Genomic DNA, 144,179 nt, shown 5'->3' on the forward strand with positions numbered 1-144,179 from the left:
ATGTCATCTGGGTTTCAACGAGGAACATTTGCAGACACAGGCTTCTCGAAAAAAGCGACGGAACAGCTCACGAGTCGTGAGAATTAGAGGACATCTTGCCGGGGTTATGACTTCAAACATGTAACAGCCTCAGCAGCTATTGGCCATGGGAACAGATTGCTCCAATTATAGCAAGCCTCACGCACCGGACTCCCCTTGACACATGCAATGGTCTATTGGAGTGGACTTAGGGTAGTGGCATGTTGCTTTGGAGCATTGGGGGCCCACACATCCCACTGCCAATCTGTATTCCGTTTGAACCCACAGACATCTCCTTTTAGCCCCACTTTCATTTCAGATTCTGTTCATACTGGCTGTGTTTGGCTGCCAACACAGGTGATTGGCACCCTCTCTCTGAATTTATAACAAAATCAATTCTCTAACAGCATCCCTGAGCACATCAATCTAAGAAAGATGCTTTCTACCCCCTCATTTTCGGCTTCACAGGCTCAGAGTGGTTATAGATGAATCCCTCCGTATACTTACCCATGTCGGCTGTGAGAGCAGCGGCAGAGCAAGCGTGGCTTTAATTGGCAGCGTCAAGGAATGCACAACATGTTAGGAGCCAGCAGCATTGGGAATCACCTTGTTAATTGAGGGCCGCAGTTGAGAGATTGACTAATTGATCAAGGCCTTTACAGAGGTAGATAATTCATGGCGGCAACACCATGGGGGGGGAGGAGCCCTGTCAGTGATGATTCATGTATCTCCTGGAAGAGACTTGGTCTCAGTGGTCTCTTTTGTTCAGCAGGCCTAGTGTGAAGGGGACTGCATCATCAGCACCAGCCCCTAACCACTCGCTTCTCCCTCTAAATCAGAATTAAAAAGGTAAGGCTGGTGTTGATAGGTTGCCACAAATGATACAGTGTTGTATGTCTGTATGCTTCCCCAGATGTCTGCCGTGCTCCCCGAGCACCATCAAGATACGGGGAAGATGTATGGCCGTGTTGTAATGAAAGCATGAAGGGACCCCAAGTCACAGAGGAAATGTCTCCATCACACAGGTAGAGTCACAATCATGCCCCTGCGTACTGTACTCTAGGAAGAAAAGAAAAAAAGAAAAGAAACATGTGGCAACAATGCAAAGCTTATAATTTGAAGGAGAGGCAGCAATACTTCTCATCAGGACATCTGTTGTAAATATTCTCTGTAATTTTCTTATTTCTGTTCGAATTTAAATGTGGGGATGCAAACACAGCTCACAAATGCTGAAGTATTGAAAAAATATAGTTTTTGGCCAAACAGATGGGGTGGATGGGGTGTGTGGTTGTGAACAATAATAACTTTAACACTGTCTACCATAAATGCATCTGCATCTTACAGAAGGCCTGTTCTATAACATGATAATACAACAGTTCAGATGCCAAAATAACCTTTTTTTTTTATTGTCACAGATTTAGCTTAGGAAGAGTCATAAACCAATCAAAAGCCCCCAACCATGACTTTATAGCTCTCAATGGGGAAGTCATATTAAGTCAATTATGATCTTTTTGAGACAAGGGCCCCCATATCAGTAACACCACTGCAGGATTTAATCCACACAGGTGTGGTAGCAACCACCAAATCGATCATTATGGTACTGCTACAAAAAAAAAAAATCATAATGACACAAGATAATAGCTCACCTCCAAAGAGTAAATGTGCCTCTGCTATAAGAAAATGAAAAAAGAATATATATATATATCAGTGAGCCGAAAGCTGATTTGATGCGTTACAAAGTGAGCTATTATTGTAACACTTTTGAAAGGATTTTATAAAAAAAAGAAACTAAACTAGGAAATAGACTATTGCCTCCTGGAAAGTCTTGTTCTAGTTACACCCTTGAAAACTATTATGTTCACTTCATTTAATAGATGAAATAAATGTAAACGGTGAACTGCATTTAATGATTTTGAAAAAATTCACTGACAAAAAGTATACATTTTTTTAAAACACGCTTACTTTTTTTTTTTTTTAAAGGAAAAATAACAGTTCACTTCATTTTCATAGAGAGAGAAAAAAAACACTGTTCTGTTCCCTCACCTTATGAAGTCTGAAGTCACAGTTGTAGATTAACTTAAAATGCGACTCCTAGTCCAGGTTCTCAACACAGGAAGCTCACTGACAACTTGGCCATGAGTTTCGGACTGTCTGGAGCAGAGGCGACCGGTCATTAGGAGCAGGTGAGGCTGAGCCCCACCTGGTGTCATCAGAAAGGACTGCATGCAAAGTGTGTTATTCATTCTTTAACACGATCTACAATATTTTCTTGCCTGTGAACAAAACTTCATCCTAAATTGCACTGGTTATTGGTTTCATTATGCAGTTTCAGGCAGTTTTCTCCTGATTTACACCGATGTTTGCATGAGCCCCTCTGTCAGTGTATACTGCTGCATGCAGTAAAGTGCAAGTGCGCATGCTCAGACTGTGGCTCCATTCATTCGGGTCACATGATTTTGATGCCTCTTGGGGCTTGAAGCTTGAAGCCCCACTAACAACGTAATTTAACCGAAATTAGCCACTACCACCAGGTGGAGACAATCAGTCATTCGGGCACAGGTGAAACACATCAGGGCACCAAACAGCAATCAGACAGCGGAGAGGAAGTCAAGGAGCCTGAAACAGGACACAGCATCCGAAGTCTGTTTTCAGAAATAAAAATAGCTCGTAACGGTTGAATTAAACTTGAAAATACATTGATGTTGGTTGCAATACAAACTCTGTCATGTTGATTAATGTGAGCAATAATTGTACATTTCTATTTTACTTTGCCAATATCCAGTGGCTTTTAGCTGTTTTCGCTGATATATATATCATCATATAAATATATATATATATTATATATATATATATATATATATATATATATAAGCTCAAGCTGCATTAACCTAATATATTTGTTTCAGTGGAGAAATTGCAATTCTATCCATTTTGTGATGAAACACCATGATGCTATGATAGTAACCTGGACATTAACGCCACATGCGCAGTACTTTACTGCCATTTCAGTAAGTCTCTGGTGACATTAATTTTACATAAAACCATACTAACTTGATTGATTGACATGTCTTATTCTACATAATCAGCAGTCAGTTATAATACTATATAATTTAAAAAAAAACAGAAGATAGATCAAATCTGGCTTCCTCCCACATACCAAATACATGCATGTGAGGTTAATTGGTGACTCGTACATAGGCGTGAGTGTGCGATTGTCTGCTTTTCTGCGCTTTGACCGCCAACCTGTCCAGGGTGTACCCTGTCCATAATCAGCTTATCTCAGCTGTTGTGTGGCTGCTTTTTTTCTATTTTTCCATAATCCAATTCTTTCAAAAAACACATTTCATGAAAAATCGTATCACCCTCACAGAGCACATGATGTGCTCACAGTATATTAATAACTGATTAACTCACGCAGACTTCCAACTAACCGATGTGACTTCAGCTGAATTTAATGAGTGAATCAGTCAATAGTCTGATCCACCTAGTGCTGATTGCTCAGCTAATGTGTCACAGCAATGCAACTATGTGCACACTATTAAGACATCCTAATTAAGAGACACAATTAAAAGTAGCAGACAAGTTACTTTTCTAAGTGACTCCATGATTTCTGTTTGACTCGTAAAGCGTGTGAGCCCAGTAACTGTATTTAAATGCTTATTTTCAGTAACTTTCAGTTAAATAATTTGATTAGGCCAGTATGTTTAGTTTATAAACAAGAACAAATAAGCCTTCCCTTTTGAAATCGCAGTTGCGTATGATAATGAAAGCCTTTACACAAGCCAGCAAGAAAATGGGTCGAAACTGTAAATTTTGAAGCAGTCTTCCTCTGGGCCCCTCGCTGTCTCGCGCCAGCCCTGGGGAGGTGAAAGTCAAGTTGCAAACAAAAACAACAATAAACAACAACCCATGTTGGTTCACGGGTCAAAGTGGTTCTGTAAATTATAAACAAGTATGATAACAGTATACTGTATTAGAGTCCAAGGAGAGCTGCGATGAATAATTAAACACCCATACAGTAGGCGGATATGTCAAAGTTAATTCATGCTGCATTTGTGTGCAAACAGCATGTATAGTATATTTTATTTATACTCGATAGTTATTAAGTGATACAACAAGAATAGAGGACATATTCCGACATGTGTGAAAATATCTTGCATGTTTATGAAAGACTGGAAAATAACTGAACTGCTCCTTTTCTGTGTCTCAGACTTTTTCATGTAAGCTTTAGTGTATATTTTCAGAAGCTGTGAGCATATGAGTTTCATCACTACACAGACACACACGCACGCACCTGCACACCCACATGCAGCCAAGTTGCAATCAGTGATTAATGTGCTGATTAATTGGTGTTTGATAAGTACCAGCCAACAGCTACGCCGATGCTGAATACAGCTCATTATGTATATGAACATAAAATCAAACACGCTAAATTAAAAGACAGAGGCTATGGCATCCATAGAACACTGGGAGAAGAAACAAATTAATGTGTTTTTACAATGTTTCATTAACTAGTAACATGTTTACCATCATTTTGTTTGCGATGTAACTGATTACATTTTTCATTATTGCTGAAACTATTAAATCCAATCGTCATCATACATTTCCTTTGAGGTCTAATACCGTTATGAACCAATCATGGGGAAAACAGGTTTTGTCGGAGGAACAGAAACAACTCAACAGCTCTGCCATTTTTTTTTTCTTTTATTCCTCCAATTCAAGATAGTTGAGAGATCGGCATTGCTTTTCTTCCCAGAAAATAGCTTTCACTGTTTGTATTTCCTCCTAGAGATTTGGAAGTCATCCTGCTCTTTCCGATCAAGCGAGGTTGGAGGGTCTCCAAATTTAATTTCGTGAGAGTGTCTCGGGAAAATGCCCATAAAATCAATTTTGCACAGTGGCAGTTTGAGATTGTGAATTGTAACTTTGGGCTGAAATTATTACCTGATTCTGAATGTATTCGTATTGTTCTTGTTGTTCTTGTTGTTGTTGGACTAGTAATAGTAGTAGTAGTAGTAGTAGTAGTAGTAGTAGTAGTAGTAGTAGTAGTAGTAGTTGCACAAGTAGGAGGAGGAGGGGGAAGAGTAATAGTAGAAGTACTAGTAGTAATAGGAGTAGTAGGAGCAGTTGCACAAGTAGGAGGAGGAAGAGGAGTAATAGTAGAAGTACAGTAGTAATAGGAGTAGTAGTAGATGTATTTGGAGGAAGATGTGGAGGAATAAGAGTAGTAGTAGTTTGTAATAGGAGTAGTAGGAATAGGAGCAGTAATTAATTATGTTTGTCTTTCTAGCATAAGGTCTTTTTGGTAAACATTTTGAATACATTAATGTCGTGTTTATGTACACATACAAGTTTGCAACTGTAAATTAATGTAAGTCACCATATTCTTTCCTGCTTTGTCCACACGTTGCTGTGGCAATATGGACAGGAGCGAGACACAATGTCGCAAGTAATTTCCCTCCCAGCTTATCTGGGTCGATCTTGACTCACCCCCATACCAACCCTGAAATACAATCTCTTCTGATCATATGCTCAAACCACCTCATCTAGCTCCTTCCAAGGTGGAGGGGTAGTTGTGGCATTAATTTGAGCCTCTCGCAAACAGTAGAGCTCTCCATTCCAACTCATCGAGGCCTGACACCCTGCAGAGGAAAATCATTTGAACCAGTTTTATCAGCGATCTAAATCTTTTGGTCATAACACAAAGTTTATGTCTATTGCTGAGGGGAAAGTAGACCAACTGGTAAGCAGAAAGCTTTGCTTTACAGCTCAGCTCCTTCTTCATCACAACAGCCTGGTACGGTACAGTGGCTGCATGTCTGTGGCCACTCGCCTGAGCTAAGGTCCGTTTTCACAATCTCTCGTCCCATCTCTTGTGAATGAGACACACAGGATACATGAATTTGAAGACCTAGATAGGTCCCCCCTCCCTACCTGAAGCATGGACTCGGATTTGGAGCTGCAGATGTTGTGGAACTGTTGGGGACCATTGTGAAATGGAGCCAAAAGGACTATATCATCAGCAAAGATGATACCTTTATGACCAAAAATGCATAAAATGAAGTGAAGACAAGGTGCAGCCATGATGAGGAGAAGTAATACTGGGTGTAAGGAAGAGATTTCACTCAGCATCCGCTCCAGCAGTTAGTGTGTGCAATAATGTTTGTTCTGTATCAGTGATGTCTGATTATACGGCAAAAATAAATGTACTATGGTAATGCCAGTGATGGAGAAAATGAAAATGATTACAGTGACAGCGCACGCATCTGAATAAATACAAAATGGACTTTGATGCTGGCAAATTCTGGTAAGATTATATTTTATGTTGTTAAAGTGAGCATTTTTTTATAATGTATTATGTGGTTTGATTATTTTCCCATTTCCTGCTGTGGAAGAAGAGTCACCAACCACCCGCACTGAGAAATGGGATGAAGTGAGCAGCTTGAATTATTTTCATGATTTCACACAGACTACCCTCTGCAATATTACCATAATGAATTCCACTATTTCTATGTTTTACTTAGCATTACCATCAAGATTAGAGGGGCATATCAAGGGAGAGGCTCCATTTTGAGACTGCACTCTATCTGAGCTAAAATATAACCTAGTGAGGCTTGCCAAGTTTGCCTGGAGTCAGTGAACTGCCAAATCTTTCACATCCTACAAGCGCAGGATTCTTCACAGGGTTTCAACTGCCAAAAATATTGCTACTGGAAGTCTTTTCAGTGGCCAGACAGAGAATCAAAGGGTCTTCCCACTCATTGTTTAGCTTTTTTTATGTATTAAGAACACAAAGTGCACTATTGATTACTACCGAGCAGCCAATAAAAAAAAATAAAACATTATGAATTGGGATATGTGAAGCTATCTGTTGCAGGGAATTAAAATGCTGCCGAGTTAGTTGACTTCTTGAATCCCTTTTTTTTTTTTCTTTCTTTCTTTCTTTTTTCAAATGTCAGTGTGAAAAATGCAATCTGTGAGGCCCACTGACTGGGCAGCACAAATCTCCCTTAAGGCAAATCTTCGCTGGAATAACTATTCTCCGTACTAACAGAGGAAGCTTGGGAATTGCTGTGGTTTGATTTCAAAGGAAATATAAGAAGCTTATAGAGGACAGTAGTCCTTCAACCAGTTCAGCAGGGTGTTGTAATTATTGTTTGAGATGTTTAATTTTTCTCCCTCCCCTTTTATTAAATCCAAAAGGACACAATGTCGATCCACAAATGTCAAGAACATTTAATTAAAAAATGAATCTGTTCCAGGAATATCACATCTTTTAACTGGATGGATGGATGGATGGATGGATGGATGGATGGATATCAAATTGGGTCAAAAGTCAATAATAGCCACCAGACTGCACTAAACATGTTTGATTCTACACTGCATTGCCTCAGAAACACTTCCACACAAAACTACCAACATCTAACATGTTGTTTATAACCTATTGTAAATACATGGTGGGTTTATGAAATTTACAAATGCTTTTATTCCTTATTCTTTTCTATTTTGCAACAGTTAGTTGAGTAAACAAAAAATTCTAATGCCCTGTGCTACAGCCATTTTAAATGAGGCCGCAGTTTCCAAAGATACCAAATTTGTTGATTTTCTTTTTAAGGATAGCAGCACATGGGAATAGATCATAATTTGTTTTTGATTAGGCACGAAGAGAAGAAATCTGTAAAATGACTTTGCTTTTTACAGATTTCTTCTTTTCACCTTTCACTAACTAAATAGACACAAGGAAAGCTGAAAACATCCATTTTGTGCATCTATATATTACAATAGACACCAATAGAACGAGTGACACTGGTACAATCAGAGCAGCACAACGTCAACATGTGGATGTGTCTCCAAAAGAAAGAAAAATAAAACAACTCTTGTATGGAAATTCACAAAACTGTGGATATTCAGAGGGGTCAGAGTGTCAAAATGTGAACACAGAAGCAAGATGATGGTTCAGCACCCATTTGACAGCTGGATGTGATCAGAGCCTTTGGGCATGTTCAGAGATGTGTCCGTGTGTTTGTTCATTGGAGAGGCAGATGGTTTGAAGAGCTGAATAACCTGTGTGTGTGTGTGTGTATATATATACATATATATATATATATATATATATATATATATATATATATATATATATATATATATATATATATATATATATATATATATATATATATATATATATATATATATATAGCTTTTTTTTTTTTAAAGAAGGACACTAATGATGATGATGATGACCGTAGAAGTGATGGCAGGGATAAAGATGAAAAATGGACACTTCTGAGTGTATGCAGAACAAAGTGAGCTGGGGAGATGCCTCATTGTCCTTCCCAGAGTGGCTGTCATCAATCAGTACCTCAGGTTTCCTAAATCAATACGATGTGAGGACATTTTGGCAGCAGTGCGCACGCTTCCGCCCAAGACTGTTGGGACATTTTCCTTTCCCTCCCCCTCATACACAGAGGTAGTTGTTTGGGACAGAAACAGCGGCAGGTCAAAGGTTGCCATGGAAATTCACCATTTTCTTCCTTTCACTGCAAGCAAGTGCAAACATTTAACCTCCCATATAGTGGACTATAACTCAGTGGATGCATTAAGTTTCAGCTGGCACACATGAAAAAGGGACTCCTCTTCAAGAGCAGAGGTGACTGCTGTCCCAGTTTCAAACTGCTAATGTCTGCCAAGGTCAGACACCCACTGCTTATAGTTGTACTCAGGAAATCTAAATGCTACTCTCCACTCTGGTGTAGGAACTGGTATTGTGTATGTTTATTTTCATTTATCACCTTTATTTATTTTTTAACATTATTTCAATAGGGAGATAAAGATCTGCTTTGCAACTGAGACACAAGCAAGGTAGTAGCCAGTGCAGAAATACAATTAGAAAACCATATAGAACCCACACAACATGTGTCGAAGTGTCGCAATGAAGAACAACACGGTTTTGATAAACCCTTTGGAAAATCTAACAATATTCCTCCATCAACACGTTCATAATTATGCCATTTTTTACAGTTAGATGTGAGAGTTTCTACCTTGAAATCCCACTCAATTAAAGGAAATAGTGGCCTCGGGGCTGAGGAAATGGACTTGGGATATGGAGTTCGCAGGTTTGATTTCCAAACTGAACAGGTGACTGCTGTGGGTCCATGAGCAAGACTCAATGCATGCAGAAAATAGTTTTTCCCTGAGGGGATTTATAAAGTTTGATTGGTTTAGTTTATTGAGTGAGCCTATGTAATGCACAGATAATTGTAAAAAAAATGATATATGGAAAAAAGACATCGGTTTGTCATAGTTGGAAAGCTTTGATCGGTATTTAATGCAAATTTTTAAACAGTAATGAAAAAACATTGAGATATATTTTATTGTTCAAAAAACGTATCATTCAGCTCATTTAATGTGTACTTTTCCACTAAATTTCCTTTTGGTAGCTGGGAGTTGGTAGGTTTTTTCTGCTGTACATAGTACAGTTAATGTTTGTTTTTTCTTCCTTTGTCTTGACTGGAGTTTGAAGGCTTAATCTCTGCTCCACAGCTGCTCTCTGTAATGTTGGGAGTGTCACTCATAAATCTGACCTGATGAAAGGCCTTTGGAGTTCAAGTTTGTCAACAAAGAAAGTACAACATGCGCAACTATCTCAGTCTTCCTCTTTGCATACTAAATTATTAAGCTGTGGCCGAGCAGCACTTTGCTGCCACAACACTGCTCTCTGCTGGTAAATTAACTTCTAATGCCAGGCTCGACCTTTGAACAGCTGCTGGACACAAGTGAGGAGAATATGATTTTAAAGGTGTATTTGTTAACGAAATGAAGCAATACTGTTACAACCGAGGCAAATTTTTCAGAAAACAAAAAATCTTTTTCTGAAGTAAATTTCAATTCTCAGATGGCTGGGGTCTTTTTGCTGTGATATTAAAAATGTTTATAACATGTATTTGCATATGTATGAAGACAGAACCACCATCTAACCAGTGTAATAAATAATCTTTTGCCATTCCGCTGGAGTAAATCAGGTATCAGACGCTGAAGAGACTACAGGCAAATGTTCCGTTTTCATTCCTCCATACAGACCCTCCACCTTGTGAGCTGCAGATTTACAGACTGCATGGCGGAGGCCGTTTTAGTAATGATTCACAGGCTCCCCAGCTGCAGGGGCCTCCAAGACATTTAGAGTAATATCACTTTGTTCAGATGCTACGGTTGTATGTATGAGCTCCACACTTGCACCTTGTCGGGAGCTAAGAATTTCCTGCAGAGCCCCTGGAGCTGACCACCCACCTCTTTTTAGCCTTGTTAGAGAACCAAAGGGAAATCATATTTCAAGATGATACCCTCTCTCTTCATCTGCACTATGCTTATTACTGCATCCAAGAAAGATCAAAGCTACCTAAACTACCCTCAGAGCTTGCAGCCCACTGAAGATTTTCCACAGTACTAGAATAACGAGGTGAAGACTGCCTCCACTTTTATCTTCACCTTGCTTGGCAAGTGAGTCATATTTGTCAGAAGTGGATCTTTTTGGCCAGAAGTGCCATGCTCAAGATTGAAAACAGGAAATTCTTCAAGCAGGAAAACATTTCCCATGTCACTATCACTGTCTTTTGGGTTCTGTGTTCTGTGTGTATATACATATGTATATATATATCAAATGTAATCAAATGTGACCCGTATCAAGTGGTGGCTGAGGCAGCGGACTTAACATGGGGACCCTCCTCCTCTCGGTCTATCCTGAAACAGCTGTTTGAGCTCTAATTAAAGGGATGTAGCAGGTGTCACCTGAGCCCCAACTGCAGGGGTACACCTGGCTGCATTAATTTGATCCAAAGTGGTGTTGACGGACTGCTTGCACTGCCGCGTCCCACATTAAGCCACTGGAACTGAGCACCTGCTTGGAGCGAGGAGGCAAGAGCCCTCCGTTAACACTGCTCCGCAGAGGTGCGCCAAGTTGGCGAGCACCATGTCTTCGGCAGTGACCCAGGGGACGGCTCCGTCATCCCTGCCTCTGACTTCTTGACAACATCTGCGAGTGAGCAGACCTGCAACGCTGACCTGTAGTCACACCGAGCGGAGGGCCAGGCGTGCCTGAGATAATTGTCTGTGGAAACCTCCCCGAGGCCATAAATGCAGCTTGTTTCAGATCTCTTGATGATTTCACAGGACATTTAACTTTACACCTCTCATTTGTTACTTCTCTAGGGTATTTCCAAATATCCATTACCAAGTACCTAGAGTGTGTGGCAAACCTTAAACTCCACTGGCTTTTATGTATGCATAAATTGTCATGGGGGTGGGTGTGACTCTGACTTCCAGAGGTGCTGACAGGATCTGTGTTTCTGTGCAGGCTTAAGCAAACGCGTGGCCCCCGAAACTGCAACTGACAAATAAAAGAATTGCTGTTTCTTTCTGACACTTCAATCGCCTAATGAAATTTACATGGCCCGAGAATGAAGCTGCCGCAGTTCAAACGGGTACTGCCTCGGGTCATGCTGCACTCTCTGTGGCAACTGTTTCTTTGTGCCACGACAATACATTAATTTCATGAGTCAACAGGCTACGACTGGCAGTTTGTGTCAAGCTAAACAGTGTTTAATTGGATTCTGATCCATGGCAACACCACCAGAGGCTTGTTTTCCATCTTTTATTTCAGCAACACCTGGAGCGTAATGGTGGTGATTACATCCCTCCTGTGGTGTCCCAGTGGTTCTTCCCTCGCAGACCCCCGGGAACGTGCTGCCGACAGTCACGGTCCACGCAGCCCCGCTGCCCCCGTCTGACTGCTGCCAAACCCTAAGCTGCTGCTGCTGCTGCTGCTTCTGCTGCTGCTGATTCTGCTGTCGCCGCCGCCATTGCCACTGCTGGGAGCTCGTGTTCGAGCACTGCTGAGACAGACCCAGGTTCAAAGGGATTTATGATAATACAAATCAAATTAATTGTTGACTACTCAAACGCAGGCACAGTTGAGAGTCCAAACAATGTATCAAGGAAGACGCTCAGCAAAGGCAATAAAGTTTTCTTCAAACCAAAATAAATGACGATACTGAATCATTTAAAGACAAACTAAGCATGTAGCCATATCTGATTGAGAAGAATTTAGGTTTGAAACTTTTTTTTTTTTAACCAGAGGAAACCTGCATCAATTTAAATTGAGCACGCGATCCAAATTTAACAGAGGGAATTAATTAATAGGATTAACAAACTAAGATCATTTTCAATGTCAGAGAGTTCTTTAGTGAACCAGAGGCCTCTGATCTGAGTTAAGTAGGAATAATCTTTGCTCACACCATCAGTACAGTCCAGCTTTAATGTGCTGGAAATGCAAGAGCCTTTGAATTGGCTTTAATCTGTACATAATCAGCACAAGTGTGAATTGTCTTTGTGGTATTAGCTGGATGAGTTGACAGATGTAAAATTGTCTGATTAAAGAGTTTCCTGAAGAAAAAAAAAAGCAAGAAAGATGACACTTTTCTTTGCTCGCATTAAACAGTGGTAAAGCTGCAATTATCTATATTCAATAACTACTGTGTCCAACTTAATGTCAAAGAGGGAGCCACCCCTAGCTGACGTTAGCAAAAAGGTATTTTACACAAAGTTTACCAGCCCATCACAGAACAACTACAGTCACTTTCACACTTAAGACCAACTTAGGCTTTGTTCAGATGACAACATTTCCAAGTGAAAACAAAGTTTTCTTTTTTTGCATTTTAGGGTTCCGTTTACACAATAGCAGTGCTCAGAGCCACTGGAAACTATTTGAAAACAGCTGCCGAGGTGGAAATATTCAAAAATGAGCTGGCTCCATGGAAATTGTGTAAGTGTGCATGCGCACCACGGCTGTAGTAATTAATGCTTCTGCACATGTGCGAGTAAATGGACAATGACAACAATGGCGGCCTCCAGAGTGTCATAACTCCCAGTCTATATTCTCCTGGGACTTACTAGTTTTATAGTTGACAGTCACCGTAATAGCAATCCAACTTTGCTTTCTGTCTATACCAGGGGTGTCTAACCTCTGTCCTTGAAGGCTCCTGTCCTACATGTTTTACCGCTCTCCTAGTCGCAACACACCTGATTGCAATGAGGGGCTTGTTATTGGGCTTTTTCACAACCTTGGTGATGACATCATCATTACATTCAGAATGCTGGGGGAAATTTTTTTTTATATATATATATATATATATATATATATATATATATATATATATATATATATATATATATATATATAAAGAATCACAATATTTAATAATTTTGAGCTGAAATACTTCCTGACTGACAGCAGATTGGAGCATCAGAGTGCAATCACAATTCTCTTTTCACGCGAGCAGTGGGGAGGTCACTGACACCCACCGATGGAGCTCTCCGAGTCAGTCCTCCGAGCACAGGGACCCGTGACCTTCAGCATGGTCCTACACTGTCTTACAACCACAGAGTCAGACACATGTGAATAATACATCAGCCTCTCCTGCTGGGACCACCCTCACTACTCACACAAGTAGACATACACAAACATGACGGGAGGTTGGTCTCACTCAAAATCCCATACAATAACAATCTCTCTCTCTCTCTCTCTCTCTCTCTCTCACCAACCACCGACCACCAACCCCCCCCCCCCCCGAATAAGGGGTTTGTTTGGTTGATTATGGTAGTCCAGTCTGCCTGACTCATTGATCGTGTATCTGACTGAGTTCTGGGCAAGTTAGGATCTATGGCTCTGAAATATAAGTAGCCTTGCTGTATTGATTAATCACATTGCATCAATAAATTCTAAACATGATTAAAAATCATAAATCACAGAGTATCTGTATCTTATAGTTTACATTACAGGCACAGTGACCTGTAAGCGCCAATGCGCTCTTGACAGATAGTTTACTCGCAATTTTTAATGCAACACACAAGGTTATTTTTGTGGCGCTGAGGGGTGTCAAACTCATACACAAGCAAAACCATTTGGCCTCGAGTAAACCAAACCAGTAAAATGACCGCATAATGACCTTCAGATACAAAACTATGAATGAGTTCAAATGGTTTTCTGTGTTACAGTGCAACATCTTTCAAGTTGAATATTTTTAATAAATCTTAAAGTAATGTCAACCTATTTGAACAATACTATTATTTTAACACTGAAATGTCAAAAGATTTGTGGCATTTTGCAGCCTTCAGTGTGCATAAAATGACACGTTTACTGTCAGAGTATGGCTTTGTTGATAATGCTGCCTTCACTGCAGCATTACTGAGGTATCAGCTCAGGTCTCAGTGCTGTCTCTCATCGAAACAATGAAAAATATATCAACGAGAAACAGCAGCTAATTTTATAGGAAAACACTACTAACCATTTCTCTCATTTTTGCACTTTGCCGTATGTGTGACACCAAGGGTATTAAGACAAACAAGCTCTGTCTTTCTTTATATTTTGCCTTGTATTTGAAATTCCTATTTCTTTGCACGCAATCTTTTTTTCTAAAAGTGATGGCAGAAGGTTTAAAGAAAAAAAATACATGAATTACACTGTATTACTGGTCCTCACAGTAATTCCTCACCTCTGGGCCAGTAAGTGAATAGATCAAGTCACGAGGATTCTGTTGTTTGTACTTTGAGAATGAGCAGAAATGCCTGAAACATTTTTAAATCCCTTGTGATTCGAGGAAAAGGCTGACTGTCTCACTCTTGTTTCCATCTGCTTTACATACAGGAGCAGCTCTGCAGTTTGCACTGAGATTATTTGAATTTCATGGAGTGTTTGACATTTGATAATAGTGCTGTGTGTTTATAGATTCTAGAAGGTTGAAGGTTTCCTATCATGTTTGCTCAGGCCACCTCCCCCCTCAAAAAAAAGAAAGAAACAATGCAAATTAATATGAAACATTGAAAAATTTCAAATGGAAGTCAACCCCAGTTATTTTCTAGCTTTGCAAGAGCAGTCCCAAAGAGTCATCATGGAATATTCCTGAGTCTAAAATTGATACTGGTTACAATTTATAATAGCAGAAAAACCTAATTTACGAAAAGGCTGGGGCAATGTATATAACGCAAATAAAATGTGAAGCAGTGGTTTGCAATTCCCAATGGCTATTTCCATAAAACAGTCAGTAACATGACATGGTACAAAAAAGAGCATTTTAAAGTGTTGAGTCTTGGGTGTGCTTTCTTTATTAAACCCAAAGGGAAATTTTATGTCGGGTTACTCCCCAGAAAAACTAAAAGTTAAATCATCAGTAGGACAGAATAAAAATTAAAGTCAAATAAAATATCAATATACACAGGGCTAAGCAGTGAAGCATAGCAGAATGAAACTAACAAAAAACACAACAGACAATATTTACAAGAGGAGTTATACAATATTGCATACATACATCATATAGGAGAGATGCTGTGCTGTTACCATGTTTTGTTTTTATGTTTTTAGTCTTAAGCCCCTGAACCTTGCCACGGTTGGTTGATAATCTAATAAAGTAGAGCTCAGATGAGAGAGTAACAGGTTTTTTGGTTTGTTTTTTTAAAGGCAGTGGGCACAAGCAACTGTGTAGGAGTCCAGTGTAGGAGGAGAGTGTATGCATAGTAAGAAAAACTGACAACCCACAGTATGACAAGCAGGTGTGTGTGTGCGTGTGTGTGTGTGTGTGTGAAAGAGAGAGAGAGAGAGAGAGGGAGAGAGAGAGAGAGAGAGAGAGAGAGAGAGAGAGAGAGAGAGAGAGAGAGAGAGAGAGAGAGAGAGAGAGAGAGAGAGTATGGCTCTCAGACAATTTCACAGATTGGAGCCAGCCTGTGCAGATGTTACCTCCCTCTACTGGACCGCAAAGTGAATGCAAATTAAAGTTGATGCTGTATAAGGGAGGTGGGGTTGAATAAAAACTCGAATGTTGCCTTTTCTAGAAATGTTACAAAATCGGTCAGGGATTTTTTTTTTTCATGCTGCCTTAAAAAATGTTGAACACGATGTGGAACCAATGTTTCGCCTCCTTGTGTTTCCGCACGGTGCTCTTTCCTATCCCACCCGGCAGCAGGTTTGTTTTGGTTGTTTGCAGCATCTCGAAATCTTTAAAATGAATCGTCATTTGACTGAATAACGTTGTAAATGGGACAATAGCAGGCAGATACAGTTCTGACGGCTAAATATACATGTCCGGCTTGCAGCGTTTCGTCAAATTGCAGTTTAAACGCTGCTTTGAATGAATGTGCGTCATGTTTATGTTTGTTCTAATGTTAAATGACTCGATAATGTTTCTTTTTTTAGCAATAACATCATGATACTGCATTCGATGATTGTATATATCGTTAATTTTCTTAGTTTGTGCTCTGAAAGTACTTGAAAAACGATCAAACAAAACACATCACCCTCCCTTACACTAATGCAGTTGTGGAAAAGTGGAAAAACTATTTTTACCTTGTTGTGATAACTTTCATATTGAAATCCTCCAAACACCCAGAATAACTGGAGTTTAAGCTTCCACATATATCAATGCATCAATGGGTTTTATGAACGATACTGGAGGTCACTTCCGGGTCACAACACAACCTAGGTCAGTGATTCACAACCTTTTTCTTCCTGACGAAAACTGATTTTACCATTGCAAACCTAGACTGTTTCATCCCCAACACAGCCTGTGCAATTACAAAAAAAAGTTTAAACAACCTCATTAGACACTGTATGTGAAATTCAGTGTCTTTGTTATGAGCTGTAAAGATGAGATTCTTTTCTCTCAGACAAAGTCTTTGGGTTTACACACCATCTCGGGGCGTTAGATGGACTGCTTCAGTCACCAGTTTTTCCGCCATTGAGCAGTTTTTCACCATAGGAGATGCATTCAACTCTAATTTTGTCCATTGCTTCAATTAAACCATCTTTTATGTAACTCTCTTGGTTCACTCCTTTTCTCCCTTTTGACTGATTCATCTCTCTTTTGTCTGGCATGATGCCATTTATTCCTCCTGCTGCTTACTTTGTGAGCTTATCTTTGTCTGTATTGGAGACAGGATGTTCACGTTCAAGCCACCCATATCCCTACAATATTTTAAGACTTTTGATTAGTCATTTTTAAAGATGTTTAAAATGAACAATACATTTTACACTAATGTTATTGTGAATCACTGCCCTAGGCTATGCAGCTTTTTAGAAGCAACCATTCAGCTCAGTTCTGTTTCATGCGAGTTTATACGGCTCTGCTTGTTGTACTCGAATGAATCAGGTGCTCCGAGCTGGCTGCCTCTTGCTTTTGGCATCCACTCCATAGATGGAGTCACACGGAGGCAGAGCTGGCGGATCTCAAAATGCACACCACCAAAGTGTCGTCATTGTGCATGTGTCATGTCCGCGGTTCTGGCTCGGGACGCCCTCACCTGCGCCCAGTGGATGCCAATTTGGAAATTGGGTGTATACATCTGTTTCAGTGCGGCAAAAAGACTGTCAGTGATGGAGCAAACACGTGTAATAGACTGTGTGTGAGAGGAAGGTGGGTAGTTTCAGCGGATTGCTACATTGGTGGGTCCAGCTGAGCCTTGGAACAAGTGTTTAAATTACAATCCTTTCTGTCTCTAAATATGTAAATTCATCTTAAAATTATAAACCTTTTATCGACAGGAGTTTAGCCTGAATAAGTATAGCACTGACTAACCTCTGTTGTCATCCCACAGTTTAAATAAATACCTTCTTGTTGATGGCATCGCTGTGGTCAACGATTTCTGCTGTTCTGCCTGCTAATGAAGGCCAGTTCGCGCTGCAGTTCAGCGACAAAGTGGAGTCAAGTGTGGTGGAAATGCTGAAGCGCTCACGGCGGCTGCTGTACAATGAGGCAGAACGCTCCAGCCGTGTGCTGAACGCTCAGATCATCCTGGATATTTCATGGGAGAGACTGAACACGGGAACGTGGCGCCACGTGGACAAGGAATGGAGACGTGTTTACTCCTACGGCTGCCTGTTCAAAGTGGCTGCGCTGTGCCGTGAAAATCCATCAGAAGATGAGATTCTGCAGGCTGTCAGGACTTGTGACATGGGGTTACTCATGGGTGCAGCCATCATGGACAACATACTTCACACTATTGTTCGGCTTCTGCAGAGTGAAATACGGAAATCTTCCAGAGAAGAGGATGAAAATGAACACGAGATCAAGGTCTGCTCTATTTTTGTATGAAATGCACATTCTGTGTGAGTTTGTGACCGTATTATTTTATTTATAGGAAACTAGGCACGAGTAGTTTTTTTTTTCTGTGGAGGCAAAGGATGTCATTTTAGATTAGAGTCCAAGATTGGAAGCTCACAACAAACCATATTGAATGAAGACATGCCAAGATAAGCTTTTGGGAAGTATGTTGCCCTCCGTTATTTTTCACTCCATCAGATGTCACAGAAGATGCAGTGCAACAGAATCTCTATCAGATCAGTTTGAAACGCAACAAAACTGAGACTGTGAAGCCAAAGCACAAGGACTTCCCTCAGTGTGCCATTTATTTTCTTGGTTATCGGGTCACTGAAATGTCAGTCCGGTTGCAGAATCGCTCATTACTTTTACCCGGATTAAAACAATTCTTCTATATATTCTCTCGTTAAGGCAACCATCACTCTAAAATGTTGATATTTATTTTAGAAAGAATTTTGATTACAAGTAACTTTCATAATCCGTATCCAGTAATTCACTAATTGATCTAGAACGTTCTCATCTGAAGGCTGCATCGGAGATATTTAATTATTTATTTATTTCACTCTTTAAAAAAAAAAAAAAAAAAAAAAAGGGCATGAAGATTAAAATAAAAGTCAATACATATTTAAAAGGATTAGTGGTAATAATGAAATATATCCTCTTATTTTGCTTTGAATTTCGTTAACAGAGAATAAAGATGGCTGGCTCTCACCCTCCTGTGGTCAGAGAGGAGTCGGCCATTCCCAGGATCAAGTGTCCATCTTTAGAAAGCTTCAACACAGATTATCTTCTCCCCCTCAAACCGGTGATTTTAGAAGGAGTCATCGACCACTGGCCTGCCCTCCACCAACACCCCTGGAGGTTTGGATTCCTTTTTACTCTTTTAATGTATGTCTTCCTTCACTTGTTCATCAAAATCACTTGATAGTGACTTTCTTCTTTGGTGGGAATTTCTGTTTCAGAAGCTTAAAGTAAATTAGAAAACCAGTCAGTGTGTTGCAAAACAGAATCCGGCTTATGTCGCACTGTAATCAGTCTGATTTACACTTGTGATGAGAGCAGAGTGTTCTCGTCTGGCTGAGAGGCCAGAAAACCTCCATCACTGTGATGATTTTTAAACCTCCCCCACCCCCCCCAAAAAAAACCAATGCATGTCGGTTTACTGATCACTTCCTCTCTGATTGCCGACTCTTGAACCTGACACCAGTCTGATAAAACTTCCTTTAAAATTTAAGAATATCCTTCACTGTCCTCCCTCGCACTGCCGCCTCCTGACAGCTGATTGTTCACTCCAACATCCGTCAAACTGCTTCTGGCCGCTCATTCGCATTCAAAAGTGCATACGTGGCTTATTTTAGATCAGTGCTCAAATACGCAATTAATACAATACAAAAGAAACGTTTCCACATGCACGTAAACTGAAATCTGAACTTCTTTTTCGTCTGTTATAAATAACGGTGAACCTTTCAGTGATAGTTGAATGTTTGAGATGCAGATTTGTGCGTGGATTTTTAGAAAGACCAGTGTTTGTCTCACTCCTGCACAGCATCGAGTACCTGAGGTCTGTGGCGGGCTGTCGGACCGTTCCTGTTGAGGTGGGATCCAGATACACGGACGAAGACTGGTCCCAAACCCTGCTCACAGTCAATGAATTCATTGATAAATACATTTTAAATGAAGTGAGTGCATCCCTGGCATATATTAAATACACAGTGCGGATGAAGGATCGTCCACTTGTGTGAATTTTCACCCAATATTTTGATTTATTACCCAGGATGAAGGAAAAGCTTCAGGCTATCTGGCCCAGCATCAGCTCTTTGAACAGGTACAGTTCAGCAGCTCACTCCCACAGCGTGTTTAAGAAAAAGTGGCAATCTATTAATTTTGTCAGTTCAGCAATTTAGCATTCCGATGACATTTTCAGCACTTTGACGAATGAGATTGTTTCTTTTCTGGCTGTCATCCTCACACCACATCGCTTTGGACAATATTGACTTTTCCGCCCTAATTTCACCGCAGACGTCAGCGTGTTGTCTGGAGTGAACTTTCCAAAAAGGGCACCTTGTCAGGATGAAAAGTTTGGTGTTTTGCACAGTTTGATAGTTGTGAACGATGCAGATTGAGAGGCTGCCGATCATGCTAGGTTTTCATAATGCATGCTTATTTTCTCACAATTTAATGGCATGTTGGACAAACTGGATGGTTTAAGAATGAGTTGCTGGGGATAAAGTGAAATGAGGATTCAGCAGAGGTGATGAGTGCTGGAAGGTTTCTCCACATTCAGTGAACAATGACGATGGAGGTATAAAAAATATATGCAACTAAAAGATCATAAGTAAATGACGTAAAGTCTACAACCATGCTGGTTGTTCTTCAGTTTCAGCATCAGAACATCATTTAAAAATACATTTTGTCCACTTGTTTTTTGGTTTTTTTACACTCTTAACATATAGAAACAAAAAAGTTTAATTATGATGCTCATGCTTTCCAGTACAAAAGTGAAAAAAATGTAACAAATTAAAATACTGTATTTTAATTGTCATATATAAGCCAAAGCATTCAGAGAAAAAAAAAATATTTGTTTTGTACTTTTCTTAAAATTTGATTGATTTAATTCTTTGTAAAACAATATAAAATGATTCAATACAATTTCTTACATACAAGTTCAGGAACATGAAGTCAGATTAACCTATGTCCCTGGAACCTGCTTAGACCCTTCATGAACTGAATTACCTCAAAGCGTTCAGCGCTATTGGCTTTTCAAGTAGCACACGTGACCTTCCAGAGTGGAACCTTTGACCTTTGTCCTCTAAACTGTATCAGCACTTCTTTAAATACGTGTTTGTTTGTATGTCAAATCTGAGAGAGAGAAAAAAAACCCACACAAGATATTTGGCAGAATACTGAGCTGAGAATGGGACGGAGCGCCAGAGGTGGTGAAAGCAAAAATGATTAGCGTGGATGAAATGCCTGGGATCATCGAAGTTAAAAAGTATCCATTTTTTTTCCTCCACTGATTATTCAGAAAAACCTGCAGCAGGTTTCATGACAGTCCTTCCAGCTGTGTGGACACAAACAGTGGGCACGCTGAGTAAATAACTGCCTTCCCTAAAGCCATGTATTTTTAATCACAGCCTAACCGAGTAAAAAGAACGATAATTAGTCATTAATTTAACTTGCAGGAATGTCGGCAAATGCCCCAGTTTAAAAAAGAAAAAGGAAAAAAAAGAAGAACATTTAGTGAGTGAAATTCGTCCTAATTACCAAATTACTGTTCTTTTGGGGTTTTTTAATGTTTCGTTAGATACCGGAGCTGAAAGAAGACATCCGCCTGCCCGATTATTGCTGCCTGGGTGAGGGAGACGAAGAAGATATTACTGTAAACGCTTGGTTTGGGCCCGGAGGCACCGTCTCTCCTCTCCACCAAGACCCCCAACAGAACTTCCTGGCCCAGGTGACGACGACGACGCCAAGAAACGGAGTTGATGTCTAAAGATCTGTGACGCGGCCGCAGATTGTTTACGGCCTCTGTGTGTACATTAGGTGGTTGGAAGCAAATACATTCGCCTATATTCCCCGGAGGACACAGACAAGCTGTACCCTCATCAATCACAGCTGCTCCACAATACCAGTCAGGTGGGATTGACAGTCCACGGAGATAACGTGCGGTGAACTTGCAGAATATATGCAATTTATTTATTTACTCAATTTCTGACGCCTTCTCTGCAGGTGGAGGTGGAGAATCCAGACGCTGAGCGCTTCCCTCAGTTTGCCAAGGCTCCGTATCTTGAATGTGTGCTAAAGCCTGGCGACGTGCTGTTCATCCCCGTCCAGCACTGGCATTATGTCCGAGCGTTAGAACTCAGCTTCTCTGTCAGCTTCTGGTGGTCCTGATTGCAGATTTATAATAATAATGTAATAAAAGAAGAAAAAAAAAGCGATTCTTTGTAGAAGCGAGTCCGAGTCCAGCTGGATTTCTGCTGCTGTCGAGGGGAAATCAATCCTCGGTTTTTAACTAATGTGAAGCTAATTCTGGAAAATGTAAGGACAACTACTGATCACGCAAACCTTTGATCCCTGAACAATGAACACACACACTGCTGAATAATTACTTTAATTGTGCTGCTGATGATTGCAACGGCATCCATTGTGTGGAAAGCTACCAGCAGTAAGAAAGAAAAGAAAAACAACAACCCTGACAAGCGATCAGTTTGAACAGTTTGTGCTTATTTGGTTCTGCATATCATTCAGAGGGCTGTTAGTCATTTAATTTGAAAGGATATGTTTCTCTTTTCAAATTGGCTTGTATAATTGTATTCTCAACCTTATTCCCACAAATATTCTCAGATGTGTGATTTCCATAATTCATGGAAATGAGACAAGTCTTCAAATTTAATAACTGAGCGAGCTACAGGTACAGGGACTCGGTAATAAATCCTTCTCGCTGGTTAAACCGACAGTCTGAAGCAATCAAACAGGGTCACAGATGAAAATTAATAAATGAATTAATCCCTTGAGCATAGGCAGACTCTGAAATGGAAACGGGCTCATTGGTTAAGTACGTCGATGCTGCAGAACTCCACTGATAACACAACAGTGCTGCGCAGATCTCAGGACAACAGTCATGTGAGGATGAAGTGAAAGAAGAGCAGGTTTTATCTGCTTTTAAACTAAATTCACAATTTGCAGTCGGAATTTGTTCTATGAATGCATTTAAAGCAGGTAAGTTAATATTTGAATAAAACAACAGCTGAAGGGGAAGACGAAGTATCAAAGTATTATCTTGAAAGTACAGTTTGAAGGGCAGAAGTAATATTTGATTAAAGCATAACAGATTAGGAGAATTGCATAAAAGCTAAATGATCTTGAAATCAAAGTTTGAAACTGAAGTCAAGGAACAAAGTAGTCAGGATCCATCCTGATTTTACACAATAGTGCTAACCACTGTAGCACCTTGCCACTTTGGCATTCCTAACTGTGGAAACTCTTTTATAACGGGGTGTTTGTGACCCAGAAAATAATGCAATTCTTTATTTTCATGTAGCTTATTAAACATCAAGCTGTCCGCAGCTACCAATCAGTGAATCCTGGAGTCTCCAGAATATCAGGAAGAAGCCAGGGAAGAGGTACAAACTCCAGACATGGCTAAACCTTTACAGACTATTTGCTGAAATATACATGCATGAAACTGGGAAATGTTACTTTGTGACTCAGTTCACCAAATGTGTGAATGAGTAAATGGGGTTAACATTAGAAAGCACGATGTGGACTGCTAAAGTGGTGAGGAAACACCAAGTGGAATCCATTGTGGTTCCAAATCAAACTAGAGTCTTCTCCTAGTGAGGTAACAGTGCGAACCTTTACACAACATTCTGAGGAAGCCCACAGGAAAACAAGAAAACAAAACATGCAATCACAGGAAAAAAAACGCGCAAACTCCACACAAAACCCCCCAGAATCAATCTCATGGTTTTCTCACAGTGGATACCATAGTGCTAATCACTACACCATTCTTCTACCCTTGAGACGTTAAACTTGCTCTCATTTTTAATTCCCTTCCTCGTTTCTGGCGCTTCATGCCTCGTGGACAAAGCACGCCGCTGTTCCAGTAATAGATTAAGCCAAAGTTAAGTTACTTTCCTCACGAGGTTCTCTCTCCAAACCAATAATATGAACGCTGCCAGTGTTTAATTCTGTGAGTAAATGCTGTATACTTCACTTAGCCCTTCAGTGCTTTGTTGTTGTCAAGTAAGTGGCACAATTGACTTAAGATCACAGAAAACTGCTTACTCTCATTATAATGTAATCAATACTCAATTACCAGTGAGGTAATGTGGGACCTCTGGGCCTGTAACCCATACTCTTAAACTTGGACCTCGCCTGCTCCTTTTCTTTTTTTTTTTTTTGATTAATGGCCTCATTGCTTTTCAAATAAATCAGGCAAATTAGGATTAAATCCATCAGGTTTATCTTGTGATACAATGGAGTGACTACTAGATGCACGTTTTGACCAGGAAAAGAAAATCTGGAAATCTCTACATCTCAAACACAAACTGTGGTAGAAAAAAAAAATTCCCTTGTAATGTTAATAATTCAGTAAGATTGCTCTTTTTATGACTTATTGTCAAATGTGTTGTGGGCTGAATACAAGCGCAATGAGGGGAACGTGCATAAAATACAAGCCTGGATTCCCAGTTTGCCTAATTTACATATGCAACCCAATCAATGAGCATGAACCGTAAAATGTGCCCTCAAATCAATATTTATGTGTAGAATCAAACCGTTTCTTAGCTATGTGACACATACAAAATACTACACAGTGAAAATGCACAAAACATTTATTCATCAAATATTCTCAAAAATACATTGACATTAGTATTCAAAATGTACAAATAATAGTGATCGTCATGCATGAAAAAAATATCTGATATTTAATTATCGATAAACGGCTTTAAAAGGTTAAAAAATAGTCAGCAGCATCGCTATAATTATTAAAAACCTGAGCTGGAAGCAATAAGTCAGTAGTTATTAAATAGCTAAGGGAAAAGACATTAATTGATGAAAAAAAAAACCTTTGTTAAAAAAATTAACAAAAATGACTGTTTTGTGTAATTAAGACAAATCGTGTGCAAAGTACAATCCAGGCTGATTAATGACAATGTAGTACGATGAGGGGTTTTCTTAATGCAAGGCAGCTTCAGTAGTGGCCGATATCCAAATGTGTATGACCTTTGAGATGCGTCCTAAAGGAAGGACGTGGGATTTAAAAAATGCGCCAGTCCCCGAACGCAATCGATTCAGGGGACGGAAACGCCGTCTAATATTCTTGTATGTCCACGGCGAAGGTCTGCGTCCTCTCCACCACGAAGAAGCAGAGCGTCCCCGTGAAGCCCAGGATGACCATCAGCAGGAGCTGCCACATCAGCAGGAGGTAGCCGCTGTAGAAAAACGCCACGGCTGCGAAAACAGACTGAGAAGGGGGACACAGAGACTTCAGCTGTGGCGAGATAAAAGTGTCCCCCGTCTCCACTTAATAGGCTGGAACACACTGCGGCTGCTTATCTGGAGGCCGTTACTATTTCACCCAGGGGTCTCTGGAGTGTGGGAGGACGTGCCCCCACCATTACAGAGGTTTAAAAAAAAAAAAGAGAGAGAGAGAGAGAGAGACTGACAATAAATGCTTAAATGCTTGGCTTTGGTTTTTTTAGTCGGAAAAAGCATCACTCTGGCCCCCAGAAGGCCGTCTGCCACGACTCAAACACATCCTGAAGGCTCTTCACTGTCTTACTTGCTAACATTTTATTTTTCTCAAACCAAGTCACAGGTTTTCATCAGACTCTGTACATGAACAGTTAAAAATGCTCTTCTTTTTTTTTTTAACCTTGCAGAAACCCAAAGTGTTTAATATTTATAAGACGTGTTGAGAAAACACTACATTTTCTCAGGTTTAACTCTTGTTAGAAGACCAATTTGGCAGCAAAAGAAAGGGGGACAGAGGTTTACTGGCGCGGGTCCGCCGCTGCCGTTTCCCTTCTCAATGTGGCTTCAGGTGAATTTATTTCACACTTGACAGCACAACGTTTGGACCCGGCTTTGCTCGGCTCTGCTAACAACGTTGGGAGAATTTGCAACATCGGGGATTACCTGGATGAACTTGAAGATGGCGAAGGCAGGCGTGCTGTGCTCCGCGTACACGTGGCCTAATATGCTGTAGAGCTGCGTGTTGAAGCAGCTGTCGCCCAGACCCAGCAGAAAGCTGCACAGCAGGGCGATGGACACACTGACAGAAGAAATAGAGTTGATATCAAAATGTGACCTCTATTATTAAAGCGGACATGGTTTTACGAGTTATAGAGGGAGAAAACACAATTTAGAAACAGCATTTAAGAGTGATCAACTTACATCAATGAGGCTGAAGGAAGATTTCTAAATAGAATACGTAGAGTTCTATATCAACTTCAGCCAGTTTATTAGCATTTTCTTTTCATTTCAAAAACAAGTTCGCTCCTAGATTGAAATAATAATGATCTGTGTCATTTCTAATTATTTAGCTGGTGTATCCACGATGATGAACATGGTGTTGCAATAACAATTCAGAATCAGAATTCAGAATTGTTGAGTTTTTGAACTTGAATACATCCCAAAACCTGCACTTTTCTTACTCTTTTTTTTTTTTTTTTTTTTTTTTACTTAGTTTTCAATACACTGGTACAGAAAATTTAGATTACTTACCAATAATGCTAAATTAGAAGCAAAACAAAAAAAAGGGGGAATGTATGGGCAATCTGGGTGTCAGTAAAGGAGCCGAGACAGTGCACATGTCAGTCCGTGTTTAGTTGAGGGGCGACTGGTAGTATGACTCGTCTCCATCTTCTCGTAGCCATTTCCTTTTTGCAGCCTCTGGGAAAATGTCATTTGTTCCATTTGGAAAACTTCCCAGGCTTTCTCAATCCACTCCTTTGTTTCCGCCACTTGATTGTAACAGATTTGACTGCGGCTGTTTTTTTAAAAAGATACAGTAGTGCCACTCTTGGATCTTTTGTAATATTTTGTTGAACGATTGCTCTCGGTGCCTCAAAGACTTTTTCTAATTTAGGGCATGTCCAGAATACATGACTGTGTGCTGTGGGTTCATTTTTGCCATTAGCTCAGGTGTGACTCTTTTTCTTTTGTATTCTCTCCACATAGTGGAGTGAGTCACCTTGTGAGCTTCAATAAACATGTATTCCCATTCATGTGGTCATAGGTTAGTTAGTTTCTACTTCCTGTTGCCTTTTTAATCTTTAATGCGTCATTAAGTTTCATAAGTGTATTGTAGATGATTTTTTTGTCTTCTGATTTCCTGATTTCATTTCCATTAAAAAAAATTCCATTCAGTGGGTTTAATCACTTTCTTCCATTCTTTATGCTTCATTAGGAAAGATTGTAATTGTGGACATCTAAACAAAGATTGTTTTTAGGAGACAGAATTCCTCTATTAATTGTGCAAATAATTTGAAGTTGTCATTCTTCTGTAGTTGATGTAAGACCCCAGATTCAGCCCATTTCTTTAAAACCCACATCATCATGCGACGGTTTGATATCCTTTGGAGGGTATTTAGCTGACTTTTCTTACTTATTTCAAATAATTCCATCAAGTATTTGCACTTCTCCTGAAGTAAAGAACACGAGAAGTACCTGGGAGTGAGATATGGGGTCGTCTGGGTGCCGGTGTCAAAGACGACCGAGGCGTCATTGGGGATGCTGAGGAAGATTAAATAGAAAGCAACAAAGTGGACGACCATTCCCAGGAAGACCACCGACGTCCGTCTGAAGCGGCTGTTCTTGCACAAGAGTCCAAACAGGCCTCCGCCTGCAGGGAAAGTTAACATTCTGTGTGAACTTGGGCAATTTAAATCATCCAAACTTGCTGTCGGAGAGGGAAAACTCAATTTACCTACGATTTCTCCGACGCCTACCACAATCCCCGAGATCCCAATCAAGCCTTTGGCTGCAGCTCCAAACTGCGCCGTGGCTCCGATACAGGTCCCGTAGACTCCACTGTAGAAAGATAGCTCCAGGCCTGGAGAACGGGGGGGGGGGGGGGGGGGGGTTTGTAGCTGCGGGCCTTTTAACCCTAGGCCACAGAAGCACTGTGATGCATTCCACTTACCGCTATACGCCATGCAGGGACTCAGGAGGAGCATTGTTTTAGCCTTCAGCAGTCGCAGGATGGTTTCTAAAAGGGAAGCAACACGTGCCCATTTCAAATGCTAATAAACTGGATATTTATCGCATTCATATGTTTTTTGGGGTTTTTTTTACCTGTGTTTTGCTCAGATTAAAAAAAAAAAAATCTAGACTTAATTTTCCACTGACAATTAAACTTCAGTGTTAGTCGAACATTTCCTATTGCCAGGAAGCCACATTGAAATGCAGATGGCGAAGCACTCAGGAGAGACTTTCACTGAAGCTGTTAGGGAAAATTCAGATTATAAAAAAAAGAATAAAAATGAAGAAATCCCACTCAGTTTGTTTATATATGCCTGGATGCCCTTTCTTGACATGAATCAGTGCGCATCTTTGATAAAAAAGCAGATACCTTTAAGGCAGGTGTACACATGCACACTAGATCCACACGAGACAAAGAGCAATCTGATCATGCAAACAACTCGGGGCGCCACTGAAGGCAGGTGCAAGTTCAGCACACTTTCCCGATGACAAACACAGATATAATCTGAAATAAACTCCAGCGCAGGAGGAAGCTTCTGTGTACTCGGTTGTGATGCCGGAAGATTTTTATCCACATGAAAAGCAATTTTTACTTCAGGAAAAACAAAACTGGCTGCCACTGCCTGCTAATTTCAGTCTAAGAGCAGCGAAAGGCAATACAAACAAGTAATACCTGGGAAAATGATAAGATGGCTTGTTCACCGTCTTTTCCAGTAGTTATCAAAACAGTATGATGGATTAGATATATTTACAGGAGAAAGCACAGTAGTATTATCCCGTTTGGGTACTTTCAGCAAAATTGGTGACTAAATGGAGTAAATAGCAACTTCAGTCTGATACAAACGTATCAAAAAGAAATTCTAATCAAATAATAAAGTAAATATTTCTCAAGTTTATGTGAAACTTCTATATCTATTTAAGATTCATGACTGTAGAATTTTTTGTTTTATTAATTAGAATTTTATCGCACAATCCATGAACATCAAAAACACCATCTATAAATATTCTATATATATTAAGATGACATTTCTTTTTCCTTATTTTTAGTCTGAGTTATAATCATCACAATTGAGGCTCAAAACATTAAGTTCAATGGAAAAATTGCTGACAAAACATTTTGAAATGCATTTATTAACTAATTTGGACAAAAGCTACTGTGATTTAAAGTCTGTAACTTTAAACACGCTTCCAACATGTAATGTGAAAAAGATATTAGGTTGTGTCTTTAAATAGTTTCAAGGTCCCAGTTTCTATGTTGGCTCTAAAAAGGTTTATGACAATAAAAATCCTAATCTGTAATCTGAGCCCCAAACAAACAAGAAAGTGGGCCTTTTTCTTTTCAAAACTTCCACAAATTAATTAGATGAAGAAGTGAATTCATTCAGTAGATGTTGATAAATTAGCAGCTCTGTCTGCGGTGATAACGCTACACTAGATAGTGTAAGACGTTTAATCAAATCCTAAGCGACTTCAGGGATTATTTGTTTCAGCTCAATTGGGCTGTTGGCCTGTTTACAGTGTTTACTGCTACCAGTTACTGTGAGTTAGTATTGGGTAAACATGCTTCTTGTTGTAGTTTTAATTACTTTTCTGACTTGAGCTTGGGTTGCAGAGAGAATCATGCGTTCGTGTGTGTGTGTGTGTGTGTATACACGAGTTATCGCAGGAGAAATCGATTGAAGAAGCAGACTCGTACTTCCCAGCAGGCCTTGTTTCATGCGAAGTTTTAAAAGAATAAATGCGTTTTAAATGCATGGTAGAACTAGTATTTATTTACAATTAAACATACCGCTTTAGATCTGTCAATAATAAAATAATCTTCTACAGTGTGAACAATACAGTGTTGCAGAGTGTGTTAAAAAGCATGTTATGATGTGAGAGCATTTAGAGGCTCGTGATGAAGGCGTGAGTTTCAAGACCCTATTTTGTAAGATGATCGGAAGAGTTCACCTTCAGTGACACTTGTTTGTTTTGTAACCATAATCTACATTTAAATAGATAAATCGGCATCAAATTAAACTAAAGAGGCTGTATGCACACTTCATGCAAACTACTTTTTATTTAAATCACATTTGCTTATTGATTTTCCACAAGAGTGATTAAATAATTGTTGGATGCCACTTCCATAAATTCTGCTTTCCTCATGATTTGACTGTCAGTTATTCTATAAACACCTTCATTGGAAATCCTCTTACATTTTTTGGGAGTATCTCCTCCCCTCTTCCTTTGGGCAACATAAATCGATTACAACCGTATTGTGCATGCAAGCAGTCTGACTGGAATCTATAACATTCTCTCAATTCTTCTACACATAAAACAGTTAAGAAACATAATTAGTCCTGTCACAAAGGTTATTATGTATTCATTTTCATATCGAAAATGTGCATATTGAAGTTACTCGTTGCATCAGCCTCCGCTCATCATGCATGAATGTATAATGAGAGCTCTGAGTGCATGTAAATGAGCAAATGTAACATAGCAGGTAATGTACGCTGTGTGCGGCATTCCAAACACTTACTGAATTCTGACTTGGTGTCTTGGATTGCAGTATTTGCTCTGTGCGTGTACCTGAACAAGAGACATGAAATCAGTATCAACTCCTGCAATGCTGGTCAAGAGCGATAAAGTCGTACAGCTTTGTGAGGATTGAGTAACAGGCGGAGTAATTCACGAATCAAAAGCAGGAAGGCACTCCTCCCAGAAGGTTACCATGTTGGAGTAATAAAGATTACAGTTTCAGCTCCATCAAAATATAAACGTTTCCAAGGACTTTCGGGACTTTTCGTGCCACCTATATATTTTTTCATATGCTCTTGGTTTGGATCAAGCCGTGTCCACGCTCACAAGTGTGTGTCTGAAGCGGCCTGGAGAGGCTGAGGGATTCGGACCGTCGTCCCTCTCGAAGAGAAAGTCTCGGCCCGATTGGACCCCACTTGTGCAAAGTGCTGTGATTAGTCTCGGCTCTGTCAGAGCCGCATTGATCCCGGAGAAAATGGACAGTGTCACTTTTTAGAAGGACATTAGTCTTCTTTAAAAACCCTCGCGAAATTGTGTCACCGAGGGAAAATAATAACCTCTGAGGTGGTTTCGTACCGGTTTGACAGGGTCACCTGCGTGAAGGGTACATCACTTCTTCTCTTATCAGAGCGCATGTCGTGTCCTTTTTTTTTTACCCAACTTTACGAGATATTATGAGGGGATTTGGAGGGATGACAGTGACAGGAGGTGTAAGCATAGAAGAGACCGTCATTTACATGGTGCGAGTGGAGAGCAGCGACTGCCCCTCCTCCTCGGAGAGCAGCTCCTCCTCATGGCGGCTGTTTCTCAGCACCAGGAAGCTGAGCGTGCCGAGAACAGAGGTGACCAGCAGGGACAGGAAAATGTTCCTCCTGCTGCTGTCTGGGAGAGCCAGATTAGAATAAACCGCTTAATTAAAATGCAGCAGATATATTAACAACATTAAGCAGGGGGCATATTGAGAACAAGAAATCACTCTTTTAATCCTCTTGATATTTAACTTTCATCACGGCGCTACATTCTGCTGCCACGGTTCTTATTCGGTTGCCACCATACCTGGTATCTCCGTCTTTCCGTTCCACTCAAAGTAAATGTAGAGATTGCCAAAGAGCATGCTGCGAGGGGAAACGATGACAAGACATTAATGCCACAGCTGAAATATAGCATTCCTTCCTTTTTATGCACTTTATGCACTACTTGTGTGCTTCTCTGCTGAATATTAGCGCTAACCTGGTTTAACACCATAAGATGTCTTTATTTACAGCTGCTGAGATACATATTCTTGTTGCTGGCTTTTCATTTCAAACAGGAGTGTCAAACATAAGGTACCGGTCCGCAAGAGTCTACATTTCGGCCAGAAAACCGCCAAGCAAATTGTAAAAATTTCAAAGAAGACATAGTTTTTTTAAATTTCTTTTAACAATTTTCTTAAGAGTATAGCAACAGCTATATGAATTGTTTGACATTTCAATGTATTTTTCACCAGAATGCATTATCAAAATTGGCTTTATGTTGACATTTTCCATAGTAATTGTGAAAATATAAACATATATTCTGCATCACAAAAAAGAACAATTTTAAAGCTTAAATTTAAAGATTATTACTGCATTATTTTCCCATTCTGGCATTGGATTGTATGAGGCCCCTGAATTAAAATATTCTTTGACACAGCATATTTAAAATATTTGGATAGATGGTCTGATGGTCTTTATATATAGTCTGCAAACATTAAATTCAATGTTGCATGTGGTTCTAGCCGACAACTTGTTTTATGATTTGTATTCTTCTCCATCGCTTCATAGTTTTACTTCTTGCTTGTTCTTTTTAATTATTACTTTATTCTGAAACAATACCATTTAAATGCATCTCCCCCATATCCAGATGTGTCCTGCCACTGCACTGCTAGAGCTCTCTGGCACCACCCCAGAAGACCCCCCCCCCCCCACCCCACCCCTCCACCACACTTGGAAAACACTTTCACGAGATCAAGCAAACCCTCTTTTCTTAGTTGACATTTTGGTAACGCCTGGTTTCTAACTGATAAGAGCAAGACGCTGTCCTGATCAAAGCCTCGGAGACTGAAATTGGCCCTCACACTAAACACAGGAGGACCCAACCCGAGCCAAGAAGCAGGGAACCTCACACAGATCTTTGACGTGGATCTTATTTTCAAGGCTCACGTGTGAGAGGTGCTGCACAGGCTGCGTTTTATCTCCTGAAAAAACATTTAGATTTCAGTCATTTCCCCCCCCCTTCTCTCCAAGAACCACAGAGACGACTGCACTCCTTTGTAAATAGCTGCTTACACGACTGTGACACTCTTTTCTGCTCCGGCACAAAACAGAATTCATCAGCTACGGTCACTTTTAAAATTCAGCTGCACACAAGGTGAAGACCAAAAGGGGGGCACATTATGGACAATTTTAAAGTCTGCACACTGCCTCCCTGTTAGTTGTTGTTTTAATTATTTTAATAGCTTACTAAGCACAACCTTGCACCAGACTATCTGTAAGACATGCTTTTGATATATGCATCTTCATACACATGCATATTGACTGCACTAATGTAAAAACCCTGTCATTGCCATCTTTCATTATTATTTCATTCCATTCGGTTTCAGTAATTACCTATATCAATAAATTACCCAGTGTTTACTGACTTGGTTTGCACAGGCTTTGGTCCATTTGGTGACGATTATCATTATCATCGGTAGTACTTTCACTTGTAATTTAAATGCATCCTGCTAAAGGTCATTTAAATTAGAACTACAGTTATTCTGATAAAATTTCATGTAATCTAAAGCAATATTTTATCTTGCGTGTGTGGTAAGCTGTCAGACTTAGTTTACACTCATGTTTTATTGATGTTATACTTGTATTTTATTGAATTGCTTTGGTCTTTAAACTATACACTTTGTGTATTTGTATGCATGTATTTGTGTGCACCGCCACAAGTGTCTAAATGACTTTCTACTGAAACATGTTGAACATTTGTAACCATCTAAATCAAGATAGTGCCATGATAACCTTTAAATTTAAACATTGTATGTGTCACAGAGTATATGTGATGAAAACATGGATATTTTACAAAACCAAACAATTGTACACAATTACTACAATCTCAACATAAAACCAATTTTTATGAAACCTTCTGGTGCAAAATACAGTAAAAACGTTTCTTTATAGCTGCTCCAATAAACATGTTTTTTTTTTAAACTTTCATGCAATAGTATTTTGATGTGACGTTTACAGCATGTTGTGTCCCTTTAAGTTTGATCATAATTAGTGTCGGAAAATTGTAATTTAGTGAAACACTCACTTTAAATAGAGCGCCCTCCATGCAATTTGTTGTGTACATCACGTTTCGTGTACGTCAAAACTCCAGGGGCCTTTCAGAGCTTCATACTGTGACCTTTAATTAAAGAGCTCCCATTTGGACAATCAGCGTAATTAAATAAAAAAGAAAGGTCGGTTATGGTTTCAGTTCAACCATTTGAGAAACAATGTTTGATAGACAGCAAATGTGCACTAGATTCCCCCCCCCCCCTGATTTTCTTCCTGGATCAAACACTGGTTTTATAAACATAATAATCTGCATTTATTCCTCTGGGGGAGGGTTTTTTTATGTTCCAGTTTTTGAAGCTGCTTACTTGCCATTCGTGGTTAACATTGCAGCTCTGTAAAAATACAATGATCTATTTCATTCGTTAATTAATTGTCTACCTAAACTAAAAAATGTAGATGAGCAATTAGTTTGTCCCAGAGACACAACGAAGGTTGGGGTGGGGGGGGGGGGGGGGGGGGGTATTCATACAAGCAATCTGTATTTGTGTCTGCAGGCTGTGAAGGAAGAGATTCTTGAGCTCGGTGTGGAGTCAGATTTGCGACACCCTGTTAGAAGCTTTGGCACAGGTGACAGCCAGTGTAATTGCTGTACTAATTTAATTTGCATATTTTAACAAATACAGATGAGTTGTCCGAGCCAGCGTGTGAACCATGGGGCCAAAAAACAAGTGACGAAAAGGCCAAAACTCTCCTGCGTTCGGAGGGGGGGGGGTGTTTTTAGGTGCAGAAAAACTAATGAGTCACCGGATGGAAGAATGACAACGTGTAAGAGGGTCTAACAAAGGTATTTTTAAATTAAAGCCAACAGTAATATAGCGTGTGCTGTCAGGCTAAAAATACAGACGGGATTTTGAAGTGCAATCACATCTTTGATCAGCGAGAGGAGTTGCATCAAACAAAAAGCTTTAACAAAAACATGAAGTGTGTTTGTGCTCCGACGGTAGTGATGGAGAGAATAATAATAATCATAATAATAATAATAATAATATGAGACTCGTTTAAAAGCAACCTTGAGCTGAATTTGATTACAGATGAGTTTGGGGATTGTTAGGCTTCTCAAATAAAGCATGAGCCATTATTGTATGGGTCTCGCACCTTGGCGAGAAGATCTAGCAATTGTTAGCTCACAAAATGTGTGTTTCACGTTGGAATTGGACTGTTAATGAAAAAGTATAGTTTTTAATTTACTGAACTCAAATTCTAGAAAATAGAATCATAATTTCTTGACAGATAAAGTGAAATAAAATGGGATGTAAAGCACCAATAGCTCATAAAACAGCAGCTTTTTACCAAGGAATTATTCTCTGCATCATCTCTCTGCCTTCTATCGCAGTGCTAATTTATCATGTGACCGTTGACCATATGACCCCTGGTATAAAGTAACGTAGCAGTTTGCACCCCCACATCACAGCTGTAGGACCCTCGGTTTGACTCTCGGCTCATCGCTTTTTCCATGTGTAGTTTGATCCTCCTTGTGTGACGGCTGCGTTGTGTCAGTTTACAAATCAATCCTCATTTTGTTTTGCACTGCTCTGTAGTGGGAAGCGTTGCTGCTTCACAAGAATAAAGTCCATGATTTGAAACCACAGGCTGATGACATCTTCCCGTTTGGAGTTTGCATGTTCTCCTTGTGCCTTCTCCAGTTTCTTCCAACCAAAAACCAAAGACACACTTCTGAGTTTCCCCAAATATTTTTCTTGTGATCCGCCCAGTGTCTACATTTTTCAGCTTGGTTCTTCAATGACCTCAAGTTTAAGGGCCCCATTTCATCAATTACTACCATCTCAACCCAAAGTCAATTATAATCATATGTTGCATGTTGCAAAATGCAATGAAATGTCAAACAAAACAAAACTTCTATAGCTTTATCATGTTGCATCTTTTTAGAAACTCACGCCGACAACATGGCTTTGAAGCTAATGCTATTTTGATAGCTTTCATGGTAGCATCAGCGATGTCTCAAGTAATAAATAATCTATATTTTCTTTGAAATGTTTAAAATTTGCATGGTGGTTTTTCAGGCTTTTCTGCCACTCACTAATAATTCTAGTGAATTCAATCTATCCTCCTCTATGGATGTATGGATTAGCTGCACACCTGCACTGCAGAAGAGCCCAGAACATCCCCGTGTTTCTGTTGATGGTCGAGGCCTCCGAGTTTTCCACCAGATACTGTCCTTGAGCCGTCCAAAGCACTGTCACAAAGCCCAACAAAACAAATTAATACACAACTGGTCAGTTGATTGCACACGTGAAGCCAAGAAAATCCAGTGGTTCTGGGTGTAAATAATGCATCTAACCTTACAGGAAGCTGTGAGGATATGATCAAAATTCATCACACCACTACGATTTCAGGCAGCATTAAAAAAAAAAACAGCCCTGAATCACTTCTCATTTTTTTCCTCAGTAAACCCTCAGCAGAAGGCCGCTCTCTTTGTATTTTCACTAACATGTATGAGCAAGCTCAAGGTGCAGCACACTATTTGGAGAAACAACCCCCAACCCATTTAAGGTCTAATTTGGGATATACTGTTTATATGCATCATCGCACCCCAGCCATGATAATCCCTGCATGCATGATTAAACACTATTTGTATTTTGACACAGAAATCCAGCTTGCATGGGCGGCAATGAAGAAAAAAAACACACACACACACACACACACACACACTCACACAGAAAAACCAGGAACCGCACTCAAGTATTTATGTGCCTCAATATCTTGAGCTATTGTTAATACACTGCATCCTGCTTCAGTGATCATATGAACATTTTGGTAAATGGAATGTGATTCAGCACGAGCCAAATAAAAACATGAACCCGGCCTTTCCTGAATATAAAACAGGCACACAAATCAGCTCAAGACAAGACACAAAAATCCCCTGGTTTTTTGCTTTTAAAATTGCTTGATCTTTAGCTGTATTTCCGTCTTTGCGCTGTTGATCAGATGAGGTGAGCTCTTCAGCTCCAGATGATTAAAATAAAATGCTTCCTGATTTTGACCATTTTAAACAAACAAGCCAACGTGTTTAATGAAAAAGCAAATCAAACCAGTTGAACGAAAGTGAAGAATATAAAAAAATAAAAATAAAACAATTTTTTTCATCAATAGGCCCTTACGTCACAAATTTTTGTGTTATCAGATTAAGGCATGAGTAAATTCGTGACTCGTGACTTTCCCTTCCTCTAATTTGAGGAATGAGTTGTTTCTGTTGTAGAGTCATACAGAGCTCAAGGCCTCACTTAAAGAAACGTTGCTGGTTTAAAAAAAAACATTTTAAAAATACAGATGACAGATTACAGTCATCACTTTTACAAAAAGTAATGCAAGCAGACATTACATTTTAAATTGATGAATGAGGAACTTACAGGCTGCTCCAATGCCGATGAGGACAGAAGTGAAGTAAAAAGACCATGTTGAGGGGCTGATGAACACAGCGATGTAACCACTAAGCACAAACACAACCAGGATTATTTATGCATAAGCATCGCAGTAAGAATACTTCAAGACATGCAGGGTCGTGTGGAGGCAGCATAAGACTTTTCCTGCGTCAAACCAGTTCTGCACTACATTTTAAATGACTACAAGTGAAACAAACAATTCTTTCTCAGCACCAGGGGGAAATAGCATTTCTCCTGAAAGTCAAAAACAATGGTAGTTATTGAACTATTGGCGATAACTAAGTGATCTTCTCTAAATTAAACACACATACTTGATTGTTTTCACTTTATATGCTCTTATTAAGGCAGTGACTGCAGCTGATATTGTATTCAATCCTGGTTAGTAAGAGCTCTCATCACCTGTAAAACCAATAATTCCTGCTTTTGTGTTGGGGGATTGACAACAAGTGTGATCTACAACACAGAACAGACTCACCAATAACATATAAAGTTACCTGTACAATATGCCGCTCAAAAACATAGTAATTCTGGGGCCGATGATCGTCACAACTGTAGGTGCAAGCAGGTTGGAGAATGAAAAGATGCCGTAGATGATTCCAAGACTGTGGAAGCAAAAGCACAGAGTAAGCACATATTAAAAGGAGCAGGTTAAACAAGCATGAGTGAACTGCTGTGTTTCACCTGTGGTATCCACTCCCAGAGAAAGTACCATTTTCCAGGCTTTTCACCACAGTTTGCTGAAATGAAGCAGAAGATGCTCAGGTTATGATCAGGTCCTGAAGGGATTCATCAAGTTTCATCATCTCATTATTGACCAGAGAGGGGAAATTAGAAACACGAGATTCTCCTGGCGGCAGCCTGTTTGGCCTCTTTCCTACTTCACATACAGGCATCTGTGGTTGGATCTCATTCTTCTTTTGTGAGGGTTTGCAAAAATATCTCAACTGTGGTGAGCACAGGATGCCAAAATAAACGTATTTAGAAGCGCAGTATTGTGGGTGTGAGATGGGATTATTTTAGGATTTCTGAATGGGCCAAGAAATCTGTTCAATTCATTCACAAGAAGAAGAAGATGGAAAAAAAAGATCTCAGTCCACAGAAACGCAACTTGAAGTGTGACTTACTTCAATATTGCCACATGTGGTAAAGGCTGTGAAGATGAACAGAAAGCCCACTCCCAAAATCACAACGTTGAAAGTCCGTCTGTCCACCATGGTGTCTTCTTAATCCAGACGAGGCATTTCAAATGCACATCGCCTCGTAATGCAGCAGAGTAATCTGGAATATAAATCAACACTCCGGAACAGACTGCAATACACTCATTTGGAGAGAGTCGCGCCAGTAAAAGTTAACTTCAGCGTGAAGTTAGTTTAATGCTTCAGTCAAAAAAAAAAAAAAAAGCTCGGAGAGGAGGAGCACGGCGACAGGAACAGTCATGAGGACATTTCCCTCCTCTTCCACAAAGTACTCATGACTTCTTGTGACTTTAATTATCAACAATGTTTGTGGTCTTCACTTCCCCGTCCGAGTGACGTCACTCTGTTTTTTTTTTTATCTTCCTCTTCAACTCTGCTGCCCCCGAGAGGTCACCAGGAGAACTGCTTCCCCCCAAAAACCTGGACAGAGAAGGTATTCATAACAATAAATAAATAAATAAATACTTATTTACATACATACATACATACATACATACATACATACATACATACATACATACATACATACATACATACATACATACATGCATGCATGAAAAGGGGTAGGAAGAAGAAAAACTTGTTTGATCCCACACTGTCTCCAATATTCTTTAATCACATTTTATAATCATCCTGCTTCTTGAGTCTTTTACTAACATATGCCATGTAATCTACCTCACCGTTTGTTTGTTTTTTATGTTAAAATACGACTAAGTAAACCCACAAAGGCAGTTGGTGTTGGGTAATTGGTAGTAGGGGTTGTCGTACTAAAGTATTAAATTGTGGATATCCCTGATTTTTAACATTCTCAAAAGGATTAAAGATATTGATGTGTGCTACAATTAAGATATTCTAATAGGTTATTCCATCTGAATTAGATCAAGTACAGTTATTCCCTTGGGACATATACTAGGTCACTAAACAGTTCTTCTGAAACCTAACAAGTCCTCTACAAACATAGCAGTTGTGCACAAAGGTGTCTCATGAATCCAGCCTGACACCTGGGTAGCTTTTGTCAACTTGCAGCTTCAGATGGAGAAAGACCAAGACCTTTGGATGTTGACCAAGTGTATTCAGAGTGAATCTCCTTGACAAGCAACTTGGAAGAGTGTCCTCTGCCTGTTGAACCACAGTGAGGGCTCAGTGTCCAGACCCTTGACACGGAGAGCTGGTCCTCAAGTTTCTCTCTATCAAGCGAAGTGTCTAGAGAAGAAAGCTCAAGGTGAAATATTGAGTTTGCATTTTGTGTTTGACAATGACTCCAATGCCAGGAACTACATCACCTGGAACCCCACCATCCACAACCCCACCTCCAGGTATATCACTCCACAACAAAGGAGAGTGGAATGGGCAAAATGCTAAGTTGTTAAAAAAAAACTTACAAAACGAAACAAAAATATTTGAGTATCTTGAGGCAATTTGCTGAAAAGAAGAAACCCACTAAAATGTATGATTCCCCCCATTTTTCAGGTTCACAATAATTAAATATGTATCATCACCCAACAAATGCATAGATGTAACTATAAAGACAGATTCAACTATTAGGTACAATATTCTGATGGAAGGTACATTTAGAGCGTGCCTCCTTCCTGTGGTCAAACTCTTCCCTGTAATAATAGTGTTGTTTGTATGTATTTACTGCCATTTATATTCTCCCATACATATATTAGTCACTGCATTGTACATATCAATATATTTTATTTGTTTATTCCATTTTTATTCTAACTTTCGTATTTTAACGTCGTATTCTATTTTGTGGTCCCTCTGACGTTAATAAAACCTTTTCAATTCTAGTTCTATCCTGTTCTACTCTACAGCATGGGACTGAAATGTTACACCATTAAAAGTTAAAAATGCGTGCATGTTTGCTTGAGGAAGAAAGGTGGATTTAATTGTATTGCTAGAGCTGGAACTAGTCAGAGATTTATAGCCAAGAGGAAAAAGTAAAAAACGTTCCTCTTGGTGTCTTCGTCGGCTGCCACAACAACAAAGACGCTCAGTGAATCGAGAGGATTCACTCCTCCTTGTTTCCGTGTTCGCCATCACTGCTCCATGGCTACAGATCACATGTTCAATTTTCGGTCAGTTTTAATGTAAATACTTATATAATTATTATTTTTTTGAGCTGAGATACGACCCTCAAATTATTCTCTATTCATGAAAACTTCAGAAAAACAACTTAATATACAACGATTTCCCTCAGCGCATGCGCATTTTGAGTCTCATATGGCGTAACGGTTGACTAAAACTATGAATCTTTTTAAAATATAGCTTTAGTTGGAACGCCACTTCGAAGCGCGAAGTTATCGATTTATTTCTGCTGCACTGTCACTTCAGCGCGAGTGTTTAGCCGTGTTTTGGTTGACTTTTGTTTCCTGGGTATCGGATTCACCCCGCTTCCGGCTGTTAGCTCTCCAACAACGGATTGTACACAATCATCATGGCGACCCAGGATGGTGGGTACTGAGAGCATTCAGCACAATTATCTTCATATTTTCGGCCCGAGAGGCGACATTAACAGGAAAACATTACGTCGTTATAGTAGAGTGGTTATCGTGTGACGTTATTGACGGACTGTAATGTAACGGCGAGTTTTCTCCGTTACGTTCTTCTTCAAATGTTGACCAGTGTTGCTGCTAACTCACGTTAATGCTAACATCAGTTTTAGCTCCATCTGATGAAAGTCAATGTTTAGGATTCAACAAATGTAAGGGTTTAGACCTGCTGACTGCGGCGTTTAATATATCGATGTGATGGGACTGAAACCGGGATGATAAATACGGTGTAATACTCGGTGTTATACGGCAGCAGTTGAGTGTCGAGTGAGGCCAGACGTGAGAGAAGATGCGGTGTTTTTGTGGTTGAAACGAAACATGTCTGAGATGGTCTTCAGGCGTGGTTCGCTCTTTTTCAGCCCCTCACACACGAAATGATCACAGTTCCCGAGTGGACGAACAGTAACGAACGAACGGTGGAAAAAAACCAGAAAGAGAAAGTATGGGAGCAGTAAAAGTGAAACAAGAGAAGCCAGACGTCATTTATCGCTTTCATGTTGTCAGTTTTAAACTGGTTATAGTTATCTCTCAGCTCATCAGCTTTAAAATGAGGAGCTTGTGTTTGATTTATACATTTTCAACTTCAAAATCATACGATTGCATGTAAGCTATCACCGTCTGGAAATGTCTAGTCTTTTCTTGTGCTTAAATTTATACAGTTAGAACCTACCAATACTTTTTAACCAATCAGGCCATAACTGTTAGGAATAACAATTTGCTATTTTACCCCAAGCACATATCTATTGTCTCATTTTAGTGTCTAAAGTCAGCTTTTGTTTTGTTCATTTACTGTTTTATCCTGCATTTTTTGGTATTCTAGTCAAGACCACCTAACCTGAGACTGAGTCAAGACTTTAAAAGCTGCTACACACTGCGATTTTCATCCATCCCTGACGAAAGATAACAATCGTGAGAGAATCATGGTGATGTCTTTGGACTTGGCTTGACATTGGTCCGACGTCACACTGTCAGACAGGTTTAAGAACGAAAGTTGTCATAGTCTTGCAACCGAAGACAGCCTGTGATCAAATTCTGGCAGTGTCAGAAATTCAGAATGATGTTTTATTCTTGTGCATTCACTTTAACTCACGTACGTTGTAGGCTGTGTCTCAGCTCACATTATCACCATGTGATCTGCACACAGCAAACTTCATGTCATGCCCAAGGTTCGTGTCATATTGTCTCGCTCGCTGTGAAGTGATTGTTAAACTCATAGTTTGTAGCCTGTTGGAAGGGGCTGAGGTTGACTCAAGAACAAGACTGGAACGTAATAAGACCAAGACTTTTCCGGGGCCGAGACTGAATCAAGACTTAGACTGATCTTGAGTACTGCAGCACTCGTGTTTTTACCACTTAAGGTAAAGGATCCAAGTTTGTCTAATGGTTGCAGCAGTAAGTTTTAAAGCTTTTTACAGCAAATGCTCAGCTGATGCTCCTTCTGTCTGTGTGTATACACACTGAACTGAAAAATATTCCAGACCTATCACTTAAGAAAATGGCATTTTATTGCTGTAATACTGTTGACTGGCTTTTTTGCACCGCGTACTTTCAATCGACATGATCCCCCTGCTTTATTGAAAAATGTGGGAAATGCTCATTACAAGTAATGAAAGATGTGCGGCCGACCGTTCAGAGAGAGAACACACTCATCAGCCGCACAGATTCATTCAAAGATCTTGTGCTCTTTCAGGCGGTGAGGAAGTCATAATGGAAACTGAGACGAAGCCAAAAGAAGCCGAATCACTGGGTGAGGATGTCGAGAGAAGCGACGCAGAAACGACGTCTCACTCAGATGCAGGAATTGCCACAACTCAGGACTCTAGTATTAGCAACGGGGACGATACGGACGACTCGCAGGAAACGGTGGACTTGAAGATCATCTGGAACAAAAACAAATATGATCTGAAAATTCCCGTGGACAGCACGGGCGCCAAGCTAAAAGACAAGATCCACGCCCTCACTGGTAAGAGTCTCTGGAAACCTGAAACCGCACGTCACGGCGGATGTTTTCGGCAGCTCATTCTCCTCCTCCGTCTCTTCAGGTCTTCCACCGGCAATGCAGAAAGTGATGTACAAAGGGCTGCTCCCAGAGGACAAGACGCTACGCGAAATAAAGGTTACGAATGGGGCGAAAATTATGGTGGTCGGTTCGACGATAAATGACGTATTGGCCGTGAACACGCCCAAAGAGGTCGTCCAACAGGAAGTGAAGGCAGAGGAAAACAAGAAAGAGCCTTTATGCAGGCAAAAGGTAGGATTCCTCACGTCACTGCGGAGCAGGGGTTTTCAAAGTCTGGGAGGATGAGCGTCATCACAGAGCTTTAACCAGGGGTGTCAAACATAAGTGCCGTGGGCCAAAAGAAGCCCGCAAGAGGCTCTAATGCAGGCCAGGAAACGGCCAAACATACTGTATGAATTGCAATGAAACTGCCTTTTTAGCACAGTTTTCTAAAAAGAAAAATCATGCATTCCCCTGCTTTGCCCCACACTTTGACAGCCGCTCCTACAGAGCAGATACCGTCTTTCATTCAACGCGGTTTTAAACGTCCACTGTTATTCCAGCAACACAGGAAAGTTTTGGATAAGGGTAAACCGGACGACATCATGACAGCTGTCAAAGGAACAAAGGTGAAAACAGCCTCTGCCGCGCTTTTCCAATCAATGTGGCACCCTTTGCCTCGCACTGACCGCTGCTTTGTCCCTCGTACGCAGGAACGGTTACCAACAGTGCCTTTATCCGGGATGTTCAACAAGTCCGGAGGAAAAGTTCGACTCACATTCAAACTGGAACAGGATCAGTTGTGGATCGGAACAAAAGGTAAGACAGCCGGCTCTCATTTTCTACAAGAGGCTCTCCGCAGTATGAAGGTGCTGATGGTGACGATTTCTCCCCCGCTTGTGTTTTCTTACCTGCAGAGAGAACAGAGAAAGTCCCAATGGGCTCCATTAAAAATGTAGTGTCTGAACCCATCGAAGGCCACGAGGATTATCACATGATGGTAACTGCTGCTGCTTCCCGCACATCACACTTCACGGTTTTGTCAAACAAAATGCCCCAAGTTTTCCTCCATTTTCTTCTTCAGATAGCTGATAGAGAGAGAAAAGGTTTTGAAATGGTTTGTTGGTTGCATTCGACTTGGTTATGCATAATTGTTATTGTGTAATTAAAAGTGTTGGCGATATTAAAGCTCATATTGTCTGTTTGGAGAAAAGGGAAAGAGGTAAACAGCGGGTGTAGCTGTCCACGGAGGTGAGCATGAGTGCATCGACGCGATGGAGTCACCACAGAGCAGGAAAATGTCAGTAACTTCTCCAGATTAACCTTTATGTCTAAACACACTTGTTTTTGTCTTTGTGTGAAATGTAAGCTCGGGGACAGGTAATGTAATCGAACCAGGTAGTTTGAAGCAAATGGAGCTGTCTTTTAGCAGCACCGGAAAGGTGTGCCATCACGTCTTTATTATGTACTAGCTGAAGGAGTTTTGTTTATTTATTTATTTTTCTTGAAGTGTAATTGTTTATTAACCATGAATTCATTTAGCTGGAATATACTCTTGTGGTTATACTGCTGTTTTATATTATTGCAGTGAGCTGAGTGCGTTTGTCCTAATCTAATATCTCCAAAGGACTTGGGTGTGGTTCGGGGTTGTTTTTTTGACGCCTCATCACACTTCATAGCCTGTGTAGTCAATCCAATCCCACGTACAGTTACTTCTTAAGAGCAGAGATATGAGGCCATAATGTAGAGCGGTGGCATTGAGACAGCACCGCAGTATAAAACGCGATGGCAGGAGTTTGAGAAAGAAGAGCTCCGGGGATAATTGTCAGATGAAACAAAAGGTCATTTGAGATCAATGTTTCCTTCTTTACTTGTTGTTTGTTCATACTTATTTGCAGTATGAGTCCTTATTGCAAAATGTATTGGGACTTAACAACCATAAATTCTTCATTTGTGGTATTTAGAGTCAGGTTAAAGAGGCTTTTCTAGCTGACTCATGGGAAATTGTAAGTCATCCATCCATTGCAGGTCTGGCTGGAATTTTCTGTACAGGAGCTTTTCTTTTCACAACGGGCTCCAATCGGGCCAAACCACCAAGAAAATGTCACTTTGTTGTTGTTTTTTATTTGCAAGTTACTTGAGACTCGAGCTAAGATATCAGTGTTGCTGCCGTGAAACATAGCATTCGTTTATTGATTTGAATTTTCCTAAGTTGTGTTACTTTCGGAAAGTACTCAACATATTCATGAGTTCATCTCCTCCTCTGCAGGCTTTTCAGTTGGGTCCAACGGAAGCGTCTCAATATTGGGTCTACTGGGTGCCTGCACAGTTTGTGGATGCAATCAAAGACACAGTCCTTGGGAAATGGCAGTATTTTTAATGTGCCTCTTTTTTTGACAATGATGAACTTGGACAGAGCGGAGAAGCCGACGGAAACAGAAACTGGAGCGGAGGAGCGAGGCTTAAGGAACTTGTCAAGGAATTTATTGGAAAGAATCTGACGGATGCCTGTGGACTAATAATAATCTTTTTAGGTTAAAAGTGCACTATGTGGCAGCGTAACAAATCTCAGCCCTGTTGATCATTCAAAGGTTTTTAGCAAATCCAAGGGAAAACAATAAAAAAACACAATTGTACAGAAATTGCTAACAACTTTTCTTCAGTTATTCTTAAAGAAATAAAAGTTATTTAATGAAATGAATTCACCAGCTCGTTGTTGTTTGTATATTTCATCTTTTCCCATATTAAATCCACTCAAACTGTGTCTATATTTTGAATTTTTGGGGGGCCTTTTCTACCTGCTGTCGATCAGTTTGGAGTCTGGAATAGATCATCTAAGAAAGTCTAAATCTCTTCTTGTGTGGTTTGGACTTTTGGTTTGCAATTGCAACACGTTCCTACAGGGTTTCTCTGTTTACGTATTAGCCCTGCTGTAATGAGAGGGATTCACCTCGTATTGAACAGCTGAATTACAAAATAATTCTGGTCTCCTCCCATAAAACTTCTTAACACTTATTTCCCCCGGTGTCCTATATGTGCAAGAGGTTAAAATGGAGTTAATTCTATAAGATACAAACCACATTAAGCAAGTGTTCACAAGTGAATTATACAAATAAAATCATTTATCAAATTGTAGTTTAAGATAGAACAATTTGAATGCGTTTCCGCGCAGTATGACCGGTGAATAAACCCGGTGAAGCTCTTTGCTGCAGCACTTTTCACAACGAGAACCGTCGGGAGTGTGCGTTTGCTTGGTCTCCTGCCGCCTCTTTGAGCATCAGTCACTGTTGTAATATCCAGCTTTACCCTTCAGCACTTGTTCATTAAAAAAAAAAAAATCTGTTTAAAGATAAGAACAGTTTCTTGTCAAATTAATCAACTACATGTATTGCATTTCAATGAGGTTCTATATAACCACATGAAGTTTGTATTTGGTCAAACTGGATTCTGGAAATGTGTAAAAGGGTTGGGCAGTTCAATGCTGGGATTCCTAATGTTAGTCACAACAAAATTAGATATGAACAGCTGCTGCAATCAGATGGCAATTAATAAACAGAATGCCTCAGAATACGGGCTTATATAATATCTGGTAAATCTTCAAATATAGTGTGCAACTGTTGCCACACTAATGGTTTTTGAAACATATTTGATGATCATAATTAGTTTCCATTGCACTTATGGCAAATTAAGTAATAATGAATTGTGTGTGAATTAAACTATCAAAATGTGTTCGTAGACAATAAGAGCAACCCCAGGTTTCCCAACTCTGGCGCCCCTCTTTAAAAAAAAAAACCCAGTAAATTCAGTTAATTGTTCTTTAATGACAAAGTATAAACCAAATATTAAATTGTATCTGTATTTACTGTCATGGCCTTGTAATAGTTTCAAATGTATTTAATTTTTAATACAGTATTTAAAATAAAGAGACGAAAAAATTATACTACTAAACTGTCACGTTAGAAAATACGCCGTCACTTCCGGTTAAAGCGAGACGTCTCGCAGCAAAACATCCGCGCGGGAAAACTTTAAAATTTGCGTCACAGCATCAGAGGCGCGTCTGCCATGTCGGACCCGGGGAGTTCAGAGGTGGAGAAGAAGCGCCCCCCTCCCGTGAAGGTCCTGTCGGGTCAGCTGAGGACGGCGGGGAGCCGGGGCTCCGCCGCGGCTGGCAGCGGGGAGGGCTGCGTGTTGAGGCTGGGCGGGGGCCGCTCCTTGCCGGTGTCGATGGTGTGGATGCAGGGGACCGTGATGGAGGTGCAGCTGCACGCGGACAGCGTGCTGCTCATGGACGAGACCGGAACCTTCACGGTGCAGGGCGTCGGCAGCGTGCCCAGGGGGAAGCCCTGTCTGTCCGCAGGTGAACCAACGGCCCGCACAGCCTTCCAAGGCGACATTGCATCACAACAAGAAAATCTCCAGTTCGAATCTGGGTTCTTCCTGAATTACAAAATTCACCATCAAACTGCACACAGGAAGGCCCAACTGTCTAGCTGTGAGGCGACCAATAAATGTGCTTTGTGTCGCAATGAAACGAAGCAAAATGCTTATAAAAAGCCTACAAAAATGCATAATTGTCCTCACAAGCAATTAAAATTATTTTATACCTATTGCTTGGCTAGTATACACAAAAACAACTCACTATGATGCAAAATATGTTCATACTTTCATCTAATTTCTCGAGAGCCTCTCTAATATCTCTGATTTGGGGAATTACAGCAATCTCTCAACCTGCAGAGAGAACCACTGGAAAAAAAAAAAAAAAGAAAAACTTTCTATCCACACAATAATATTTTGATCTCTGTCTCCTAAACTGCTACACCTCTCGTCATGCTTGTTCTCCTGGATCTGCTGTCAGTGACCAGTCGGCCACCCGCTGTTGTTTTTGCAGGGAAATATGTCATGGTGATGGGTGCCATCCAGGCCGTCTCCCCGGAGCCAGTCATCCGTGCTGTGAAGATGGCAGACCTCTCGGAGCTCGCTGCTCTTCACAGACGCATGTGGAAGCTGGAGGTGGAGGACCTGCAGCACACGCTGGCCTGAATGCAGAAGGACCTGCCACCAAAGAACTGAATACCACTCGACCCCCCCCCCCCCCCCCCCCCCCAACATGGGATTGAACTGTGACACTTTGTTTTTGTGCATACTGTATTTATTTTGTAACGCTTTAATAGGTAAACTCCTTGGCTCATATTCCAAGGAGACAATCTTGCATTTTATGTAAATTGTTTATTTCCAATAGATCAAACCCAACTTGCATACAAAAGACTTACTATACAATAATAACGGAGCTGTAAACAAGTGTGGGTCAGTCTGATTTTACACCTGAGCTTCAGCTACATTGTTGGGAGGAAGATGCTCTATGATCTGGACGTTACGGTTGATATTTAGATAAACTCCTGATGATTGTGAAGCAGCAACTAAACAGTCAGGTGAATGACCCAACATGCAGACTGGACTTATGTTTGAAATGGCAACAAAGGGAACCTCTCTTCAAGACTGCTCAGTGAGCAGGCCAACCGCACACCTGCTGCTTTGTTTACACTTACAACAATAGTAATGACCCCGTCTCAAATCATTTAAAGTCTTGGTATACCAGAACAACCTGGATTTAAGTTGAGAATCTTGGGGTCAAATGTGAAAACGGTGCGGAAACCTGGAGGCTAAAGCAGGAATCAAAGCAGGTGTTCATCAAGAGCCTGTGGACTTTGGTGCCCAAGAAGAATCTGTAATGAGATTTGGAAAGAAACGGCAGCAGCCCAGGACGAGAAAACAATGTGGAGTTAATTCAGGTGACTATATAGGGTGTGCAGTGGTAAGCATTGGTAGAGACTACATGCTGTTCAAATACAAGCTTATGTATGGGGTTTTACCTCATACTCTGGGTTTCTGACATTAAATTGCTCTTCGGTGTGTGAACATGTGGCTGGCTGTGTTTGCTCAGTGATGCACTGGAGATCTGTCCAGGGTGTATCCTGCCCTCGCCCATATTTAGCGAGGGCAGGATACACCCTCCAGCATCCCACAACCCTGCACAGCATAAAACTGTACGGTTTAGTATCACAGTATAAAAACATGTATTTCTTGTCCATTAAAACTTAAAGTTGCATTTATTTTGTGTATAAAATATACTGCATTGCGTTGCCTTGTACGACGTGCAATGACAAAGTTGAATTCTATTCCATCACGGCTGACACCAACTTAAAATTTGAATATCAATCTTCTTGATTGCTACACAAATGAAAATCAAAGATCCACAGCGACACGTTTGAGTTCAATGAAACACAGAAGTTTACAGATTACAAAACAATGCTTTATTTTGGTGTTGTGCCATTACACTGGTAACACTATTAGATAAATGGAAACGTGAAAATGACCTATTTTGACTGATTAAAATAAGAGAGAATGTCAACTGAACGTTTTAATTCACACTGAAAACAGCAATGGTCATCAACATACATAATCTGCCCGTGAAAAAGAAATTACTTTGAATTTGAAGGTCGACTGCTTTTAAGTATGTGAACTCGTTTCTGATCGTGGTTTACACATGCTATTGTCGCCACCACTTTCAGGTTCATGTACTGAATTGGTGCATAGCAAAGCTGCAAAGTGTCTACCACTCAGGATTTGCTAATATTGATAACACTCCAGTTCTGCTCAGAGAAACCCCAGCCACCAGTTGGAGGGCTGGTCCTGAGCGCCCTCCTTTTAAAAATCACACTGATCAGGCCTGTGCACATCAGAGGGCCCCCCTCCCCCCCCACTCCCTCTCCCAAAGGACGACCTGACTCAAGACTGTTTGAATACTGGATCATTTGCAAGTAAGCACGAGTACTGTCATCACATCATTATTTAATGTCTTTAAGCAGAAAACTGTATTTTCCAAAGTCATTGTCATTCGGTGCTATAAGATGATCTTTTCTGGCTTTGGCAAGTTTCATCAAAAGGAATTCCCTGCGCTCCATCCACTCTTTGAGCTCCTGCTCCCCATGAGCCAGCTTACACAAGTCGTCCTCTGTGCACGTGCCTTTAAGGAACCTGTTGGAATACACGGTCACACATCAGCCCTCACAAACCAGCAACCTGAGGCCTGGCGTCGTCTCACCCCCCCCCCACCTCGCGTCGCATGAACTCACCTCTCACAAACTTTGAAAGTGCCTGTGGGAAATCGATACTGCCAGCAGTTCTGATCGTCCTCGGAGTTAAAAACTCGGTCTTTGTGTTTCTCTGAGGTTATATGCTGCTGCCACTGCTTCTCACTGTTGCAGTTTTTACCACACAGCCAACAATGATTGCCAGCCTGCAAAAAGGAAAGAAATCACATTTAAAGACCATCTGTTCCTCGCACACATTTATTTTATTGAGTTTTTACTGCATCAACAGATGCCTCGACTCATAAGATGTAGAGAAAAAGAAACCGTTTTCACAACAGGGCAGTGTACACACTGGTCCTCCCTCCCTCCTAAACACTCTCAGTCGTGTGTGGAGTTCTAAATTGACTGTATGTGTCAATGTGTTTGCTCTGTGAAGGACTTGTGACCCTTCTTCACCCAGCGTCAGCTGTAATCAGCCCCTTTTACTCTCAGTTGGATGAAATGACAGAAGATGGACGGATGTTCTCCAACTGCAAACATTCCCCAGGATGAGGACTGAGATACATTCCCGTGAAGGTTAGAGCTTAAACTACAACCGATTTGAATAATGGGGGGGGGTCCTCACCAACAAAACAGCATAGCTTAAAGTATATCAGTACTGGCTTTATTGTGACTGGTAACACATTTCACTGGAGAACTACGAGCTCTGCCATTCAAAAAGTAAGGCGAGCTGGTGTTATGATGGACCTTCATGTGGGATTTGCATCAAAAGTCACCTGATATTCTTTTTGCCATGTTTTTGAATATTTCTCAGAAAGTCGTACGTTTTCATATGACAGAGAAACTGAAAAATAAAATAGAAAAAGCTATAGTAACCATTTTACTAACTTGCATGAAATAATAACAGTACATTCACAACACAAGAACCAGTTTAGAGTGAGTGGAAGAACAGGAAGTATGATGAAGTCAAAAGTTTGCTCGGCTGTCAATGAGCTATGTGCGGCAGCGTGACGCTCACTGACCAGTTGCTCTCTACCAGCCCGTTGACTCACCACTTCTTCGGCGTAGTCTGTGGGCATGTGGATCTGCCTCCCGTTCTCTCTGACGGAGTTGCTGGTGGTCTCCTCGCCCCAGCCGGGCTTCTGAGACAGCAGCCACTGCTCGTAGAGCTGATCCATATCTGGAACTGAACGCAGGGATGAGGCGAGTGCCACGACACAGACAAGACAGTCCTCAGTGCATTAAAGGTCTCCAAACTCACTGTTGTTTTCCTTCATGTAGGTCCAAAGGTCTCGTTCTTCTACACTGTGCGCAAATGTGCAAACCCCAACGTACTGACACTTCTTGCCGGCCGTCACGTGCATGCAAATCTGAGAAAGTTGAGAAAATAAAAGGGTTTAGTGAGCTGTAATGGTTTACTGGTTAAGAACACCGACTAACTTTGTACCTCAAATTGAGATGGGATGGGTTTTTTGGTTGGAAGAGGCCTCACTGTGGTCCATTTTTTTCGTTCATGGGAGCTTACAAGCACCACCCGTCTGTCTTTGGCCCACCTGAGACAGAAGCAGGCGTCAGTGATGAGCCATTCAGAATCAAGCACATGAGAAAGCCCTCAGAGTACTCACGTGTGTCTCGCCTTGGCTGAGCAATACTTCTTGTTTTTGTCAGCTTCACTTAGTTGGCCGTTTCTCCAGCATTGCCCACAAACAAACATCATCTTCAGATTTGGAGGTCCAAATCTTCTCTGTGCAGTGGAAAGCTGCCGAGGAGAATTGAAGGTGTGCTTTAAATCATTATTTCAGCTGATAAATATTTTCATTTTCAAGTTGTTTGTGAGAAAGACGTCAGTCTCACCTGAGGTCCCTGAAATGAATCGGTGTTCCAAAACCTCTTCGCCTCCTGAACAATAGTTTCATGTGTGATACCTGGACGACGCAGGACGGATCAGAATTACTAAGAAACTCCAGAGAAAAGCCTGAATTTCCAGCATCCATTGCATCTGAAAGTGTCGCCTTACCGAGTTCATGCTGCATCATCCAGACCTTGAGTTCGATGAGGCTGTGGGCGTAGAAGCAGTCGTCCTCTCTCACGCAGCCGTAGCGGACTTCATGGCGACAGAGATCCAGCTGGCTGTGTGGACTCAACGGTCGGATTTTGGAATAGCGCACAGTCTTCTCCTTCAAAATGTGTACCAGGCACCTAAAGGACAAAACAGACTCTGAATGAGCACAATTTGCTCGTCTCCCAAATTATGTTCCTTTTTTTTTGGGGGGGGGGGGGGCACGCACAACATTTCCAAACACTTTTGATATGGACTTACTTATGATCTTCAAAGTTATGCTTTGTCACAAGATGGGAACAAAGTGAAGCATTATCTTTGTTGGTTTTGCTGATTATTCGGGGTTTATGGTCAAAGCACACCTGCAGAACAAACAAAACGACACAGAGCAGAGTCAGATCACAGCAGAGACTCTGCCGCCCTTGTTTTCACACGAGGCGCTATTCATGTTATACACATCACAGGTTTTAGACAGACGTACAGCACTATGCTGAAGCTCTATGCAACAGTGACTCCTTCAGAGAAAGCTTTAACAGTGTTAATAAAAAAAATAAAAAAAAACCTTAAGTAAAGCAAATGGGAGAAATCCTCGAGTGTGAACAGAATCAATTCTTTTACATGCAGTTTTTGAAGGAAGCTTTTCTAAAACAGCTTTAATAAGCAAATGCTTATTGGCTCAAAGCCTTCCGTCTCTTCATGTAATCCCAGACAGAACCTGCGATGTGAACATCACAACTTGTGAGAACCAAATATAATTACTTCCAGGACCCCAAATTCATGATTTCTTAATGATTGGGATCATTGCTCCAGAGTCAATCTCGAAACGAGTTGTCTTTTCAACATGCCAAAAACCTCTGCACAATTCTGAAGTTAGCACCAAGCTGATAAGTGAAATACTTTAGGCTGGAAAATCTGCACTTGTCACATTGCATTTTAAATGTACTGCCGTATTTTTCTCTCTCTCCCACTTCTGGTGCGAGTTCTGATGGATGATGCGCCTCAATCATTTACAACTGCCTGCTGTGCTGGAAGCCGAGGAACACTTTCGTTTTTGAGAGAGGAATCAATTTACGATGAGGCGAGGGTTTCTCACCCTGCAATAAAACTTTTTCTTTTTAAAAAGCTGCCGACAGGCATCGCTCAGAAGCTCCAGTACAACACAGCTTGGATAACAGTCCCCACGTTGAGTATACGGACTGTTTTTTTGTTCTTTGGAATAAAATAGCTGATAATTTGGAAACATTTCAGTAGGTGAATCATGTTGGCAGCACCAACATGTCTAATGTTCCTTTAATACACGAATAACTGGCGGCAGATATTGAGGACATATAAAACGTTTCGAGGGAGTAGCTAGGATATGGGGCAGAGGTATTACACTCGTTTTAGGTCAAAGGCATATGAAGCATATTTTTAATTTAGTGCCAAAGTATAAGCTCTGAAAGTAGCCATCTTCTTGTGTTATGTCATGTATTCATAGGGAGCAGCAGTTACGAGAGAAATAGCAGGTGATGTCCTGTTTTGGAATTTGCCCGCAGGCTAGATGTTTGCTGCCCAAGGGCTAACACATCTGAACCGACTACTTAAACAGGCACACTCGCATTCAATGATAATTCCACTGTGGACGGTCAAAACAATGTGTGCAGAAGCGATCCGACACTCGAGACTGCATTCGCTCATTTGTCAAAACAACAATATGGTCAAAGAGCTTTTTAGGAGGTAAAGACGTGTCAGACTAAGATCCAGCGATCTTGTTGGAGGCTGAAACGGAAGGCAGTGAAAACCCCGATAATGCATCACCAAGGAAGCCACTGAGAATTGTGCTTGTGTTGGCAACAGTTTACCAAGAATTCATTGCGTAATAGCATGCGTGAGGCTCCATTGTATATTTCTCAACATGAAACTGAAACTTGGCTCAATAGTGTAGTGGTTGTTTTGTTTGTGTTTTTGTTTCAAACTGCACTAAAGAACCGCATTGTCCCACATTCATTTCCATTCAGAAACCAAAACACTCACCCCACATAGAAACATGAATATCCCTTGATGCTCCTGTAGGATCTTGGGAACAGTCAACCTGACATTAGAGTTTGGCCCGAAAGGATCAAAGAGCAGCTCTCTGGAGATAAACCCTTTCCGCTCCATAGTCCAAACATCAATCTCCTCCTGGCAGTATGCAAATGTGCAGTGGCCAGGGTACAGGCACTCTTTTCCAACAGCCACCTCTGAAACAGGCAACGTCACCTTTGTTTAATATGAGCGGACACGACTCGAAGCAAAGAGATGGACAGTCGGACACTACAAATATCTCAAGTGTTCAGTATATGTGCACTGAATGAGGAGACGGAGCACACACTACCTGTGTAATTTAAATTAAATAAACAAAAGAAACGGATCATTTTCTGAGATAAGTCATGCAAATCCAAAAACATACATTTCATGGCCAGTTACTGTACTGGCACTAAATGAGATTTAGATACAAGTTATACATTTGAGTACATTAGGACAACTGGTTTTACATCCGAAGACAAATTGATGGATTTGAAAAAAGAAAAAGAATGAAAACCTTTGCAAATGTAATAAGGGCCAACATATTGCGTTTTTGTTGGTCTGGGCCGAATGAGCTTCCACATTTTGTCTGGCTTGAGTCGTCCAAGTAATACATCCTTTTTGCATTTATGCTCTTCGGTGTGAAGTGCGTAATCCAACACTCCGGGACCTGAGGGGATAATGAAAGCGCATGTTACACCAAACACTGCTTCCCTCTCCCGACAGACACTGACTAAATGCAGAGGAGAAAACCAATTCCAGCAGAGGAATCGAACAATCTGCACAGATTTGTATTGTCGACATAATGTTCTCACCGGTTCGGACGTAGCACATAGCGCAGGCTTGTTTGAACTCATGCGTTTCAGCTAAGGGGTTTTTAGCTAAATCCACAGCAGCTGGAAGGCCCTTCACATCAGGCATACCCACAGCCATTCCCATCGGTGTTTCATTATTATTGAGCTGCAGTAAAAAAAAAAAGAAAAGAAAAAAGGAAGTTAGTTTGAGACTGTGGCATGGTGCTGATGGGATGTTGCAACTTCTAACAAACTTGTATTACCTGTGGAAGGAATGGACTCGCAGAAAAATCTGAAATGTTTGACAGAAGCAGTGATTATTGATTGTGATTTTAAAGTAGGCAAAACTACATCTCTGAACATGGAGAGTGAAGCAACGCACCTGTTTTGAAGTCTGATAGGCTGAGACTGTCTAGGGAGTTCAGTGGTGGAAGAGGATCAAAAGTGTCCATACCGAAAAGTGTACTCGAGCCCAACTTGTGATAAAGCGGCGGCAGATTTACGGTACACGGCTGAACACCGCCGTGGAGAAACGGGTGAATGTGGGAGGGCATCAGGAATGGACTCGACATGGAATTGCCCGAGGTGATACTTGTTGGCAAAGGGAGAGGCCCCTTGACTGTGGGGATGACCTGCGGGGAGAGACGGAGACACACTTCTGTTCAGACGCCCGCACTTCCCGACTCACTGCAGCCTCCCTGCCGCTCTCGCTGCTCACCATGTTGGATTCGGGGCCGGCTTGGTCGAGCAGGTCGTCCAAATCGTCCCCGATGATGTCCGCGTCAAAGTTCTGACTTGTGTCTAGCATGTTGCGGGGCTTGCTGGTGCGGCAGCCGTTTGAGAACGTGAGCGTGGAGAGGGGGGCTGAGATGGGCACGGGCGCGGGCAGGGGGACGGACTCGAAGCCCGGGGGCTCTGACAGGGTCACTGACGAGATGCTGTTGGGAGAGAGTTCATCCACCGCCACGTCGCTGAGCGGCGAGGACGCCACCAGCGGAGCTTGAACCGGAGACGGGCCCGGAGCCAAAATGCTGTCCAGGGTCAACGGAGGCACTTCTGCAACACGCCAGGCACGACAGTACCGGTTATTGTCTCTTTATATGCAAATCAACAATAATAAAAAAAAAAAAAAGCAAGAGGCTTTTCAGAAACAGAAACTCACCAATGTCTATTTCTTCTACCGAGGCCGGACCAAAAGAAAACTGAAAGTGACAACAAACAATTGGTCAGTAAAATTCTTCAAGTTCAGAACCCACCGTCAGTGTTGGGCAGTGGATGCTGCTTACCTTATCACATGATGCATCTGGATAAGTTGATACTCGCAAAACATTCAAGGCAGGCTGTGGAAAAGAACACACGGTCATTTCCTGTGAATCACGCGTTGCAACCAACCCTGTAGACATTAATCATACGCAACATTTTAAGGCATTCTAACCACAGTGTGTTGGAATTTCCCCCCTTTCAATGTTTAATCAGACATATCCAAGTAGGTTTATTCATATATCATCATTCACAATTCAAGGCTTTTGAAAACGCATCAAAACAAACTTAAGGAAAAACAAAATGAAAAAGCACACATACCTTACTTCTCACATAAGCTTTACGGATTTTCAACCCTAAAATTTTGGCAATGTCCTGAGTCAGCTGTGTGACACTGGAATCCTGCGGAAACAATAATATTGTTCAATAGGTAAATGCTTCTACCCATCGTGTGTGTGACTGCATGTTTTGGGTGACATTCAAATTTAGTTCATATACATTTCCAGCACACTGCAAGCATTCAGAGCACAGAGGGTGGACGTGTGCTCACCTGAGGCACTGCGAGAGAGCATTTGGCGACAGCCTCGTAGGCCTCTTGATGCCTCCCCAACTCTTTCAAGGCTTTTGCTTTTCGGTACAGTGCTTTGTAGTTCCCCTCGTTCAATTGGAGGGCTTTTTCACAGTCTTCAAGTGCTTGGTCATAAAGTCCCTGCGGAGAAATAAAGTGGAAACGGGAGTTGAAAAAGGCTGCACTTAACCGGAGCACACCGGTGAACACGGAACAAAGAAACTTGTGATAGATTGTCTTTACAAGTTCAGTTCATGGAGACAGGTACGGGTGTGGCCTCCGGGAACACAGCGGGGAGTTTTACTGCCATGCACAAACAGATTTACTAAAACCTTACCAGAACAGAGTGTCTTCACTAAGTTAACAAAACAATTGTCAATCAAAACATCACATTTTCCAAAATGGAACTCAGATTGTCGATGCCTGAAATTAAAAAAAGGGAAAAAAAAAAAAAAAAAAAGAACTATCAAACTAAAGATTTAAAAGATCCTGCCATTGACAATCATTCCTTACTCACTGCGTAAAAATAATCAAGAACTACAGGAAAATATCAAGGGTGACCTCTTGGGGAAACACCTAAAATCTTGTTTGGATGGACGGAGACTGTCACCAAAAGTTAAGCAAAAACCAGCAGCTGTATCCAGCCAACAACAACAAAAGAAAAGAACAATTAAATATTTGTGTTCTTTAAAAGAAATGTTGGTACGAGTCCAAATAGTGTGTTGGCATCTACGCAAGGTTATTAAATTCCCAGCCACCAAACCCCCCCAAAAAAGTAGATCTGATCCAAGGAGCCAAATGCACACATTTCTCAAACAATCCATTGATACAAGGTAAAAGAACAGATGTGAAGACTGTGCGCGACAATTCATATAAAGAATTGGGAAGAAAGGAAAAAAAACAAAAAAAAAATCTAATCACATGTACATCACCCTACAGAATAATAAATATGATTAAGCCTACTTAAGTATGCATGAAGTGTCAAAGGAGAAAATATTCATGTTACTAAAGTCGGCCGCACCTCATCATGATGTCAAATAAGCGTCGCCTGTCTGCAGGCTAAATAACTGTCAAACTGGAAATGAACACCATGTCAGAGTGGGATGTTAAAGACCTTCTGTGAGCGGCAGCGTGGCCTCCACAAACACTGCAAAGTGACGCGTGTCTGACTAAGGAAGGGGTGAAGACTGAATGCAAATTCACCGGCGATACGAAGCAAAAAAAATAAATGCAGCCCACATGTCAGCCGTCTGCCATTATTTCACTCAAGTCTTGACATTTCCCTGAACTAATGTACATCCATTAGGAAAAAAAAACTGCCAGCAGTTACAAAACAAGGTAATAGTCAACGCTGCCTCAGGGGCCAGATGCAGCACGGCTCCTGGAAAAGAAATGTTTGATGCGTCGAGGACATTGAGGGGGTGTAGAAAACAAAGGTGCCGAGCTCTCGGTAACACCGAGGAGCCTTCTCAAAGCAAGCGAGCCGGGTCAACAAGACGTCAGGATGCATAGATATCGAGGAGGCTGCTCCAGATTGGATTATTTTGCCATGAATCAGATTGGAGAGAGGCAGCCTGGACCACATTGCACCAAACTTGTTTTGTCTCACAAACAAATGTCTCTGTATGAATCCCTGTCTTTCCTACTATTTTTCAACATCAAAAGATATTATCAATATCTTTTTTTTTTTTGAGGGGGGGGGGGGGGTCAATGTATAAAAACTTCTCTGTAACAATAACATTCCTTCCATCTTCTTCTATCATATTTGTCTTATCTTCATTTAATTAGCTACAATGTGACCTGAAAGTATGTTTGGTCGTTATCATGTCATGTGATCGCACCAACAATAAAAGGAGTTTGTGCCTAAAACGATCTTTCTCGTCAGAAACTGTTAATTCAGAATAGGGATTAAAACTAAACATTTAATATATTCTTTGTAAATTTCAAGGAAAATGTTATCTAGGGTAAGGCACGCTGACTTCTAGATTTGAACCATTATATAAAGAAATAAGTGGAGATTAAGACAATGATTTTTTTTTTAAGTCCATTTTCTTTCATCACTGAAATTGTTGTTAGTGCAATGGAGATGCATTAAAATTAGATAAGTTTTAGGGAAGCTCAACCTTGTACACATTGCGAGTATGATTCAAGTTTCTTTCGATTGTTTCCTATTGTGAAAATAGGGCTGGTCAAATTTTATTTTATACATTAATTGAATGTCTAGCCAAAAACGATTTTTATTTTGCAATTGACTTTTTGGGGATTTTTCTGCATTCCCTCCTACCATTCCTCTTGGGTTTCCGTAGTTGCTGCTGCAATTTTGCTTCAGCCCGAGCTCAAGCTTGAATATTTAAATGATAGTGAATCCTTTATCCTTCAATTTTGGGATTGTTTATATGCATTTTATTTCTGAGGACAATCACAGCAATGAAGTTGCACTTTTGACAATATATTAGAAGTGTGCAGTTTAAGTGAACTGTGAAAAAAGAAATCCAAAATCAAATCGAAACTTGACTGCTTCTATATAGCCCCCAAACAACAGTTTTTACTCTCCTGACCAAAGCAAGTTTATCAAAATGTGGTCACTGTCTACTCACCGGGACAATATTTAAGTATGCTGTGGCTCGATTTGCATACAACGTTTCCAGCAAACCTGTTGGAACACAGATTTCTTCAGAGTCGGCGTACTCTGCTATGCTCAGAGCTTCCGTGTACATCTCGATGGATTTAGTCCATTCCCCTTCTTTAAACACGTCATTTCCCTCTCCAAACAGATTCCACACGAGGTCCTTTATGAACACCTGCACAATTGAACAGAAGCAGATCCACTTGGGAAAAACTCACAAATTTACATTTAAAAAAAAGAAAAGAATTAGATTGAGTGTAGCTTACCTCGTATTGATCTTGACTTCCAGGAAACGGAAGGGTTGATCTGAAAGCAAATAAAGTGAAAAGTTACAGACCTTTAAATTCTCAAAATGTATGTATTAATACCATTAGTTAAAAAAAAACAAATCAGGCCTTGATGAGCTGCCCCAATAATATCTAGTTGTTTTGTTTCTAATTGTAGGTTTTCGTACAATAACCACCCTTTTAAAAGTCTGTTGTTCCGGTTTTGTTTTCCAAAGCACTTTGCAACATAAAGCCTTAATTTAAAAAAAATAAATAAATCTTTATTAGTATTACAATTATCAGTGTTTGTATATCTCGATCATCAGGTTGATCAAATTTATCTGTAATTTGACCGATGCTGTTCTAAAAGGTTGTGTGTGCAGGTGCCGACTGTTAGTCAAACTAAAGCCTCAACAAACCATTTAAAAAGTCAACAGTGGGAAAATGTGATGTCTCTCAATACACTTCTATGTGAGAGTGATACCGAGGAGAGAAAATCCGTTTTAAAAAAGTCAAGTTGCTCCAAATATTCATTATAATAAAAGAAAATAGTAATCAGCAGTCAATCATATGGAAAGTGTCATCCACTCACTGTCATGATGAAAAAAATTGATTTTGTTATGCCGCTTTCCAGCTCAGCGACTTCCTGTCATGTAATGTTGTATTTCCCGTCATGCACACTGACCCATGAAAATACATTTCAGACGGTCACACTCAAACTGAAAACCAACTGAGCTGCTCTGCTTACAACCATAAAGGGCAAACAGCTGCTACAATGTTAAAAATAAAGAAAATTGCAACTCATTTCAGGAGAACTTATTTCTAAATCCCAACTCCTTCCGTTTGTGCCGCTCCTTCAGAGCAGTTTAGGTTCATATTCTACACAAACACAGATCATTCGAGGAACAGACTTCACTTATCCATGACAACTTAACACAACATGACACAGCAGTGAAGTATCACTTTCCTTTTGACAATAAAGGCCTCATGGCACATTAGATGAAACTTAACACTGAGACACCTGGCACAGCGCGGAAACCACGTGGACGAACCAAAAATCTACCTGCCCGATCCACTAACTCAAAGCACACACATGGCACACTAAAAACTGAACCGCCATCACCTGTCTCGCCAATCCGTAGCTAAACAGTGTGGAAGTCCCAGTTTTCTCGCACAAAGCTTTGCTTCTTAGCAAAGTCGTCGTCGGTTTCTTCTTCTTTTTCTACACATCATAAACAATCAATGACGAGTAATCCTGTCACATCCACCAAATCAGCGGTGATAGTTGTGGATGAATGGGTTAATAAGCAGGCCAGGAGAAGATTTTAATCGCCATATATTTCTAAGAGAACCATCATCATCATCATCAAAAAATCCCCTCAAATTACCCTTTTTTAATATACAAAATGACAGACAACTGTGAGAATTGTGCGATTGTATCTTTAACAGACGACGGCGATGTTTTCAAACCTCTTCCCATATTCATCTGGTGTGTTCTGTTACGCCTCATGTGATACTAACAGAAGATGAAAACAGACTGATCGGCTGTCAATTCCTATTAATTGGCCAACAAAACACGTGACTGCAGCTCGAGAGAGAAACAGTTGGAGGAATGGCAGCATGTGCCAAACATGGAATGAAATATTCGCAACACGATTCACAAGTGCGCCCAACTTCAACAACAAGTCATCCGAACGACACCTACTGGATGAACTGTAGGCCTTTCTGAATCTTGTGCCAGCGAGTCCTTCTGTCCTGACACGGTCCGGACATGGTTGCCTGTTTCAATGTCTTCTCGCCACAGTCAGCACCTGAAAACACGCAAATTATAAACTCACAAACAAATAACACATTGACACACACAGACTGCTCAAGTGTTTAGTAGGGATGGGGCCGATTGGATCCAGTATCGGTATCGGGTTCCAATATTGGATTGGAAGTGAAAACACCTGGATCGGTGCATCCATAGTGTTTAGGCAGTGGCTTTGTCATTCAGAGATTAAATCATTTTCACTGAGGGTCTTTCAGTCGAAAAAATTCATCCTGCACTGTTTGGGGGAAATTAACACGTAACATCTGGCGCCATTAAGTAAAGAAAGAATAGAAAGGGAACAGATTTTAAAAATTTTGCAATACTGAATGACGTGCGTGTGTGTATATATATATATATATACACACACACACACACACACACACACACACACACACAGAAATTGGTCTGACCAGGATCCATGTTTACAGGCCTGTATATAGGACATAGGCAAATGAAAAGGGAAATCAGTGCGCAGAACACTAAAGGCATCAGTAACAACCTGAAGTGTGAGGAAACAAACTATCCATAACTTTTCCAAACACATTTCTACACTTGATGACAATTGTATTGAAGGTCTACGAGGTGATAAAGAGTAACTCTGTTCGGAAGGAAACTTCAGGCTATAGGATATAAGTTGGGGGCAGTGGTGACTTATAGAAGACTTGGGATTGGGAGTTCACAGGTTTGAATCCCACAGTGGTCAGGTCATCGCTGTGAGTCCCTGAGCATGACCCTCACCCTCAATCAGCTCCCCAGAGTGCTGTAATGTGGCTGCACCCCTGAATCCTAGAAATAGGATGGGTGAATCTCCCTTAGGGGATTAATAAAGTATGATTAATAAGTTACTTTGGCCCTGGTTTGTTTCTTGAGAGTCACAAAGATTCATGAATGCAGCTAAAGACAAATATTAACTTTCATAACACATTCTTTTTAAAATCAATTTACTCAGTAAAGACAACTTGAACCTTTACACCTGGAGGAAAACATGACCTGAATACAATTGATAATGCTCTCTTTGAATAGATCTGTATCCAATAAAAAACATGTACTATGACCTGCACAAATGCCCTTAGATAAAAAGTGATATTTACCTTTAAAGAGGAAGAAAGGCACACAGATGAGGAAAATATTGTAAATGTTGCATAGTATCCTGACATATCTGGACAGTTATTAGACTTCCAGGGTTTTTTGAACCTCTAGAATAAGTCAATTATGTTTAGGCAAATCTAAACATGAACAATCATAGCTGGCAGTACTAGTATTTGTTATAGACAAATACTATACAAGCTGACACAAACTGATATTGTGACCTTTAGCTCGGCTACAACAAACTTTCTTTATAGATTTTGTTCATCAGTCACAGTGAAAAGGCAGATTGTTTTTGTTGTGAAAGCAGCAGCTTGCTGATCAACTGTCATATGACAAAGTGTTCAGGAGTTTCATCCTGCTTCTGTCCATCTTCCGTATTCAGTAATGACGACACGCGCACAGTTCCGGATATATAGGGCCAAACACTCCGATATCGTTAATCACGCATACAATCGGAATATTTTTCTATTTAAAAAAAATTAATTTTTTCTTAAGAAGTGGGCCGAAGGGGGAGGGGGGTCGTTTAACTTGGTATACGAAAGCTAGAGGTCCATTATCGGACAGCCGCTTGGCATCACTGACATACTTTCTCATTGTGTCTGGGTTGATTTCAACCCAATTTCCGCATGTTTGAGGCGAAGCGTGTCGATATGGGACACAGATCATCATGGTCAACGAGCTTTCAAATGCACATTTTCATTTCAGTGCGCCAAACCAAACACTTGACTATTAACGAATATATAAACATTTAAAAAGGTCTTAAATCGAAGCATTTTTTTCCCTCAGTTTTGTTAGCTAACCAGAGTAAAATTTGAGACAAGTGACGTTAGCTGGATGTGGTCGGCACAATTGACATCAGAGCAGGTTAATCAGAGTTTAGTCTCAATACTTGGAGCTCGTGTGTTCGTACATACAACAAGGGGGTCTGTGAAGGATAAACCTTGAAATTAAGTTTAATATCAGGGGAAGAGAGACGTGGACCAATTTGTCCGATAATGGATGCAAGGTAGTTAGCACACGTGTGGTACCCGCGGCCAGGAATCGCCGACTACGGTTTCGCAGTTTTTCACCCGATGGCAACCGTGAGCAACTTCCACCAATTGGACAGTCTTAACAGATGCCGCTACAATATGATGTGATCAGACTCAAAAGCGGTTTTCTCTCCCGGTGGAGGAAACACGGGAACTCGAGGTGAAGCGTGACGCTATCCGTCCAAGTTTGTAGGAAGTAGCCTAACAAAGCCCGGGCATGCCCAAGTTAAACTAGTTCCTCAACGCGCAACGAGCGCGAGGGGAAGACTCGTAGCCGAAAGCAGGTAAATATCAGAGACATTACTGGACAACACTTACATGAATGTGTCTTTAATCCCGTCGGGGATCTAAATGGAGGGAAAGTGATTTTCCGTTCCAGCTAAAACAAGTTAGCTCGCTGAAGGCCGCCCTTTCTGTCTTCTTCTACTCTGACGTAAAGGGCGCGAGATTTTACTCGGACGTCATGCCACCTTCTACAGGCAGGAACACGACACTGCATTTTTCAGTAGAATAGAATAGAATAGAATAGTATAGAATAGAATAGAATAGAATAGAAATATTGATTCCCAACCCTTTTCTTACTGGACCCAGTTTTTACCATTAACCAAGGCAACTCCACCTTCACCACACCATGCATACCAAATAAAGTTGAAGGTATCTCATAATCAATATGGAACACAGTTTCTTTGTTACATTTTTTAAAGATGACTTCCATTTTCTGAGGATAAGCTCTGGGGCTACACTCTGTCTTGAGGTGTTCAGTGGATGGTGTTGCTTCTGCTCACATGTTTTCATGCTCTTATTTGCCAGTTTTTCATCCCAAAAGATGATTTCAGCTCTAATTTTGTCCATTTCTTCAATGAATACACATGTAAACCAACTTGGAATCGTCTTCTTTTTCTTTTGACAGATTCGTATTACAGATAATTTTTGAGATAAATGATACACTTTTATTTGAAATGCTTAATTGTAATAGTTCTGTGACTCAAGTTAATTGAATGCCAACTCCCCTAATTTTAGGGTTTAACATTTCATTTTAGAGAATATGAAAGCTGAAAACTCAATTGTAACACCAGCAAATCTTCAGATCTTTGCTATAGTTTCAGTGAAATATTCAAACCACAGCACATGTCCAACCTTTGAGCTTAAAGGAGGCTTTATGTGAGATTATCACTTTATTAGGTAAGTTACCCTATTTAGTAACTCCCGCATTTCTTCATGTTTCTTCCAAACTCACACAATGATGAGCTAATGGTGTTTGTAGCAAACACTTTGATGAGAACTCATGGAATTTTGGCATTTGTGAGAGTTCTAGTATGTACAGTACTTAGAGTGATCCAGTGTGTGAGAGATCAAGGGGGCAAACTCAAGAATCTGTGGGCTTTCTTGCTAGAATGTGTCAGACTTGTAGATCATTCAAGTCTAGAATTGAAAGGATGGAACTTCTTGATTTCCAAATATTTAGATACGTTACCTATAAAAGGGTTAAAGTTCTGAAATGTGAGATATGTTGGTCAGTTTTACACTTGCTGTGGGTATTTATATACTTTATTCAGTCAAAAAATCAAAAGAGCAAAAATGTTTTTTCTATGTTTTTATATTAAAGGGGGGCAGGGTGCCAGTATAACATAATTTTCCTAGTGGTTATTTAAGGTTTTCTTTTTCCTTCGAAACATTGTTGCTCTTTACTTTAGATGATGAGTCATAAAGTATCTTTGAGTAATTGAACTAAATCTGAACAGTGACCTCTTACTCTATATTAAAAATGCATACAGAATAAGCAGGATAGAAGATGGATGGATAAAAAAAGAGAATGAATAAAGTAACAACTTTATTAAGATAAAGTGATAAAACAAGTAAAGTCTATTGTTAAATCCTAACTTAAAAGAAGACAGTGTGTCAACATTTTTGTTCCAAATCTGAGATTTATTCAGGCCAAATACCATTGAAATCTTAATCGACCGGAAATTAGATTTTGAAGTGGCTCCTTTGACACACAGGCGGTGCAGAGACTGGAGCACAGGAGTAATGTGCTCCACCCTCTTTGTGTTTGTGACGAGTCGACTCTGACAAGCTTTACCGACCTGTGAACACAACGTTACAATAATCCAACCTGCTGGAGATAAATGCATGAACACATTTCTCTGAATATTCAGAAACTCTGTCAATCATTTTTTTTCAGATGCTCGTAAACTGATTTTGCTATTGCCTTAATGTGATTGTTGAATTTTCGGACTCACTCCATTATTTTAACCAGATTTCTGGCTTGACTTGTTGTCTTAAGGCAGTGTTTCTCAATTATTTTCTGTCATGCCCCCCCTAGAGGACAACATTCTTTTCAGCCCCCCCCCCCCCCGAATTGTACTACCATTGAGAACCTGATAATATGTATTTATTTATCTGTTTAAACCACTGTATGAGTTGCTGGCACCAGCATTCTGCATACAATCACCTGATTATCAAAATAAATTAATAAAATGAGCTGGAGGCCCTTTTTTTATCGTTCAAGCATGAATAAAGGCACTAATACTGAAAGTTGCGCCTGCCTCACGCCCCCCCTGACACCCCACCACGCCCCCCCAGGGGGGCTCGCCCCACCATTTGAGAAGCACTGTCTTAAGGGACATCTAGTCAAGATGAGATGAGCACTGACTTTTAAACTTTCCTCTCTGGGTTAAGTTGTAGAAAGATCTGACACCTCCACTCAATAATTTCATTCATGCGCTTACTTGGCAGGTATAAGGGGCTGTGGTCATTCACTGACACTGATCGGTGGGCACATAAATATCCTTTTTCTTCAAGAAAGGAGAAAACGTCTTAGTCGTATATGCGTATTTAAAAGAAATAACAATATATTAAAATATGTAGTGATTTCAGTTGTTATAAGTGAACACATTTTAAATACTAGATTTTAATTTCTCATGCCATCTATTTTCAGTGAGTGGGAAAAATGTTTTCAAACAGTTTCTTTTCATTTTCCATTAAATATGAGGTGAACACTGATTTAAGTCGTTAAACAGTCAACACACCACAGATTTTCAGATCTCTGCGAGAAGGCGGACAGCCAGTTACTTCGACTGTTGCTGTTTCATCATTTCCCAACAGCTCTTTCTTTCCTCAAACGAATCCAAATCTGCTGCCTAATAGTCATTCAGGGAGGTTCATCACAGGATTAAAGCTGGACTGATAAGAAACAGATCACTTTGCTTTAAACAGGAAAAGTAGAAAATGGCAGCAATTATCCTCCAATACCAGAGAAAAATTTTACCTTTGAGAGATTTACTCTTTCTACAGTTCATCCTGTGGATCTTTCCCTCATTGTGTAATTAATTATTCCTCTTCATAGATTTTCTGTTCAAGCACATTCAGTTTGTTCTTCACTCATAATTGGTAAAATATCAGCATTAGGAAGTTGGATGGATATATTCTTTCTTTCAGAAGAAACACTGCTGAGCATCAGACACGTCCTGGGATCCAACTTTCTGGTCACTTTATTGAAGAATTGCAGCGTATTCAGGTTTCATAGCGACATTAACATTTTCCATCCTGATACAATCGCAATGTTGAATGGATGTTTTGAGGCAACGGGTACGTTGAGATGAGAGTAAAAAGATATGCAGCGATTTGAAGAATGTGCCTCATGATGCGGCACAGTCATCCTGGTAAGATGTAATAACTGCCAGGAGGAGGCGCTTATCTCACATTGTGCAGGAGCATCAGGGAGAGACGCAGCCACAAAAAGAAAGGGGGGAAAAAAGAAATGTCTCGAGTTATCAAAACCCAAAGCGAGTGCCTTTTATGATTTAGCTGCCCTGACATTGCCGCCTTATAGATGACAATAGAAATGAACACAACAGAGTTGAAATACATTCTCAGAAAAAAAACAAAAAAACCCAACATAATAAGAAGACGAAAAAGCAATGCACAACACAATTCATGTCATTTCCAGATCAGGCCTCAAATTTGTCAAGCAAACCATTCCTGTGGTTAAAGTTCGACACTTGCCGCTTAGTAAATCATCATGACAACCGTGATAGCTGCAATATGTGCTGAGTGTTTCATGCTGAACTCACTGAACTGAACTTTAAAAGAAAAGAAGATTGATGAGCACATCTCTTTGTAATTAAGTAAGACGAGGTGTGTTATTAAAGCAGAAACACCATGATTGTCGAGTCTGGCTGCAAGTGTTGAGAAAGTGGAGACCGCAGCACAATTGTAGTGCTTGTGCCAGGCAAAGCTGGACTGTTTAAACTGAAATTAGCCGGTGATCTCACACGGCTCCCATACAGCTTAAAGGGCAGCATGTAACATCCAAGCAATGTCACTTGTGTACGTTAGGTGGCAGTACTGAGTTACTGTCATAGTCAGTTTGTCTTCAGTCCAGGTCCGTTGAGTTTCTGTCAATTTTAAAAGACAACATTGCTTGGAGCTATTGAAAATGCAACTTTCTGAAAACATCTCCCAAGGTGGAACTTTTATGAAAACTTTCCAACTCAGTCTCCATGTGAACGGGGGAAAATGTAATGTTTCTGGAATGCTGAGTGCTGCGCATGCACACCACGGCCGAAGTAAATAGTCTGTTTACTCACATTTGTTGGTGTTTGCAGCGTATCTTTGTCTGTGCTCGTGTGTGTGGTCTCATTACACAAACAAACAAGTGCACCCACTAGTGGCCCTACACAAAAACTATGTTTTCAGCATTTCTACTGTTTCCGTGGAAACAGACATCCTTTTCAAAATGTTGCTGTGAAAATGCAGAAGTTTTCTGAAGCGAAAACACAAAAATGATCACGTAAACCGTGTCCTTGGTTATAAAGTAGCAGAGTTCCAGCCTCTGTGTTTATCATACATTCTGCTATTTTTTATTGGACTGACAACAAGCTTGAGTGAATTGATTGAAGCTTGGTGGTTAGCATCAGTAGTGTACCACAATATATTGAAGTCAATAGATTCCTATCATTTATTATCATGCAAAGAAAAATGCATACTGTAGCTAAGTTATGTTTCACTAATTGTAATAATGGAGTTTTAATAATGCAGAAGGGATATATTTGAGTGATTGTCCAACAAATACCAGCATCATTTTCTCACCAGTCTAATTAGTGAACTGACAGCATTCCAACACCAAAACACAACATATTCTGGATAAATAAGCTGATTTTGCTGCTGATTTAAGCAGTTTTGTTTATTTACCCAGTAATTGCTATTTAACATTGAGTTATTGTTTGAGTTTTCCCTTCTGCACTTCACTATTAACAGTAATTTTTATTTGCTCTGGATCATTTTCGAAACAATATCAGCTTTATTGAAATTGTAATAGCAACAGATTAAAACAAGATGATAATCAACAAATTGCTTCAAGACTTAGAGCAGTTGTTAAAAAAAAGAAGAAAAAACTGAAACAAAATAAATGGCAAAAACTGAATTTTGTGAATTAACTGCCCCAAAGTGAAAGAAAAGTTAAAAACACAACATGCTCCTCTCTTGGATTGTCTAAATTTAATAAAAAAAATTTAATCAAATACTGCTCAGAGCAAGTGCTATTTGAAACTGGAATCCATGTTGAAATGAAAGGTCAAACTGCTTTCTAAAAGTTTTAACGTACAACAACAGTACACACAGAATGAAAAATGAAACAAACAAAAAATAAATACAAACAAACAAAGTGTAACAATGCAAATCAATACATTCTACAACAAGGGTCGTCAGCATGTGGGAAACTGAAAACTACTTCAAGATATTGCAAAGACTTATTAGTTATAAAGCAACGGATTAATTCAAGTTCCACACCCTGTTTATACCAACAACTAAGATCTGATCTGAGGACAGTTCACACAGTGCTGCCACGCGCATACGGGCATCGCTTTGGTAAACTGATAACAAACAATACATAACAACATCATGAATATGAAACTACAAAAGCAATAAACCAGTTTAACAGATTCAAAAACAGAACTAAAGAACATATTCTAATGTCCAACACACACGCACACACACACACACACATGCACGCACACAAGGGGTTCCAATCGGGCCCGCCCTCTCACCAAGCAAAAAGAACTAGTATGAGGAAATAAGGATAAGAGAGAACAGCCCATACCTTAATGTCAATGCACGTATTACATTTCAAATAACACACTCCAGGTTACACGCTGGACATGGAAGATGGAGAACAAATTAGCAGAAAGTCAGATGAACTCCAAGCAGTTCCCTCTAGGGGGAGCCCAGAATGAAAAACAGTGGGATAAGCCATTAGCCAATGGGGATGCTCAGGAGATTACTCAAACAGCATCTAAAAAAAGCTTCCCATGCTGCACTCAGAGAGTAGAAGTGAGGAACACTTGCCGTGAGGAGTTGAGCTGCCTGTTGCATGCCATGGCAGCATTTTACCGCATACTTCTCCTGCTCTCTGGTAAGTTGATTACTGACTCTGAAGTGGAGTTCTTGTCAGAGAAACAATGCAGGAGTCTTGGGGAATTATTTAAAAGAACACACAGAAGGGAGCCTGAGCAGGTGAGAGCCTGGAGATGGAGCTGCTTGATAGTGTTCTTTTTACTCCATGACTTTAGGAAATCTTGCAGCTTTGCAGTGTGATGACTTGAAAGTGTTCATGTGATGGGATGGAATTAAAAGTACTTATTTGCTTAAGTAGAGATGCAGATACTTGTGCAATAAAAGGCTTAAGCAAAACTAAGGTGAGGATTAAGTGAAGATGTAAAAAGAAATGTTTTGTAACACTCTGTTAGTGTGTGTAAATAACACAAATGAAACTTGTGTCATTGTTTTGAGTCAAAAAGTAAAGCTCTTCCTGAATAAAAACAAAATGAAAACAAATCATGGATACAGGCTTCATACCACAAACTTCAATGCCATTTCGATGTAGTGGTTAGCAGTCTTATCTCCCAGTGAGAAACTCCCCAGTTTGAGTCTGGACTTGTGTTTTTCTGTATGGAGTTGCATCTTTTCATCCTTGTGCATGGGTGGAATTTCTCCAGGTATTGTGGTTTCCTCCCACTGTCTAAAAAACACGGATCACGAATAAATAATTTTCTCTACATTGATCATAGGTGTTGATGTAAGTGTGTCCAATCCTTTGCTCATAGTGGACGGTAGAGAATGGATGGACACTTTTGAACCTTTGTCTCTGAACAGAAAGTCTTGAAATAAAACAATTATGGGTGAAGTGCGTGTTATTGTGTCCAAAACAAACCACAAGTGACAGACTTCACTGGAAAGTAGACAAAAAGATAAGTTTGTCCCGCATCTTCTGTGGTTCGTTCCCCTTTGCAGTGGCTGTTGCTTCTGCGGCGGCACGCAGGTCCCAGCGGACAAGAAGAGGGCTCCTGGAGCTGGCAGGGGTCATCAAGTGCAGCACGGGGAGATCTGCTTTGTCCTACATGATGTATGGTTGCTACTGTGGACTGGGTGGTCAAGGCTGGCCGAAAGACAGAGCAGACTGGTGAGCCAGCAGCTTTTATCACACTCATTTAGGGAACTACTTTTCACGTGTGTCTTGACAAAATATGCCTTGGACTTATTATGAGTGTGTTTGTAACGTTGACTGAGCCAAAGGTTATCATTCAGAGATGATGGTTAGTACTGCTCTCCATAGATGGTGTGTACACATTATTTCCTCTTCCTGTTTGGCTGTTCCTGCATCTGGATGCTCAAACACACACATGGACACAGAGTTTTCCATTTATGAATGAGTCGACTGAACCACAAACTCACATCGGTCCAATGGGACCTTTCAAAATAGTCCAAGAATTCCGCACCCAATTCCTAATTACCGTCTCCTTCTCTTCCTTCTCCACCACAAGACCTCTCACCCCCTCCAACCAGAGAACTGCTAACTATCTGTTGTGAAAACTGGTGCGGTGATCTTGCCCTGCCTTTAAAATAGCCGCGTTGGGATGTGGACCACAGCCCTGTCACTACCCACCTCACACTGCTTTTGTAACCTTGTCTCCTCGAGACTGAGCTCGACCTTCAAATAATACATGCGGGTTTGTTGTTCATCTCTCTGCGTGTAGGTGTTGCCACAGACATGATTGCTGCTACGGCGAAGCAGAAGATCTTGGCTGCCAAACCAAAACAGACCAGTATCACTGGACGTGTGAGGACAAGAAGGCCGAGTGCGGTAATGCCTTTTTTCATACTTTGTTTGCTCTCCTGAAATGAAAACAGCTGCTGCTCTTCTTGCTTTTCAGCATTTTAACATGTGAAAACAGGATTAATGGAAGACAAATTGGCTTGTTTGCACATACAATAGGTCTGATTCTGTTGGGTTGTTTGTCTAAAACAGTTGTAACTTAATTTAAATGTCCTTGTATGTGCACAGACGGGATACCTTTAGCTAGAGGCAACACATGGTTTGTGGTGCACATTCTGAGTTGATTTCATAAAAGCTTGTAACACATCTGCAGGCCAGGAGAGAGAAAGAGACAATGTGTTTATTAAAACTGTAAGAAGGGAGCTGATTGCTCAACAAACTAGCACGTACCATATATTTCTAATGCGATTTTCTGCACCTATAAACTGCGGTATTTACTTCTTAAATACTTCTTAAAAACTTCTTAAATTTCCATTACTCAAGATGAAATTGGGCTCTATATGGCCCCTGATCTAAAATGATGTTGATTTAAATGAACATTCAGAAACTGTAATAATTCAAGTTGAAATTGCTGTATTATCAACCAATTATGACTCCCATTACTAAGGAACAGGAAAAACAAATACTACTTCTCACGTGCCGTCATGTTGTAATGTAATAAAAGCTCCTCCTTTCAGTGGGTTATAGAGAGGAAACATTAATTCTTCTCTTTGCAGATGATCTGGACGACAAATGTGAAAAGTTCCTGTGCAAGTGTGACCGAGATGCTGCCAAATGCTTGAGAAAAGCACCTTTCATCCAGAAATATGCCTTTTGGCCAGATTTCATGTGTGGTGATGAACACCCGATGTGTAGTATATACTGACACAATAAACACACCTTCATATCCTGTGTGCCTTTCATAACGACAATAAAATACAGTCAGATGCGACTTACAATATGCTTTATATTTTTAACATTATCAGACCGTGTTTTTTTTTTTTAAAGGAAAAATAATTCATATTAAATGTGGGGAAATCCCTTTAATTTCCTGGGTATGGATTATAGAAAAGGGGACTTCCTCTTTGGAAGCTCAGTCAGAGTCCAGCCTCAAGGTGAAATGTTAATGGGAAAAAGGAAAGGTCAGATAACCAGTCCTCACAACAGACATTCTATTTGTTGAAACATGCACCTGAACTGTACCTGCCAGTTCCTGCTTTATTACTCCAATGTTTACTCCCTGTGCTCAGAGAGCATTTGGTTTCTGACTGTGCTTCATTCATAAGGGTTTAAAAAAAAAAGAAAAAAAAAAGCATTTGGAAACTTAGTGAGGCACACTGAGGTTTTTCTTTCTATTCTATATAAAGTCTGCAGTGGCACAACTTTCATCCCTGAGTTTTATTTTTAATGCACATGATGTGCCAGGGGAAGAACTGTCAGACACAAACCTTCAGCTGCTTGGAAGGTTTTCAGAGTTATGGACGGATGGATGGATAGAAGAAAGGAAGCCGGGCAACAATCAAAAAATCAGATTGATCACAATGTGTAAAGTCAACATATCCACCTGCAGATGGCACCATATTCCCACCTTAACACTTGTGGAAACACAGCCAAGCAGTTTCTACTCAATAAGAGAGCAAAAGAAAAAAAAGAAAAAAGCATCTATAAGATAAGCATCTTAAGGTTCCTATAAAGGATCTTTTAACTTGCTGGTCCAGCGAGAAACCATTGCTCTATTTTAGTCCACCACAGTGAACTCTGGTTTGGGAACCTCTTCCAGTCTCAATGTGAAGTTAAAAAACTTGACTCAGTCTGATTCCCAGTAAACAGTATCGCCACCTGTAATCAAAGGGACCAAAGTTCCCCCCAGATGTTACAGCTCCTGTGAGCATCCCCTGTCCCGAGCCTGGTCTGTGAGTTCACACAGGAAAGACACAGTTTCTTTTGTTGGATGTGCTCATGACTGTGGACTGAAATGGGAGATGATGCCATGGTGCAGCTTCATGACTAGAAATAAGTATTTGGGTCATGGCCCGCAAACACTTGCCCGATTGTGTCCAACCTTCTCTGGGTATCTGAGGGTTATAGAAAACGTAAGCTCAATGCGCCGCCTGGCAGACAGAGAAAGTGATTCAGAACGTCTCTGGCTTTTGTCAAGATGAAGTGATGATTGTTATAATTCTGCTGCTGAGCTAATGTTGCCAACCTGTTTGCCACAGATACTATTATAAGATCTTGAACCAGCTTGATTTGTTTTTAATGACATGTTTCATTGTAGCAGAGGCCATAGTTTGAGGCTTGAGGTATTGGAAAATGTGTGTGTATTTCATTGTTTCTGTAGTTTTCTCATTTGCACATCTCAACTACATTCTAGTGTAAACCCTATTTTTTTGGTACAAATAGGTTCCTTAAATCCAGGGTACAGCCTGGGCAGGTCACCAAAACAATTAAAAGTTAGAAGAAGTTAGAGTTATTGGCACACAGGTTCAAGTCATTCTCAAGCGGTTTTTGTTTTTGATTGCAGCCATGTTCCCCTATAAAATATCAATAAGGCTCCACACAGTGACACAGTGGTTAGCACTCCCATCTTGGGTGTAGGGGCCTCACTGTGACGATTTTTACATGTTGCTTTCTCCTCATGTGCACATGAGTTTTGCCAGGGTGTTTCTTCTCACAGTCAAATAAAAAAACCCAACAAAAAACCCATGAAATGGAATGGTGAGGAGTGGTGACGCTGAAATTGCTGGTATGTGTGAATGTGAGTGTGTGTGTGTGTGTGGGTCTTGACCTCTGAGGGAGTGTTGACCTGTCCATCCAAGGCGCACTCTGCCTTCGGCCATTAACATGCGGGTCGCCACTCCTGCATTCACATGGCAGCAAAAAAAAAAAAAAGAAAGAAAAAAAAAAAAAAAGAAAAAGTGTTGTTTATTTCCTGCCGGTGGGCTGACAGAACCTGTTCCATGCTAATTGAGTTCTTTAATCAACTATTTGGCTCCCAAGCCGAGAGCCAGATGGCTCACAAGGAAGTGATGGCATTGATCGCGTGGAACATAAACAATGATAAATGTGTGCAGAACAAACGTCAGGGCAGCATGAGATTTGTGTGTCTTTCATGAGGTAGGAGATTGCCTGTTCATTTGATATATTGATGAATATGTTCTTGGGAATAATATACAATACATTTCTAGACCCTGGTAAATGTCTTTTGGAAGTTTTGTTTCCATTTAGTTCGAAATGTCTATGGTACATACTGAATAGGTCACCAGAGTCACACAAGCATATGAAATTCATACCAATAAACCTTAAACACAGGTTTTTGGACAGAGAGAAAAGGTTGAATCTTTACAGAAAGGCTCCTCAGTCTCTCAAACCGGAGAAAATCACACTGTGAGGCAAGACTGCGAATCACAGATCTAAACTGAATTTGTTATGACAACTTCGCTTTACTTCATGCCATTCCTTTTTGAGATAAAATCAATGTGCGAATAGCCTGGACCTGCTGCAACTGTTACACAGTGTTTTGTCTACCTCCTTTTATACAACATCTCTTCCACTTCACCAAAATTCATAGTTTTTTTCTGTGGCCATCCACAGCTCTTCTGTTTCTCTCTCTTCTCAGGTTTAGAGTCTGGGTGTCGTCCTCGACAGCACTCAATCATTTCAAGCCTACATCATTAATGCCATTGGGTCACCTTACTCCCTTATTTATTGTTGTTACTTTTTTTACTTAAAAAATAAACAAACTAACTGTACAAGTATAAGTTCATCGTGTACAGCGACCTTATTATTATTATTATTATTGTTAGTATTATATTGCCTGAAACACAATTTTAGAACACATTTTAGGCAATCAAAACAACAATTAAAAGTGATGCACAAAATCTCCTGAACAGCATGAACAAACTATTATTGTCGTCTTTATAGCTGACACCGAGCTGCTTCAAGCATGTGTGCGTCATCAGAAAGTATTTGAACTTGGAGGCTGAATTTATAGTATTTATAGTATTCTGTTTTATTCCGTTTTGCTGCAGGCTGGGTATTTCCTACACTGTGCTTCTTAACTGGGTAGACAGCTCTTATTCAGTCTTTCAAATCAGCATGGAAAAATATAAGGCTCAATGAGTACCAGTGAGGATACACCCTCAAGTACTTTTCCCCAAGCCCCCCACTCCCTATCTGTTCCTATCTGGAAAAGGTGTGATACATACACTTCATCTGTTCCTATAACTGGAGTTTAAATATTGGTTGTGAAAAGCGAAAGTATTTCTAAGGAGGCTGAGAATTGCCTGTCGAGGAATATGTGAAGTGACTCACTTTTGACAGTGTGCTTATGTGGGTTTACTGTCTTTACCGTGTTTGTGCATGAAATAATCTGTTTTATTTAAACCCAATAGAAGCAAATGTTTAATAAAGACTAAAATGTACATTGTAAAACCATCATAATATTAAAATGTTTTATTTGACCCTATTCAAAAAAAAGGGTGGGGGGGAATCATCCAGGTTACTATGGAAACAAGCTGCTAACAGCAGAGATAGCTGAGGAGTCAGCCACAATGGCCTTGTTTGCATGGTGTTATTCCCGAAGGGGGAAGGTGGTAAAGGTGAAGAATAATCACAGTGGACACAAGTGAAGAATATCTGACATTTCTCCTCAATGACATGGATTTCAAATCATCAGAAGGCATCAATTTGATGGCTTTGTTTTGTCCACATGTGGGCCTGAGTCACATTGGATAACATTTCTTTGGTTTTCTTCTGATGAACAAAGCTCAGAAGTAGTGATTTTTACCATCTGGATCCTATTGTCTGTAGCCAAGATACGAGGTTACATGCTAAATGCAGCATTTACTCTCAGCTGCAATTTTGACAACCACTGGTGATGTGTTGTGGACCCTGTTGACTTGAGATTGTTGCAAACTACTGCAGCAGATTACAGTTATTTCCATCTAAAATTATAATACGTCATTTTTACAAAGCAGTCCTTCAACAGATGGGACATGATGATACCACAGCACCGACCAGATATGAATCCTTGATGCTGCAAAGTGGAGCGTTACCCTGGAAACTGCACTACACTACATCAGTGTCATCTGACTGACTCACTGTTTAGCACTTCTATGACAATATCAAGGATATGGAAATAAAAACTGATCATGATCATGATTTTGAGTTAACAAGGTCTTTATATTTCTATGAGCAAGCACACATTTTAAGAAGAGTTTACAGTACATTGGGTTTTTGAAAACCTCACGTGTTATCTGGATACAGGCACAGTCCATGTCTATTCACATTCAGTACATTTCAACTAATGCGACTGCAGACAATGCCACAAAGCTGTGAATATTTGATAAAAACAAAATAGGGCAGTTCTAAGAATCCACTAAATTAGAACTTCCAAGAATCCGTAGATAAATATTTTTTGGGCTGATTGTAATTAGTTAAAGGCCGATTTTTTCGTGTCGTGAGTCTCATGAAGACGTAAAAGGCACGGACGGGGTTCGAACCCGCGATCTTCGGTTTACGAGACCGACGCCTTACCACTTGGCCACCGCGCCTGCGCTGTGCTCTCGCAGAGTCGTTTTATAGTATCGTAATGCTTATTACACGTCATGCGTTTTCCATTGTGTAGTGTAAATATATAGATTTAATGTTGCATGTTTGCCATGTATTTTTTCTAAACATCCGCCATCTTGTCTCAGGACCTCAGCCCATAAGGATTTGCTGTGAGCGAAAAGATTAAACGCATTGTTCTAACAGACCACTAGAGGGTGGTGCTTGCTACCACGAGAGCACACAAGCCTCTCCCTTAACAAGCAGAAGGTTTCAAACATGCTGCTAAAGTTGGCAGAAGACATCTAAACCAGTGAGTTTCTTTTCTTTTCTCAAAAAAATAATTATGTCAAATAAATGTTGGTTATGTACTTGCTTCCCTTTGTGAAACGACTAAATGAAAACGAACTACACCACAAAGAATTTGGCTGATCAAAAAATAAAGGCCAGTATGAATATTTAATGATCCACTTTCTTTTATTTGGAGAGCTGGCTTTGGGGTATTCATGATTGACGCCCCGTTGACATGACAACATTTTAAATGAAAATACATTGTTTTTGCATTTTTGTTTCAGTAAAGTTTTTCATTTTAGGGCTCACCCTAACTCAGCAGAAACGCTGAAAACATTACATGAAAACATCATAACACTCTGCTGGCCGCCATTGTTGTTATTGTCCATCTGGTAGTGCGTGTGAGTAAGAACTATGTCGTATGGCTGGCATGCGCATGTGCATAAGCAGTGTTTCAGAAAAGTTGTGTTTTTCAGTGTTTACACAGAGACAGTCGAAACACTTTCCAAAAGTTAGTGTCCTTCTATAAATGCTCCGTACAGAGCATTCTTACATACTGTGTCTGTGTCTGGTTTTCAAGTTGTATCCATTCGGGGCACAAGAGGCTCTTCTATTTTCAGTGCAGAAATCTTTTTTGTGCTATGAAATCGGAAATGAATCTGCATCATGCATCCATTTTCCTTGGAGCACATTGCTGCATTAGTTCATCCATTGGTTTTCAGTTTTCATTCTCTTGAGATGTGGGTAGGTAAAATATCAGAGGACTACAGAAAATCAAGCAGCTATAGTTATACTCTCCATGTAGTCTACAACTCTGCAGACCATCCTCTCATGCCACTCACCCGGCGAAGGTTGAACTCAATCGTGGCGGCAGAAAAGGAGTCAGGGGTCAGAGAAAATCCGCAAAACCCTCAAAAGTTTGACTAAAATAAAAAAAAAACTAGAATTTTTGAAGTATTTGTGCAACAAAAACTTTCCATCAATCAGTGTCAAACTGACAGAGATGGGTTTGCATATCTAATAAATACAAGAACTAGTAGGCTGATTGTAATTCTTTTCAAACCAATACAATATGCATGAAGCCAGACTGCAGCTTTTCGCTGTCTTTCTTTCCAAAACATCAAAGATGAATGTTTGCCTGTGCAGCTTTTCTTCTTCTCCCTCCTTTCTTTTTTTCTTTTCTTTTTGTGGATCAGATATCCTAGAGGCTGTTTGAAAAATGAATAAGACTCATTTCCATTGGGAATGAGTGAGCAGTGGAAATCACAGATGTGGAGTCTTCACCTTGACCTGCTTATAGCACGTTGTGCTGAGCACCAGAGCAAAAACAGGGCTTCTCTTGAATAAACTACATTGCTAGATTGAATTCAGAGCACCATGAATGTCTTTTCTGTAGTAGTCCAGCTTAAATAACCCTAAAGAAGCCACTTTTTTTAGATAAGGCTTCTAAAATCACTATTGGGCCATTGAGATTACTCTATATTATCAGGTACTGACCATTTTTTTTCTCCATTCAAAAACACCTTAATTGTCATATCCTGGGAAAAACAAAAAGTTCCAGTTGAACATCAAATGATTTAGTTGCATTCTTGCTTATATGGGGAACACCCAGGAGCTCAGTCCCTCAGAGAACATGATATATTACTGTAGCAGTCTGTTTAATTATTTATTAGTTTGCTCATGTAAAAAAAAAACGAAAAACTTTTATATTTGCTCAGCTGCCTGCAAATAAATTCTCTTGTGCCCAGAAATGGTGAGGACATCTATGTACGACGGAACATTTTCTGGGTTGTTTGTACTTTCTGTTAACAAAAGTCAGACTGAAGGATATTTATGATTTCTGAATTCCTATAAGGATCAACGAAGTGAGATCCTGCAGCAATTGTCTGACTGAAACATATTGTGTCACACAAGATGGGGGTGTAATAAAATGAGTGATTCTGACTGCCATTGTGCAACTCTCCTGTCCAGCAGAGATGAGCGAGTCTGGGTGCTAATTATTATTGGCTGATATCAGCTTCAAAATTAAACGTTATCACTTAAAATGAACCCAGAGAAAGGGCAAAATCAGTAACTTGTAACATAGATTTTTTTTTTTTTTAAAGAATGTATTTCATATCTGAGTCCCCCTGATCAGCCATCAAAATGAGACTGTTAACTCCACTAAATGTAGAATTAGATGGAAACAAATGTGCTGATATCAATATTAGCATTGACTTTCTCCAAAATGGTTGAAAAATAGGAACTTGAATGATTTTTGCGTGGATTAAAGTCTTGTACTCTACAATGCAATTCGGTTATCTGTGCAAAATTAACAATGCAATAACAATTTTTGATCAGATGTGTTTCCAATGTTATACATTTACAACAGCATGCATTTAAATCAAAATCATGAAAAAGAATCAAACAAGGGTCCCGTTTACTCTGCAATGTTTTGAAGTGAAAATAGAAAACTGTTATGCAGCAACAGTGCTTGGAGCCACTGAAAACAACTTTTTTGGAAAACACTGCCAACTGCGTCTCAATTTAGACAGAGGAAAATACAACTTATTGAAAACGCTGCTACCACACATATGCACCACAAGCGTTAGACAAACATGTCGTCCATCCCACCTTGTGTATGGTCGAGTTATTGCTTTTTGCTCGATACTGACTTCCATCAGACGAAAGCCTAAACCAATTAAAATGTACTTGCAAAAGGGCAAACACCCACTAAATATTGGTGGAGTTATTCCTCCACAATTATTTAACAATTGTTATATGAAAAGAACATGATGGACGTTATAAAGCTTTGCACAGCATAAGGAGTTGGTTAAGGAGATGGTTAAATTAAGCTTTTTTTCTTTTGCGGTAGTAATTCATGTGGTCCTTACCACTCGGTTGGGTTACTGCAACGTACTTTGTGTTGGGGTGTGTGAGCTTTTAAATTGATCCATGGTCTTGCCTCATCCAACCTTTCTGAACTGCTACACCCGTAAAACCCTGGCCGTTCCCTCAAGTCTGCCGATCAGCTGCTCTGGGTAGAGCCTAAAACCAGGCTGAAGCTCAAATGGGATTGAGATAAAATCTTAAATAAATCTTAAAACCCACCTCTTCTCCCTGAATTGGATTTGAATAGATTATTTCTTGATCCTCTTATTTGGACATGGTTTGGATACCAGCAATCACACTGGCACAAAAAGATCATACTAATGTAACAATAGTCACAGTTCATCTCAACTGGACTAAATGATGATGGGTATGAACGCACCATCAGTACAACTCATTTGGAAGAAATGCTCACATATAATCTTGATTTTGATGATTCATTTGCCCATCTGAACTCATCAACATTTGGAAGTACCTTCGGACCAGACACTGAACTTTTACATGCTCCTAATGGTGTGGCCTTGGTACGTGAATGCATGAATTATTGTAGGAGTGAATGGGTGCATGTGAACATGTGAAGTCTGTTACGATTGCTGAAGCAAGGACAATGAGCTTTGTAAGTAAGGTCCATTCATCATTTGAAGTGGTCCACCATGTACCATGCTTTGCATCTCTTCTCCCACCATGTTGATCAGGGAATCTTCAACAGCCTTTTGATGATCAGAGGTGCACACTTTAAATCACCATTCAGAGTTTGATTAATCGTCTTGTGTATGTGATTTGGTGTATGGTAATCTCTCTCTGGACTGTGTGTGTGGAGTCTGATTATGGTTGCATGTTGGTGCAACTTGGCGGGAGGGGAAACCTGGCAGGGATTTTAGCTAAATATCATATCTTTCCTTGATGTGCGTACTTTGGACTCCAATCTGCACTCAGGACGTTGATAGTGAACGCATGAACAAGAGACACATTCTCAACACATTGCATAATTTCTTTTCTTCTGGTATATCCTTGTAGGTTCAGTTTAATAACAGCTGCAAACAAACATTTGTGCCACTGCTCATACGGCTGTGTGTTCTGCAGTTTCTCATCTCGACAAGAAGACAACACAACAGTGACAAAGGACGATGGTAAGTGAAGATGAACACTGTCGCCAAGGTTTTACATGCGAGTCAGCACAATATCATATAAGATGGTTCTCGCTGTAATTGAGATAGCATTTGTTATCTACAGCTGAATGTGTCTCAAGTTCCATACTGACCATCAAGAATGAGATGAGACCTCAGGGTCAGATTGCCCATTGCCAACAAATACAGAGAAGAAGATTTGGTGATAAATATGATTTATTTGAGTGTCTCCACTGTAAATAGGACTGTACACAGTTTTATGATTGTATATTTTTATGTAGGTGTGAGGGAGCGAACATGTATATTGGGGAGAGTCTGAATTTATGTCTATCTGGGTATGAATACAAAACTAAAAATATATTCTTTATGACTGCAATATAAACTAAAACAGCTTTTTTTTTAAAGTCCTACTAATGCAACAATAGCACCAGGGTTTGTTTTAAACGTCCAAATTTATGACAAGTTTGAATATATTAGACTGTAATTTGACTAATTTGACAGAAATTATAATGTGAGTGCGAGTTGAACCCTCTAAGGCAAAACAATGAATACACAATAGTGAAATTCTATTATAAGGAGGTTGAATTGAGAACTTGAATTGGAAATTAAAGCTACTGCTTAATACATGACTTATTTATCACATTTACAAATCTCACAAAAGCCTTTTACATTTTTTGACAATTACATAAAACTATTTACCTATGTGGGGTGTTTTGCTTAATATAAATGGAAATAAACCATGTTTCAATGTACCCAGTACATTCCTGCTGGTGGAGTCTGAGGAGAAAATTGGTCATTGTGAGGAGGGTACGCTCGACCTGACCCTGGTCACCACGAGACGTGCAAGTGTGAAATCCTGTTGAGAGGTGAGGAGCTGATGAAGTAAAAGCAATATCATCTTTATTCCTTCTCTGAAATTTTTTTTTAAATTATTTCACCCTGTTCCTCTTCTCTTTTCTTGTTTTACTAATTGGGCAGTTTTTACAAGCAAATACGACTTAAAAGGTGAGTTTTTGATGGATCAGCTTGTGTACATCCTCATCCGCCTGTTGGGTCTGTTACCATAGCTACAATATGATAGTGCAGACAATGATCTGGTCCTTGTTTCCGCCAATAGGGTCCCACGGCTAAAGCTGTAGCATGAAGTAAAGATGCTCATCCTACAGAATGGGAAACAGGTCCAGGAGCAATAGAAAGTGAAGCAGAGTGGCTGACGGGACTGCGCCCAGTCATGGCGGACAACAGAAACAAGATCCGACGACCCGGACAACAGGAGAGGAAGGTGAGAGCGTCGACCATTTTGAAATGTAACTCTCCTTATTGTATGTTGAAAGAGTTTGCCGGAACAAAACAGTGGCGGTAAACAAGATGCGCTTTTGAACCCCAGCTTTGAAAGCAACAAAGGACCAGGATGGACAAAAAAGGAAACGTCACTTTAAATGAGATGCTTCAGCAGACAGAGTCTTCTCACACTTATAAATGTAGATTGAGTGTTTCGAGGTTGAATTTAGCTTCAATGAAATTGCAGTGGAACTTTGCGGAAAAAAAGAGGAAAATCCTTGGTTTAAAGTATATGTGACAAAAAAAACTGGAAAAAAAAGGTTGATGAAGATCTACCAAAACAGTTTTTGAGTGATTTCATCTTTATTGTAAATTAATTGTGGATTTAAAAGCTGTTCCACAGATGTGGCCTCAATCAAATCCCATCAGAAACATCTAAAGAAAAGATGCATTCAGGGACAATCATGGAGAAGCTTTGAGGCCAGGCTTGATGAAATCAAAGGCCTGAGAGCTGGAATTTTTTTATTTATTTTTTTGCCGGCTATCCATACGATTCTGAGAAAAATAAATGTGGTCAGTTAATCTGCGGCTTGGAAAAGGACAACAGCCAATGCAGCATGTTCACGCTGCCCCCCTACTGGGCGGCCCATGAGCCTGTCGATATGGTGGTTTGATGTCGGATGGAAAATAAGAACCCCCCCACAACAAACGGAGGGCTGGAACAGAGAGACTGGAACAGAGAAAGAGAGGGTAGAAAGGGAAGAACCATCGACAGATGGACTCTGTTGTGATTAAAGATGGCGGCAGTCTTCACTGCAGACTACGATGGACTGTATTCGACGGCTAGAAAAGCGGCGGCAGTAGTCTGCGATTCAGCACAACAAAACCAAGAATCTCACAGGAAGGTAAACCAGCAGGTACGATGTCTGCTTTTGAGTGTGCGAGGGTTAAAAACTGCTGTTACTAGTAACTTTCCATTGTATTGTGCATCGCTCTATTATGTCTGCTCCCGTTTTTTTTTTTTTTTTTCATGTCAGTGCCATGCTGTTTTGTTGTGTCCTCCCTCTCATCAAAAGCGAAGCACATCATCTGATTTGACTGGTGAATGTGTATCCCATGAGCAGACTACTGAGGACCATGCGAGGATGAACACTTAGATTAATTTGAATTTTCTCATGCCGCCAGATGTCTGCTGGTGTACTTTCGCCGTTTGCTACATGCTTCCGTCTGTATGTCTTTGGTATTATCGCCATAGGAAATGTAGGCCTTTTAATCAGATTTCCCCCTTCTTCTGGGAATATGGTGCTCTCAAAGCTGTGATATCCAGCAAAAATAAACTCAATTCTCTAAATTGCTCAATCCTGTGTGCCTAATCCAGTCCAAGACTAGTTAGTCATGATCTATTCAGCCTGGACAAAGGACATCAGCAGGACTCCAGAATACATTTTCTGACAGTCTTTTGATTTCACCCCATTCTCAGAACTTAAAACAAACACTGAATCCCTTCAATAACTGTGCCACATTTACTTCCCCTTCTAAAAAACTTTGTTCATCACATTTCACTGTTTTTCCTGTCTTCAGTTTGCCTTGAAATGCCTGCGAATGTGCTTTGTCCTGTTTGTTGTTTCTCTTGTCTTTTGTCATTTTTCCGTGAAATCTAAATTTCCATTGTGCACATGCTAAATGGGAGCATTCATTTAAAAAGTCTTAATGGGCTTTTGTCCATCAGGGAGTCTTCAGTGGAGATAAGCCTGTTTCAGTCTGCGAGTGAGTCTAAATCCACACTGACAGGTGGAACAAAAGACTGAAAGGACTGAAATGGGAGACATGAAGTTGTCCTGTGGTAGCACTTCACTACAGCTGGATGCTTGGACATGTGTAACCTTCCTTCTCATGCTTGAAATAGAAATAAATCCCATTTAAACAATACATCTCAACACAGTATTGATAACACTTTATTTGCACGTTGGAGGTTTTATATCCTTGATAGTGTCTCTTACACAGGACGCTCTCCCTCTCTGCTTTTTCAGGACAGCACGTCGGCAACAATTCCAGTTATTTTTCATAAGTCTGACCGATTTTAGACCCCTGCACCTCGGAGCTGCACACAGACACCCCTTCCATTGTTCTTGTGGGTGCAGAGCAGCTTGTCGGGGCCAGTAGCTCTGGGCTTTTTGTTTGTTGTTCCTGGAGAAGAGAAGATGTTTTTTTTTTCCATTCACCTTCCACTCTGCGCCGTTTCCAGCTAACCGAGGGAATCGGTTTGAAAGCCTTCTGGTTACAGGACCTTTTGATTTTTGTTTTACTGGAGCCTTTCAATAGAAGTCTAAATGTGCTACATGTTCCTACTGTAGAGAAATATTCACAACTGTGATTTTTGTGTCCATTCTGTTTAAATTGTGTGAACAAAGGTTTGGATTTTTCATTGCAACTAAACAGCTTCTATAATATTATATTCTCTCATGAAGTTTATGCTTGAATGCAAATATTCTGACTTTGATGTGAAACTGAATTTAAGTGAATGCAAGCGACCCATCTTTAAAAATGATTGAACTTTATGAGACAAAAGGAAAGACGAGAGGCTATAGTTGCTCTGCGTTGTTGTGGTTAGTAGTTTTTTTCTCATAGTAAGAATATCTTTGTTTGGAGTACAGGACTGGAAGCCTTTCTGTCTGGTGTTTGCATGTTCTTCATGGGCCAGTGTGTTTCCTTTCACAGCCCAAAATAATCGTCTGAGGTTGTTCGGTGACTTTAAATTGTCAGCCGGCCTGAATCAGTGTTCCTGTGGTGAGCTGCCGCACAACACAACTGTCAGACCATCACTCAGAATTACCAAAGTCAGAGATAAAATATTGCTTCTTAAGAAGGACTAGATACAAACCAGTGAGTCTCTCACAAGTCTGTCAACATCTGATTGTTGCTTTTGACTCTATCTTTTAACTTTGAAGCTCCTGCTGATTTTTATCAGTCATATAGCATTTATGAACCACTTTTCCAAGGGACTACGCATGTCTGTTTCAGTTTTGATGGCCCTTCACCTCTGATGAACTAAGAAACAGCAGCGGTAACTGATCCTGCTTGTATGGGTTGAGGAGGGCAGTGTGTTATTTACCTGCTTTGTGGCTTTGACCTGCTGCTGTGCCATCTTTAATGTCATCCTGTACAACTACAAGAGCTCTCACAGGGTGCTGATGGAATAAGAAAACTGCCATTAGATTATCTTTGTTTAGCAGCTGGAGGTTTAATATGACCTTAAAACACTGTAAGACATATTTGATTTTGGCAGTATGCTGTGACACTGAACATATAGTGAGATATGAGCATTGTATGGTAGGGTTGGGGTTTGTGAAGGATTTTATATGGCGCAAGACACAACAATGTCCTTAAAGATACAAGAAAAAAAACAACTTTAGGTTACCTTCATTATTATGAAATGCAAGAACCTACAAAGTGAACTCTCTTGGTTTTGTTTCTTAAATAAGAGAAGAGCATCTACATTTGAGATTGGAAATATCTGAAGGCCATTTTTTCAAATCAGATTTATTTTATATTTTTGAAGATAAATAAGGATTAAAACAAATAAGTGAAGAGTGAGTAACATAACTATCTTATTTAACACCAATTTATACCTGGATTTATTTCAGGTGCATCATAGATGAATTAAAAGTGTCAAGGGATAGGAGGTAGTGTGTGGATGGACCCAAGCACAGACTAAAAGAGCGCCATAAAAACCAGGTTTAATGTAGTACAAGGAACACAAGGAAACGCTGGAGACACAAGGGCGATGAGAGGAGCGACAAGGAGACAAGTTGATGAGACACGTTGACGAGACGAACCGACCAAGACAACTTAGGCAGAGGGGTTTAAATACACAAGTAAGGGGTGGACACAGGTGGAACACAGCACACAGAGGAAGAAGGCCATTGGTTAAACGGAAACACGAGGCGACATACAAAGGTGCCGACACAGAGTCCTGACACAAAAGTATTTGGTGCAAGAAAACAGTAACGACAGTTGCAGACTCATGAAAGACTTACAAATTGCAGGAACAGTTTTTTTTTTAAATTCTTATTTTATATGCCTGTAGAGCCCAACAGCTTATAATATAAATATAAGAATAGAAGCAAATAGAAGAAGTCAAGTGCTTGTTTTTGGAAAGAAAGTAAAGCTCATGCACACACAGACAAAACCCACACAGAAAGGTCACGATCCTGGACTCAAAACCATGGAACTCTTGTCGTGAGTCCAGAGTGCCAACCACTAGATCACTTTGCAGCCCTTATTCTTATCTCTTATTCCCTTAATTTCTTCTGTCAACATTAACCGGACTAAACTAATTTCTCTTCTTTCTTCCAGAAACAAATGGATGGTGAAGACGGAGAGTTACAGCCAAGTTGTTCCCCTTTCAGGCGTTTCCTTTTCACCAGGGCGAGAAGTGCTATACCATCGCAGCAGCAACATGTGATGAATGACCTCAACATGGACCCTTCAGCAGAAGCATGCACAGCCCGAGGATGTGTGAGGAAGAGGAGCCAACTCACGGTAAAACATGTGGATTTAATCTACAGTCAATATTCTCTCCTTTGTTAATTTACATCATTAAATAAAAATACCCAACGTTCACAATATCCACAATGCTTTAAGAAAGCTACTCAAAACTGCTTACAGCAGTGAAACTCATGAAACTGTGGCAGCCTGCTTGAGTCTCAAAATAAATACCTAATTCATGGAGAGGAATCATCTGTGAGAGCTTTTTGGCAGTAAATATTTTGCCCTTTGCTTTCTGAAGACCTGTTTAAAATAGCTGATGTGTCAGAATTGTTGAATAATTGGTTTTTGTTTGTGTTTCCAAGTGCGAGTGTTTTAGAGATTACAATAAACGATATACAGTAAATAGCCAAAGAAGGCAATTAATGCTATAAAGTGGAAAAAGCAGAGTCTGTGAATCAGGAAGCTTAAAGTGTTCCTGCACAAAATCAATTTTGCCTGGAGGAGCCTGCAGCGTGTCGAATCTTTTTTATGTTTTATGTCGGCGGCATGAATGTTGTAAGTACCGTGCGCAGTTAACACCTTCACAGCTTTCCAGGTTTGAGCAGTCATTTCAGGTGATAAGAAATATGGAGTGTGAAAATTCACGCTCTCGCTCATTCAGCTGTTCTCGGATGGTTTTATGTAATTACAAAAACGCACAGTTTAAATCCTTTAATCTCACACTCAGTGAAACTGTTTGAATGCCGGCTGATTGCCTGGTTTCAAAAGCATAACTGCTTTTATTGCTGCATGGGTTTGTACTATGAAGCCATAACGACAGTGAATGTATGATGGCTGATCTGAAACAGAGGTGCACCGGATGCTCCGTTATTCATAAGGAATGATTTACTGCTGATTTATCAGGCTTGTTCTTGCTCGCAGCTGCTGAAGATGCCATTTAATAATGGAGTGGCATGGCGATGGCTTTCTTCAGTGTGTTCAGATGTGTCTGCTTTGTGCAGCTTTCACCCGAGATGTATTGATTTCTATTAGAAAAACGCACTGAAACACGAACCAATACATGTGAAAGTCCATCTGATACATCTTTGTCTTTGGTGAAAATACTCCAAATGTTTGTATTCGTGCAGGGGTGTAAAACACGATTAGCTTTAGTTTCATTGAGTGGGCCAGATCGGTGAAATAGTACCATAATAACCTTTTGATTTAAGCTTTAAAATGTATCTTTGTTGTAGCGCAGAGTATATATAATGAAAATGTTTATTTTTGCAACAACCAAACAACTACTAATGAAAATTACTGCAGGCTAATGTTAGTTTGCTGTCTTTCATGGCAGCATCACTGATATCTCAGCTCGGATCGCAGTGTTCTGTTGTGTCTACTGCTGTTATGAAATGTGTGGTTTTTTTTTGTTTTTTTAAATCTACATTTTCTTTGAAATTCTTCCTATTTGCTTGGTGGTTTATTGCGCCGAATTGGAGCCTATTGTAGGCCAGTTCTGCCCCACAGGCCTTATGTTTGACACCCCTGTGTTAGAGTCACATCAACGCAAAGACAAGTTAAGCCTGTGTAGGAGTTGAACTCGCTATTGTGCCATTTTCAGTCATGTTTGAAGTTTGTTTGAAGCAGGAAATTATGTAAACATCAAGGGTGTTGTGTGCATTTATCTCAAGATGGGCTATTGTTGGTCATTTGTCCAATATGTGTGAAAATAGAAGTAGAATGATTTATACGTTAGTAAAAAGTGTAGCACAGCTGTTTCTTCTTCTAATCCTAAAATGTATAGCAAAAGCTGCGTGAAAGCGGCACACATTAAATAAAGAAAATGTTCTCCTTAATCTGTTTTCTTTGATCAAAGCACCTCTTCCTGACGCGATGGCAAAGTGTGGACCACATGGCTTCTTACATTAAATAAGTCCCCTGGCCCTGCAGGAACTTTGTATAGTCTCACTGAGATCAGATACCATAGATTTGTAATGAAAAGCCAGTACAAAACTTTAGAGCAGAGGTGTCAATCATTTTAGTTCAGCAGTCACACACAGACCATTTTTATCTTGAGTGAGCTGGACTGGTAAAATAGTGTCCTAATAACCTTTCAATTTTTTATGTTTTGTTTGTTTGAGAGCAGAGTATATGTGATGAAAATGATGAAATGTTTGCAAAAACCAAACAAATTGTTTTGCCTACAATGGCAAAATAAAGCCAGCTTTAATACCTGGTGCAAAATACACTAAAATGTTTAAAAAAAAAAAAAAGTTTTCCTTGAGCTGTTGCATTAAGCATTTTTATACAAACGCACCCTGACAGCATTGCTTTGAGCAATGAGGTAGCAAGCATTCATGGCAGCAGCAACGACATCTCAGCTCAGGTCTCTGTCACATTTTGTCCAGTACTCTTAAGAAATGTGTTTTTAAAAAAAAAGTATATTTCCTTCAGAATTTTTTTTACAATTTTCCAGGTTTGGCCAGATTGGCGCCTCTTGCAGGCAGATTTTGGCCCACGGGTCTTATGTTTGACACTCCTGGTCGAGGATAGGTGTGAGGATGACTAACAGAAGAGGTGCATTCTGGGAACAATAATATTCAGTATTTTAGACATTTGAGTTGTACTGGCTTATCGTTCGTGGGGTCTCTTTTTGTTTCTAAGGTTTCTTGAAGTTCATTAGAACTTATGTTTTTGCAGGATTTGGTCTAAGGCTGTGTTTACCCTTTGATGAGATGATGTCATGACCAAGATGTACCCTGCTTTTTATCAGCTACAGCGCCATGCAACCACTCACTGGAGAATGCAGTATAAAATATAAATGGGTGAAAGGAACTATCTGCTTTCATAAGTAATACGATTAATTTGGATTCATATAAATCCTCATCTAAACAAAATATACACAGAAATACTCATTGCTGGGATTCACGTCTTACATCACAAATGGTCAGAATAACCTTATATGATATAATATTATCTTCCCCCAACACAGGATAGTACGTCTAATTTATTCCAAATGTCAATATTGTTAAGAAGGCATTTGAGAAGGGGTAAATAATTATTACCACTGTTGGTGGAGGTGGAGACTCACATGAACAATTCAGAATCTTCATTAAACCATAAGCATATTTTATCCTCTTTTTTTTCTGAACAAAAAACACTTTTCAGAGCCTGTGAAACTAGTGTTTTTTATGAGATGGCAACATTTTTATATTGGAAAAAAAACATGAATTGTTTGTTACAGTTGGATTTTCAAAAATAGAAGCGTTATTGTTTCTTATTTGTTTATTAATCAGGTGAATAGAAAAAGATTATTTGTTGATGTATTTTCATTTTTCAATAGAGAAGATACTTTGTTTTCTCTCAAAGTATTCCACAACAGATGATTTTGCATCATTTAATTTGGAAGAGGGATTATTTTAGCCATATTAAAGTGGCCTGTCTTGGTTATGGAGAGACATCATTTTGTCATAATTGAATTTTCTATGAATATAGAAGATCATAGTTATATTAGCACTCTTTAGCGAGAAGGTTTGAGACTGGGCTGGGCGTTTCGCTATGTGGAGATTGTATATTTTCCCTGTCCACGCATTGGTTTTCCCCAGGTATACTCTGCTTTATCTCAGAGTTCAACAAAATGTATTTTAGGTGTGTGTTTGCCATGCTATGGACAGGTGTGCTCTACCATTGCCTATTATCTGGTTAAATTGGATCATGATGGCTCGCATATATTAAACATTCAATGAATACAAAACCAAGTATATTGAAGCCAGGTCAAGTATCCTCTCTGTTGACCCTCATCTCCCATGTCATTTCCACTTTATGGGCGTGGGATTGTTCCAGTTGGCTCAATTCTCTTGAGGATTGCAAGAACAAAAAAAGAAGAAGAAAGGAACCGAACACTTCGGCCTATTTTCACATGATCTGACCTGATCACTTGAGAGAGGGATGCAGGAGGAGGGAGTACCACATGTACCAACACCAAACACTGGCAGTTTGCGTAGTGAACGGGCGAGGCGCTGTGCGTCATCCGCTGCTCTGTGCAGCCTGAGCTCCGCACACAGACAGTGAGAGACAGCCATGGAGAGGCGCACAGCGGACTCTTTTCTTTGTTATTTCTAAAGTCTTGCAGCTCGTCACTATGACACTGCCTGCTGTCACGCGTGTCGGTCCAAACGCCCGATGCACCCGAGAGCATCGAGAAGATTCCCACCGGTGAAGTATCTGTCACTTTTCTTCCGCTCCCTCCTTCCCTCCCTCAATCCCTCCCTCCCTCCCGCTCTGAGATTGGGATTGCGGTAGCCTGCTCGGGAAATATTACCATCGCTTTGCTTGGTTGCAAGTCTGCTCGGAAATCGGTGCAGGGTTCCCTCTCTGTGCGCGTAATTTGGATGTTTGCGCGCTTCGTGCTTTCCCTTCACTTGTGCGGCCGCGTGAGGCTACGGGGCAGATATTAATAGTGTGACAAAGTTGTGCACTTGTCGGTCGGCTAGTGAAAGGCCTGTCTCTCCCTCTCTCTCTCTCTCGCTCTCTCTCTCTCTCTCTCTCTCTCTCTCTCTCTCTCTCTCTCTCTCTCTCTCTCTGTGTGTATGTATGTGTGTCTGTGTATGGAGTTTGTTTCGGGCTCCCTTCCCCCACTCTCCGCTGCTGTTCAGCTCATTCTGGAAAGGCCAAGACATGAATGTGATGTGGGGTTCATTTTTTTTTTTTTAAAGAGCTACTGTTAAAGAAAAATCTGGGATATTTCCTATAATTTCGACTGTGATCGCACGTCCAAATCCAAAATCCAGCCGCCGTGCCGCACACCTGTGACCGCACATCCAGTGCGTCTAAACGCCGGTGCGCGATCCCATCACCTCGCGCTCAGGCAGGCAAGCATCACCACCATCAAAGGTAGTAATAACATCCTGCTTCTCCCTCATGATTTATTCCGTTTTCACCCCAGGCTCGACATGAAGCGCCCTATATCCCAGCGTTGGGATTTTCCTTCACGCACATCTGTCCTCTTACGCGCGGTGCACGTGCTGCTCACGCTCCAGGATTGTGCGGATTATAAACACTGTCGTCACTTTTGTCTTTGCACGGCCTTTGTTTACTCAGATAAATGATTTGTGTCAGCATTGGACTAGGCAGAGAGTGGGTGTACCCTACAGGAAAAGGTGATCACAGCTATTCAATGTAATTCTTTTTGCTGTGAAATCACTGCGAGAACAATAAAAAAAAACAAAAAACGATGTATAATCATAAAGGCATGTTTCTGTAACATTTACCATATTCGTTCATCCCATTACTCAACAAGTGCCAGGAGCTATAAATAGGGAAACAATTTAGATTTACAGTGCAGCATAAAGTTATTTACCCCTGATTGTGATCTGTGTGATTTTAAAACGTCAGCTGAAGCCACATTACCTCCTAAATTGAATCCTGACACTGTGGGCTATCAGGGAAGCTCAGTCGTAATCTGTGCAGTCTGTGGAGATACATCCACTGCTGCTTCTTTCCTCAGCAAAAAAGAGCTCTGTGACAACACACAAGGACCAGGATTTGTCCTTGATGGAGACAACCAATCCCCGAAACACATTCGGCACACTGTTTAGTGGCTGATGTAGCATCTTCACTCGGAGCAGGAGGAGCAAAATAAAATGGAATTTCTGGCACTGGGATCAATAAAGTATTATTTTCAGTGTTCCTTATGATAGTGGATAGTGCAAAGAGAAAGACTGCTTCATTACTGAGTTCCCACTGTAAACCCCAAGCGAGTTTACGGCTGTGATGACATTCTAATACTAATGTGGGTGAAGCTGGAATAGCTGTGTGAAGTAATTTTATGCCTGTGCATATAAATCAGCGGGAAATCACTGCATACTGTATTAATACTAAACAGTATTCACACTGCTGGCTAGAAGAAACAATCTCAGGTTACCAAAATATACTCACATTTTATGACTTCAGATTCAGGTTTTACAAATGCTGTGCACAAATTCTTCAGTTTTGTTCGGATACATTTTTCCATTTAAAGGTTTTTCTATTTATATTCAATCACGTATTGAAATGTCACATGCTGTACAATCCCCGTATGCTACAGCTGCCACAAATTCTGTGAGATGTTCCCATTATAAAAGTGCAGGAAAACAGCTGAGTTCATCAGTCCGTGCACACCATCCTGCATTGAAAGGTAAAGCAGAGGATGCATTCAGACTTTTCGGTGGCTCTTGTTACATTTCTGAGTCTTCTGGATTTCCGCAGAATTTGCATAAATTTTAATGTCCGGCAAGAAAGAGGCTCCGTGCAATTCCATAAAAAGTGCACAGTGCTGAATTCTAAAAATTCCCCAAGAGGCTTCAGTCCTCTGCGAATCTGTCAGAATTCCTTTGTGCTCATGGGTGTCAATAAACTTCCCCACTGGACTTAGTTTGACTTTTTTTTTTTCAGGGAGTGGGGGGAGCATTATTGCGAATATTCCCTGTGAGGGGAAATTGTTAATTTTTCAGTGATGTGATGAAGTTCGTCTCATAATATATTTTTCCTCCCTGCAGGAGTTTTTATGCAGTGGCATAAGTATAATTCTGGATCGCATAGTTGTGCGGTGTGGGCTCTACGGGGACGTGGTATATGGACGCTGGGACTATGAGCATAAGCGACAAAAGGGGCTACTTACCGAACCTGGGAGGCAGCTTCACTGAGGATGCACCCAGACCTCCAGTCCCCGGGGAAGAGGGAGAGCTGGTTTGTAGCGATGGCCACCAGCACGGCGGCTTCTCCTCCAAGAGCGAGGGCCTCAAGTGCGAGGCGTCCGGCGCCACACCCAGGCGACCAGACCTGGACCTGGGTTATGAGCCAGAAGGGAGCGCCTCCCCAACACCACCCTACCTGAAGTGGGCAGAATCTCTTCACTCCCTCCTGGACGACGAGGACGGCATCTCCCTGTTCAGGACATTCCTCAAGCAGGAGGAGTGTGCCGACATGTTGGACTTCTGGTTTGCGTGCAGCGGCTTTCGTAAGCCTAAAGCTAATGAAGGTAATGGAGAGAAGATGGCCAAACTCGCAAAGGTTATTTATAAAAAATACATCCTGGACAACAATGGGATTGTTTCTAGACAGATAAAGCCAGCTACAAAGTCCTTCATCAAAGACTGTGTGATGAAGCATCACATCGATCCTGCGATGTTCGACCAGGCCCAAACAGAGATACAGACAATGATGGAGGAAAACACGTACCCTTTGTTCCTCAAGTCTGACATATATTTGGAATATACTCAGACAGGAGGAGAGAGCCCAAAGTCGTACAGTGACCAGAGCCCTGTGTCTGGGAGTGGAAAAGGACGGCAGGATAATTTATTCAATCCAGATAGCGAGGGATGGCGGTGTGAACGGGGGCCGGAGGAGCAGCTCGAGTTTGAGCCCGCACCGAGCGGCGGGCTCACGCAGAAGCAGTCGGCGGACGCGGAGTCACAACGAGCTGTCAACAGTGAAAGATCGCAGGCCAGTGACAAGTTCAGGTAAATCCTTCCATCAGCCAGCTAAAGAGCTTCACTCCAGCTTCAACTACACAGCTTTTCCCTGCAAACCGCTTTTGAAACCAAATTAAACACAAACCTCATTCAAACACCATCGCTGCTGTAAGATTGAAATGAATTAGAATCAGTGGAGCACAAAGAGTTAGCAGTGCTGGTGGGAGAAGTCGATTCTTTGTGTTTTCAACCAAAGTGCAAATGAGGAAATAAGAAGTTAAAGATGCTGTTTGTTGTTGGAAGTCATAGCAGCAGTTGTAGAGAGGCTGTGGGGCTGCTGTTTTACCGCTGAGCACAGTTGGTGAGTTTGTGTAGGGGCAAGCTTTTCTGAAATCATCAGGCCTGTGATCTTCCCTTTCTTCTTGCCCTTTTTATCTGGTCTGTCAAGTATGTTTTTAATTCACAATAACCATACACAGAGACCTAAGTAGCACTGTTTCACCTTGCTGAGTTTAAATTACATAGGTGACATGAACATTAAAAAAAAAAAAAAAACCTCACAGGGAGAAGGTTACGGGTTAAAAAACCCTTTCTGTGTGGAGTTTGCATGTTCTCCACGTGTGTGGTTTTCCATACACATTCCAAAACATGCATGTGAGGTCATTTGTTGACCTTAAATTGCCTCTTGTTGTGAATGTAATTGTGTGTTTGCCCTGTAATAAACTGGCCTACCCTGCCTTTGTCCATATTAAACTGGGATTGGCTCCAGCATCCTGTGACCCTGCAGAGGATAAAGCAGTATACAAGATGGATGGAAAAAAACCCTTCACAGCAGTGGAGCAGTTCAAATTTCTCATGTGTTGTTTCACGTTGTCAAGACAGTTTAACAGTATAAATGATACAATATGGTATCACAAAGTACTGGCCTAACTTGATCGTAAGTTATTGGTTAAAAGCGTGACATAAAAGGCAAAATTTGCCATAGTGTGGGAAAGGTTCACAATATTCAATCTATTTTAAACGTATACATCTGGTTCATGGTCACTGGCAGCATACAATGCTGAATACAGAATGCAAGGCAGAAAACAACTTGGGCCGATCACCAGTGCGTCACACTGCAAACACCACATAGCCACATACATCTCGACAAGCAGTTTATGAATCACAAATTAACATCAAATGCATGTTTTTGTACTGTGAAATCAAACTTGGACAACACCAACACAGGAAGTACATGCAAACTGTACACAGAAAAAAACCCAGCTGGACTTGAACTGAGTGCCTTGCTAACCACTACACTTCCATGCATGAGTCACCATAACATAAAATATATGATAACACATCACGACATGGAAGTTATAATGTGGTACATATTTATTGCATAAAACGCCCTTATGTAAGCAGGTATTACATTGTAATGTGAAGAATGTCTTATTACATTGTGATACTGAGCTGTTTTTTCACTGATCTTATTTCATATTGTCATGCAGCAGAATTGATACACAGTATGTGTGTTGTTGTTTTTTTTTTTTATCTGAAGGTAAACAATTATTCAGGATCAAATATATGTCTGGAAGGCAGCAGCTTGACTCGTTTCTCTTTCTTTTCTTGCTGCAGTGAGGCTCGACTGTGTTGAAGGGCTTTTTTGTGTCCTCTGGTTTTGAAAAGCTTCCCATTTTTCATCCAGGAGGTCAAAGTGGATCCATCCAGATGTTGCTATAATCTCTGTAATACCCTGCTGAAGCCCGCTGTTTAAAGCGGAGAAATATTAGCTTTCAGTCTATTTAAAGCGCCTGGTGATCCATATTTTAGAAACTTGCACTTACATTGAATATATTACATGGTTAATTGCAGCAGTGGCCAGCTTCATTTCCCTCCTTTGCTGTTCCACTGCTGTGATTTGAGCATTTTGAGCTAATATTTGTACTTTACATAAATTGTAGATTTATTAAATATTTCACTTTTTTAAATGAATCCACATTACTTCAGTATGAAGTTTCCTCAGTTTGCTGCTTTATTTATGATTTAATGGATGTATTATACAATATACACTTATTCCTTGGATCTACTCAGTCGCGCCCCTATAATGGATTTAAATGTTTTCACCAAGTAAATAACACTTTAATGGCTCAGTCTCCTATAAATGATTTTAAAGGATCATCTGTGTTCCTCACCTTCTCAATTGCATGATTCATATTTGAAATAGACCTTCTGGTTGTCTTTATGCTACGTGTAGAATCTCCTGGATGCTGAAGTAGCAGTTAAATTCAAAGCTTTGGAGTTAATCTAATTCCCACATATTGACCCACTAAAGAAAGTGTGGTGTTATTCACCACTTTAAACTGAAATGGGGAAAAACGTTGCAGAGCAGTATCATAGCCCACGCTGGCACTTTGAATACAGAATTTAATAAAGTGTCTGCTGCAGAGCTCTCGTAATATTCACTCTGTGACGAGACTTCCCCTAAAATGCAAAGAGCAAAATGCGGTGGGATTTTACCAAGTAAGCGCTCGCCAGCAAATAGGAAAAGTAGATCAGCACACCAATAAAAGTCTGCTGTGTTTCTGAAACCTGCCACTTCATGTTTTCTTTTAACCTTGTGCTGCGTTCAGACATCAATCAAACATCACTTGAACCGTACCCGTAGCATCATGGTTTGTTTCAGTCAAGCCAAACCTATGTGAAAACTCTGCACACTAGGACATGAATGCAGTAAACGCAGTCTTCAAAATATGAGGTTCCTTACAATAGTTTTTGGGAAATTTAAAGATCTCCTGAATAAAGTCCAAATTTCTTTCCACCACATGTAAACTACTCGAGCTGCTAATTGCAGGGAGTCGACTAAAACACATGCAGAGAGCTACAGTCTGCATAAAAAACAAGTTAAGTGAGTTTCCTGGGCATCTGATGGCAGCATGAGACTCCTCAACGGCCTCGTCAGAGAACTTTTCTCTCAGACAACAGAGACCTTCCTGTGTTTGACCTCTGCTGTAGCGTTATGATGCAGGGCAGGAGTTCAAATCAGCTGAGACACGAGACAATACGTTTCACATAAAACCCTCTGTGTGACAGAAACAGTCGTTCTCTATGTCAGCGGAGAATTGCTCAGTTAAAATACAAATGTGTAATCTTGTCGACTGGTTTTGTTTCACCACATCCTCCAGTGTGGCGCTTGAATAGTTGATATCTGCAGACTCCAAGTGCTTGTTTGTACTAATAAGACTTTTAAAATATAACCAAAGGCAATTTTATATGAGATCAATGTTTGAAATCGTTTCCAAAATATCGCTGAAAAAAAACAAGGGGGGGGGGGGTGGAAGTCCAAGTACCTCAGGCGCTTCAAGCCTGCATGTGAAGATGTGCATGGCAAGCAATAAGAAACATGTTTTAATTGGTGATTGAGTTGATTTTCACATCGTTATTTGAGCACTCAGGCGCTTGGCTGGAATCACTGAAAGACACGCTTCATTTAAAAAAAAAATAAAAAATTGCCTTTTAGTGTCACCCTTTGGGTTTTTTTTGGGGGGGGGGGAGTAAATTTCACAGGAGTTGTCAGATCTCTTCAGAGAAGGCCAACAAAAGACATTAAATAGTCTTTCAGATCAGCTTTAAGGAATGAAATGACTTGAAAGAGAATGGCCTTTATGTTCATTAATGTTCGGGGGAGATTTTTGAAATGGGAACGGCTCAGTTTTGTTCTCATTCAAGTGAGATGTGAACTTCAAAGGCGAGGTTTGTCTTTGTGAGTTCAATCACAGTGGTTGGAGTAATCTTAATGGCTCCCTAACAGTCTATATGTGAAGGAAAATGTTGGTACAAACAAGGAACAACATAAAATGAGTTTATGAGGAATCATTTGTATTCAGATCTTGGAATCGAACCTGCTGAATAATAATTTTGAGTCTCAGATTTGACCTCAAATGACTTGTTTTGCATTTATATAACATTCACCAGCATAATAGAAGTGAGCCTAATGTAGAAGTATATATATATGTGAATCAGTGGGTTAATCTGAAGAGTTAAAATGTTATTGTAAGTTGAATTCATTAGAATCCTTGCAGATGTCCTTGAAGGACCTTGGGTTGGGACCCCATGTGGTGGGTCAGGATGTGCAGAGAGCTTGTGGGAAGACGCAAATACACACTCAGGCTTACTAATAACCATGATAATAAGGATAACAGCAGAGGTTTGAAAAGAATAATTTCTGTACGGTATGTCGGGTACATTCTGTTCTGAAAGGAGGTTGCTAACGGACGCCACGTTCAGAGTGCCACCGAGACATGACAGCCATGCGTCTGCTGAGAGTCTGAAGGCATGAAAACATTTAAATGGAAAGTAATTTATTGAGTGAAGCCATGTGGTCCTTCTTTCAATTTGGCACCATTCTGCACCTCATCGATTTCCCCCAGACATAAATAACAACAAATGGAGAGATCTAATGAAGCTCTGTTTTGACGAGCTACCGGCTATTATCTTTGTATGTATTTACGGATGTATTTTGTCCTGGTGGGTGGTAGGCTATTAGTAAATTCTAACAATTAGGTATATATACTTTGTTTTCAGAATTTGCTTGATTTAAATGGGTTGAACAGATTTTGCGTGACTGATTCTTTCCTTAACTATTGTTTCTTATTGATAATGAGGGATTCCTCTTTAATTTTTGCACTTCACTGAAGCAGCTGTGTGCTTTGTTCTTAATTCTCTCCATATCAAAATCAGGAACCACATATGATTATTTGAAATTTGCTCCCTGTACCCAGCATTTCTCATGTGTTTTTTTTTGTCTTCCATATTTGTACTCTTCACTGAGCGGTAATTATTCGCCTTTGAATGTAGATGCTAATGAAAATCAGTCGGTCACAAAGGTTTCGTTTTGAACTCCGGCTGCTTCTGCATTCCAAACAGGGAGAAAGCTCGGGCAAATGCTTCGGGGAATTCCAATTTGAATAAAAAGTAATGATGCCTAACATCTATAATTCATGTGTACAAAGCCCTTCAAGAAGTGTGCTCAGCAAAGTCTGACTGAGAATGTAAATGGTGTCAACTGAAGTCTCCCCTTCTCTGCATCGGATGGTATGGGAGGATACAGTACACATCACCAGCTGACTGTTCAATTTTACATCATCACGTTGCATCTTCTTGAAATGATAGAATACAATTTTAATATTCCAGATGATGCAAACGGCCCAAGTGCAACATTTTCTCAGTGGGCCCTCTGTTTCATTATCTTTCCAGGCATGTGCTGCACCCGCAGCCCATCAACCCTGACCATGTCATGGCTCCTGCCACCAGCGCCAACGATAGCGAGCAGCAGAGTATGTCCAGTGACGGAGACACGCGTTCCCTCACAGACAGCAGCGTGTATGTATCTTCACACAGACTTCTTACATCAGGTTGTGAAGGGTGTTCCAAGCTATGACTCTGACCGGCATGCCATATTTCATATTAAAATAAAAGAAGGTTTTCAGATTATGATGACATCCTGGTTTAAAGGCATATTCCTCCAGTTGTTATTGAGTCAGAAATCACATTTTATTTTCTATTAAGGAAGAAGCGCTACCTCAGGTCATTCATACCTGCTGCTGTGAGCCTTTTCAACAGCAGAAACTCACTGATAAACTGTTTAAATGGTACTTTTGCACTGCAAATATTGTAAATATTAATACTTCTGAGTGTTTTTACCCAAATGCCCCAACCCATATTTCCATGTGTATATATGCATATGTTTATTTAGTTATCCATTTATATATACATAATCTATTCTTTTTTGTGCAACTATCCTGTCTCTCAAAGTATTTGTGTAATGATGGGCTGCTGTGATGACTGCATTTGTGTACCGATGTGGGATTAATAAAGAATTAACTTAACTTAACTTAAAACAAAATCCCACTTCTTACCCATCAACAACTAACTAACATTGGTGCTCCTAGCAATGCGTAAGACTAATAGTTAAAAACAGGGACCGATATTATGTTTTAGTGGTCCAGGAGGATGAGGGATTGTTTTTGTTGCTGGCAGACTTTTTAATGTTGCAATTTGATTTAAGTTTAAAAAGGAACTGAACAATGAACTGTAAGATAATTGCCATGATGTACACATCAGTGATGAGCAAGGTTTCTCTGGGTTAGATTGTTTGTTTTATGGTTTTCTTTTCCTCTGGAGTTGTAGGTCTTCAGAGTTAAAGGTCTGTAGAGTTATATTGTCAAAGGCAGCAGCAAAGAAAACCCCCCTCAAAATGTTCTGCTGTTCACACACTTTGTTTACTGCTTTTGTACCTGTGATGTGATTTTTGTATGTGTTGTGTTGCCATCACATTTATGTTGTATCTTTTCTATTTGTCGTGCCTTGCTTGTATTTGTGTTTTGATTTAGTATTTGTGTATTTATATTGCTGTTTTGTCATTGTGATGTGACTTTTGTGTTTGTGTGTATGTCCTTTAATGTTGTATCTTTATTGTGACTGTTGCATTTTAATGAGCCTCCTTGTCCACCATAAACTGGAGCTAAAAAAAACAACAAATTCATTGGTAACAGACAATAAGATACATGTTGCAGATGATATTTAAATGTCTCTATTCTTGCTTTCTTAGTTTTCATATGAACGAAGCTGAATTCATCTGAAGACCAGAGATGATCTGTATCATGTGAACTCACTTGAAGCAGGATTTGTGTTGAGGAGTCACTTATGGACTGCAGCAAGAGAATTTGAACAATAAGGTTTTCAAGGTGCCGGGATGGCACTGGGGAATGAATCATGTGCCTTTTAAAAGCCTCCACAACTGGACAGAACGGTGAGGATTATCAGCTAATTGGTCCGTAGTTTCCAGGAGAGCGAGAAACTCGGTCCGACCAGATACCTCATGGAGCTAAAGGCTCATGCGTGTGCTATTATGTGGCCGTAATCAGCCAGACCACTTGTGGTGCAGCGCGGACGCCGCAAGCCTGAGAGGATACCTGTCCCACTGCACCGATTAATCAGGACTCGCTAGGTGTTCGTTTTTGGGCAAAATCGCAGAGAAACTCTTTCAACTTCAAAGCCGCCTCTGTTGTTTATTCATGAGGATGTTTCATAAAGAAAATGTCTTTGTTGTTAATTCCAGAGATGGGGTTCCACCCTACAGATACCGCAGACAGCATCGCCGGGAGATGCACGAAAGTGCCAAAGCAAATGGGCGAGTGCCACTACCTCATATCCCAGTGAGTTATTCATGGGTTGTTTTCACTTTCCTCTCACTTTTCTGCCTCCACACATTTCTCTCTTTAACTGCCTGTCTCTGCCTTATTTCACCCCCCTCTGCCCCACTATTGGAGATGTGCATATTTAAGCTCTGCTGTGTCACAGGGCCTGTGATGGAGTATAAGAATAGCTGATGGTGAAAGAGAAGGCTGTCTAAATGCAGCTTGATGCTTGCCTAAGCTGTGCGCGCTGAAGCCTAGCTGACATGAATCCTCCGCTGTGACAGCCGGCTGCTTCCTTCTGCAGCTCGGGCTGTCTCTCGGTAGGAAAACCCCGGCCCCCTAATTAGGCCTCGGAGTAAAGAGTCAAATTAAAACTCCACTTGTAGCATCCTATTAGGATGTGTGAATTGACTTTATGGTAAAGCACAAATCCCTCAAGCATAACACACACCAACGCGCGCACGCATGCACACACACACACACACACAAACACACACACACACACACACACACACACACACACATTTCCCTGCCTCGACAATTTAATCATGACTCCTTTCAGGGAAATGACAAGGCACTGGTGTTTATTGTTTGAAATGTCACTTTTCCAACCTGCTTTTGTCCATAAATGCCTTCAAATCAGAGGTTAATTACTGTGAATAGACATGGTGGCAGTGCAGTAAGTCGTGCTCGCAGAAGAGGAACTAAATATCACCCATGTCCTCATTAAAGAGAATATGTGTATGTGGGTTTTTTTTTTTTTAAATGCTTTTGTTAACTTAAGGCTAACACTGAGGAAATTAAAAGAGATCATCAGAGCCAAAATGACTAATAAACGATCAAAGCATTTAATTCATGTGTGGGTGAAAAGCGTGATTTTAATGCATTTCTGATGTGGATGATAAATTTTACATGACATGGCTGATCTGATCTGATAGAAGTTATAGTTTATAGTTGAGTTAATTAAGTATATATCAGCTCCAGCACAATCCTGCAGGATTGCTACAAATTCATTCAAATTCAAAGTACAACACTCGACCCTGTCTGGTTTAATGCTTCCTGTTTGGGTTTAAGTCCATTCATATAAATTCTGACAGGATTTTGGGGGGTCAGGCAGCAGTAAAATACTTTTTTGCACTCCCATCAAATGTTTTTGACAGCAGAAGCAGCAAATAATTTGGGGCGCTCACAGTTTTTCTGTCTTCTTATCCTCTAGCCCCCGAACCGGGCTCCAAAGGATATACACGTGGAGCCGGAAAGGTTTGCCGCCGAGCTGATCCGGAGGCTGGAGGCCGTGCTGAGAGAGAGGGAGGCTCAGGAGAAACTAGAGGAGCGGCTGAAGAGAGTACGGCTGGTATGCCCCACTTTGTTTTTCTGCAGCGCTTTCTCCACAGTGAAGCACAAGCAGATACAGTGTCCTGTTGATTTGATTTAGCGAAATAGCGTCTTTTGGGAATTGCTGCTGAGGTTAGAGACTGGAGAGCATTGTCTTTGGCTAACTGACCTCTGGCTTGATATAGTGTGACAGGGTAAGATACGAAGAGCACAGTTTTTCTTAGTGTGTGTCTCAGAGTGTGTCTTTCACCCACATTCAGTTCATGTGAGCCATAACTGGCTTCATCATTCCAAAGTGGCAACGAGTGAACGGACTCGAAGGATAAGAAAACTATGAATGCTCAAAATTAAACATAAGTGTACTTTATTTGGTGGCAGTATTTTTGTTGTTTGTTTTTCTGCTGCATTTATTAAGCTGGGAACTACGATATTCCAGTTAAGAATGTCCAGTTTCCTGATTTACCGTAAGGTGTTCACACGTGAATAGCAAACAATCAACATGGCCGCCCGGCAATGGCGCTTCGTTACTGCAGCTAGCCTTCCATCAACTTAGGCCCTGTTTGCACGACGACAATTCAAGAGAAAATGCATCGTTTTTGTGTTTGTGTTTCAGAAGATTTTGAAAACTATGTACAATTACACAAAAACAGCAGAAATGCTGAAAACGGAACTTTCATGTAAGGCGACCAGAGGGTGCTGTTGGTTGCTTTGGTAATGAAACCACACATACATGCATGCATGTAGTAAACAATACGTTATAAACAATGGAGAGTACACAGCTATTTATTTGGACAGGTGATGGAGCTGGATTAATGATGGTGACTCAACTACAAAACTACCAAGTCCCAGGAGAATATGAACTGGGAGTCATGACACTCTCAAGGCCGCCATTGTTCTTATTATCCAGCCACTTGCATGTGTAGAAGAACTAATTACCATGGCCGTGGTTTGCATCTGCAGTAGCAGTATTCCAGAAAAGCTGTGTTTTTCCATGGAGACAGAGTTGGACCATTTCAAAAAGTTCCAGCTGGGGAGCCATTTTCAAAAAGAGACACCAAAAACACAAAGAAAGTTTTCCGTTTTCACTTAAGAAAGAGCCTTGGAGAGGGATGAAATAAAGCACAGGAGGTAGAATTTATATTCATGCTACATTATTACCATGAGCTGTAGAAATGTTCATTTTCTTTGTTTTCTACCGATATATGTGTATGTAACAGGACACCAAGCGTTAGACTTTCTGCCTATGAGTACGAGCAAATACAAGATGAAAATCAATCATTTGCGTGAGAAGCAAGTTTATGTCTTCACTTTTTCCAAAACTGCTCTCATATTGAGTGACATCAGAAATAGGAGCTCATTGAGTATTTTTATCTGGTCAGTTGGCTTTTAGAATTTTTTATTTGTCAGAGAAAAAAAAGCATCAATATATGTGAAAATGTAAGTTGTTCAACATGACAGCTACATTCATTCAGAAGTGGAAAAAACTACAGTGCAAAAAGCACTATGTAAGAAGCTAGGGATGACATATTATGTCTCTTTTTTGTTTAGTTTCATTCATTCATCAGGCTTACCTTAATATATGTGATTATTTCAAACGCAGTGCTACCAAACCAGACTTTAAAATGTCAAAACACAAAAGAATAATATTGAAACCCCAAATGTCTGATTACCCAGGCTTCATATTGGCTTTGAATCATTGTCAGTACAGAGTTTTATATTCCTGGGTCTTTGGAAAAAACAATATTCAAGTGAGTTTAAACCACCAGCCATGAATAGGAGCTGTTAAGAAGCTCATACAAAGTTCCCATAGAGCAAATGCTAATATCAAAGAGGTCTTCTTTCACTTTAACAACTTTGATTTACTTTAATAAAGGAGTGATTAAATAAACAGTGACCATGGATAGGATATTGAGTAGCCGGCTGTTGGTTGAAGAGTATCAGTAGTTACCACCAAAGCTTGTTTCGGAGCCAGACTGTGAGACGAGCGCTTGGCCGTTCGGGCTTCAAGTTTTCACCAACAAAGGAATCTTGAATCCGCCTGGCCTTAATGAAATTAATGAGGCCAGCCATTTGAATGAGGAATAAAACAGAGTCATGAATCATTTGGAGAATTGTGTCCTTTCCTGTCAGCAGTCTGGCTTTGTCCATGAATCAGATGGAGCACCTGCGCGCTCGGCCACTTGTAAGCCTGGAACGGTGAGCCGCCTGTTTGATGTCACTTGAACGGTGATGAAATGGTCGCCGTTACCGCGAATGAAATCGCTCTCAGTACTCGGAGCCAAGTATTAAGTCTCAAGGCAGACAATTTAAGTGGCTGGCCCCGAAAGGAGAGAAGCTTCCATCACACGCACAGATCGAGGTTTGCTTTATGAAACCTAGAGGCACGGATGAAATGACTGCCTTCAGTGGCTAATACTCTACGCCTGTGGGAGAGGAAATGTGAACTTTTATTTATTTATTTATTTTCATTTTAACTATGATATCAGCAGTAATAAAACTGAAATTGTTATAATGCATGGAGAATGTCTTTAGCATAAAATCTGATTTAAAAACCCTCTATCTGGCTAATAATGGACGTCATGCCCTTAGAGCGCCGATGAAAAGGTTCTCAGTCACATTTCTGCGAGGAATGGAATTACAGCTCCGCAGTTTTTATCTGTGCCTGTGGTGTAATTATTTGTTTATCTTTAGGTTGTGTCGACTCGTGACTGAGGTCCCGCTTGCAACGTTTTCAAGTGAAAACGTAAAACTTTTATTGCGTTTTTGGTGTTTGTTCACACTACAATGGTGCTCGGAGCCACTTTTTGAAAACGGTTCTCGAGGTGGAATGTCAAGACAATTCTCCGACTCTCTCGCTGCGGTAATGGGTGGGAAAACGCAACTTTTTGAAAACACTTGTACTCAGTCTCAATGTAGGCAGTGGAAACTACCAAGGCCGGGGTCAATAGTTCTCCTGTACATGCAAGAGTAGATGGACATTAACAACAATGGCGGCCTCCGGAGTGGCACGACTCACAGTCCATATTCTCCTGGGACTTGGTCGTTTTACAGGAAAACTACGTAACATTCAGTATTCCTGACATTTTAGTGAAAACATTAAAAAAGTTGTTATGTGAACACTAAACTTTTCCGAAACCCAAAAGTGATACGTTTTCATTTGGAACATCATCATATTAATGAGGCCAGAATTGTATATTGGTGATTAAAGTGCACTGCATTTATATTTTATATACTGTATAAGCAATTTATCTGATGCAATTTTAACATGATGCAACTGCACTGTTTGTTTTTTGACATAATTCAAGAAGCAAAGCTTGTGTTTGTCCTTTGTTGTTCTTGGTCATTAGTCTTTCTGCTCCTAACATCTGTCCTGATGCTGCCAGATATGATGATGCAATGTTGAAATCATGAAATGCAATATGTTGTCAACACAACCAAAGGCAGCGAGGCTCCAGCTGCTCGGCCAAACATGTTGACAAGTAGAGCATTAGTACACAGTGTGTGGAACCATCAAATTCATGGCAGTTCAGTCACATCGCAAAGACAAAATATTTGCAGTATATCCTTTTAGCGATTTACTTGCGCACATCTTTGTGGTTTGCAAGCTGCATGGAGCTCGACGCATGATATCCCACCAGATTGGAAATTCTCATAGAAAGGGCATCATAATTCCATGAATTTTGAAAGTCGAGGATTCAGATGGACAAAAATCTGAGAAAAAGTAACCTAAAATGAGGAAGTTAACATCTGTTCTGCTTCTGGTACTTTGCTAATGTAAGTTCAATGTAAGTTGTGCAGAGAGGTTTTTTTCTAGACCTCTTGTGGAAGTCAAGCCATGAGATCACACACATGTTGACATGTTAAGCATTGTTTCCTGGACTCATTGCTCTTCTTTATGCTGACAATAACCCTTTATGACATTGACTATATTTGGGATCATTTGCTGTTGAATTTAGCTACTCAGATGTCTCTCTGATCAAATTGCAAGAAAGATGGCTGAATAAAAAAAAGTTTCACCCCAGCTTCACAATTTGCTCAGGACTCTACATTTCCCCTGATTTATCCTTAATACCTGATAGCATCAGATCACAGAATGGCAATCTGACAATTTATTAAAGTAGAGACTGTAATTGGACTCCAGACTACTAATGCTGCATCCAACGGAAATGCATATCGAGTTATTAGAGTGTCTCCTCTGCACCAATAGTAGCATCAAACCAGCAGTGGTGTGTAAGCACAGCCACAGTCCATTATAAGAACAACGTGGAGACACACAAAAGCAGTTTGCCACAATGAAATCGGAGAAATCCTTGATAATCACTTTATTTGGGTTGCTTTTTCATTTTGTTCCTAACAGGATAGTAGATCCTTCCATCATGTATCCTCTAGTTGTTCATAAGGAGAGACCAAAGAATTGTAAAAATTCCCATTTACCGCCGGAGCCAACTTGCAGGAAGTCAAACATGTGCTGTCGTGTGCCAAGATTTTATTTTATTTTTTTTCACTCTCAGATGGAGGAAGAATGAGCCAGTGGGAAAGTGCTCACTTGAAAATGTCACGGCTCTGTGTGGAGCTGGTGGGCTCAGCTGACACAGATATCTGGATCAGGGGCAGAGATGCAAAGACACATATTTATTTCAAAATGTGCCAAATAAAAAGCTTTTTTTTTTTGGGCTGCGTGTTGCTTCTTCTGCAGAATGAAAATCGAGAGAGGAATTTATGCATAAAGGCACTGAGAATCTGTTTGATAGAGTTTAGAGTAAATGGACGGTGAGTGCAGGGCAATAACAAACTCAGATGGTTTGGCATGTTTACAGGAAGGGGATTGTTTGAAGACTTATTTCATTACTAACAACTGACATAAAAAAAAAAAAAGTTTGGACTTGGGCTGGCTGAGGAATGAAAGTGGAACTCCTACCTACTGTTGTCTTTCCACTATACATCTTTGTTCTCTCCTTTCCCCCGTCCTCCCTGCCAGAATCCTTCTAACTTTATACAGGATTGAGAGACGAGAGATGAAAGCTCGGCCGTATGGTGCTTGCTTCTCCAGCTACATTAAGACATTTCCTTGTGCTTTATATCAGAATGGGAAATAAAGTTGGAGACTATGTGTGTGTATACACGTTTTGATACGAGCGAGTGATTTTCCAAGAATATAGTATTTAGCCTTACAACTGTTTCATGCTGAATTCTTTTTTTACAGTTATTTAGCTCCTTGTAATGATTACAACTCGTCCGTTCCTCGTCACAACTTGAGTTTCTTCTTTCCCTGCTGTACTTCCTTTCATCTCTGCATGTCCTCCCTTCGCGCTGTGGCGCCTGCTTATCAAAACCCATTACTGATGCCAGCAGCACCCCGCCCAGTAAATCCCCTCAGATAGGATTCTGTCAGAGCGCGATTTTGTCCCAGTCAGTCAGAGCTGAAGCTGCACCAGTCGCACTTGTCATGACACAAAACAGCAGCATGTGCAGCATGAATACTGATGCTGCCTGTCTCCAAACCTCTGCAGTGAGAGGAGGGGGAAGATGTACTGTATTAGCATATGATGAAAAGCTGCCATCTGTAGGCTGGAATAATAAATCCATCCTCAGAGTATTGAGTGTCTCTGTGGTATGAAAAGAAAATAGGTGGAGAAAGAATGAAATGTTCATTTTTGAGTGTCCAGTTCTCAAGAAACTGTGTTTTATTTGTGTGTTCTTCATTCTAAATGCATGCATTGTGTGTGTGTGTGTCTTTGTGTTGAAGGAGGAGGAAGGTGACGAAGTCATGGTGTCCACAGCCACACCGTTATCCAGTCACAGGTTCCCCCCTGGTGCTTACTCGCAGAATTACAGCTCCCGATACGCTGACTTCAGCTCCAGTGCCCCGTTTTTCAGAGACGCTCATGAGGAAAACCCGGAGAGCATCTTGGACGACCACGTCCAGCGGGTCATGAAAACTCCCGGCTGTCAGTCGCCGAGGACCGGACGCCATTCTCCCAAGTCGCGCTCGCCAGACGGCTTCTCTGTGATCAAGGGGACGGGACTGCCGGGTCAGGGCAAGCATCAGTCCAGGCACGCGTCCAAGGGGGAGGGCAGCCATCTTTACCACCATAAGCACGCGCATCACTTTCACTACTCGGGCGTCGGTAGGCCCAAAGAGCAGGTGGAGGCTGAGGCGGCCGTGCGCGTGCACAGTGGCGTTCCCTGGAGCATGGAGATGAGTCATTACGGCTCAAAGACTCGCAGCTATGCCGACGGCATGGGATCCAATCCCATGGAGCACGCCGGGTATGGGTAAGCTCGTTTTTTCATCACATACTAAAACGTTTTTTCTTTTTTTTTCTTTTTCTGCTACTTACTGTCAATGTTCTTCAATTGAACAGGAACAAAAGTGTCTCTCAGGGTAAGCGGGTGTTTAAGAAAGGTGAAGAAGTCCGACCTTACGACATGCCGGGCTCCGTAGAGGAGATGGAGAAAAACCAGAAGATCCTGTTGTGGTTGATGGAAGGGCAGAAAGAAATGGTTCAACATAAGAGGAGCCCATACGGGTCAGTGATCACATTCAAGCACTCTTTAGACCTCCACTGTCTAAATCCACTTTATACGCCTACAGGTAGAAACATTCCAAGCGAAATATACAGCTTCACTGTTTATTGGGCAAGAATTGAAGTAGTTGGAAATAGACCAACTTTTTTAAAGATTGTGTCTTTTTAGAGTCAGTCTTTATAAAGGTCTTTATCTAACTACTACTTTTTGTCGACCTTTTCGATGCTCTATTACACGTTCATTTACTGTTGACATTCTCGCTGTGCAGGGGACGCATGTATTCTAAGTTCATATAACTTGAGCTTGTTTAAAATAGAATTTTGTGTGAATTTTGTAAACCATAAATCCTGCTACTCACTACGTGGAAGGTGCAGGTCGAAGGTGCAAACTCCACCAGGAAAGGCAAAATCCCAGAATCAAACAAGGGTTGATCTCATATTTGTGCAAAAAACTTGGCTGGTTATCTCTTCCACTGTAATTTGATTGCCAGTGTTCTTTACATTCCAGGAGTGTATCTGGATCCAAGAGGACCACGGGCCACGAGGGGTCCCGCCTCAGCTCGGCAGACCGCTCGGGGTTTATGCATCCCTGCATCGGGGGCCCGATGAGGAACAACGTGCAGCCGTCCCATCCGTTCATCCAGGATCCCACCATGCCCCCCAACCCGGCGCCCAGCCCCCTCATCCAGCTGGAGGAGGTGTGCCGGCGGCTCGAAGAGGAGAAGATCAAGACTGGAACTTTACAGCCGAAGCAAAGGTGAGAGTGTAAAGGGGAGCGAGCGGGATGTGCTTCTTGTGGGTGACTTGTGCTTCTTCAGCTCAGTCTGAGTCTAAACTTGCAGGGGTTGTTTTCTCCCTCAGGTATGTGATGGAGGTGATCCAGAGAGGTCGCGCCGCCATCAGGCCCGCCCAGTTTCCTCCGCTCAGCGTGGTGCCCGCCGTGTCAGACAGCGAGTTCTCCGAGCCGGAGTACGTACACTGGGTCCTGTTATCAAACCATCTCAGTTCACACAGAACCTTTCTTTTCATCGCTTATTCTGTCGTTTGTGCATTCATTCACACACGATTCAAACTTCTTGTCAGCACCGCTTGCAAACTTGAGGACTGAGAAAGTAACCTTTAGAAAGAGTCGTGGCAAAAAACAAGATCGTGGGCTGACATTTCTCCAGATGTTAACTCTGTTGGTAAACATTACATTGATAGGTAAAGGTAGAAATTACACAATGACCTCATTGAGGCTGATCAGAAAAACCAAATCAATTATCCAATCTGTCAGTCAGTAAATTAAGCATTCACTTATAAAACACCTTTTATGCAGTTCAATGCAATTCAACCTACAATCCCCTGGCCTGATCCACATTTTTCGCACCACAAGTTTCTATGCAATATAATGTGATATTAGTGAAGACTAATTAGAAAACGAAAAAGTTTGCATCAATTTCTCCAGATAAAACAAATCAAACATGAGACAAAGTTTGCAGCGTTTCAAAAAAAACCCCACAAAAACTATTGTTATCATTATTCCTTGCAGTCTGAAATATTTATCATATTGATTTCAGACAGTGGAGAATATTGTTTTCAGTAGGCGTCCGACCAAATTTTTTATGTCGGATCAGACTTGAAGGCTGAAAACAACCCAACTGTTGCCCGTCAAGATCAGAAGAAAAGGTTCACGCAGGAAACCGAGGCGAATGTTTTGTGTTTGTACAGAGGCAGACGAGTGGGAGTGTTAAGGACGGGGTCAGTTTTGATGTTGTTGTCCGAAATGTGGTTCTGTCTGATGTCTGGGGCGAAATCTCAGAGGAGTGCCGGACCACAGGAGAACTGTGTAAAAGACGGATGAAGGGCAGGTTTTATGGCGCCACTGGTGGTGGACTTCTCCCTGCGTTTGGTGTGTGCTTCGATCGCAGCGGTTTGCACTTACTGACTGAACTTTCCAGCACCTGCAGTGTGTGCACACTTGTCTGCAGGAAAGCTGCAGCACTGGAATCCTAAAGAGATAAAGGATGTTGACTGGTTGAAATAAAAGCTGGCTTAGAGTTATGGAGCATCAAACAGTGATTTATTTTTGCGACATGTTGATATCCAGCAGTGATCAAAGTCTGATACTGTGGTTCTACCTTCAGGCAGGAGTGAGGCAGCTGCCTTGGATGTCAAAAGGAAATATAAGGCTTTTATGGATTCCATGAGTTATGTTGTTATCTGTAAATAAAACTCTTTTGGAGGGATTTTTTTGTTGTTATGTTATTACAAAAGATTTTTGAGTGAAATGTGCATCTTCATTGACATGTGTAATAATATCTTTGTGAAATGTGGCAGTGGATCATGCCCATGTATTCTGATTTACATTGTAATTTTGAAACAAAATTCAGCACTAAATCTTGCAAAACTTTAATGAACTTGTCACCATTCATCATGCTTCATCATAAGAATTTGTTGCTTATTTTGGCTGAAGAAAAACTGGCCAAGTGTCTGTTGCCATCTGCTGGAGGACAGATGGACGAGTGTTGTGTGAACACACACTCACGCTGATGTGCTGGGTTAATGTTTATGTACCGACACGGCTCAGCTGTGCACATTGGAACAGAGATGAAGGGTTTACATGGGAAAACTTTCAGGAGCTCGGCTCCTGTGTGACTTGTTGAGGAACCAACAGGAGAGTTTGAACTTTTAACCTTTTACTCCAGTTTCAGTCACTGCCGACAGCATTTCTCACATATATTTTTCATAACTCTGCACTCCTGAACCATTCATTATATTTAAATTGTTCAAAAATGACCAGAAAGCAAAGATGTAGAGCAGGGGTGTCAAACACATTTTAATTCAGGGGACACATACAGACCGATTTCATCTTGAGTGGGCTGGACCGGTAAAATACTGGCATAATAACCTTTAGATTTGAAATATATGAATACCCTGTGTCACAACAAAGAAAAAAAATGAACAAAACGTGCCTTTATTTTCACAAAACCAACCAATTACTATGACTAACTACAATTCGGGTTGAAATACCACAGTTTGAACCATTGTTATCAAACAAAACACACAAATAAATAAATGATCTTGACTTGTGTAGCACACTGCTTTTTTAATAACACATATATTCATATTGTGGAGAATTGAATAGAAGTCAAGGCTCGGCCCTGCACAATAGTTGTAATTTCTCCTGTGACGCATTCGGCTCGGGAGAATTTGAAGGTTCAACATGATTACATTCAGAATCTTGACTGACATTCAAGACCCGATTTACATTCAGTCTTTCTGAACTCCTTTCAAATGTGTTTTTCTTTGTCTGCATTCTGATCGTCTGGTCTTCTCACTATCCGCAGTGGCATTTCTTAGGGGGTATAGAACGGACGTTTAATCCCTGCCTTCCTCTGCCATATAGTTTTCGCTGCAGGGAGGGATAATAACCCCCCCCCCCCATCCAGAACATTCCTCCTGCTTTTACCACAAACCGCATCCTGTCAGCATCACAAACACACACTGTGTGGCACTTGTGTTCTTTTCTTGGGTCTTAACTGGTTTTTATCCGTCATTCAATCTCCTTCACCTGCTTTTTTTAATTTGGGGGTCACCGGGAGCTGGAGCCAATCCCAGCTGCTCCCCAGACAGGTCGCCAGTCCACCAAAGAGCAAACACAGGGAAACACACTCACACACATGAGCCATTCAGAGCCACCAGTTCAGCCAACAGGCATGTGTTTGGGATTCAAACTGGTGCAGGTACAATCAGGCATGACAAGTTCATTCATATAGCACCATTCAGATAGGGAAAGAACTGAAATACATTGAAACAAAGCAAGTTAAGCAAAAAAAAAAAAAATTGAAATAAAGATAAGTAACATACATTGATATATCCGAGTAAATAATAATAGTCCTGATTTAAAAGAAATGAGTGTGTCTGCAGTCCTCAGGTGTTCAGAAAGCTTGTTCCACCGGTGAGGATCATAGGAACTAAAAGCTGCTTCACTCATTTCTTCCATTTTCTATTTGTTAGTTGCATTTAAAAATCAGGTCTTGGTTACACATGTCATATTTGTCATTTCTCATCAGTCCATCTCCTCATGCTTGCGTTCTTTCATTTACAAGAAAACAAAGAAACTGAATAAGCTTCACATTTTCTGATTTGTCTTTTCCCCTTTGCAGACATAAAGCCAGTAAAAAGCAGCCATGTGAAAACACCACCGTGGCGTACTACTTCTGTGAGGAGCTGATACCGTACAGGACGACCGTCAAAGGGAGGGTGGTCACACTGGGCCAGTTCAAAGAACTGCTAACAAAGAAAGGAAATTACAGGTGCTGATTTATGGTCTCGTCGATCATCATTTTCAAAAATTGGAATTGTGGCGTTTTTAGAGCTGTAATTTGCAGAGAGATGTGTGGGGCTGACTATTAGTTGGAGGCCAGTTGAGGGATGGCTGGATTTAATAAGAAGGTGAGTAAGAAAGTGTAGCTGAGGTGAGATTCTAAAAATCTAGATGTTATTGATATCACAGGTGATGGGAGGATAATGCTCATTTCAACATTCAACATTTGATTCAGATATCATTTGAAATTATCCCAAATTACTGTATTATTGTGTTTATTTAAGGGTAAAATGCATACTTGTTGAAAGATTTATCCCTTTTGGATTGTTAAGACATATTCAGTTATAATTTGGTTGTGTGGTAGTCTATTAATGTTTTTGTAGTCTTCACAAGGATCAAAGCTGCTGGTTTTTAAATAAATGATCCGACAGACGATGGCGTTTTAGTCATTTTAGTTTATTCAGTGCTACACCATGTTGTTCTCCACTGAATGGACAGCTACAAATTCTTCAGAACATCACAAAAAACACATTATTCTGTATATACACCATCCATGCATCACTGGAGCTTTCAGGAAACTAAAAAACAAAAAAACAAAACAGGAAATGGAGCTGCCAAGGGCTGTGCAGAGAATTAGGTCAGTGTAGAGGTAAATGCTCAATAATATGTTTGAAATCCACAAAGAGTCTGTTGCAGCGCTGATGTTGCTGTCACGTTCACCTACTTTTCTGCTGCATTTTCACACCACGTTGGTAGTAATAGCTCATGTGCAGGCTGTATGATCACACAAATAAGACGGAGAATCCCTCTGATTGTTTGATATAACGTCTCATATTTGAAGTTGATAAGATGCCCAAAGTCACACAATGCAAAGCTACCTCAAGGAAAGTTGTATTCATTTAAGATTTATGCATTATATTGAAATTGCATGAATGTTGATGCTTAAAAATGATCATTTTGTTGTCCAAGGTTGCCTAGTTGGATCACAGAAGCCGGGTTAACCCTGTTGTTTCCTCTCGTAGGTATTATTTCAAGAAGGTAAGCGACGAGTTTGACTGTGGGGTGGTGTTTGAAGAGATACGCGAAGATGACGCCGTCTTGCCAATCTTCGAGGAGAAGATCATTGGGAAAGTGGAGAAAGTCGACTGAACAAGTTTTGGAGGAGGATGTGGACAAAATGGAGCGATCGGATGGAGAAGAGGAAGTGCTTTGGAAGGGAGACGTGGAGCAGAAAGTGACGGGCAGAGGCGCATGTGACGCGGTGGTTTGGACTTTTTAAAGGTTTAGTAGCAGAGCCGCTGCACTCCTGCTGAACTAGAAGAAGAAAAAGAAGAAAAAAGAGGAACTCATTTACTCATGTGGAGTGAGATGTAGCATTGTAAAGTTTACTAGATAAATGAAGAACAAAAGTGCTACTAAAGCGACATATTTTTGATAATGATGTACAAGAAAGATTCCTTTCTTAAAGTAACAGCACTTGCAATTTTTCTATGTATTGGTATCAGATGTGTACAGTTTGTGTTAAAGGAAAACTAAATTTTATATCTATTTAAGTATTTAAGATTTTCAATCTTACTGAAGCGTTTCCCCTGTTGAAGAAAAATCTTTATATAGGGCTGCTTTTTGTTGAATGTTTTGTGTTTTTTCCATCTGTGCTTAATGTTTGTGCTCTTCTAAAAGTGCTTTTAAATACTTATTTTTGTGGCATTGAGTCAGACTGCTCACATTATAATACCACTGACCAGGTCCCTGCAAACATTGATCTAAAAGACTGAATCAGGATAAGACAGAAATACATTTATACTTACAGTGCTGCAACCTGGGGGTGTGAAGTGGTTTAAAAACGTCTTTTTATTGGTGGAATTCGATGATTAGAGGCATGATAATTACTCGGAAAACATGTGGGTGATTCCTTATTTATAAGCCTGCAAATGCCAAACCTATTACAATTTTCCAACAAAATTTATCCTCATCACTTTTATAATTTCTTGTTTTAATTATTATTTCACAACTAAACACAATGAGGAAATAATACATGCTGGGGGAAAACAAAAACCCACTTTCTTAATCAATCACTCTGATATCTCCTTTAAACGAGCCTTTAAACTCTTTTTTGGAAAATTAATTTAATCTAATATTAATTCAATCATTCACAATAATCATGAAAAGACAATCGCATTTTTAAAAAAAAGAAGCAAAGAATAGGTGTCGCTTATTTAGGATGTTTAGAATTTATATAAATACTGGTAATCAAAACTTCCGATTTAAATAAGTTGACATAAGCACTGATGTACTTTGAACTTTTCTCTTAATGCAGATATCAAGGTAGAAACCTGCTGTTTAAGCAATAAATCACAAAGCATGTATAACTTTGCACTTTCCACGTGTTTGTTGAAGATATTAATATTCTGTTAAGCGCTTTTAAAATATCACTTACAGGTATAAAACATTATTTTCTGCTGGGCTCGTCTGGGTTGCATCGCTGTATAATGTACAAGTTGTTTATGTTTCTGGTTACTCTGGTTCAGTTTCCTCTCCGCACAGATGTATCAGTGACTTGAAGTCACAAAGTTGAATTGGAAACTCAAACTAAAACAAATGATCTAATTGGAATTCACATAGTTAACATATCTATGCAAAATTATTGATAATTTAGTCGCCCGAATCCAAAAACCAGATTTGTATTGAAGAATATGATAAATAAGTAACTTTAGAGTATTAAAAGTCTCCTTGAATAAATGATTTACCCGATTCTACTTCATCAGGTTGAAATTGTGGTAAGATTGTGACCAGTGGGGTTGGACGATGTTTTAGATCGTTTTCCTGATTGTAAATTATTAATTTGACCTTTTATAAAGTTATTGGTGCCAATCAGTTTCGAAAACAGCCGCTCTGCGAAGGAACATTTCATTGGATGCTGTCTGGCAACTTCAATATGGAAACTAAAGCGTCGCAGGTGAGCTATAAAAAGAAAAAGCTGCTTTTCCAATCGATTTATACAATGCAGGTCAAGAAGTCCCTAAACCTGTTCACAGGATGTCATCAGGTTGCTACTGATAACATAAAGTGTGTCGACTGAAGACGTACAGATTGTATCTATGGGAGTTCTTGATGCCAACACATACTATTTTCATTTAATTTTTTTAATCATTTTCCTGACACCACCACATCCCTGTGATCACTGTCTGTTTATAAATGAAACTGACACTAAATCTGTAGCCTTCTCGAGCTTCTCACAGCTACATCTTGTGCCTGACAGGTGTTGTTTAGTGCAAATGATCTATTTATGATAGATCTCATTACACCAAAGAGGAGAATAAAGTAGACAGTCAATGCGCTCTTCGACTAGCCCTTTTCCCGTTAAAGTCCACCCCAATTTCTTTTCTTTTTTTTCTCTCTTCAGCAGCGCTCACTTGGAAATTCTATACATTCCTCCTTTTATATTGAAGCATCAAAGCTCTCATAAGGAAGGCCATGATTTTTTTCACGTGTGCACAAACCGTATGAATAGAAGGGTCACGTTGTGTCCCTCATGTTCGGGGAAGCACTTAGTGAAAGGTGTCTTTTGACTCCAGCAACACTGATACAAACTAGAAAATAGAAACATGGTTCAGTCAGTATGCATTTCCCGCCCCCTTTTATTTCACTGCAGCAGCTCTCAATGAGAACGAGCATAATGACACGCAGTCAGTGGGGATCGGAAGGTGACGAGAAGTTCCATTTTCTATACTGTTACTTCTGATTGTGCTGGAGATGCATGTCAAAAAGGAGCTATTGAAACCACGAGGTCCTTTAAAATGGAGTGAGCTGTCCTTGAGTACACGTAGATGTTCTCCACCATTGCATAGAAACCCAGTGAAGGATATTTTTTACTTGAGAAGCTGCCTTTTTAGGCCCCTAACTTAAAGGAGATTAATATATACAGTATAACATACAGTGATCCTAAGCTATATCTGGGATGTGTCATGTTGATTTTTATTATTATTTTGAAATAGAGGGCCATTTCTGTTATGAGTTGTACTGTGAAAGTCCCAAAAGTAAAGGTGTCTTATTTAAAATCAATGAAATACATACAATAAACAGCAGAGTGCCTTTATTACTATGCTAATGATGTCTTGAGTGTAACTTACAGACATATATGTGGACATAAATACCAGGGATTAGCTTTATATGTTTGCTCTTTTTTTTTTTTTTTTTTATTCTATGTGTTTCTACTGTAATGTTCTGTCACTCTTCCACTTTATTTATGTAAATATGTACAACTTTTATTGTCCTCAACCAGCAGCCCAGTCATAAAATACAATGCCCCGGACCTGTTTCTGCTCACTAACTAGCATGGTCACCATTTAAAGGTACCTAGACAATAAATACATGCAATAAACCAGCATTTGGATTGTGTGTTGTCTGTTAGTTATATCTACTGCATGGAGCAAAAATTAAATAACACTAGTGGAGACACAGTGGATATTTGGAATACATAGTATTATTTGAATTGTGGTATAAGTTGCACAATAAAGTTACAAAATGCCTTAGGCTTATGCTTTTATGTTACCTTGCTGCCACTTTCAGCTCAGCTGAATTGCCTCTCTGCAGCCTGCAGGTGGCTCTCTTCCTGTTCTGGTGATTTAAGACTTCCTGCACTTTGTATATGTATGTTATTCTGCTGATTTTTAACGGAGATGGTTTGGGTGTGTTTGTGGAGTGAAGAGAAAAAAAAGAGCCACAGATCAGTCTGTTTCCGGGATATACTGTAAACACAGATCTCAGAAGATTTGCTCCTTCGTACGAAGAGAGGAACGTGTCACTCTGTGAAATGCAGTAAAATACCCTGCACTGACCCAAAATCTCAGAAGAGGTCTGAGTAGGATCAGAAGGATGTAGCCATGTGAGCTCTCTCTCTCTCCCTCTCTCTCTCATGCCAATTAATCCACACGTTATACTTTTAACAGATCATGATACTGAGACTAATTGGAGCCAAATCACTGCATCTGCATTACTGTGTTAGTTCCCTTCTCCTTTTATTCATGCCACTCAAAGTCTCTACCCACAGGCTTGAGTGGGCTCCTAATTGGTCCTGACATCAGAGGATAGAAACAAACCTCTTCTGGGGATACTAACTCACTCGTTTGCCTCTTGGAGTTTGATGAAAGAAACACCCATGAATTGGATTGTTTTGTATCAATAAGTTAACTCCATTTGTAATATATGCGGTTAACACACTATATTGTGTGTTTATAGGCTTCAGCTGCATTTACTTCACAGCACTCAGGGACACTGAATCCTGGTGAGTCATAATGCCGGCATTTCAGTATACTTTTTTTTTTTTTTTAAATATTGGCCAAAATAAGCTTTAGTGTAAAACAACAACATTTCTCACGAGACATTTCAAATGCGAAGTGTCTAACGAGAAGAGTTCTGCTTTTCATTGCTTATTTACTCCAAGATATACTGTATCAGCAATAAGGCTTGGATATGATTTTGAATTCTGGCATTTAATATAAAATGGTACCATGATATGACACAAATCATGTTTGATTCAAACAAACAAAAGATTCAAGTAATACTCAACAGTCTGCAATCCACTTTTATAGTGCATTTATTCTCATGCACACAGAATAATGAACCACATATAATGAAACTATCACACACACAAAAGTATTTGTTCATGTTGGTCCATTAGAGACAAAACAAAAAAAACATCTTCGTATAGCTTGATGAAGTCATCACACATTATACACCGTCATTTTACTTTCAGCAAAACTGCCTTTTAGCACCCTTTGTACAATCTCTGGGGCAAATTGCACAGCAGTTTCCAGAGCAACAACACAGTCACAGACCCTGTCAAGGTTTGGAGTGACGCATGAATTTCCTGGAATCACTCCTGATTGGTGGGGCTCATCATTTGTGTGGCTTTTTCACATCAACTTTAACAAAAGTGTACATCCACTTTTTCTCCACTTTTGTACACACACACACTCGCTGTATGTGGCCATTAGTGTGTTCTCCTATGTAATTTACTGTCTGATGTATGGAAGCTCAACAAAGGCTGTAATTATGGTGAATTATCGCCATGAGTCATCTTCAAATACGATTGAATCTTCAATCATTTCCATAAGTTTTTGTTAAAGATCATCGTGATGCAATATAAACGATGAACTAACAGATCGAAATATTCATGACAAAATGTTTTGTTGTAAATTATGTCATTGTTGCCCAGAACAAACTATGAGCATAGCAGATTTTTTTTGTCCATTTGTCCATTTATTTTTCAGATTCATTGAGCAGCCTTTTTTCTTTCTTCAAAATCTAAAAGTTAAACCTGCTGCATGAGCATTCGTCACACAATAACCTTCTTGAAAGCCTGTTTTTGGGCTGCTCGGAGCTGAAAAAATATTAAATCGTGAAGCTGACAACACAAAAATAATTATAAAATCGAAATGCTCAATAACCAATGGAAAAGGCTTGTTGAAAGTTCTTCATCTCTGAGGAAAAAGAAAAGTACCTGCATGTGTGGCTCAATATTACCTTCTCATCGGGATGGATGGACGGATGGATGGATGGACGGATGGATGGATGGATGGATGGACGGATGGACGGATGGACGGATGGACGGATGGATGGATGGATGGATCCTTAATTCTTCCTCACTCTATAATCTTTAGCCCCACACTCGGTATACAGGCAGTTTGTAGCATCTTTTGACGGCAAATAATTTGGATTAGAGCTTCTCATCTCCAGCTCATTATTATCACACGCAGCTGTGAATCCACTTTTCTCCATCATTATCATTCTAGCATGAGTGATTGTCCAGTGAGCTCGTGATCAAAGGACTGAATTATGTCCTTGTGACCCAAAGTTACTTCATTCAAAAAGCCCCATTGTTCTGTCAAACTGCCTGTGAACTGCTTCTTCCTCCCTCTCCAGGGCTGAAGCAAATTAACTGGCTGTTCAGCACTCTGAGAGGCCAGGTATAAGAGGCGCGCGCCTGCCAGGTGTGGAGGAACTCAACGGCAGAGCTCACTTCACAGCAAAGACTTGTTCCTCTCCTGATTGTGACAGTACAGTGGTGTGCAATCTCTTCAAAAACCTGGATGAACAGCTGGTAAGCACCTTGCAACACTGCCGTGTTTCCTGGGAGACTCGACTTTGATATGGGCATTAAGTTTAATGCATCTTTTTGTAAAACCAAAACGTCAACATCTTGCTAAAAATTAATCGGAGTGATTTTCTCCAGGTATGGCTAATTTGAAAATCAACTCACAAGTGTTAAAATAAACGGTTTAACAGCATTTGGTGGATTTCAGTGCTGTATTTTGGTTAACTACCTTGGTTTGAAATATAGAAACTTTGTTGGATACTTGGTTGTTTAAAGTTAATTGAAGTAATCTGTTTCCAAAATGAATTGTTTCATAATTAAATAAATTATTATAAATAGATGGTTTTTTCTTATGAATGAATGAATCCACCTGCTGTTTCAATAAAGAAAAAGAAAAGTAAATTGAAGGTCTCATTCTTGCAGTAATGTCTGGTTCAAACATCCCCTGAAGAGAAAGCTCTCATTCAAGGTCAGCAGAACAACTTAACACCCAAAAGGTAAGACTATAGAGCTACAACTTCATTCTTTCCAGAGAAAAATGGTTTGTATTTAATCAGTGACTGCTGACTTTTGCTTTTCCAATCAGATCCATCAGTGGCATGATAATTGTGCGGCTACCTTGAGTGAAAAAGACACTGATTGACATAATTTATTCATCAAGAATTTTCCTGTTCAGGGTCACTCTGAAAGATTTAAAAAGAAAACCTTACAAGCTGATAGATAAGATATGCAGTGGCAGAGTCTGCCTCATCTTCTTTACTGACGTTTTTAAGTTTGAGTGGTGAGAAGCTGGAATCTCATCCTCAGACCAAAAAAACCACCCGAGCTGTAATGAGCAGTGTTGCCACAGTTAACTTGAAAAGGTAGTTACCCATTTAAAAAGTAACTTAGTTACTTTACTGATTACTTTACTTTACTGACAACCCTAACCCCAACTTCCTGTTTATACATATTTTAACCTTTGGCCTTCATTCTTTGTTGTATTTATATCTGACTCAGGGTTTTATTATCGGATTTTTACTATTACTGCTATTTATTTGCCCGGAGACAGTGACATTTCTATCTGTCAATACTTGGCAGGGAAAGATTTTAGTTCAATTACAGTCTGGGCATAAAAAAAATTAAAAAAATCAATTAAAAAAGAAAAAGAGAAAGACCAATTAGGTTATTGAACCTGGGTCTGCTGAATGAAGGATTGAAAGTTCTACCAATAGACCACCAGCAAAGCGACATAACCATGAGACATTTGGAACCCTAACCCTAACCGTGTCACTATGGGGGCTTTTCCACCAGAAAGGACCAGGTGCTAGTTTGGGGTCAGGGCTGGATTTAGCACCAGTTCATTGTGATTCAAACGCCAAAGCCCTGGCCTATCAGGGTCTAAATGGCTAAACTTGCCCCAAATCATTGCTGGGCCAGAGCGGGGTGTGACACATCATCATCCGGGGACGAGGCATAAGGCATAAGAGATGCTGTACCAGCATTCTGAAATCCACAGTGAACATGGCTATAGAGAAAAAAACTTTAATAATAACACGTTGGAACGAGAAAATAAGTCGTTCCGTCAAATGAATAATGCGAAGGAACGAGATAATTTAATGATTGAACTGTTGTGCTGCAGAGCTCCTGTGCTGCCCTGCCAGCTGCGTCGGATATATCATTTAGAAGCAGTTTGCGGGACACTACAATAGTAACGCACAGTGATTTGGATGAGTAACTTTAATTTGATTACTGGTTTGGAAATAGTAATGCGTTAGATTACTCGTTACTGAAAAATGTAGTCCTAACAGAGTGACACATTATTAATCAACCCGCTACTGGCCTCACTGGTAATGAGAAGGTAGCTGCACCCAAGTGCTGCAGTGTTACGTAAGCGTCTCCAAATATCAAGAAATACACAAATGTATTCTGTTTATTCATCTTGGATGGCCAGACAACATTTATGTTAACAGAAAAAACAAGGTTTTAAATCCCACACTGACTGAACATTTAGCCTCGGCATGTCAATAGGAGTGTGTGAGAGATGTGGGGTACATTTCTACAATGCTGATTCCTGCCCCACATCATCAGTGACTTATGGAGCCAGTGTCTTTTTTGGGGGAGGATTTCCATCACAGGCTCTGGAGCTGACAGCTTTATAGAGGTTTTCATTGTGGTGGTTCACGTCACACCTCTGACGGTCTCACATTTATCAACCTGTCAAACCTTTCAGGTCACACAAAGCACATGTCTTCAACTGACCCTTGTCTACATGCAGCTGTTGTCCGTGCAGCATCAGGGGTCATTGATTGAGCTAACTTGTCATTTATTCATTAGTATCCCCCCCCCCCCCCCCCCCCCCCTTTTTCTTTTTTAAGTTCAGTGGGGTCTGCTCTGCCTCTGGCTCTGCACTTGCCTCCCAGAGAAGCAGCGGTCTCTCAGGGAGCTCCTTTGTTGTGCTGGATGTGCTCGTTAAAAACCATGTCTTACTTCTGCAGCACAGCAGCGGCCAACAACACAAGGCAGCGAGTAAAAGCATGTAGAGCAGACTGATGTCTCCTGATATCCCCTCCCTCTGTGGCTGATATGGATCTATTCTCACTGCCAGTCCCTCAGGTGTACTCGACTGAAAGAGATTGCACATTAAATCATGCAATTTAGCAAAGTCTGTCCTTTTAAAATAACATCAGATAAAGAGTAGGACATCAGCTGCAGATGATGTCCTGCAGATGCATGGATGTGATTTTATTTGGGAATTCTGCATGTCTTCATTGAATGTTTCTATTAAACATCTCCATCGATTGGGTAAAACACACTGACATGAAAAATGTCACCCTAACACTACATTATGACGGAGGGAGTATCACAGAGGTCTGAGCAGCTTAATTTCCTTCAGGGTAAAATCATTTAAAAATTATATCCACATGAAGACACAATTAAAAAAAAAAAACCTGCCCTCAAGTCGGCTTACCTTTTAAGAAAATCTTTACTATACAAGTGTGCAGAATACAGAATCAAATCTTCATTACAAGCAGAAAATAGTTTATTTGGTGATAATTGTATAATACATTTGTTTCTAAGACATTCCTTGTGTGTGCGTGTATGTGTGTGTGTGTGTGTGTGTGTGTGTGTGTGTGTGTGTGTGTGTGTGTGTGTGTGTGTGTGTGTGTGTGTGTGTGTGTGTGTGTGTGTGTGTGTGTGTGTGTGTGTGTGTGTGTGTGTTTTATTTGAAAACATAACAGAGATACTCAATATATAGTATATATGGGATGGACAAAATTACAGTAAACACACAGGAGGGAAATTGTGCAAAGGAAAATGTTTTGCTTGCAAAGTGATCTCTCAAGAGGAAAATTGCATCTTACATAAGCCGAACAGAACACAACAAAGTATTTATTACAGCTCTGAGGTAGGACACAACTTTACAGAAAAAAAACACATTAGATCAGTTCTTTTAGTAATCAAAGTAAATACACAAAATACGCTATTTTAAAACACATAACATGATCTCATAAGAGCACACATCAATAAATATAGAATTTAAATATATAGTATCTACACTTAACAAAAACATGCCATAAATATCATCAATGCAAAACACAAGTCAAACATGAAAGTGGACCCAATGTCTTCAGCCTTTTTCTCCTGATTCCATCTGATTCTTAAAGTTCTTCCAACAATTGTTTTTTTTCACTGGGATTGAAATGTTTGCACATTTTTCTGAAAATATTACATCACTTCAACATTCATGTCGATAATATAAATTATATCTCGTCAAGACAGAAATGGATCTGCATGCAAGATGGAAAACAAACAGATCAATAAATACTCTATTCCAATTGGAAAAAATACACCCCTAATAATAAGCAAGCAGATCTTGAACAATTCAACATTCTGTTTTAATAAGAGTCAATACATGTAATTAGCATTAAAGTGGAGAAAAGACAGCATGGGAGGCTTAAGCACCTGAACAATAAGCCCTGTTTATAGTCAATGATGCAGACAAATGTGAATTTCTATGACAAAGTTCTCAACTCCAAAAGTTAGAATAAAAAGATAAGACATACTGTGGCATTACGGGACAGATACACTGCTGGTTTTATGATGAAACCTCTTCAACGCCTCAAAGCCTGACTTTGAACAAAAGTGCAAGCTGTAGTTAAAAGGGCCATATTCTGCAAAAATTAGTATCTATGGTAATGGTTTTCCAAGAGTAATATACATCCCCATACCTGGGAATGATGCTCTAGAAGTCGAGAAAATCTGTCACCTCTCTCCCTGGCTTGTTTAAATCTTTGAAAAGTGTGTGCTCCAATGAGCAAATGAGAAATCAAACGCCATATAGTGTCATCAGGGGTCAAGGTATGCCCTCCCTTTGAGCCTCCCTCAATTAAACAGCTCTGCTCTGGCACATGGCACCACGAGAGGAAATACTTCTTCCTCTTCCCAAGATGGGCAAGTGCAGGCAGAGCCAGTCCAGCTCATACAGACGCAGAAGATTCTGAACGTGAACAAATATTGAACTGGCTGAAAATCAAGGAAAAGCGGGGTTTGGGGCAATACACTTTGAATAGAACATTTTCGGACCAACAAAACTCATGTAAAAGTGTTGAAAAGCTGAATAATAGGAGATCTTTAAGGCAAACAGTGGAGACTATAAAAATACAGACCTTTTAGTCGACAACCTTTCCATAACTCTACGAATGCGATGGGATCTGGTGTGTGGAGTTTAAAATAAAAACATTTTGCAGCAGAGGATTATTTTAATAATCCATCTCTCTTAACATGGTTGAATCATGTCATAAAATGAGAATCATGAGGGAATTTTGAGGTCACAGAGTCTCTCACATAAGGCAGTCTGTTCTGGGCTGAATCACTTGTCAACTCGACTGCTGGTAGGGCAAATTCAGGGTCACTGTGGCTTCTCTGGGCTCTGCTATGGGCCTGTTAATCATCTCACATTCATTCTGTCTCATGTGCTCCTCGTGCATCTGTGACACCTCGGTGGAGCCGGCCTCAAACCCCGGCACCGTGTTGGCCACATGAACCACGTGAACCTTGTTCCTCCCGTTTTTGCTTAGGATGCAGCTGAACACCTTCTTGAAGCCTTTGCGAAAGTGCTTGGACACCAGGGCGTAGACGATGGGGTTGACGCAGGAGTTGGCGTAGGCCATGCAGTGCGAGAGCAGCCTGAACGCGAACGTGGTCTGATTGAAGGGGAAGTCTCCGTACAGGTAGCACAGGATCACCACGTGGTACGGCAGCCAGCATATGCAAAAGAGCACGGTGACGATGATGATCATCTTGGTGACTTTACGCTTGGCTCTCTTGGACTCCGACATGCCGTCCAGAGGGTCGACGGCCGTCCACAGGAACTTGATGGTCCGGGTGTAGGAGAGGCTCACGATGAGGACGGGGATGACGTAGCCGAACACGAAGGTACACGTGTCCAGCACCTTACGGTTCTGCTCCTCCCAGCCGGGGATGCACACTGTACTGTTGGAGAACTCAATCAGGTCGAAGTAGCTGAGATATGGGCCGGCAAAAACCAGGGAAAGACCCCAGATAATCACCATGGCAACTATTGCATTACATGGGGTTCTCAGCTCTCTGGAGCGCAGCGGGTAGCGGATAGCCAAATACCTAAAGGAGGAAAAACAAAATTAGGAGAGTGACTGGTAAAGCTGAACACATGAAGGCTGGTAATTAATAAAACACGGTGAGCCGGTGTGGTAAGATGTTGTGACGGGTGCTCCAGGAGCCTCATTAAAGCTAAATAAATATGTCACAGTGAAGACTGAACTCCAATTTGTGTTTACATTATGCTGTCTCTTAAAATTTAAACTAAAAGGGGGTAACAGCTCACTTTCTCATTAATTCTGACTCCTAGTGTTCACACCATGCTTTGGTGGAATTTTGCAAGACTTCAGTGAAAAGAAATCAATACATCAACACATAAAACACAACTTCCAATTGAATGAGGTAGGCACCATGAACACAATTAAAACATCAAAAATGAGCTATTAAGAAACAATAAGGGAGCACACAAATGCTTTCTTATGATTAAATATTCAATGTTTAAGAGTGATGCATTCGTGTATAATTTTACTGTGGAGCTACTTTGACTGATTTATTCATTCCTGACTTAATGATGATGGATGTAGGTTTTATAGATGTAATATATGTTCCTTGAAAAATCCTTTTTACCTTAAGATTTCATTGAGTTATTGTGACACAATGTATTAAATGCAACATTTTTGATTGATTTTCTGGACTAGAATAGAATAGAATAGAATAGAATTGAATTGAATTGAATTGAATAGGACATGCTTGCAGTGCAAAAACAAACAACACAAAAATACATAAGAATTGCAAGATTGGATTTGTATTGTGGTTTACAAAGTAAATGACATTTACGCAGAAGTCTATCACATGCTTCTCTCTGGGGCACAGCATGTTCTAAACTGTTCATCAAAAACATGATTGAGTGAGAAACAGGGTCCTCTGTGCACTATTAGCATGTCTCACTCCGGATGTTCCTTTGCTCGCTGATAAACATTCACACTGCAGGTATTAGTTGGTTTTATTTGGTAGGAAGCACCTCTGGGAAATATGTCAAAGTGCCTGCAGTATAAACAAAGGGCATTTTGGGGCTTTTCAGTCAGATCGGATCTCGTAGGCGGTGCATGGTAAACACACAAAAACAGCAGAGAAGCTCAGCGTGCTTCGATCAATGCTGCCAATCGCATGGAAAAAAAGCACATTTGGTCAACTTGACATTACAATTATTATTTGACATATTTTGCTAAGTTATTTCCTTCTCATTCTCTGATCTGCTCACTTATGACATTTTCCATATCTTCTTCTTTATGGCCAGTGTGTTTGAGTTGTGAGGGGCAGAGTGGAGGTAATACAGCCTTATTTACACCAAGGCACTGAACCCACATCCTTGGTCTCTACATTTCTATTCCTCCAACCCATGCTCCAAAGACAAGAAGAAATAAAAAAATCTACCTCTCTGGTCATTGTAATCAAATCAAAGCCCTTTCAACCTGTTTGTCATAAGTGAATTCCCAGTGATCTGGACTACCAAGAATCAAATATTTCCCTCTTTTCCCTACTGAAGTGACACAATGAATGATTCATTTGGCTTTGAGAATATTCCGAATCCCCATTAGAAAACATGAATTTCGAAGCACGTCACTGACCTCACCTCAAAATTAGTCAGTGAACCTATTAGAATATATTAAAACAAGAACACCATCATGAGGGGAGCAGTTATTGAAAGCTGCAAACCAACTGCAAACCAATATTTGACAATTATTTTCAAGGCAAAATCCCACAGATGTAGTTCCCTGATAGAAAAAAAATTGTTTAAAAAAAAAAGATAATTATGAGGTTTTTAATGCTCTATTCAACTGAATAACTTTAACAAATGTGAACACAAAATTACAAGTGTTGTTTTTTTAGCTGTTTGTTGTCATTGTTGTGTTGCGTCACTGTTGGTTTATTGTGACTGTTTGTGCTTATAACAGTGTTGAGTGCTTTTACCAGTCATTAAACATATAAAAGACTGACAATGTTTGCCACACAGCTATGTGGAGTAGTGGTTGGCATTCTCAGTCACAAACAAAAGGTCAATGTTTGACTCAGAGTTTGGGGCCTTTCTTTGGGTGCTGCTCTCACTACGCTAAAACCATGATAAATAAAAATATTTCTTCTTCTCATTCTTGGTAGGTTATTTGCTGTCTCTGAATCTTTCCTGTAAATGAGAATGTCTGTGATTTTTCATCTCTCTCTCTCTCTCTCTTTGCTGGACTTCATTTTTCCTCCAATCAAGCCAAATATGCTCCAACTCCCCACACACCTCCGAGCTGGACAAAGCGGGTATAGATGGTGGTTGAAAGGATGGAGCCTGTTAGTGTCAACACAATGGGCCGTTTCTGGGTGGATTCTACTTTGTGTTTTATTAAGTCGGGGACCAATTAAAGCTGCTGAAAGGCAGCCCGGTAAAACATCTGTTGAATGTGATACAGGTTCCTCTCAGTGTGTGTGGCATTCAAGAATGAACACGTTTTCAAAGCATCCCTTGTGGACCAGTAAATAATCCTGGGAGCTTTTTTTCTTTCTTTCCAAAAGCCACCAAAAAAAAAACCCTAAATATAGAACCGTAGATTTTAAAATCAGTAATTGAATGCATGAATGACTCTTATATTCTCATGTGGGTATTTTTTTTTTGTGCTATTATCCTAGCATGTATGCATCAGATCAGGAATATTGTGTTTTTATTGTTATGTTAATGAAAACCCTCAATAAAATTATTTAGATATAAAACCGTTTTACATTTATTCGCTGCATTAAAGTCATAGTAAACACACAATGAGGCTGCAGGCAGCACAAAGCAGCATATATTTCCCTTCAACAGAATCCCATGCTGTTCATTCAGGCTGAACTGTGATTTCAACCCTGCTGGGGATTCTTGGTTTTAAGTGTGACTGTAGGCAACTGCTTCATTTTCCCCCCTAACAGTTTTCACACAGGAACTGAGGAGGAAAAACAACAGAAATTCATTAACCTCCCTGACTCATATGTTCCAGAGTGAAGAGGAAATGACTATTGCATTTCCTGTTAATAGTCAAAACAGCCAAGTTGAGCCTTCTGCTCACTGGCAGTATTGACTGAACTGTCCAACAAGGACAATGGACGCTTTGCATTGACTGGCTGAGGGATATCATTTACAGGCAGGGATATTTCATGAAATTCAGTTGGAGCAGGAGTGTCAAACATACTGTCCACGGGCCAGAATTGACCTGCCAGAGTCCCAGATGAAAGTTGCCTGCTGGGAGAAATTATAACAATTCAAAAAAGCAGTTATTTTATTGAAATTCCTTTTTTTTTTTTTTTTCATGTGTTGTAAAAGGTTGCTTTATTAAATGTGAACTTCTTGAGGAATTAATACTTTGTTGCACTAAGAGGAATGTGTTGAGTTCAATCTATTTACATATTATAATGATGTTATTTACTGGTCCAGCTCACTTGGGATCAAATTGCGCTGTATGTTACCACTGAATTAAAATGATTTTGCTGGGTTAGAGATCCAGTGGTGTCCAAAGTTTTACAGAACCAAATCTAGTTGTAAAAACAATCCCGTATCTGATTGTTCAACTTCAGAAAAAAAGGAGAGTAGTGTTAGTGATAGTCAATACAATAACTGCAGAAGTATAAATAACTCATTTGAACTTAAATTGAGAAATATGTTGGTTTCCAAACTGGGATTTCCTGCAGCTGATAGGAATACCACCCCACTTGAATCACATTATATCCCAGTGTATTGATTTTGATTTGCCATTGTGGAAGCATGCACTACACCACTTTCACTAAAGAAACACTCTAAATTCAAAATGTAAAACTATTACTTTACAATATCCTTTAAAAAAAATGTACACAGAAGATGGACTACTTTCTCCAGCTAATTCCTCCATTCCAATCATATCTCTTCCTTGCAAATTCACAAATGCTCCCTGAATGAATGATTCTTTAATGTTGGAGAACAATAGTGACAGTAGATTTAGCAGCAAAAGCAAAAATCGCTAATCTGTTTAAGCTCGTTATTCAAATATATACGCGCAGCTGGACAGCTCAGGTCTGTTCCATGCAAATGAACCTTACAGGTTTGTTGACCTGAGCGGAAACGCATCATCTAAGAAACGCAAATCAGCTGCTGTGACTCTCGGACATGCTAGTCCATTATTGCCTGAAAAACAGGAGTCATCTCCTGCTGTCATGAGCTCACCACACCAGCCTCCTCTTCTCACCACAACACAAGCTAAACACATGCGAGGTAACCTCATCTTCCAACACGCTTCTGGTAAACTTGACATCAGGGCCAAGTGAGGATGATTGCAGAGAGATTGTGCGCCTGATCAGGAAATGTATTTCTAACTGAAGTGGCTTTATATTTATCACAATAGGTTTTGTTCTCGGTTCTGATTTGCATGCAAGCAGAAGCCTTGACTTGAGTTTTGTTGACTATAAATAAAGACCTGAAAAATTCTCCCCTATAATTACTATTTGTTCCCCACGAATTAGCACCTTTGGTAGTGTTCTCATTTCCTCTCATACAATTAAACAAACTAACACAATTTTCTTAAATTAATGACCAGTGCGCTCGAATAATGAAATGCTTGTTTTCTCTGGTCTTGTTGAAGGAAAATGCACAATGCCTTTGAGACATTAGAGTATTGAGACCGAGATTATATCAACTGTAGAAAGCTCACTAATGTTAAATAATGCATACATACAGGAGGCAGCATTGTATTATTTTGGGATTTACTACATCTGTATATAAACCCTAGTTTGGAATAATGGACGAAACGTGTACTGAGATGAAAAAAAAAGGACAAATGGAATAAAGGTCACAGCGACACGACTCTTTTAAGCTGAATAAATTCATCTGTGTTCATTAATGATTTGATTGAAGGTTAAGAGGGAGTGAGTGCACGATGAAGTAATTTAAGTTATTTATGCTCTGAGATGAAATGGTTGAGCAATTATTAAATTGTTTTGTTTGTCAATTAAGAGACAAATTAGATTGAAGATGACCTGTGAGTCAATAGCTTTACAATACGATAATCATAAGACCAGCTTCTTCTCATGATATTTACAAATTGTTTTGTTTTTACCTGTTTTTGACCAAGTCTCATTTTATCCCTGCCAGTGGGATTGATTCCCTCTGCAATGACACCTGTTTTTCTCAACCCCAATTTCACTGCTGTCAGGTGTGAGTCATTCACTGGAGTTCTGTATCTGAACATGTCAGTATGATGCCTCATATATACCAGGTTAAAACAGGGCACTAGCTAAATGTACATTTGATCATTTAGTGCTAGAAAAATCAATGACCATTGTGACACATTATCTTTGGAAATACATCCTCCTCGAGCCCAAAAGCCACAGGAGGTCACACAGCTTTGTTGGAGTTGAGGTTGTCCAAATTAAATTGACTCATGAAAGAAAAACAATCATGATAAAACTTTTCAGAATTCAACACGGACCTGAGAGAGTCCTGCTTGTGTTTATAGGTGTGAGTGGGTGTGCCTGCCAGCATTTAGCATCGCTGTAACGTTTTCGCACATCTGGGATGATGTTGTTTGGACCGCCTCCTCAACGGTTTCAAATAAAAGTGCAAAACTTTTGTTTTGGGTGTTTGTTTATGACAACGGTGCTCAAAAACATTTCCCGAGGTTGAACTTTCTGAAAACGTTCCAACTCTGTAGACAGTTGAAATATTTCTAATGCACATGTAGATGGACAATAACAACAATGGTGGCCTCCAGAGTGTCATGACCCCCAGTCCATATTCTCCTGGGACTTAGTTTTAATAGTTGAGAGTCACCCATAATAACAATCCAACTACATTTTCAGTCTACGTGAATGTTTGTGTACTTATCATTGTTAATGTTTATAGCATTTTGTTCTCTGCTGACATGTGTGGTTTCATTACAAAAACAAACAACAGCACCCACTAGTGGCCCAACATGAAATCTACATTGTTTCCAGCGTTACTGCCATTTCCGTCGAAACACAAATGTTTTCTGAAATTTTCACTCCTACTCTAGCGTAGATAGGCTCTCACATGAATAGGTTCACACAAAGTGTCAAAGTATTTTGTAAGAGTAAAGCTGAATGTGAAATTATTCTCTTCGATCAAAACCCCATGAAATGAAATGTGAAAAAGTATGTGATTGCTGTGTTTAAGGTGAAATGCTGTGGTATCCAAGTACCTGTCAACGGACACGGCGGCCAGCGTGAAGCTGCTGGCGTACATGGTGAGGTTGATGAAGAAGTGCACCACTTTGCACATGAAGGATCCGAACACCCAGCCCTCCAGGGTGTAGATGGTGGCTTGGAACGGTACGCAGAAGATGATGAAGAAGAAGTCAGCCACGCTCAGGTTAAGGATGAACAGGTTGGTGGTGTTGTAACCGACCTGGCCGCTGCGCAGCAGCACGGCCAGCACCAGGCTGTTACCCACGGTGCCCAGCAGGAATATGAGGGAGAAGACCACGGACACGATCACGCTGGTGGGGTTCAGCTGGTAGACCTCAGATACGTTGGTCTGCCCTCCAGGCCAATTGAAATCCTCAAAATCAGACATTTTTGAAAGTCTGGTGTGAGAGAAAGGAGAGGACACACATATTAGACAAACGCATGTGGATCATTTGACGTCTGAAATCATGAAAATAGAAATCAAAATCCCCGGGATTGCAGACGGGAGCCGTGGTTCATGATCTTGCAGTCAGTGTTGATGATGATGAAGATGACAAAAATATTTAATGCATGAGCTTTTTGTCAAATTATCAGCAGCTTTTCAAATTATTACAAATCACTGACAAGCCTGCATTTACATTTTCAAAGACAAATAATGACCTTTTTGAGTGGGGTCAGGCACTTCAATGGGACAAAAATACATGTTTGTGCAAATAATTTGGGAGTTAATTGCAGGTAAGGTTGCACAACAGCACAACTATAACTGGGTTGTTTTTTTGCTGTGCCTTTTTTGGGGCTTTAAATTCTGACAATTGGCTGTTGGCTTTGAAATAGACATCACTCAAAGTAGCTAGCCCATGTGCTCTCCTCTCTAATCCAGCCACTGAAAGTCAAACTCAACAGTCTGAGAGCTGTGCTCAGGTTGAATTCAACCACTGGAAACCAAATGGAAAAACTTGTCTTTCGTGGGGGAACCTTTGCTTATAGCCAGGATCACATCAGAAATTTGTGATGAGCCGCAGTGAAGAGGCTTTTCTCTGAAGCAACGGTTAATGTCCAAATCTGACCCACAATTGAGCTTTGCAGGTGCTCTGGTTTATGAAAGAAAGATGTTTCCGTTGACGTCAGCAGGCACTCTTTGTGTGTGTCAAATAGACATATGGTGCCACTGTGAGTGGAGTGAAATTGGGGCTTGAAAGTAAAGAGGCTATCATGATATTGAGTCATAGTGACATACAAGGACAGTTAATGTCTGTAAATATTGTATTGATCCCCATCTATCATCCAGGGTAAAATAGAGTAAACACTTTGAATATCGTTTAATAAATAAGCACCACAGTGAGACCATGGTCTTGTTATGTTAGATTGCAGTTATGTATGATTTGTGTTTACATATTAACATGTTTCAGAGGGAGTCTTTTCTGATGATGAGTATTCATTTCCTCATAATGATGGACGCCTTGGCTCATCTAGATGAGTGGCTCATAATCCAAGTCTAATCTTTGTTGTTCGATCCCCTCATCTGCGCATGTCCTCGACAAGACAATGAACCCCGAAGTTCCTGCTAATGCTGTGTGAGAATTTTGCATGGCAGCCGATAATGACGATAATTGTGTACACAGATGGATGAACATGGAAATATCATGTAAAACATATTAAGAGCAGAAAAATCCATAGTATCCATAAATAAATTAGTGAAATTATGACCATCATAGTTTTTTTTATTTTAATTATTCATCTCTATCCCCATAATACTGAAGGAAAAACCACAGACAGAAAGACAATAAAAAATAATAGCATTTGTACTGTTATTAACATCCTAACACTAAAATCCTATGTCATAATAATGTTTTATTACTACGACAGTGTTCTATGATACTGTAACTATACATATCAACTAAATGATAATTTCATTGGCCACACAGTGGGATAATGAATCAAGCAGCAGTGGAAGGTGAGAATTGATGGGTGGGTTTGGACTGAAGCAAGCTTACTTTGAACCACTGCGTTTTTAAAGCAGACCTATAGCAACAACGGATAATCATAAAAGCTATACAAAGCGATAAATCTCACCATATATGTACAAGTTATTGTGATATGTCTGTGATTTGACCCTTGTGCATTGTGCTCTGAGATATTTTCCGTCTAAAGACAGGCAGCTGGAAGCATCTATTTCAAGAGCCTGTCGATTAACTCTCAGTTGTTTTTCCGCAAATTGAGGACATTCTCGTATGTTTTTCAGAGGAGTGGACTTCAAAGCGACACTTGTTTACTTGATCATAGGAGTGTGGCCTTGGCATCTGAACAGAGCATTGCTTGGATCAACAGGAATCCATGTTAGATTGCATTTGAACCTTCCACCGCATTATAGTAGCAGCATTTTCTTGGAGAAACAAGCCTCTCAAACAAGAGCTGTCAATAAAGCTGAAGTGCTGATCTGTCATGATTTCCCCGATACATTTCGTGTTTTTAATTTGGAGTTGTGAAATTGATTAAAGGCAAACAAAACAAACAAAGTTGTTGTTCCCACTGATGACAGCAAAAACCCTCACAGAGAGAAGAGGGGGAAAGACAAGATACTTTTTTAGACAGAATTACCCTGAAGCAAGGAAGCAGCTTGATCTAAATTGAACTGAAAATGCATGAATGAAGGCTGCTAATTATCTGCCTTCAGTAACCAGTCTGGTGTTTTAAGCGGGTGTCAGGCTGCATGCTTTGTGTCTGCAGCAGGACAAATGTGATGGCTTATAAAAAAAAACAAAAAAACACTGAGCTTGGATTCCATTGGCAGAGTGGGAACTCGGCATGCTACAGAACTGCTAAAAATGGAGAGATGTTATTTTAATGTTGAAATGACGAAGAAATCAGTATGCTGTTTGGGAGAGTGGAGCTTTCAAATGATACACCCTAAAATTTAGAGGTATTTCTTTAAGTTGTCCCCAGGCTGTTATGTTTTTTTATCTATCATCTCAAAGCAAAAACAGGTCTGACTTAATTATTAAGCAGCATTAAACTTTTAGCATCCTTTGACTATTAATCTGCACTGGCTGTCTTTGTGCATAATAGGAATTGTGACTGCCTGGCAAATGAATGAGGATATAGTAATTACAGTCAATGGCTTGTGAATAACACTTTAAAATCATCTTGGTTAACCTAATAAAGAAGCATGCTTATAACATCAGGTGTTTGCTGCAGAGGAATTTTCTTTGCTGCTCCATCTCCACACCACACTTTACAAATCTTGTCCATAATGTGGCTGATATTTCTTGCTTTCCTCCCACGAGGGAACGCCAATCTGGACTGATATTAGATTTCCAGCAGTGGCAGGATAACATAGCTGAGGCTTAAGTCTGCAGTACACATGTTTAAGTCTCAGTGGGGACTGATCAGAGAAAACACGGGGCTGACACACAGAGGCTTTATGATCTGCTAATAGAGTCTGACAGCTTATTAAATTTGCAGATTTGAGCTCATAGGGGAGCATTATTACTATTTTCAGAGATGAAACACTGAGTGGTGAAAACAGCAGAGTCAGAGGAGGAGAGCGAAGGGGACGTACTGTAGCACTCTGATAGCCAGTCTTAATCTGGCTGTGTGGGAAAACATCTACATGTCAACGCAGAGCATGAGCCTCAGTGATAACAGTGTTGGTATTACAGGATATCGCAACGCCACATTTTGCATCTTCGTTTTCTCCCGCTTTGTGGCAGAGGGGAAACCTGAGAGGAAAACTTTGGATCAGAGCAAAGAAGCTGCAACATCTCTGCCTCCTGTGAACAAGTGACCCAAAATAAAAATGCTGAATCTGTTTCAGACATCTGAATCGCAAATGTGCCTGAGATAAACTAACTGATATCCGTTACTAATAGGATTAGCATGCAGATCAGGCAGACGCACCGTGAGCCTACCAGAGAGATGAGGATGAGGATGCTGATGGTGATAAGCGGGAAGTATCCAAGCCTCAGAGACGACACTCCCAGCAGACCCGCTCTGTTAAGATGCTCATACTCTTCACACAGAAGCCTCTGCTCCTCCACTGCATATCGCACTCTACCCGTGCTGCTGCTGTCTTACTCGTTTGCCGCCCTCCCTTTCTCCCTCCCTCTCTCCTCACCATCCTCTCTCTGGTGGGGAACTCCTCCTCCACATTCACTTTACTGTTCACACTTCACTGCAGGAAAGCATTGCAGGGTGGAGGTATGGAGAGAGGCTGCAGCGCCAGGCAATCTACTAGCAATCACTGCATAATCAGGAGGCTTCCTGTCAAATAATCAGTATGCAATGCCGACGGTCCCTCAAAACAGTCCCCATCCAAATCAGCCCTTCTCTAAGACGCTGACCTTTGGATTCATCTTTAACACAGCATACTGAAACTGTCATCTGGTGATAAAGGAGTACAAGTCTGCTTAACCAGCCAATTCACTGGGGGCAAGGAAAAGTAATATTGTTCATGTGCACTATGTTGGAACTTAAATCAATGGCAAATGTTGCACCAAAGTCAGGCTTTTCAATTAAAAAAACAACAAAATAAACACACAAAAAAGGGAAAAGGCGGATGACGTCTTGAATGACGCCAACGAAGTGCCTCTTTGGAAAAGCAGAAAAGAACTGGATCATTTCAAACACACTCTCAGATATGACCAATTGTCATTGCATTAGTTTATCTATCCATGTAGTGTAATAGCAATTCATGTTATTATTCTGAAAATAGTCTATAAGCCCACTAAGTCTATTTTGTTTAGCAGGGTCCAAGTCAAAGACTTCTGGTTTCAATTCAGTACAAGAGAATATTTTGGATCAAAACCACAAATCAAATAATTGTCAATCAGACAAGTGGAGAGATTTCTGCATGTTTATGCTCTCTTTGTGCATTTTCTCAGGGTAATTTGGCTCACCTCCCACAGTTCAAAAAATATATGTGTGGTATTATTTAATGTTTGTGTGTGAATCAGAGTGAGTGTTTGTCTTTCTCTCTGCATGGTTTCCTGTGATGGAGTGGCCTGTTCAGACTGTGCCCTGCCTTTACCCTGAGTGAGCTGGGACCGGCCCCAACAACCCTGAACAAGATAAACCATATAGAAGATGAATAAATTGTTTGTTTGTTGTGTTTTTAATATAAACATTCACTCACAAACAAATCCAACAGCTGCAGTGCAAAGTGCTTAACCTTCATTGTCTGTAAAGCATTGTGGGGCTTCTTATCCAAAGACATGTCCACACATGAAAGGAGGGAGATGGGGAAACAGACCTTGGGATGAGAAGTGGGTCCCTTCTACCAACTGAGCCATGGCACCGTCACGACCTGGAACGGAAGTATGCCTGAGCTTTGCCTGGAAAGGGCTCCGGCTGCCGACGACAAACGCTGGGAAAGATGGACAGCAAAAAGAAAGCTTCCATGACAAAAAGGATGACAATTAAAAGTTGACACACAAAGGTTTTTTTTTTAATGGAAGGCCTTGGTTTCTGGTTGTTCGAGTGTATATGCATGCATGTTTGTTTTCAAGTTGGCTGTTAACGTACGACTTTTCAAACCAGTCGCCACTACTGTTGCTATATTTCAATGTCAATTCATACAACTACAGTTCAACCTATGACACCTCAATACGTCCATATGGCCTAGTTACAAATATTTTACATCAGCGGCTGCTCAGATGCTCTGATGAATACAGTGGCGGGCTGTACATTTCAAACCGAGGGCTTCAGTAATGGTCGGTCAGAATCAAACCACCCCTCAATAGATACTCGTGTTGGAAGTATCATTGTCTTTACTGAAGAAAAGAAGTGCAAAATTCTCCTACTGCAGCTCAGCTGCAAAAATAAATGCTTTCATAATAACCTCATAAAATTACAATATATACTTGCCAAAAATCTAGATTATTTGTAGACAATATTCATCCTAATTCTACTACTTTGTTGTACAGATTTTCTGTGTTTCATTTCCATTAAGAAGTCCTTTTCTATCAACATTGAAGTTAATGCTGAAAGTCAAGCTCCCCTGTCGTATTCTGGAAAACGTTTTAATTTGCTCTAGGGCTGAAAATGTCCGCTGGATAGAAGCAGTGGACATGGGGAGGGTCACAGCTGCCTTATTATCTCACTCTGAATCTTCTGCTGAAGAAAGTCAAAGAGATCATTGAGAGATTATCCTCCAAAATCATCCATGGCTTACATGAGAGTCAGTTCTGTTCTTAGCCGAGACAGCTCCAAAATCCTTGGTGTCTCTGAGTTCAGCTGGAAGAGGCTGCATATAGGAAATTTTTCTGCTACTCCCAAATCTTCAGGGGGTCCAGTAGAGTGACAAAAAGCAGTTTGTAGTGGTCTTGAAATCTCGTCTGTGTCTGGCAAATAATATAGTCGCTACAGATGCAGGTAGCTGACTCTCGCTACCAAACTCTCTGACATCTTCCAATCAGAGGGCATGAATACACTGAGTTACCCTCGGCCCACGAGAAGGCCCTGTGATGCCAACACAAAATCTGATTGGCTGAAGCAGCAGTATCAACACTTATTTTATAATGCAGATGATTGCAGAAATGACAGTGAAGGCAGATGATTACTTTGACATTGGCAACAGATGATGGCTGAAATATGATTGCTTAAAAGGGGGGGGGGGGGGGGGGGGCTGCCTTGGAAACTATAGAACAGAACATTTGGATTTATTATGGACAATCAACATCAGTCTGTAATTCAGATATTTTTCTTAGGCTTTCCACGCCCTGAGGCCCCGCCAATTGCCTGCATTCATCACAAATACAGGTAAGTTGTATTTGCCCTGATCAGAGCCAATGTGTATCCATTTCCTTATGTTGGATTCAATGCAGCCTGTTAAATTTGATTCTATTCATTCATAGCAAGTATTTGACAGTGACCCGCACATAAGTGGTGCCAAATTGTATTGTCACTGTGCATATTTTTACATGAACGGCACAGGGAAATGAGATGCTGTGTTACAGCTGCTAATGAGGATGAAATGCAAAACTATAGAATGAAATTCATGTCAGGTGCGAAACTAAATTGTTCAAGGATCAGTGAAGGTTTGGGAAGACTTCCTGAATTATTCAAGATAATGAAAGAGACCAGAATGATTCATGTAACAGAGAATACCAGAACAGCAATATTGTTGTAATCTATTGATCATTGAGGCCTGTGATTCATCAATTTGTTATAAGAATAAAACAAACAAACCAACAAAAAACACTTCCAATTATGAATTGTGTCTGTCACACTACAGCATGAAAGAGGATATAGTGTATCCATGACAAGGCAGGTTTTTGAGTCTATTTTGGCATCAAGGCCAGTCTTCATAACATCAATCATTGTCAGTGTTCAGTGGCGATATTAAAAAATAACAAACAGTGCAGAAGCTGTTAATGCGACCAACAGATAATATGTGGCAAGCCTACCAAATCTGTAACTGCTGCGAAAAGACACAGATGTCATTGAAGATCCCCTCAGTGCATCAGATCACTCTACCATTCATAATGTGTCCCATAATGCAGAGCATTTGCATTAGTTGCTGTAGTGATGGATCAGGAGTGGTGGACAAAGAGGAGGGTGAAAGCAATTAAGCAAACAATTATATCATATTACAAAAGAGGATGAGTGGAAGCTAAACAGTATCAGTGGTTTATCATCAGCATACTGCAATTATTGTCTGAATCCCCATTGCAACTACAGTGATTTGTTATTCTGTTGTCTTTCAGTTTGCAGTAGCTTCGCTGGACAACATCCGTCTTTCATTTTCAGTTTCTTGTTCCAAGACTAAAACTAAGAAATCCCAGGTATATAAAGGTACTCATGGCCTTTGCCTCAATAGTTTGTTGACGCACCTTTAGCTGCAATTAGAGCCTCAAGTACTTTCGCTCATAGTTTCACTCATTCCTCTTTGCAGCACCTCTCTTCAGATCTCTCCAGAGATTCACTATCAGATTCGTGTCTGTCTCGGCTGCTTCAGGACGACCTTCACTCCTTTACTGTCTTAGTTGTGCTGAGCAGGTTTTCATCCAGGATGTCTCTGTACATTGCTGCAATAATTTTTTACTCTATCCTGACAGTCCCTGTCACTGAAAAACATCCCTTCACCATGATGATGCCACCGCCATGCTTTAGTGTCGAGATGGTATTGGCATTGTGATGAACATTGCCAGGTTTCCTCTAAACAGGACACATTCTTATTAATAAGTTCCAACTTTGTCTCATCAGATGAGAGAATTTTAATTCTCATCATGTGAGAGTTGTTCAAGGTGCTTTTTTTCTCAGGATTCCAATTTAAGAATAACTTCTCCTTGCTTTGAGTTTGAATGAAAACACTTGGTTGTTCTCCATTTGCATTCAAACTGCAGGATTTCATCCGCACAGGCAATACCAAAACAATAAAAAACCTATGTGCAATAAAAAACAAAACAATAAAACCAGCGTTTGACTTCAAGTGCCTTTGATGGCAGCCATCTTGAAAATGAAAAAAAAAGAAAGGAGAAAAGGCCATTTACCATCAGATACTGACTGCACTTTCTATTTTGAGGTGATTGAAAGTACACCGGTAATTTTTTGTGTCAGTGATTTAATGAGAATAGCTTTTGTCTCTGATAACAGTTATATTTGATTTAGATTTAGTTTTAATTAATGAAACGTCCTACTACTTTTTTAAATGAATTCTCATTGAGCTGGAATGCTTAATATTGTTTTGATGGTTTTTCCAATTAAGGCAATTATTTCGATGATTTGTTACATGATGAGTCAAACTATTACGTTTCCTTAAAATAAAACCCAAACACCCACATTTTGTAATAACTGTTGCAATATGTAACAAAGCATTACAAAATACGACAGATTATTATAAAATGCGGGGAATAATGAGGTGAAAACATATTACATTGTTACATAATGCATCATTAATACATCATTGATACACTGATTTTACACAATGTGGCGCTACAAGCCATAAGTCTCAGTCTGGCCCATTGTCCCTGTTAATGCATCAGCTATTCCATGTGCCGATGTATCCTGGTTAATCTCTGCTATTTGGATGTTATTTAGTGTTTCATGACCGCTCACGTTGAGTTTTGAATCTAAGTTTTGGATACCGCCACTGAAGATTACTCCCAGTTTGACCATGAAGACAAAACTTGAGTCGTCCCAGCAAACTTGATAATTAATATGAAAATACAACACAACAAGTTAATAGAAGAAGTCATGTCCCTTAGCAACTAATTACTTTTTTGTTTACAACAAACCACAAAGGAATTAAATTGACTGTTGGAATCATGGTTTGCTGAAGATAAGAGCCAGATAGTGTCTCTTACACAGCATCCCTCTCTGATTGAAAAACCCATTTCATTCGAAACATTTAAAGGGCACTCATTGGAAAGTGCACAGTCTGATCAGTCTAACAGTTCAAAAGTGTTTTTTTTCCCTCTCTTAGTCGATTTCGGAAGTCGTAAAACATTTTGAGACCATATTGAACAAAATCACATTCATGTCTTATATCTCAAACGAATCTTCCATCGACAAACTGCAAAAGGTTATACTTTTTTTTTTCCTACAATATATCGTCTTATATATGACATATGACTTTTTGGATGCATTGGGTGAATGTCAGAGAATGGAATTACTTGTGCAGTTTTTATGTGCACAGTGCTGATGTTTAAAGTTACAGGAATGAATTGAGTTCCCAAAGATGTTAGTATTGTATGTAGACTTTTATGTCATTCTAAGGCTCTATGGCGAGGCTCAATAAGTCGCTGCTCAATACCAGCTGTCGCAAGGGCTTCCATTTGCTGAATTTATGTACACACTGCTCGTGTGAACTGTAAACACAGATGAGTCACTCCAGCTCTTAGGCACTGCCGTCATCCGCAGCTCTTTGACGATCGAGAAGTTTGGCCAAATCGGCGACTCCTGACGTGAAGAAGTGTGGGCAGCTGCGCCCCGTGGTGCTTCGGTTAGCCGGGGATCGCGAGCCATGACATCAAGCAACGTTTTAAGATGCAACCTCAGGAATGTTTGACACATCTCTGAGTCTTGGCGTTCAAAACGCAAACTCTGACAGGCCGTCTGCAAGGCTGTCAGAGAGAATCCTTCAATGTAGGGAAAGGATACCGAGTCAGGCGTCACATCTGCACACAGCGAACACCTGTGGATAGAGCAAACATTTCTTTACATTAATGTGATTTATACCATGACCATTTGCTGTATTTTACCGAACTTTTTCAAAACAAACTTGCAACTGATACTATTTACAATTTACATTCTGCATTGTCTGTCTTTGGGTCTCAGCATTAGCATGTAGATTCCAGCTGAGATTAAAAAAAAAAAAAAAAAAAAAAAAATCTTTCCTTATATAACAGGCAAATCAAACCGGTAGCCAGTGAAAACAACTCTGCCCGGACAATGACGGAGTCTGGCCTCGGCGTAAGGCAAATTAACATTCAGGAATACCTCTGGGTGTTGTTTCATGTGAGCGTTTCCATGGCAACAGCGTACAGATCACTATGAAAGGATGGCCAAAAAAAAAGGAAAACACAGGATTGATTTCCACCCAGAACACAAGAGGTAGCATGACATTTTGCAGATTCAGGTTTACATAGAAACCCGAAGAAACAGTGAATTATTAAAAGGCAGCTCGGGGCAAATAGCTTCAAATATGTTTCTTCTGCTCACCCAGATTTAGTCTTGGAAATTTGAACACAATAGTTTAAGGCAGATTTGTTTCCCAGTAACCTCTTACAAACTGAATGCCAAATTCCTCAGATAATTCAGCTATTTGTCAAGACTATTCAAGTGTTTGTCTTTAATTAATTTCATTTCTACACTGCAAGAAACACATGTAACAAGCAGCATGTAGTTGTGCTCCTGTTAAACAAGCGGTTTATATTGAATGTGGACATTTTCCTAAGATAATACTCTTGTTTTGCAGCTTACCGGTGACATGCCGTGCTGATAAAAGCAGGACGTGACACCATTGTGCATGTAGCCTGGGCAAATAATAGCTCCAGTGTTGTCAAGCTGTCAAATAGCTCCCATAATAAAACTGTGACAAAAACACTGATGGAGTCATTATTTATAAGAGGCAGCATTTCTGCAGTAGTGCACGTTCTTGGCCTGGGTATGTTGAACAAACATCTAATTCATTAGTCCTCTGTTGGAGTGCAAAGTCCAGCATTCAGAATGAATGTTTCCACAGCAAAAAAAATCAATTATCATGTGAGCCGGTGGTTTTTATATGCCGCATGTGATCCTGACTTATTGGTTGTCTCTCAGTGCAGCCAGATCAATCAGAGCCGTGGTCTCAGAGGAAATGAGAGGTGGAGAAGGTGGAGTGTTGAGCTGACATCCT

General features: G+C 40.3%; 8 protein-coding genes across 9 annotated transcripts; 5 read left to right on the forward strand and 3 right to left on the reverse strand.

The window, feature by feature from the left end:
- Positions 1-17,626: 17,626 nt before the first annotated feature.
- On the forward strand, positions 17,627-22,052 carry kdm8 (lysine (K)-specific demethylase 8; the record flags this gene model as incomplete). The annotated part of the gene is made up of 7 exons (XM_080512030.1): positions 17,627-18,131; positions 18,847-19,019; positions 19,705-19,837; positions 19,933-19,983; positions 21,463-21,612; positions 21,702-21,794; positions 21,888-22,052. The coding sequence occupies exons 1-7, from the start codon at positions 17,679-17,681 to the stop codon at positions 22,050-22,052; spliced, it is 1,218 nt and encodes a 405-aa protein (XP_080368156.1). The 5' UTR covers positions 17,627-17,678.
- Positions 22,053-24,478: 2,426 nt separating this feature from the next.
- Positions 24,479-38,575, reverse strand: LOC308141837 (UNC93-like protein MFSD11). Of its 2 annotated transcripts, XM_080512066.1 has the most exons (13): positions 38,256-38,575; positions 37,813-37,868; positions 37,626-37,733; positions 37,099-37,178; positions 35,828-35,924; positions 31,443-31,501; positions 31,124-31,268; positions 30,388-30,437; positions 27,811-27,876; positions 27,595-27,720; positions 27,336-27,510; positions 25,803-25,938; positions 24,479-25,128 (listed from the first exon to the last, which is right to left on the reverse strand). In XM_080512066.1, exons 1-13 carry the CDS (start codon positions 38,343-38,345, stop codon positions 24,976-24,978), a joined length of 1,341 nt encoding a protein of 446 aa, XP_080368192.1. In that variant the 5' UTR covers positions 38,346-38,575; the 3' UTR covers positions 24,479-24,975. The 2 variants fall into 2 exon arrangements, with proteins under 2 accessions (XP_080368192.1, XP_080368191.1); XM_080512065.1 differs by having other exon boundaries at positions 27,336-27,720.
- Positions 38,576-40,678: 2,103 nt separating this feature from the next.
- ubfd1 (ubiquitin family domain containing 1) lies at positions 40,679-45,639 on the forward strand. The gene is made up of 7 exons (XM_080510936.1): positions 40,679-40,783; positions 42,573-42,845; positions 42,925-43,133; positions 43,445-43,510; positions 43,595-43,700; positions 43,799-43,881; positions 45,151-45,639. Exons 1-7 carry the CDS (start codon positions 40,768-40,770, stop codon positions 45,259-45,261), a joined length of 864 nt encoding a protein of 287 aa, XP_080367062.1. The 5' UTR covers positions 40,679-40,767; the 3' UTR covers positions 45,262-45,639.
- A 1,304-nt stretch (positions 45,640-46,943) lies between these two features.
- Positions 46,944-47,921, forward strand: rmi2 (RecQ mediated genome instability 2; the record flags this gene model as incomplete). Its single annotated transcript, XM_080511971.1, has 2 exons — positions 46,944-47,238; positions 47,770-47,921. 2 exons carry the CDS (start codon positions 46,944-46,946, stop codon positions 47,919-47,921), a joined length of 447 nt encoding a protein of 148 aa, XP_080368097.1.
- A 1,740-nt stretch (positions 47,922-49,661) lies between these two features.
- Positions 49,662-63,936, reverse strand: zc3h7a (zinc finger CCCH-type containing 7A). The gene is made up of 23 exons (XM_080511574.1): positions 63,840-63,936; positions 61,294-61,399; positions 59,589-59,628; positions 59,294-59,497; positions 56,679-56,837; positions 56,450-56,530; positions 56,155-56,208; positions 56,031-56,070; positions 55,587-55,924; positions 55,251-55,500; positions 55,132-55,160; positions 54,890-55,034; positions 54,592-54,744; positions 54,045-54,250; positions 52,293-52,393; positions 51,990-52,171; positions 51,827-51,897; positions 51,598-51,731; positions 51,420-51,525; positions 51,234-51,342; positions 51,025-51,158; positions 50,015-50,178; positions 49,662-49,916 (listed from the first exon to the last, which is right to left on the reverse strand). Exons 2-23 carry the CDS (start codon positions 61,359-61,361, stop codon positions 49,727-49,729), a joined length of 2,958 nt encoding a protein of 985 aa, XP_080367700.1. The 5' UTR covers positions 61,362-61,399; positions 63,840-63,936; the 3' UTR covers positions 49,662-49,726.
- Positions 63,937-69,844: 5,908 nt separating this feature from the next.
- pla2g10 (phospholipase A2 group X) lies at positions 69,845-72,523 on the forward strand. Its single transcript, XM_080511790.1, has 4 exons — positions 69,845-69,933; positions 70,812-70,980; positions 71,555-71,661; positions 72,351-72,523. The coding sequence occupies exons 1-4, from the start codon at positions 69,897-69,899 to the stop codon at positions 72,497-72,499; spliced, it is 462 nt and encodes a 153-aa protein (XP_080367916.1). The 5' UTR covers positions 69,845-69,896; the 3' UTR covers positions 72,500-72,523.
- Positions 72,524-93,812: 21,289 nt separating this feature from the next.
- axin1 (axin 1) lies at positions 93,813-115,698 on the forward strand (the record flags this gene model as incomplete). The annotated part of the gene is made up of 10 exons (XM_080510726.1): positions 93,813-94,699; positions 99,887-100,012; positions 101,751-101,847; positions 103,046-103,183; positions 108,911-109,440; positions 109,530-109,694; positions 110,200-110,448; positions 110,553-110,660; positions 113,840-113,989; positions 115,023-115,698. 10 exons carry the CDS (start codon positions 93,813-93,815, stop codon positions 115,147-115,149), a joined length of 2,577 nt encoding a protein of 858 aa, XP_080366852.1. The 3' UTR covers positions 115,150-115,698.
- A 10,257-nt stretch (positions 115,699-125,955) lies between these two features.
- On the reverse strand, positions 125,956-133,232 carry galr2b (galanin receptor 2b; the record flags this gene model as incomplete). Its single annotated transcript, XM_080511781.1, has 2 exons — positions 125,956-126,718; positions 132,859-133,232. The coding sequence occupies 2 exons, from the start codon at positions 133,230-133,232 to the stop codon at positions 125,956-125,958; spliced, it is 1,137 nt and encodes a 378-aa protein (XP_080367907.1).
- Between the last annotated feature and the right edge of the window lie 10,947 nt (positions 133,233-144,179).

This window comes from Blennius ocellaris (assembly GCF_963422515.1).
Source record: "Blennius ocellaris genome assembly, chromosome: 16".
NCBI lineage: Eukaryota > Metazoa > Chordata > Actinopteri > Blenniiformes > Blenniidae > Blennius > Blennius ocellaris.

Coding starts and splice junctions, on each gene's coding strand:
- pla2g10 (XM_080511790.1), top strand. CDS start 69,897: ATGGCAGCATTTTACCGCATACTTCTCCTGCTCTCTG. Junction 69,934..70,811: donor CATACTTCTCCTGCTCTCTG/GTAAGTTGATTA, acceptor TCCCCTTTGCAG/TGGCTGTTGCTTCTGCGGCG. Junction 71,662..72,350: donor GGACAAGAAGGCCGAGTGCG/GTAATGCCTTTT, acceptor TTCTCTTTGCAG/ATGATCTGGACGACAAATGT.
- LOC308141837 (XM_080512065.1), bottom strand. CDS start 38,345: ATGGTGGACAGACGGACTTTCAACGTTGTGATTTTGGGAGTGGGCTTT. Junction 37,869..38,255: donor CCACATGTGGCAATATTGAA/GTAAGTCACACT, acceptor GCTTCATTTCAG/CAAACTGTGGTGAAAAGCCT. Junction 25,939..27,335: donor ACCCCATATCTCACTCCCAG/GTACTTCTCGTG, acceptor TTCTTCTGTCAG/TGTGTCCATCGCCCTGCTGT.
- zc3h7a (XM_080511574.1), bottom strand. CDS start 61,361: ATGTCCGGACCGTGTCAGGACAGAAGGACTCGCTGGCACAAGATTCAG. Junction 55,925..56,030: donor GGTAGAAGAAATAGACATTG/GTGAGTTTCTGT, acceptor GGCGTGTTGCAG/AAGTGCCTCCGTTGACCCTG. Junction 52,172..52,292: donor CATAACTTTGAAGATCATAA/GTAAGTCCATAT, acceptor TTTGTCCTTTAG/GTGCCTGGTACACATTTTGA.
- ubfd1 (XM_080510936.1), top strand. Junction 43,511..43,594: donor CAGCTGTCAAAGGAACAAAG/GTGAAAACAGCC, acceptor CCTCGTACGCAG/GAACGGTTACCAACAGTGCC. Junction 43,701..43,798: donor GTTGTGGATCGGAACAAAAG/GTAAGACAGCCG, acceptor TCTTACCTGCAG/AGAGAACAGAGAAAGTCCCA.